This window comes from Crinia signifera, chromosome 6 (genome assembly GCF_055691185.1).
Source record: "Crinia signifera chromosome 6, ASM5569118v1, whole genome shotgun sequence".
In the NCBI taxonomy this organism is placed as follows: domain Eukaryota; kingdom Metazoa; phylum Chordata; class Amphibia; order Anura; family Myobatrachidae; genus Crinia; species Crinia signifera.
In genome coordinates this window covers 101,171,852-101,316,030 of record NC_139222.1, presented here as the reverse complement: position 1 = coordinate 101,316,030, position 144,179 = coordinate 101,171,852, and the positions used below count along the sequence as shown (strand labels likewise).

The following is a 144,179-nucleotide window of genomic DNA, read 5'->3' as shown; positions in this document are numbered from 1 at the left end:
AACAACCTAAAAAGACATTGGAAGCATAAATTTAATACCATTTATTAACTGTTAAAACACTTTAAGCAGCGTTCCTGTGGCAGAACAATATGTGACGTTAAGTGCTGACCATATTGTGACCTCGTAAACAAAATATTTATTCCTATAAAAATGATATTGTTCCACGTGTAAGGTCATTCCAGGAGAAAAATATCTGCACTATGTGTTGGGTAGAAAACAGTATTGACACAGTTTTATACAGTTATAATAAAAACGTTTGTATTTTTAGAGTTTTATGCTTTTTTAACAACACACATTATTCTTTTTTTCGGTTCAGAACAAGTCTGCCCACAGACCAGCGCCTAGACAGCCACACATAGGCCCACTAACTGATACTAGTGGAAAAAGTGTTACTGAGGACAAAGGAAAAGCAAAACTGTTAAATGAGTTCTTCTCATCAGTATTTACTAAGGGAGAGCAGACTGTGGAATGAACATTTACCACAAACGGGACAAATAAGCCAGATCTCATTGTGGATTTCACGCCAAAGGAAATAATACTGAGGCTAAGCAAACTCAAAACAAATAAATCACCAGGGCCAGATGGGATTCATCCGAGGGTATTAATGGAATTAAGGGATTAACTAGCTACCCCCCTACATTATATCTTTAGCAAGTCACTATCGTCAGGTATAGTACCAAAAGATTGGAGAATAGCAGAGGTAGTGCCAATAATCAAAAAAGGAAAAAAGGTAGATCCTGCTAATTACAGACCCGTTAGTTTAACATCAATTGTGGGTAAACTATTTGAAGGATTTTTAGGGTATGGTATCCAGGAATATTTAGATCATCACGTCTACTCAGTTCTAACCAACATGGGTTTGTGAAAAATCGTTCATGCCAAACTAATCTACTAGGGTTCTATGAAGAGGTTAGCAAAAACCTCGATAATGGAAATGCTGTAGATGTGATTTTCCTAGATTTCGCTAAAGCATTTGATACTGTCCCACACAATAGATTAATTCATAAAATGGAGAACCTAGGATTGGGTGAAAATATCTGCAGATGGGTAGGGAATTGGCTATGTAATAGAGAACAAAGAGTGGTTGTGAATGGTGCCGTATCAGATATGATACCGGTACTAAGTGGAGTGCTCCAGAGTTCGGTTTTGGGGCCCAATTTATTTAACATTTTTATTAACGATATTGGGATAGGGTTACTCAGCAATGTATCCATCTTTGCGGACGATACAAAACTTAGCAAAGTCATCAAATCATCAGAAGATGTCACCATGCTTCTAAATGATCTTGCAATTCTAGATGAGTGGGCAAAAAAATGGAAGATGAGGTTCAATGTAGATAAATGTAAGGTTAAGCACCTTGGGAGACACAACCAGTGTGCAAGTTACAACCTTAGCGGAGAGGAACTGGGTAATTCCATACTTGAAATGGATCTAGGAGTCCAAATAGACAGCAAACTGGGATGTAGTGCCCATTGTAATGTAGCTACAAAAAAGGCCAACAAAATTCTGGCATGTATTAAGAGGGGAATGGAAACTAGGGACTCAAGGGTAATTATGCCACTATATAAAGCATTGGTGAGACCTCAGCTCGAGTACGGAGTACAGTTATGGGCCCCACACTATAAAAAGGACATCATAGAATTAGAAAAAGTCCAAAGGCGAGCAACAAAGCTTATTAGGGGAATGGAGAATTTAAGCTACGGGGAGAGATTAAGCAATTTGGGACTATTTACATTAGAAAAGAGACGTTGCTCAACATGTACAAGTATATCAAGGGCCAATATAAGGAACTGTCACACACCCTCTTTTCTACTAGAAAGGAATCTAGGACGCGAGGGCATGAGTATAGATTAGAAGAAAAAAGAATTCATTCAGCTAGTAGAAAGAATTTCTTTACGGTCAGAACAGTCAAACTCTGGAACTCTATTCCCAGAGAGGTGGTAACGGCTGGCTCATTAAATGCGTTCAAGGCAAAGTTTGACAAACATTTACTGGAGAAAAACATCCATGGGTACAAATAAGAAATATAATTTGTCTGTAAAATACCAGAACCTACCAAATCAGCAATGGATATCTATGCTAGGTTGAACTAGATGGACGCAAGTCTTTTTTCAGCCTTACCTACTATGTAACTATGTAACATTCTGATTATGAGGACGATACTGGTTTATGTTTTCAATGGATTGTAAAAACAATGTTTTTGTGACGAAAAATGTAATAGTTTTTTCCATAATCTGCCACTCCACAAGCAACACCAGTGTGTCCACAAGCACCATCTAGGTACTGACAGTGTAGACGATGGGCCTGATTCAGACTCAATCCTGGCTTGTGAATTCACTGCCCGAGTGATTATCAAATGGCAGCATATGCGCACAGATCGTATGTGCATGGGTTCCATGGGTTCCCCTGTGAACGAAGCCAACTATGGAAAGGTGACTGACAATTATGGCCATTTGTGGGTGTCACGCCGGCATTTTCTGGGAGTGCATTGGAAAGCTCAGGCGTTTCTCAAAAATTGGGAGGGAGGGCCGCTGACGTCAGCAGTGGCCTCCATCTCTCCATGGCCATCGCAACGCCGAGTAAATCTATAAATTGGTGAGTGATTGCAAAGGGTTTCCCCCTGTGTGCTTGGCTGTGAATGTAGTCACAGCCGTGCACAGGTGCGGGGATCGACTCTGGTGGGGCAGCAATTATTCGATCACTGGTCTCCTAAGATTTGCAGCAACATGCTCAAATAGAGGCTCCTAAAACAGTAAATTAGAGGTCAGTGACACGCACAACACCAGCAATGTTGGGACACCACCACTGCTCCTCTGCCAGACACCACCACCACCGGGCAGTGTCAGATTAATGGCCTTATTCAGATTGCTTTGCATTCCCTGTGTGTTCACACGGTGGACCGATGTTGGTCATATGTGCATGTGCAGGTGCATTTCTTCACAAGTGCATATGCCGGGTGCGTGTGGCAAAGGCAAACAGACCATTCGGCAGGTGCACACACCCCAGACTGCAGGTGGGGGGTGTGGAGCGGATAGTCATGGCCATGGGAATGGCCAGCCTTCCTCTGAAGGCACAAAAACCCCAGAGGTTAGATGGAGGCAATAATAATAACAATAATAGTAATAATGATAAAGTTGCTTTACATACATCAAAAGAATGGTACATTAAACAAAGCCATTAAAACAAGTTTAACAACATACATACATAATGAAGAATAACTACCCCTGAGCACACAATAAGCATACTGCAGGGATGGACCAGACATTATGGGGGAAATTTACCAATATGAAAAACCTAGTTTTTCGTATTGGTATTTCCCCTCCGACTGCATACGACTGTTTCAGTCGTATGCAAAGTCGTGTTCCGGAGGGGAAATTACAAAGCAGTCATATACGACTGCTTTGTAACCCTCCGATGGTGTAACCATTCGTATTAGCGGCACATATATACGGCCGCTAATACAAATTCGTACAGGCAGTCTGCACGGATCAGTCAGATCCGTGCAGGCTGCAAGGTGTAAAAAAATAGAAAAATTAAATAAATAAAAAAAAAAAACAGCGTGGGGTCCCCCCCACAGCTGTAACCAGCACCAGGCTGAAGGAGCCGGGGCCGGTAATTCAAAATCAGGGAACCCGACAAATAGGGGTTCCCCGATTTTCAACAACCAGCCCCAGGCTCCAGGTCCGGGGCTGGTTCCCAAAATACGGGGGACAAAATGACTAGGGGTCCCCCGTATTTTAAGAACCAGCCCCAGGCCAAACCAGCCAGCAGGGTAATGTCACAGCCGGGGGACACTTATTATATAAGGTCCCGCGGCCAAAACATTAACCCTACCGACCAGTCAGCCTGGCCAGGGGCCCTGGGGGAGTGGGGACCCCCCCAATGAAGGGGTCCCCCCCCCTCCAGGACTTACCTGACCAGGCTGAAGCCTGGTGCTGTCCTCGATGCCCCTGGGCGGTGGGCATCGAGCTGATAGTGGTGTAAAAAAATAGAATAATCTATTGTCTAATACTGGGGCACTATGAGTCCCAGCAAGCCTCCCCCGCAAGCTAGGACTTGGAGAACCACAAGTCCCAGTCTGCGGGGCATTAAAGGGCCCGCTGGGTCTTGTAGTGCCACAGTATTAAAAATAGTACAATAAAACACACTGACACATACTTAAAATAAAACTTTAATACATACAAAGCCCACACATACTAATACTTACCTATCTTCTTTCCGTAGATAGCCCTGGTCCTGATGTCCTGCAGTCCTGTGTCGGCGTTCTTCTTCATGTCGACGTCCTGGGCTGCAGAAATTAATGTGTACCCTCTACTATTTGGCCACAGGCTCCACTCAGTCTGTGACCTCATGGTCCTTGGGGGTATCACAGCCCACTTTCTCTAAACATTTTACTCAAGTGTTACTTGCTTTAAAGAAGTTGTGGCGGACATACATCAGATTCCCACGTTCTGAGTTGGAGTGGCAGGACCACAAGGTGGCTTTCTATAGACTCTCAGCATTCCCTCACGTGCTGGGAGCTATAGACTGCACACACATTGGGATTAGGGCACCGCATGTGCGGGGATACGTCTATGTCAATCGGCGTGGGCGGCACTCTTTGTACGTTCAGGTGGTATGTGATGCTCATCTCAAAATCCTAAGTGTTGTAGCAGGCTTCCCTGGGAACTGCCATGACGCCTATATTCTGAGGCAGTCAGCCCTCTGCAACCGATTCAACCAACAACAAATGCCAGAGGGCTGGCTACTTGGTAAGTACATTTTTACATATTACCTTCTCTGTCCTTATTTGTACCTGCTCAAATGTGTGTGTTTCCAGTTTCACAAGCATATTGCTCTTGTCCCAGTGTCTCCTGTTTGCACAATGCACATACCTTACCATATAAGGCAATAACTTCCGATCTGTGTTTTAGGTGACTCAGGATATGGGTGTGTTTCCTGGCTCATGACACCTTTGCGCTCCCCAGAAGGCCCTGCACAGCACCAGTATAATGAATCCCATATTGCAACCAGCAATGTGGTGGAGCGTACATTTGGCGTATTGAAAAGTAGATTTCGGCGTATTGAAAAGATCATCGGGTACGCTGCTTTACCACCCAGCAAAAGTAGTGATGATCATCCAGGCTTGCTGCATGTTACACAACATAGCCCTGTCCCAACCTGCCTATGTGGAGGAGGAACATGCAGCAGTCGTGCAGGAAGCCCAACCTACTGTACCACACCTCGGGTAGTGAGGGGTACGCAGAGGGGGAATCTGGTGCGTACACAAATCATCAGGCGTTACTTTTCTGGTAAGCACATGTGCCCTGTATTCCAACATGTACCTTTGCTGTAAGTGTACTCATAAACAAATTATTTAGCAATACCATCTGTTACCACCCACATTTAGCCTAATACACAGAGCCCAACTGATGCAGCTGGTGGTGCTGACCTATCCCTTGCTGTAATCAACCTTGTAAGTACATTTGTAATATGTATGAATTAAGTTTGCTCTAAAACATGGCTCACCTGGTGTTGTGGAACTACACGTGCCAGCATGCCCTGACACACTATAACCATTACAGTCCAAACAATGAGTGCCAGAGCTTGCTGGAATATGTAGTTCCACAACCTTTGACGGGCCAGAAGTTACCCAACACTACTTTTCAGCAATCCCATTGTCATATACCATTACACTATGTCATATTTCACACAACAATTGCTTTAAAAATAATACACAGACAAAATGGTATGCGTTTAGACATTTTTACTGTAGTATAGTATGTCATAAAAAACCTGCATTTTTGTCACTGAAACATTCGAACTGTCGGAGGATGTAACAAGATGTATTGCATATTAGATGCAAATTAAAAATGTATAAAAAATATGAATTATTTTCTCCCACCATCAGGCCACCCTAAACCACTTCTTGAAGCTGCACCCAGGCCACCCCGGGTCCTAATACTCCGACGGGGTTGGGAAGTGGGGGAGCCACTTACTGGGGTGCTAGATACACTACTCATTGTAGATGCTGCTGCACCTATTGTTGCACGCCGTCCGGGTTTCCCTGCACCCGGACGGACGGCGGGTGCAGCGTCATCTGACGCTGTGGACGCAGCGTCATCTGACGCGGCGGGGGACGTTGCCGGGCAGCGTCCCAAGCCTCACTCTGAGGCTAAGCGTCGGGGCGTTGCTAGGCAACGTCCCCGAGCTTCCGCCCGGCGGCCAGGAACGCGCGCGCCTGACGTCAGTCAGGCGGCGCGAAATTTGAATAAATAGCCGGCGTCTGCTGGGCACAGACGCCAGTTATAGCTTTATTGCTTTCTAAAGCATTTTGCTCTGCTCCCCGGTCCCCTGGGTCCTTGGTCCCAGTATCCCTCACTGTTATTCCTCTCCGCAGTCCTCCTGGTCTCCCAGCCTGTCAGCTGGTGTCTGCCCTTGGATTCCAGTGTTCCTGCAATTCCCTGGACTCCTCTGCTGTATTCCATCCTCAGCCTGTGAGCCTGCAGTGGACCCACAGCCTCCATCTTCCGTGGGTCACGTAAGTGCTCCAGTGGAGCCCAGGTCTTTTCCTTCTTTGGCTCCCTGGCCCTCCGTGGCCTAGCCCCTCCGTGGGATTTTCCTTGGTTATCCTCTGTTGTCTCGTTGTCCCTGTCTTTTGGTAGTTGTTCCCTTGCCCCCGGCTGTCATTAGTGTTCTGGTTAGGCAGGAGTGTCACCGTTCATTCTGATCCCTGCTTTGGGAGTCACGGTCCCTTTGGAGTGTTTTTGGGGACTCCCTTCTATCCACTGGTGTCTGCGACTTGGTCGCACTCCCCGTCTTGGCCTGGTGCCGGCAGTTAGGGGCCAGTTTCCAGTTAGGTCCAGTAGTCAGCCTATCCTCTTGAGTATTCCCCGTGGCGATCGCTTACCCCTTGTCACCACATAAGACCTGGCTGCATCGGGGTTTGCCATCTGCCTCGGGGACTCAACAGAGAGAGTGTAGGATCCACTGTGGCCGTCCTAACCGGCGGTCCCGGCTGTGGGCTCACGCCTTGTTATCTCTCCGTCTGGAACCCGTATTGTCCCTGGTGCCCAGGCCAAGGCATCGTAACATTATAACCGTAATGAATAAAGACAGGTCTCCTCTGTCAAATACCAGGAGGGGTAGTTATTTGTGTCGTTTGGTATTATGAGTACCCCTTCCCAGACGTTTTCTGATCAGCTTCAAGGGCTTACTCAGATGGTCCGGGAATTGTCCTTGAAGGTAGCGTCCCAAGAGCAGAGGACGCGGCCTCCTGACTCAGGGGGTTCAGATCCCAAAATGAACTTGCCTGATCGGTTCTCTGGAGACCGCAAAACCTTTTTTAATTTTCGTGAGAGCTGCAAGTTGTATTTTCGACTCAAAACACGCTCCTTCTCATCCGAGGCCCAGCGTATTGGACTAGTTATCTCTTTGCTCCAGGGTGACCCCCAGACCTGGGCCTTTGGACTGCCTTCGGACAGCCCAGCCCTAGCCTCCGTAGACAGTTTCTTTAGTTCTCTCGGGTTATTGTTTGATGATCCTGACCGTGAAGCCTCAGCAGAGACTCATCTTAGAGCCCTTAGGCAAGGGAAAGACCCAGCCGAGGTTTATTGCACCGAGTTCCGCCGATGGGCGAATGATTGCGGGTGGAACGACCCTGCATTACGCAGTCAGTTTCGTTGCGGTCTTTCTGATGAGATCAAGGATTGCCTCATTCAATACCCGGCACCTAAAACATTGGACAAGTTAATGGAATTAGCCATTGAAATTGACCGTCGCCTCCGTGAGCGGAGGTCGGAACGGGGCTCGCTCACTCGGGTGGTTCCCTATGTTCCGATGACCCCTGAGGAAAGTGAGGAGCCCATGCAACTTGGGGCAGCTCGCATTTCCCCGGAAGAAAGGGCTCGTCGATTAAGCTCAGGTCTGTGTTTATACTGTGGCTGTAAGGGTCACATCTTGAGAAATTGCCCCAATAGGCCAGTAAAAGGCCGGGCCAAGTGAACGAAGAGAGGGTGCACTTTGGCCTCCAGCTCTTTTCCTCTCTAGATTCATTACTAATCCCGGGGCATATTTCTTTTCAAGGAGGTAATTTTTCGGGGTCAGTATTTATTGACAGCGGCGCAGCTGGTAACTTCCTGGACTCTTCCCTCGCCCAGAGTTTGGGGATTCCTCAACTCCAGCTTCCTATCCCCATTACCTTACGGGGCTTAGATGGTGGGGTTCTGTCCAATGGGGCCGTTACATTTCAGACTCCACCCGTACAGCTGACCATTGGTCTTTTTCACCAGGAGGAGATCACTTTCTTGTTAACCTCATGTCCTTCGGTACCCATCGTATTGGGTTTCCCCTGGTTGAAAAAACACAATCCCATCATTGATTGGCGCCTTGGGGAGATTACCCAGTGGAACCCAAATTGTCAACAGAAGTGCCTTCATATTTCGCTCCCGGTGAAGTCCACCTCTTTAGCGGGGATTCCCATTCCCTACCGGGATTACTCAGACGTGTTTTCAAAGGGTAAGGCCGACAGTTTACCTCCACATCGGCCATACGACTGTGCCATCCAACTAGTCCCCAACGCGCCATTGCCCAAGAGTAGACTCTATGCATTGTCTCTCCCGGAGACAAAGGCCATGGATGAGTACATCCAAGAAAGTTTGTCCAAGGGGTTTATTCGGCCCTCTAAATCTCCGCTCAGCGCCGGCTTCTTCTTTGTGGAAAAGAAGGATGGTTCTTTGAGACCGTGCATAGACTTCCGTGCCCTTAATAAAATTACGGTGAAAAACACCAATCCCCTTCCTTTAATTACGGTTCTGTTTGATCAGCTACGATCCGCTACCATTTTTTCTAAAATTGACCTTAGGGGGGCTTATAACCTCATAAGAATCCTGGAAGGGGATGAGTGGAAAACGGCGTTCAGTACTCAGACGGGGCACTATGAGTATCTGGTAATGCCGTTCGGGCTATCAAATGCCCCAGCCGTTTTTCAGAATTTTATTAACGATGTCCTTCGGGAATTCTTGGGCAAGTTCGTGGTTGTCTATTTAGACAATATTTTAATTTTTTCCCAAGACTTGGACTCGCATAGGACACAAGTTCGTCAGGTTCTACAGAAATTGCGTGAGAATCAGTTATTCGCTAAATTAGAGAAATGCAAATTTGAGGTGACCCAGGTGTCTTTCTTGGGATATATAATTTCTTCGCAAGGGTTCCAAATGGACCCCAAGAAATTGCAAGCCATTTTAGATTGGGTACATCCCACCAATTTGAAAGCTGTCCAGCGATTTCTTGGGTTCGCCAATTATTATAGGCGATTCATTCATGCTTTTTCTTCAATCGTGGCACCCTTGGTGGCTTTGACCAAGAAAGGTGCGGATCCATCAGCATGGACTCCTCAGGTAGAACAGGCTTTTAAGACCTTGAAGCAAGCCTTCATCTCGGCTCCAATTCTTAGACATCCCAACCCTGAGCTGCCATTTGTGGTGGAAGTCGAGGCCTCCGAAGTTGGGGCCGGGGCGGTTCTCTCCCAGAGAGATCCGGAGTCTTCACAATTCCACCCCTGTGCCTACATGTCCAGAAAATTTTCTCAAGCAGAGTCCAATTATGATGTGGGCAACAGGGAGTTACTCGCCATTAAGTGGGCCTTTGATGAATGGCGACAGTGGCTGGAAGGAGCTGGTTATCAGATTCTTGTCTTAACTGATCATAAGAATCTACAATACATTAAATCAGCCAAAAGACTGAACGCTCGCCAAGCCCGGTGGGCTCTCTTCTTTATGAGATTTAATTTCATTATTTCTTATATCCCTGGATCGAAAAACATCAGGGCAGATGCCCTTTCCAGATGTTTCGTTCCTCAACAAGAGGGTGGGATCAAGTCTGGGTCCATCATTCCTTCGTCCTGTATTCATGCCGGAGTTAGCCAGACCTTGGAGGGTCTTCTCCGGCAAGCTCAGGGGCAAGCTCCAGCCCAAACTCCGGAGAATAAACTGTTTGTTCCTCCTTCATTGAGACGCAGAGTGTTGGCAGAATGCCATGATACTAAAATTTCTGGTCACCCAGGAGTATATAAAACCCTTGCTTTATTATCCCGAGTGGTCTGGTGGCCAGGGATGGCCAGGGACAGCAAGGACTTTGTGTTGTCTTGTCCAGAGTGTGCCCGACATAAAGTTCCACGTTCTCGACCATTGGGAGAGTTGTTGCCTTTGTCCGTTCCTGGCAGGCCTTGGTCCCATCTGGCCATGGATTTTATTGTGGGTATTCCAGTCTCATCACACTGTCAAGTCATTTGGGTCGTCGTCGATAGATTTTCTAAGATGGCGCATTTCGTGGCTTTAAGGCAGTTACCCTCGGCTAAAGAACTGGCCATGCTATTCCTTCAGCACATTTTTCGTTTGCACGGATTTCCCAGTGATATTGTGTCCGACCGGGGTCCACAGTTTGTGGCTCAGTTTTGGAGAATGTTTTGTGCTGCCTTGAAGGTTAAGATCAGCCTCACTTTCGCATTCAATCCACAGGCCAATGGACAAACAGAGCGTCTTAATCAGTCTCTTAAGCAGTATCTGAGGGTCTTTGTTTCCAAACTTCAAAATGACTGGGTTAGTTTCCTGCCGTTAGCCGAATTTGCGCACATCATTCGGCCTCTAAGACGTCGCCCTTTTTTGCAGTTTACGGATTCCATCCATGGGCTAATTCTCTGGGACCGAATGCCCCTGGCTCTTCTTCGACAGCTGCCTCTCGCCTCAAAGTCATATGGAGGAAAGTCCACTTGGCCCTTAAAGAAGCCTCTTTCAGAGAGAAGGTATTCTCTGACAAGTCCAGACGGCCTTGCTCTTTCAAAGTTGGTGACTGGGTGTGGCTATCCACCCGTAATATAAAGCTTCACCAACCATCAGCAAGGTTAGGGCCTCGGTTCATTGGGCCTTTTCGGATTGTCAGGAGGGTTAATCCGGTAGCATTCCGTCTTGCTTTACCTAAGTCCCTCAGGATTTCGAGTACCTTTCATGCTTCTCTTCTTAAGCCAGTGGTGTTTTCACAGAGATTTCCTCGCAGACTGAGGAATGGCCCCGCCCCAGTGATGGTGCAGGGGCAACAGGAGTTCCGCGTGGAAAAGATCCTCGATTCTAGACTTATGAGAGGTTTCTTGCAGTTTCTGGTACACTGGAGGGGATTTGGTCCCGAAGAGCGGTCCTGGGTTTCCGATGGAGATTTGCATTCGCCCAACCTTAGGAGGGCCTTTTTTCGTCAATTACCAGATAAACCTGGTGGGAAAGGGTTGTTAACCCTTCCTCAAGGGGGGGGGTACTGTTGCACGCCGTCCGGGTTTCCCTGCACCCGGACGGACGGCGGGTGCAGCGTCATCTTACGCGGCGGGGGACGTTGCCGGGCAGCGTCCCAAGCCTCACTCTGAGGCTAAGCGTCGTGGCGTTGCTAGGCAACGTCCACGAGCTTCCGCCCGGAGGCCAGGAACGCGCGCGCCTGACAAAATTTGAATAAATAGCCGGCGTCTGCTGGGCACAGACGCCGGTTATAGCTTTATTGCTTTCCAAAGCATTTTGCTCTGCTCCCCGGTCCCCTGGGTCCTTGGTCCCAGTATCCCTCACTGTTATTCCTCTCCGCAGTCCTGGTCTCCCAGCCTGTCAGCTGGTGTCTGCCCTTGGATTCCAGTGTTCCTGCATTTCCCTGGACTCCTCTGCTGTATTCCATCCTCAGCCTGTGAGCCTGCAGTGGACCCACAGCCTCCATCTTCCGTGGGTCACGTAAGTGCTCCAGTGGAGTCCAGGTCTTTTCCTTCTTTGGCTCCCTGGCCCTCCGTGGCCTAGCCCCTCCGTAGGATTATCCTTGGTTATCCTCTGTTGTCTCGTTGTCCCTGTCTTTTGGTAGTTGTTCCCTTGCCCCCGGCTGTCATTAGTGTTCTGGTTAGGCAGGAGTGTCACCGTTCATCCTGATCCCTGCTTTGGGAGTCACGGTCCCTTTGGAGTGTTTTTGGGGACTCCCTTCTATCCACTGGTGTCTGCGACTTGGTCGCACTCCCCATCTTGGCCTGGTGCCGGCAGTTAGGGGCCAGTTTCCAGTTAGGTCCAGTAGTCAGCCTATCCTCTTGAGTATTCCCCGTGGCGATCGCTTACCCCTTGTCACCACATAAGACCTGGCTGCATCGGGGTCGGAGCGGGCTTAACTCGCTCCTTCGAACGCGGCGGCCACAGGTGAAGCCTAGCTCCGCAGGGGTTTGCCATCTGCCTCGGGGACTCAACAGAGAGAGTGTAGGATCCGCTGTGGCCGTCCTAACCGGCGGTCCCGGCTGTGGGCTCACGCCTTGTTATCTCTCAGTCTGGAACCCGTATTGTCCCTGGTGCCCAGGCCAAGGCATCGTAATACCTATGACATTGCCTTCCATCTGCTGAAGTTGTGCCTGCATACCTATTAAGGCATTGGTCTGCGCTGTGCACGATTGGCTAAGTGCAGCTATACTTTGCGCAAGGCTGCCAATATGGCTATTCTGTTCCCTTACAGCATAAGTAAGATCTGCAAAACGGGTGTCAATGCTATTAGCCATGCGCACATGAGTACCTACACCAACCCGTACATTTCTTGAAATTTTTCTTAATTGAAGAAAAGTGTGACGCATGTACCCCTGGATGTTCCCTATTTGCAGGCTTTGGGAGGCCATAAATTCTATTTGTTTCTCCTTGAAATCTACCAAGGAGTTAGCTACTTGTGCAGCAGAAGCTGCTGTATGGGGTGTGTTTGTGGGTGGGGGTGGGTTGGGAGTCACCCCACTTGGGGGAAGATCACTCTGTGATGACGTCTGTATTTCCTCCTCAGCCGCAAAGGTCTCCACGGGTTCGAGAATGATGTCCATTTCTTCCAACATCATCATAGAGGATTCTGTTGGTTGTGTTCCTAGTTGTACAGTACCTGCGGATACAGATGAAGAGGTAAGTACTGATGTATATATAGGCCAGTCTCTCTTCAGTACTGTTTTTGAAAGGGCTTGAGATGCTGAACGCACATACCTAGGGGTATTATGTACTTACACATGTACCCCGATACTGCATGTAACATTGACATTAATAATAAGTGAGATGGCTAGGTCAGGTTACATTCATTTCCGTTGCAATGTAGCAGCAGGAGATGAATGTAGTGTGAGATATTGTTGATGTGATATGGGTGTGTGTACTGTATGTGTAATGGCCTGTTTTTTGTTCATTTACCTGCTTCCACAGATTCTGCTCCAACTGGCCTTCTTTTCTTTGATGCGTGAGCACTTCGGGACGGACAATCTGTGAAAGGAAAGATGGGCAGCCATTATCTACCTTGCAATGGATAAGCATTTATGCCAAAAATGCATTGAAATTACATTACTGGACAATACTTCCTTTGGTTAAGGACTACATTATTTAGTCCCCACATTATTTGACATATGTTTTTCACCTGAATTTTTTGTTAGATTATTATTAAACTATTTGACACATTGCAACTGGTGTATAATCTGTGGTATGTAGGCATGGCAGCTAAACCACCAGTACACCAATGTTTTTTGGGCCATATACATGTTAAGCTGCTAGAAATAATGTTAAAGTGTTGATTAATATCAGCAGTTGTTGAACTACAAGGCCCAGCATTATGACCAATTTGAAAGTAGGAGCAGGCAATTTTTTGTGCTTGACCTTGCTGGGCTATGTAGTTCCACAGCAGCACTTTACTTAGCATAACAATACAAGTGAACATTACAGTTTGAAAACATTGCCATGTATGTTCAAGATTGCATGTGGTCACACTTACCAGCTCTGGATGGCGTTGTCGGCCTATCGGTATCCGCGACGTGCATGCCAGGCAGGACCTCAGGGGGTATGATTCTTTTGAGCTTGACCTCATAGGACGTGTAGCAGACAGTGGTGGGGCTTCCTCCGCCAGTCTTGGTGGCCTCCTCCAACTCCATGGCCATTTTACTTTTGAGCTGTCTCTTGATGTCGTTGAACCTCTTCTTGACATTTCTGACCAGGCGCTTGTGCTGACTTACAGCGTTCACCGCCTGGGTGATGTCCTTCCACATAGCCCTTTTCCGCTGTGCAGTGGTCTTGTGGTGACTTTTCCCCAGTAACCGGTCAAACACGGGTGTGATAGCCCGGACAAGCGCAGCATTTTCCTACTATGAGAATCTGACCTTTCGGCCACTTTTTGTGCGGCCAGCTTCTACCTCCTCCTCATTTTCTACTTCAGCCATGAACCCCTCCTCCTCCATGCCAGTGTCTTCCTCCTCCTCACCTCCATCTTCCTTCACCGCTGACATGTGGCCCTCCTGCAGCTGCTCTGGGGTATGGAATAGATCCTGGGTATAGGATGGGGATGCCAGCGGATCCTCCACCTCCTCCTGCTGGGGCTGGTCTGCCAGGGCCTGGTCTGGGGCTGGCCTTGCTGCCTGCCACACTGCTGCCACTCCCTGTAATGGAGGACGACCTCAGCAGTCCTCTGCTGCCTCTCCCACTTGGCTGGCTGCTGCCACTGCTCCCTCTGCCACCAACACCTCTTCCTCTGCTCACACTGCCACTGCTCCTCTCCATGCTCCTTACTTCCTATCAAAGAGTGAAATGGCACCAGTGGCCCTTTATATAGGGGGTGTGATGCATAATGGAGGGGACAGAGGTGGGCCAATAGGTTAGGGGGTTCTTAGTCATGCGGAGACAATCTTGTAAATCGCACTCCGGTTGGTCCAAAACTCGCACATGACCGGCGGAAGAAATCGGACTTTTTTGTGTAATAAAATTGCACCACTTCGCCGCAAATCGCACTACATCGCACTCTTCAGCCTCCAAATCGCATCCCATTAAATATGCGAATTATTACCAAAAATTGTGAATTAAAAAAGTGCGAAGAGAGGCGATGTGGTGCGAGATAAAAAAATGTGCATTTATCTCATCCCATAGAATGTCATCCAGTGTCTCAACATAACAATAAGGTCCATGTATTTTAAATCCCATTCACAAACATAACAGGTGAGGTAGCCATGTTGGGTGCACTATGAAGGTTATGCTGTGGGAGATAAGCCATAAAGGGACCCAGGGCACATATGAGAGACCTGGCATGTTTGTAATAATATCACATACCCTGTATGAGTAGATTCATGCAGGAACCATCTGAGGCAACCATCTGGGGTGTACTCTGTGGGTTGCTGCTGGCAGAGTGTACAGCCAGTGGAGGTAAAGCACAAAGGCATAGCATACAGTGGGGATGGAAATACAAGGTAACAACATGTTAAAGGAACAGTGGGAAGAAACAAGACTTCTGGGGGCCATTGGAGGTTAAAAGTGGTTAAAATAAAATCCAATTACATAGACAATGCAGTGTTGCTGCAACTCCAAGGAGGAGACTGCCAGGCTGTTCATAGGGTGCATATGAGCCTCTGTAGCCCTCCTATACTTCCAGTTGCCGCATCTGGCATGCTTGTTGCAGTGGAGGGTGTCTGGAGAGATATTCCTCTATTCAGTGAAGCAGGGTGGAAGAAAACATCAATGAAGATGGAGTAGAGCAGAGGTTGGTGCTGGGTGAGGAGGGGTACACAGCAGAGAATGTTCCCTCGCCCACCCTGACCCTCCCATGGTATGCTCACCCAGGGTTACAGCCTGTAAGTCCAACTATCAAAAATGTCAGCTGCCGATTTCACCACTAGAAGGACCAGTGCAGGGGTATGGGTAAAAACCGGACCAGGACAAGACCGCCGGACCGGACATAAAATTCTGGGTACTTGTTTCCTAGCACGGCGCCCATGATATTAAGTTGTATGGCATAGCATCGCATGCCATATGCCCGCATGCAATGTGATGCGATTTTAAATTGTATAAGCCCCTAAACGATTTTTAATTGTATAAGCACCCTAATGGGTGCTTACAATGTTAAATGCATTCCCACGCCACCCCCACTATCAACGCCAACCCGAAGCGTGGAGAGCCTGCGAGGGGCGGTGGTACGCGTCCTTCGACCTTTTCATACCCCCACTATCCACGTCGGTGTGGAGTTGATTTTTTATAGTGTGGCGAGCGCAGCGCGGCGAGTGGACGCGTATTACTTTACATGTATTCTGCGTCCCTCGCCGCGCTTCGGGCTCGGTGGCTCGCTGCGCTCGTCACACTATATAAACTCAACTCCACGCCGACGTGGATAGTGGGGGGTATGAAAAGGTCGGAGGACGCGTACTGCCGTCCCTCGCTGCGCTTCGGTTTGGCGTTGATATCGGGGGTGTTTTAACATAGTAAGCACCCATTACGGTGCTTATACAATTAATTATCTTATAGGGGGCACATTTAACATTGAAAACACCCATTAGGGTGCTTATACAATTTTAAATCGTATACCATTGTATATGGCATAAAATGCGATGGTATACAATTTAAAATTGTATAACATCGGCTGCCATTGCGTAACATCGCATACCATCGTATGCCTTATGGTCTGCGATGCGATGGGCGCCGTGCTAGGAAACAAGTACCAAATTCTGCTGTACGGAGCTTGCAGCGTCCGGTCCGGGGGGGTGTCCTGCGTGGGGGGGCTGCCTGTGACGCCTGTCACCAGGGAGTGGAGAAGGGGGAGAATAAAGCCCCCCCTATATGGTCCGGGCATGTAGCTAAAACCGGACGGTCCGGACCACACAGGGAGGCAGCAATATCCCCTTCCCCATGTCCCTGATGATAGCTATCACAGGGAACCCCCCCGGACAAGAAACCCCCCAGACGGGACACCCCCTGGACCGGACACGACAAGCTCCGGACTGCAGATTTTGATGTCAGGTCCGGCGTTTAGTCCGGGTCCGGTTTTTACATAGTCCCCCAGTGCAGCGCGGTCAGGATCTCAGGGCAGCTGTAAAGGACGGTGCGGATGTGAAGGCGCTGCTAGCTCAAGAAGTGGTTGAGGTCATCAGCTTGAAGCCACACGCTTCAGAGTTGTCCCTTGCAGTCTTAAGGTGTGTACACAAGGGGCAATTCATCTAAGCGATTTTGACTACATCATCAAAATCGCTTAGGGTTGCCTGCATCGCCCTGTGTGTACACAGCAGGTGATAGCGATGCACAGCCCTGCAGCGTCACTATCGCTCAGCCAGATAGTCAGTGCAGGCAAGAATATTCTTGCTACACTGTGTATTTGACCACAACTCCCAGGGCTGGCAGGCTGTAGTTAGCCATCTCACTGATGGCTTAACTACATCTTGATACACACAGGGCACAGCCAAATTCACAAGGGCTGAGTCCCGTGTGTACATGGCTTTAAACAGACCCTGAGGTGTAGTGCAGTAGGGCCATAAAATGCCAGAACATGAGAGCCATAACTCCCTGCAGTTACTTGTTCTACTACATTCTAGTCTTCTAGTCCCTATACTCCTGTGCAAACCCACTCTAGCTGTACACAAGCCCGTTCAATCCCTGACTGACCAATTTAAATGATCCCGATTGGTGGAGCAGTGTGTATCAAGCCATGACCTCCTGTGACTCCTGTGAAAAGGCGGCTGGAGGAGGGGGAGAGGGGATCCTCTATGGGGATCGGGAGGTCAACTGTGCAGCACATGAGATGAGACCACCCTGTCCTGACCATTTCAGAAGCATATACAATCAACAGCCATTTGTCCGATATCGGGTGAATGGAATGAAAATTGTACAGGTGTGTGCCTAGCCTAGAATTCAATACGATCTCATAAGTGCGGTTTCCTTTCTGTTAAAAGACAGATGAACACATAGGACTACATTTTACAAAACTCGTTTTCAGAAAAACTTTGTTCCATGATACGAGAAAAAAGCTAGTTGACTGGTAAAGGGTTAAAAAAAAATCCATTAGTGAGGCATTTCTGTCACAAAATGATTCCCATTTGCCTTTCCATTCAGCCTCCTCTGACTGAAGGGTTAGATGAGCAGTGACCTCAATGGCTGCAGCCACTTAATGTGACAGCAGCAGATAACAGCCTCCTGCTCCTCCCAGTCTGCCCTTATCCTGCCCTCTATAAACCCAACAACTCATGAGCTCCAGCTGTCTGTTCAAGTAGCAGCTTTTTCTGTGGACAGAGAACTTGTATTGTACAGCAGTACTGTAGGCAACCCACAGCACTTCATCTATTGCAACTACAGATCTGCTCGCTGAGTTACAGTTCCACAACATGAAGGGATTCCAGATGTGTTGTTCTGTAACATTTTTGCCATGGACACAAATGCTGTCAGTACTGCATGAACTATAAATTATTTTCTGGATATTATAATTTCCAGATTGCCTAAAGTCTGTCACATGACCCAATCATCCTGCACCTGCTTTCAATAAGATCCCAATCTGAATCCCATAATTTATTGAATCCAACTTTGGTGTTTATTTACTTAGATGGGAGATCTATTGAAGATGGGATATTGCCAGGGGTGGATTTAGGGATGAGGGCGCCCCTAGGCACAACAATAATGTTTACTAAGTAGGACAGTTTATAGGGGCAGTATCTGCATGTCCTATCCATTTACACTCTATTTAAGATGGAATATAGTACAGTACAGTGGATATTTTGCAGTTATTGGTACATTTCGGGCTGACAGTACTATCACAGGCATCCAAGTGCCGCCCCCAAACATGTGCCGCCCCTAGGCACGTGCCTCACGTGCCTAATGGGAAATTCGGCTCAGGATATTGCCCATAGCAACCAATCAGAATCTACTTCTTATTTATTAACCCCTTCCTGACAGAGCTAGTTTTTGCGTTCCTGACAGAGCCATTTTTTTCAAATCTGACATGTCTCACTTAAGTGGGGATAACTTTTTTTTGCTTTTACTTATCCCAGTGATTTTGAGATTGTTTTTTCGTGACACATTGTACTTCAAATTAGTGGTAAATTTGGGTCGATACAGTCTGTGTTTTTTTGTGAAAAATACCAAAATATCGTGAAAAAATGGAAAATTTAGCGATTTGCAAAATGTTAAATTTTCTGCTTGTGAGACAAATAATCTTACCACTCAAAATAGTGAATAACTAACATAGACCATATGTCTACTTTATGTTGACATCATTATTTCAACTTCCTTTTAATTTTTTGGGACACTAGGAGGCTTACAATATGAATAGCAAATTCTCAAATTTTCAAGAAAATTTCAAACACTGATTTTTTTAGGGACCAGTTCAGTTCTGATGTGACTTTGAGGGACTTGTATGTGAGACACCCCCATAAATGATGCCATTTCAAAAACTGCACCCCTCACAGTATTCAAAACAGCATTTTGGAAGTTTGTTAACCCTTTAGGTGTTTCACAGGAATTAAAACAAAGTGTAGGTGAAATTTCAAAATTTCTTTTTTTTTGCAGATTTGCAATTTTAATACATTTTTATAAGGAACACAGTACATTTTACTAGAGAAATGTGACTAAAAATTGATTCCCCCAATTCTTTTGTTTTCATAAATATCCTATATGTGGCCCTAGTGTGCACGGTGACCAAACCACAGGCTTCATAATAGAAGGAGCACCTACTTGATTTTGGAGCCTCCTTTTTATGAGATTATTTTTTAGGCACCATGTAGGTTTCAAGGCACCATAAGATGCTAAAAGTTAGGAACCCCCCCACAAGTGACCCCATTTTGCAAACTACACCCCTCAGGGAATTCATCTAGGGGTATAGTGTACATTTCAAACCCCCAGGGGTTTCACCAATTGTGGTACAACTGGGCAGTGAAAATGAAAAATTATTTTTATTACACAAAAATGCAGTTCTGGCTCCAAATTTGTCATTTTCAGAAGGTATGAAGGAGACAAAGCACCCCAAAATCTGTGCCCCAATTTCTCCCGAGTACGGCAATGCCTCACATGTGACCAAAAAATACCAGTTGGGTGCATGGCAGGACTCAGAAGGGAAGGAGTGATTTTTGGATTTTGCAGCTCAGATTCTGGTGGAATTTTGGTGGGTGCTATGTCGCATTAGCAAGACCCCCCAAGCACCAATACAGTGGAACCCCCCCACAAGTGACCCCATTTTGCAAACTACACCCCTCAGGGAATTCATCTAGGGGTATAGTGTACATTTCAAACCCCCAGGGGTTTCACCAATTTTGATACAAGTGGGCAGTGAAAATGAAAAATTACATTTTTTTACACAAAAATGCAGTTCTGGCTCAAAATTTTTCATTTTCAGAAGGTATGAAGGAGAAAAAGCACCCCAAAATATGTGCCCCAATTTCTCCCGAGTACGGAAATGCCTCACATGTGACCAAAAAATACCAGTTGGGTGCATGGCAGGACTCAGAACGGAAGGAGTGATTTTTGGATTTTGCGGCTCAGATTCTGGTGGAATTTTGGTGGGTGCTATGTCGCATTAGCAAGACCCCCCAAGCACCAATACAGTGGAACCCCCCCACAAGTCACCCCATTTTGAAACATACACCCCTCAGGGAATTCATCTAGGGGTATAGTGTACATTTCAAACCCCCAGGGGTTTCACCAATTTTGATACAAGTGGGCAGTGAAAATGAAAAATTACATTTTTTACACAAAAATGCAGTTCTGGCTCGAAATTTTTCATTTTCAGAAGGTATGAAGGAGAAAAAGCACCCCAAAATCTGTGCCCCAATTTCTCCCGAGTACGGCAATGCCTCACATGTGACCAAAAAATACCAGTTGGGTGCATGGCAGGACTCAGAACGGAAGGAGTGATTTTTGGATTTTGCAGCTCAGATTCTGGTGGAATTTTGGTGGGTGCTATGTCGCATTAGCAAGACCCCCCAAGCACCAATACAGTGGAACCCCCCCACAAGTCACCCCATTTTGAAAACTACACCCCTCAGGGAATTCATCTAGGGGTATAGTGTACATTTCAAACCCCCAGGGGTTTCACCAATTTTGATACAAGTGGGCAGTGAAAATGAAAAATTACATTTTTTTACACAAAAATGCAGTTCTGGCTCAAAATTTTTCATTTTCAGAAGGTATGAAGGAGAAAAAGCACCCCAAAATCTGTGCCCCAATTTCTCCCGAGTACGGCAATGCCTCACATGTGACCAAAAAATACCAGTTGGGTGCATGGCAGGACTCAGAACGGAAGGAGTGATTTTTGGATTTTGCAGCACAGATTTTGGTGGAATGAATGGTGGGTGCTATGTTGCACCAATACAGTGGAACCCCCCCACAAGTCACCCCATTTTGCAAAGTACACCCCTCAGGGAATTCATCTAGGGGTATAGTGTACATTTCAAACCCCCAGGGGTTTCACCAATTGTGGTACAACTGGGCAGTGAAAATGAAAAATTATTTTTATTACACAAAAATGCAGTTCTGGCTCCAAATTTGTCATTTTCAGAAGGTATGAAGGAGACAAAGCACCCCAAAATCTGTGCCCCAATTTCTCCCGAGTACGGCAATGCCTCACATGTGACCAAAAAATACCAGTTGGGTGCATGGCAGGACTCAGAAGGGAAGGAGTGATTTTTGGATTTTGCAGCTCAGATTCTGGTGGAATTTTGGTGGGTGCTATGTTGCATTAGCAAGACCCCCCAAGCACCAATACAGTGGAACCCCCCCACAAGTGACCCCATTTTGCAAACTACACCCCTCAGGGAATTCATCTAGGGGTATAGTGTACATTTCAAACCCCCAGGGGTTTCACCAATTTTGATACAAGTGGGCAGTGAACATGAAAAATTACATTTTTTACACAAAAATGCAGTTCTGGCTCAAAATTTTTCATTTTCACAAGGAATGAAGGAGACAAAGCACCCCAAAATCTGTGCCCCAATTTCTCCCGAGTACGGCAATGCCTCACATGTGACCAAAAAATACCAGTTGGGTGCATGGCAGGACTCAGAAGGGAAGGAGTGATTTTTGGATTTTGCGGCTCAGATTCTGGTGGAATGAATGGTGGGTGCTATGTGGCATTAGCAAGACCCCCGAAGCACGGTGAAATTATGAACCTAATATTCCATAGATGTGTGGTATATTTTAAAACACTCCTTTATACATAGGCCGGGTTTGTCGGGGCAAGTGTCACACTGGAAAATAGTTTGCTTTCTTATTCCCTTTTTATAGCAAACTTTGCACCTTTTTTGTGTCCTGCCCTTTTTTCCAGTGGAGGGGATTTCATCAGGAAAATGCTGCCCTGGTACAATACGGGGGCCAGTACTAGAAGTACTGGGGCCCTCTGCCTGCTGGTTCCCAAATATTAGGCCCTTTATGACTTCCTCTTGAAAGTGCATAAATGTCCCCCTCTGGCCGGTAGAACGGAATAGCACGTAAGCGTTATACAGTGCCATCTGGATGATATACACGGCCACCTTCTTGTACCAGATTTTTGTTTTCCGCAGGGCACTGTACGGCTTCAGTACCTGATCTGAAAGATCCACTCCGCCCATGTACCTATTGTAATCCAGGATACAATTAGGTTTTGAGGTGTGGGTACTGGTACCTCGTACAGGGACGGAGGTGGTACTGTCTCCGTGAATTGTTGTCAGTATAAGGACATCCCTCTTGTCCTTATATTTGACCAACAACATATTTTCGTTGCATATTCCCCTGCTTTCACCCCTTCTCATTACTTGGGCAATGTGCGTTTTTGGGAGGCCTCTTTGGTTCTTGCGCACAGTACCGCAAGCTGCTGTACCTCTTGAACCAAGGGCCTTAAACAGGGGGATGCTGGTGTAAAAGTTATCCACATAGAGGTGATAACCTTTATCCAGGAAGGGGTGCACTAAATCCCAGACAATTTTCCCACTAACACCTACGAGGGAGGGGGGGCATTCTGGCGGTTCAATTCTTGAATCCTTCCCTTCATAAACCCTAAACCTGTGGGTGTACCCTGAGGTGCTTTCACACAGTTTATACATTTTTATGCCATACCTTGCCCTCTTACTGGGAAGGTACTGGCGGAATTTAACCCTTCCTTTAAAATGTATAAGGGACTCGTCGATACAAATAAATTTTTCAGGGATGTACACCTCTTCAAATTTGGCACTGAAATGATCAATGACCGGCCTGACTTTGAATAGACGGTCAAAGGTGGGATCATCTCTGGGTGGGCACTGTGCATTATCGGTGTAATGTATAAATTTAAGAATTGTCTCAAATCGAGTCCGGGTCATGGCCATACGGTAAAATGGAGTACTGTACAGAACATCTGTACTCCAATATTGCCTAATTTCTGGCTTTTTTACTATGCCCATATGAAACACCAGACCCCAAAACGTCATCATCTCTACTGCATCTACAGGGGTCCACCTAGCAAATGATGACGTGGGGTTTTGAGCAATAAACTGCTGGGCATATAAATTAGTTTGGTCCACCATTAAATTTATAAAATCATCAGAGAAAAATAATTTGAAAAAGTCAATTTCTCTGAGACCTGTGGAATCAAATTGGATTCCTGGCATGGCCAAAAACTCAGGAACCTGGGGCTCAAAATTGTCTGGTGGTGGGGTCCATACGAGATCAATTATTGGGGGGGGGGTCTCAGCTGCTCTACGGGGGCGTCTTTGAGGGGGTCCCTCATCACCAGAGGAGGAAGAGGAGCTTAAGGCGAATCCTTCAAATTCCCCGCTTGCATCACTGGCTGTGTCAGAGTCAGAAGCAAGCATGGCATATGCCTCCTCCACTGAATACATTCTCCTGGATGACTGGGAGGACATTTGGGAGGACATTTGGGAGGACATTTGGGATGCCATTTTTATTTTTGTGTTACTGGTAGTGAAATGTTTCAACACGTGTATAGTGTAGGGGGGGGTACAAACTTTATTTCAATCCGGGGGGTATGTAGTGTGTAGTGTGTATGTGGTGCAGAAAAAAAAAAATACTTTATACCAATAAAAAAAAAAAATGAAGGGGTTAAAAATAAAAAATTTAAGGGGTTAAAAAAAAAAAGGTCCTGCGCCAAAAATTGAGCACAGATGTTGGTCAGTAACGTCTGTCACTGAACAGCGCTCAAAGGCAACAGGAATTTGATCAAAAAAAAAAAAAAAATCGATCAACCCTGTGCCGAAAAAGATGATCAGTGATGTACGTCACTGATCAGCGCACAGCGGCCACAGGACACCCACAAAATCACAGTGTGTGTAAAAAAAAAATTAAAAAAATACCCCACAGCACACACACAAAAAAAAAAGGTGATCAGTGATGCGACACTGATTACCAGTGAGGTGCAGCAGGTGCACAACCTTTGGTGCAACTGACAGGTATATATAAAAAAAAAAAAACCACTGTACCCCCAAAAAAGTTGCTGATCACCTCAGATATAGTGATCAGCACAAAAGGCGGGGGCAGCAGACACAAAATTTAGCACTCTCTATCACTCTCTGTCACTATCTCTCTCTATCTCTCTATCTCTCACTATCTATCACTCTATGACACTGCAGCAGCAGCACTGACAGGTATATCTATATATAAAAAAAAACCTGCGCCCCCAAAAAGTTGCTGATCAGTTAATTTATACTGATCAGCACAAAAGGAGGGGGCAGCAGTCAGTTATATAAAAAATATATAGCACAATCTGTCACTATCTCTCTCTATCTCTCTCTCTCTATCTCTCTCTATCTCTCTATAACTATCACACTGCAGCAGCACAAAATATAGCACTCTGTCACTAGGCCTCTCTATCTATCTCTCTCTCTCTATCTCTCTCTCTCTATCTATAACTATATCACACTGCAGCAGCACAAAATATAGCACTCTCTGACACTATCTCTCTCTCTATCTCTCTCTCTCTATCTCTCTATAACTATCACACTGCAGCAGCACAAAATATAGCACTCTGTCACTAGGCCTCTCTATCTATCTCTCTCTCTCTATCTCTCTCTCTCTATCTATAACTATATCACACTGCAGCAGCACAAAATATAGCACTCTCTGACACTATCTCTCTCTCTATCTCTCTCTATCTCTCTCTATCTCTCTCTATCTCTCTATCTCTCTCTATCTCTCTCTATCTCTCTCTCTATCTAGCTAGTACACTGCAGCAGCACAATTTCACAGGAAGGCACAAGTAGCAACAGGATCCAGGAAGCAGTGATGAAGCAGCGATCAGGTAAGTATGGAGCAAGTATGGAGCAAGGTTCTGGTCAGTATGGCGGCAGGGGGGTACGGTGACCGCACTGCACGCTATTCCAGACCGGAATGGCGTCTGCAGTGCAGTCACCGTTAGTTTAAATCCCCCTCCTTGGCTGTGATTGGTCCGTCGGTCCGACGGACCAATCACGGCCTTTGGGGGCGGGCGGGGTGAGGTGGGGTGACACCAGTGTCACCCTTACACCCCGCGGTGATTGGTGCTGTACTTTACAGCACCAATCACCTCTGATCCCGTGTCACCGGCGAACGTTATTCGCCGGTGACACAGGAAAACGCTGTAATTGGCTGTTCACACTGAACAGCCAATCACAGCGATCGCCGACGGGGGGGCGGCATCGCAGCCCCCCCTGGGCATGCACGGACATGTCTGCTGTCAGGGACAGCAGACATGTTGAAACTGTCACCGCGTCTATAGACGCGGTGACAGTTTAAATCCATGACGTACATTTACGCCATGTGTCGGGAAGTGCTTCCCGACCATGACGTAAATGTACGTCAAATGTCGGGAAGGGGTTAAGCAACTTCAGATGATAATAGATAGAATTTGATTGGTTACCTGTAGCAACCTGCCATCTTCAATAGAACTGCTATCTTAGTAAAAGTTTACATAGACAGCTTACAAAGAGTGTGGCTGGCAGGAGATAGGTCACACATAAGCAGGCATCATGTTATTATTGCCATTACTCAGGCTGCCCCTTCAGGAAGGAAGCAGCCAAAACGGCATAGTGGGAGGCATAGCAGGGGAACATGATGCTGAATAAGGGGCAAAAAAGCAGGCTCTACCATGTCAACTTGGCCTTGTCCCTGCTATGCAATGCCAAGATTACTGGCATTTTGAGGCCACAATAATACGATTCAGTATGTGCTGCGTCATTTGCAACCCCAGACTGCCCACATGCAGACAACTGTGGGGAAGGGTGTGTTGATGCAGGAAGCTGCGCGCAGGTCCAGCTACCAGACATGCCTATTTTCCAGGGAGCGCCACACGATTTTCAGGGGCCTCCCAGCCGTTCCGGAAAAGCTGTACTTTATGACTGCATCTACAGTATCTATGCGTGTATGTCAGTGTTACAGTTCTGGATACAGTACTGTAATGCTATGCTACTAATTAAAGAGCCAAGGCATGATTCAGATTTGTACGCTAGTGCCAATGTTGTGAATGTGTACTCCGATAACACTAGCCAACAAAAAACAACTTTTCATTTGCTTCTTTTACAAAAATTTTCATTTCTAACTAAATTTGGGGCAGGAAAACCGAATATGACCTTAGAATTTGTTTATTAGCTCTAGTTTTTTAGATACACTACTTGTGATACATGTACTTCTGTAGTAAAAACTAATATTATACTAATATGATATCTGTACACAACAGAAGTCGCAATTGTTTTAATTCAATCTACTGTATGTACAGGTAAATTAGCAGAAAATAAGATAACAGGCCTTGCTATTTCGTATGACGACCTATTTATGAGTGCGCCTTCATTTTGCTTGCCGTTTGTACTCTTGTCTTGGAGCATCTCTTGTCACCGTCCAACAGTAGTCTGCAAGCATGGAGACGTCCCATTTACCCTGATATCTTCGTTCCATAGTTTAAATATCTTGGTGGAATCTCTCACATGCTCATCACTTACTGCACCACAATTCGGAGGAAAGAAGTCCAGATGAGAAACGAGAAAATTAATTTTGAGTGACATATTGCAGCCTAATTTATTATACTTCCTTAGGAGGTTATCTACAATTTCAACATAGTTTTAATCTCTTCTCTCTCTTCATCTCATCTCTCCTGGAGGCTGAGGTACAGGCAAATCATCTCTATGTGGTACTGGATGGATAGCTGACGGGATGTTGGGTATTCCAGAGTCCTCATCTTTTTTTCTTGACAGGCCATGCTTAACAGGAGGTACCATACAGAAATAGCAGCTATCTGTATGGTTTGAGGGCTCTCTCCACACCATTGGAATTGCAAAAGCCATTGCACGTCTTTTTTTATTTAACCATTGACGTAGATTTACCGCACATGTATTACAACAAATGTGAGGTGCCCATGGTTTATCCATGTCCCCTACCTTGACACCAAAATAATGATAGTAAGCAGTCTTCACAAGTGGAGTAAGTTGGCGTGTCTGGTGGGAAAAGGTCACTAAATGTCACATAACAGAAACTGTCTGCAGTATTCACACATTTACATGGCATCCTTGCTCTTCTCCCAGAAAACGTTATTCACAAAAAAATAAACAAAATATGTCTGACAATAACTCAGGATACCTGTACTAAGGATTGCCAACCGACAATTTATTGAAATAAAAAAAAATCCTAGTATTTTTCAAAAATCCCTCAAATTCTCTAGCATTTAATGAAATATGATTATATCTCAGAACTTAGAGCCAACTTAGCATTTTAAATGCCATATTCATATTTCCCATGCTCGAATAAACTAGAAATTACTATTTTTGTTTCGGAAGCATTTTCACTGTTGGCTAGTGTAATTGTGCAAAAATTTGCAAATGCTTCAGCCGCCTGGATTTGTACTGAAATGCCAACCAGCAACTTTGAAAGTCCCAGAGGTCTACACACAAAGATGCAGACTCTAACTCTCTCTCTAACTACCGTCCTATCTCTCAGCTCCCATGCCTCTCCAAGCTACTTGAGAGACTTGTTTACTCTAGCCTCACATACTTTCTTAACCCTCACAACTTGTTGGACCCACTTCAGTCAAGCTTTCATTCCCAACACTTCACAGAGACAGCACTGACTAAAGTGGGGAATGATCTGGTAACTGCCATTACTCACTACTCATTCTTCTAGATACCTCTGCTGCTTTTGACACTGTTGACCACACTCTTCTCATACAAACACTGCACTCCTCAGGTCTTAATGACACAGCCCTTTCCTGGTTCTCATCCTACCTATCTGATCGCTCTTTCAGCATTCTCTGATACCACCTCCTCTTAATTACCTCCGTCACTTGGAGTACCGCAAGGCTCAGTTTTATTTCCTCTGCTCTTCTCAATCTATACCTCATATCTTGGCAAACTAATCAGCTCCTTTGGATTCCAGTATCACTTGTACAGTATGTGGATGACACTCAAATCCATGGGTCTTCAAACTATGGCCCTCCAGATGTTGTGAAACTACATGTTCCAACATGCATTGCCACATTTTTCCTATAAGAGCATGCCAAAACTGTCAGGGCATGCTGGGACATGTAGTTCCACAACATCTGGAGGGCCTCAGTTTAAAGACCCATGCTCAAATCTATCTATCTACCCCAGTGGTTTTGGCCCATGTCTCTGATTGCTTCTCTGCCATCTCATCTTGGATGTCTTCTTGCTACCTCAAACTTAACATTTCCAAACCTGCAGAAGAAAAGTGTGGTCATGTGCTGCTTGGAGAGAGATAGGAAGTGCAGCTCTCTCTCTACCCGGGTTTCACTTTCTGTATGTACAGCTACAGCCTGTCTGCCAGCAACTTGAAAGTAAAGCACAGTACACACTGGACGATTTTCAGCTGGAAAGCCGCCCAGTGTTTATGGGGCAGCAATCAGCGGTAAGCGCTGATGTGCGCTCCAGCATCATCGCCGGTGGCTGCTCTCATCTGCTGGTATTACAGAGTGGGCATAAAATTGCTGTATACCCGCCGCATGCGCGGTTTTAATTTGAAGACACCGAAGACCAGCAAAAGCCGCAGAGCATTAGAAAGCTGGAGCCCTGCAGCACCAGTAAAAGCTGATCAGTGCCAGGGTCGGAAAGAACGAAGCCACACAGTGCCAGATGATACATTAGGTAAAAGACAAATGGGTTACTTAAAACATAGCTCTGTTGAAGAGGCAGGAGCCCTGTAACACCAGCATCCAGTGGCGTAGCTACTGTAAGGCAGCCCCCGCTGCCGCTTGGGGGAGCGGGGGCTGCGTGGGCGCCGGCTCGGTGCACTGACAATCATCGGCTCCAGCCTCCAAGTCCCCAGCATGTTCCTGGTAAAATCTCCATCTCCTATACTGTAACGTGTTCGACCAAAAAATGGGAGGGGGGGGTGCCCTAATTGTGTCTGGTAGGGGGGAGCAACATTTATAGTTACGCCACTGCCAGCATCATGGCATTCAAACATCAGGGGAAGCACTACCCCCTGACATTATATACAGGGCTAGCACATCTAATCCTGATTGCCACATCATACATCTACCCAGGGCTATTTTTCAGTAGGCTCCAGCAGGAACTGAGGCACTTATTCTAGTTCACTCTTTCTGACAAAATATTTCTTAGATGGACTAAACCAGGCATGTCCAACGTTGGCCCTCCAGATGTTTTGAAACTACACATCCCAGCATGCTTTGCCACAGTTTTGCTATTAGAGGATGCTAAAACTATTGCAAAGCATGCTGGGATGTGTAGTTTCAAACCATCTGGAGGGCCAACGTTGGACATGCCTGGACTAAACCATGTGCACTGCAGGTGAGGCAGATGTTACTTGTGCAGAGATAATTAGATTTGGGTGGGGTTTTACACCTGCCTCACCTGCAGTGCACATGGTTTTGTCCATCTAAGAAATATTTTGTCAGAAAGAGTGAACTAGAATAAGGGCCTCAGTTCCTGTTGGAGCCTGCTGAAAACTAGCCCTGCATCTACCCCTAAATGAGCTCCTGTATATACATAATATTACCGTAAGTTATGCATCCATAGTGCCAAATGATCAAATGTGCTTTCCTTTAGGGCAGTGGTCCCCAAACTGTGCGCCTAGGCTCCCTGGGGTGCCTCGGGATACTTGCAGGGGTGCCTCGGGTTGGTCGTCCAGGACCAATTCAAATTATTTATGATCAATTATTTCTGGACAAGACCAGTGCTGGTGGCTGCTAATCATAAAATGTGTACAATCAGAAGCAAATCCTGCCCTTTACCACATAACTGAACCTAAGAAGCACATATAAACACAACCTACTTAATTTGATATATATTTTTTGGGGCCATGGGGGTGCCTTGGAAAAATTCTGATACTCTGGGGTGCCGTGATTAGATAAAGATTGGGAACCCTTGCTTTAGGGGCAATTAAATTATTGGCAACGTGCAGTCACAATGTTTGTAACTGCAATGAGCTTTCGGTACTTATGTATTATCTGGGCTCCCATGTTAAATGCACCCCATTTTTTCATACCCCTACTATCCAACTACGCATGGAGTTGATTTTATATAGTGTGGCAAACGCAGCGAGCCCCGCGAGGGGACGCGGTCTCATAAGAAAAACGGGAGCCCAGATATTACATAAGTACCGAGCTTTCTGTTTCTCCTGAACTTTGCGAGCATCACGACTAATCGGCCATCACAGTGGCAAAGTGGTTAGCATTGCCATCACAATCACTGAGGTCATGTGTTTGATTCCTGATAAGGGACCAACTTGTGTGGAGTTTATATGTTCTCCTGTGATATTTTTTTTTTCTGGATATTTCTATTTTCCCCCACATTCCAAAAATATATTGGTAGTTTAAAGGGGTCCTACAAAAATACAACCTAGTGTATATGTGTGTGCACGTGGATCATTGGGACAGGGAATGATATGAACGGCTGACATGTTCTGTATAACACTGCATAATATAAATTAATGTTAATCAATGGTAATATATCTCAGCACTTTATCCCACCCATGATATTCTTGGGCTTGATATTCTACAACAGATTTGGCAGAGAGTAAATAGAAAGCAATGACTAACTACATACAATGATAAAGATCCGTGTGTTCTTCGTTGATGTCGTTCCTGTGTAGCCTACACGTCATTCTCCTTATCTGCCAGCCTGACAGACAGACCAATAAGAGTGGGCAGGCAGCAGTACGGCGCAGAAAGGGTCATAGCGCTGAGTGACAGGCAGGGGTGCGGGCATAGACTAGTGAATGACAGCAGGCGGTGTGGGCAGCAGTTGGGTCACTGCGGGGTCACTCCGCTTTGCAATAAACTACGACCTGCCCTCCCCAGCCAACCACGTGTATTTATCTCTGCATGTGTCCTTTAGCCGCGCCCACCGCTATCCGATTGGCAGCCGGGATTGTATCATCCCGCCCCGATACCGGTTTTACTTTTCATTGGCATGGCCTTCTGTCCGTCTCTTTCCAGACGGGTATGTGACGTCACTGTCTGGAAACGCCTCTCCGTGTCCTAAGGGAACATTTAAAGAGCCAGAAACCTTTTAATTATTGCACCCCCGCCTTTCCTGCCTGCCCGGTCTATTACCAGTGTACAGGCGGCTGCGCTCCTGACGTGCTCCCATAGACAGGCAGCTGGCAGTGTGTGAGACTCATCCCAGGCAGCTACGCCATGGAAATGTCAGTGCATAGACTACTAGGACATGTAGTATATCCGGTCTCCCCGGCTGACCAGCTAAGAGGATGGTGATATCGGAGCAGATATTTAGGGGGTAATGCAATATTAATGTTGTGTTTATATTGCTTGCTAGTAGGTAGCTGGCGGCGGCCAGACATACATTTTACTGTAGTGCATTTACTATAGGTCGGGTAGGTAGCACGATAGGGCTAGCACAGGGCTTACTACTCTAGCATGTACAGGTGTTTGTGATGCTATATAGGGCTTACGGCACTGACAGGTCAGGTAAACAGCATTGCAGTGCTAGCACGGGGCTTATTACTTTAGTAGGTACAGGTGATGGTGCTAGCACAGGGCTTAGGGCACTGCCAGGACGGGTAAGCTATTGCAGTGCTAGCACAGGGCTTATTGCACCAGCAGGTACAGGTGATGGTGCTAGCACAGGGCTTATGGCACTGCCAGGACGGGTAAGCAGTATTGCAGTGCTAGCACAGGCTTATTTATTACATTAGCAGGTACAGGTGATGGTGCTAGCACATGGCTTTTGGTTCTGCCAGGTCAGGTAAGCAGTATTGCAGTGATAGCAAAGCACATGCTGCACCAACAGGTAAGTAACTAGCTGATAAAGCAATGCCAGTACATTACACTGACAAGGTAGACAAGTGGCAATGCAGTGCTACTAAAGGTAGGTAGTATTGCAGCACCTGTTAGATGCTGGTAATGCAATGCTAGTAGACTAGATAGGTGCTGGATAAAACTTATTACACTGACATGGCAGGGCAGATAGGTGGTACTGCAGTACTAGGAATGATTACACTGACAGCTCTGGGAGATAGTGTGGCAGTACTTATTACACCATATGTCTGGTAGGTAGGTAGGTGTCGATGGAAAACAGGTTGGTAGGCAGCCTATGACCGTTATATGCATATCCTTACTGCCTATTTCCAGCATTATTTATAGGGCTGGTAGGTAGGTTAGGACAGGTAGATTTTAACGTAGTGCTATAATACGTTGCACAGCCTGGAACACAGGTATCCTAGGGGTAATGCAGTGTGACAGTGCGCCCCAATGGTTACACTGATGAACCCATGGCATAAACGACCATATAGTGGACAGATTTAACCCCTGCATTGCCCAAAATACAGCCCGTATCAGAGTGCCCAGGTAAACGAGACGTGATAGTGTTAATATAATAACACTCAGATATCCTACAGCTGCCAACAAAATGTAGTTTATTGTCGGATAAGCGCATTGTATCTACATGACACTTCTGGTTCTGTGCAATGTTTTCAGCTTCTCCATTATTTGTGTTCCTCTTCCATTATTTTCATTTTCTTTCCTGAAGGACACTATTTCTATAGTACTGTAGTTGCAGATATAAAATACTCATTTCTAACAAACAAAAGTTCAGGGTTGTGCAGCAGCAGCCATATGGAATCAAAGTCACCAGCATGTCCTTCCAGCTTTAATAGAAGATGTTGCATAAAATCTTTCCCCTGAAAATATAAATAATAGTTAAAAAAAGAGGTGTATATTTCTTTATTTATTTACTTGTGGTCCGTCCCCCCCCCCCCCTTCATTGGGGATCAAAGCCACAGCCTGCATCAAACATAATAAATACATGTGTACATCTGCTGAATGATATTTACAAAGATTACCCTATTCCTGCGCAGCTATACACATGCTAAGAAATGATCTCTCGCTCTGACTGCTGTACCGTTACCGTATTGTCTCTGTAAATGCAGAATTTGTACAGTATCTTTTTTTTTTTTTTTTTATAGACCCTGTTACCTGCTGGGCTGTTGCAGATATTTTTCCAGCTGGTAGTTTAGGAAGGATGTGACTTTTTATGAACACAAGTAGAATAATAAAAATAACTCCTGATAGGAGTTGATTTATGGCAGTGTTGTTATCCCAATGGGTAGAGATGATATACAAACACTAGTCTGCTGCAGAAACAAGCAATTCAGAGTTACTGCAAAATATTTTTTTGTCCAAAATAACATTTCCTTAATTGCCTGGAGACAGACTTTGGGAAGGGGGCAGGGGAGACACTCAGCTGTGATCTGTTGTATGAATATAAAATGGGACAAAAAATAAAAGCCCAAATGCTCAATATGTCTCCTGCCAGATATCAAAATGTAATATATGAGACTTATAAACACATGTGATATCTTTCGATAAGATGGACAAATAGATATGAATAGATGTGTAGTAGATTAGGGGTTATTTATCAAAACTCTGAGAGATACAATTGGGAGAGATAAAGTAACAGCCAATAGGCTTCTGCCTTACATTTTACAGGCTGTGTTTGAAAATTGACAGTTAGGAGCTGATTGACATATTCTTTAGCTCTGACAATTTTATCTCTCTCCAAGCTATGATAAATACCACATAGAGGTGTGAAATTCAGACAAAGATAGTAGATCAATATAACATGTGTGAGGTGGATGGAAAAGTTATGAGCTATATGGGTAATACATTATTATAAGGTAGATGGTTTGGTAGATATATGTGCATGAGAGATATGTGTGGACAGATAGACATATATATGTGTGTGTGTGTGTGTGTGTGTGTGTGTGTGTGTGTGTGTATATAATATACATACATATAGATAGAGCAATATATAAGAGTACAGTGGATATATATATATATATATATATATATATATAATAAATTTGATATAGGGGTATTTATCAAAGCTTGGAGTGAGATAAGATTGTGAGAGATTAAGTACCTACCAATCAGCTCCTAACTGTAATACTTCTCACACAGGTGGAAGCTTATTGGCTGTTACTGTATCACAATTGTCTATATTTCCGAGCTTTGATAAATGCCTCTCAAAACAGCACAACATTTTGGTTGGTAAGCTGCTCAATCAGAGGTGTGTCATTCAGGTGCCAAAAGGGAGGGGTAATTCTGTCTAGGAAAAAAAACATTTTGTATCCCAATTGCACACTGAATGAGAAAATAACTACATATTGATCAGATAATGCAGAGATGTTGGTTGCATATATCAGAGCCTCTCAAAACAGAAATATAGGTACTTATGTAGTATCTGGGCTGCCGATTTCTAAATCGGGTCGGATCGGGAGATCGCATCGCATCGCATGCGACCATGCGATTCGATGCGATGCGATGCGATGACCCGATTTTTCCATAGGAATCAATGTTAAAATGGACTGAGTCCATTTTAACATGGAATTCAATGGGAAAAATGGGTCCTTTTCATACCCCTACTATCCAAGTGGGCATGGAGTTGGATATAAACCTGTGGCGAGCGTAGCGAGCCACCGAGCCCGAAGCGTGGCGAGCGAAGCGAGCCCCGCGAGGGGACGAATACCGTCCCCTCGCGGGGCTCGCTTCGCTCGCCACGCTTCGGGCTCGGTGGCTCGCTACGCTCGCCACAGGTTTATATCCAACTCCATGCCCACTTGGATAGTAGGGGTATGAAAAGGACCCATTTTTCCATAGGAATCATTTTAACATTGATTCCTATGGAAAAATCGGGTCATCGCATCCGATATCGGATGCGATGCGATATCGCATCGCATCTGATTGTATGCCTTAACTTAAGGCATACAATCAAAAAATCGGCAGCCCAGATACTACATAAGTACCGAAATATATGAGATATATGGATTAATTTGAAATATATATTGGAGATATATATGCAAGATATGTTACATATATATGAAATTTATATATATATATATATATATATATATATATATATATATATATATGCATATTAAATAAAGCTTAGAGAGAGAGAGAGAACGTTGAGAGGGATAAAGTACCAATCAATCAGCTCTCAACTGTGATTATTCAAATACAGCCAAACATAATAAAATGTCAGACGGAAGCTAACTGGTCTATATTTTATCTCCCACAATTTTCACTCTCTCCGGACTTTGATTAATACCTTCTATAAAGATGAGAGAAATACATAAATGGGTTATAGGAAGAAAGCATGAGGGAGATATGAAATAGTTTGATATATCAATGAGATATAAAAATGAGGTGATAAAAATGTATGAAATAAATAGATGTGAGATATGCATGATAGGTATAAAGTAAGATATGATCTGCACATACACTGACATACAAATAGGTGCATATAGATGCCATACAATGGGTTCCAGAGTAGACTTTCTAAAGTATGGATTTAGTGATTCTCCCCTGAAATGCGTCCTATAAGCACAACCCTGGCATGTGCATATTTCATAATCCCAGTATAAAAGAGGACTTATGCTCTGGTTTGAAATTGGAACCAGCATGACCTGGTTCTTGCAGTCTCCTTGCTGCATTTGGAAGGAGCTCTAAAAGCATCTGTAAGAAAATGGAAAAAAAAAAAAAAAGTTGAGAAATGAGGAAGTCACATTTTTTTGTAATAAGAAATCTGCATTTAATCCTTTGTCTCCCTGAAGTGAGTATGGTTGACTGGTCTGTTTGAAGAGTCTTTTCATAAGCATGCAGGCATTGAAGGTGTTAACTGATGTAAGGGGGGGATGTCTAGCATCGAAATCTTAATAGATATGTCTAGACAGGCTTTTGGAAATTCCTGTGACTGCAGAAAAGGAACAGATGTACTGAAATAGACATTTTACCTAGGCACAAAATTCTTTATTCACTAATGCAATCATTTGTTAACAAGGAACAGTTACTCTGTTTGCCATCATTTCAGATTCAAATTATTTGCAATTTCCACTAATTTTCTACATTTGAAATGATTTCTTTGCAAATACAACTTAACATGGCTAAGCAGTACAGTTCCAAGCATGGTGCCAACATCCTCCCTTGTCTTCTGCTTTATGGGCTTATGCAAGGTTACACCAGATATATAGGTGTATCTCCATCACATTGCTAAGTACTGGGACACTGCACATGAGGACACTCTAAAGCTGCCCATACACGTACCAATTACCCGGTACTTTTTGTGCTAAAATAGCATCGTTGTGCATATGTTGTGCATGGGATGCAATGCTATTTTAGCACAAAAAGTACCGGGTAATTGGTACGTGTATGGGCAGCTTTAGGTTGCTCCCATCTTAAGTGACTGGGAGATTTTTGGGCACTCAATGTAACAAAGCTATGAGGAAGGCAAGTCAGATGCATAGGGGAAGGAATCATCTTCAGAAAGAAATAAGTGAAGGGGGGACATGATAGAAACTTTTAAATATATTAAGGGTTTTAACAAGGTCTTCAAATGAAGAGAGGTATAGAACACGAAGACATGCACTGAAACTATACGTTCTGGGGAAATTCAAGGAAAAATTACTTTACAGAGAGGTTAGTGGACAAGTGGAATAGCCTCTCATCAGAGGTTGTAGAGGCCAAGACAATAGAGCAATATAAACATGCATGGCATAGATATAAAGGATATCCTTACAGAGAAATAAGGATCAACTAGAGTTTGAGGTAACAATACAGTATGGTATATATAAAAAAAAAAAAAAAAGATGCAGACTTGATGGGCCAAATGGTTCTTATCCGCCATCAAATTCTGCTTCTGTGATTTTCTACTTGTATTCTCCTTAGTTACAATCACAAACACATCCAAGGTTGAGCTTTTGAATGTCTTCACTACAGCAAACTTCGTAGTTTGAGCATGGAGAGCTGCTTTACACAGCTATTCCCAGTCCATTTGGGTGCAAGAGTGCACACCCACGACCAACTCAAACATAGATGTGACCTACTCGCGCAATAAAACAATACAGTTTTGCCCAAATGATCTGTGTAATCCTATATACATGGACCATAGCTATGTGATTTGAGAACTGTAGATAATATAAAAATTACTCACATTAGACTAGTTTACTCAAACATGATTGGGTAATTTCAAATGAAATCACTTTCTTTGGCATTTATGGGAATATTCTCACCCCTGGGAGAGCTGCTGTAGACAAAAGCAGTATGATAGCAGCAGGGGGCAGCACGGGCTTTGCATTTTAGCCCCTTGTGTCCTAATTAGTCTGTTTTGTAGTTGTGATTTTACAGAAATCCAAAGTCAAATAAGGCTAAGTAATGTACTCCACACAGCGCAAGAACCTTTACATTCTGACAATTACCTAAGAATGCCAGGATAATATGGTTAGTAACTGGATAATGTCAGGAATAACCAGTAATGATTATGTATATGTGAGCTGTAAGCATTAAACCCATTTTGTGATTTAATAAAATTATTTGCTCAGTACCAAAGACTGTTTTGTGGAATATTCTGTCAGATCCAAGCTTTAAGAAGCATGCAGTTAATCCCCCCCTGCACAATAGAGGAAAACAACCACAAACCCTGTTCCACCCCAAAATGTATTGTTCTGGGGTGCATTCACATTAAACCCAGGTCGTCCAATATACAGAGGGTGTGATTTTTGACTCGGGTTATAGGAGGGGTTAAACCCGGGTCAAAAATCACACCGCACCTCGACCAGGGTCTACCTGGCAATGACCCGGGTGGACCTGGCGATGACTCAGGTTGTTTTGACAATCTGAAAAGGGGTATTTTATGTTTGATATGAATCTATAAATAAATAGAGCAACAGCACATATTTTTATTGTGCCACAAACTCTTTTTCAGTTTCTGAAATGTGAACACAAACCAGTCTTCTAACACCATTAGAGATGTGGTAAAGATAGGCTAAATGTACTGTAGGAAAACAAAATTTCTCCAATGCTGGAAGGGTGCAGGTAAGAGTTGTGTATATGAGACATATGTATAGAAAATCATGGCAGTGGAAGAATTAGTAACAGTCTCCAACAGGACAAACTTTAACATTTTTAACTAAAATTTTCCTTCTACGGGTATGTACTAAATGCAATTCGCAGGGACAGCAGTAGCTACATTCAGGCCACAGAGTCTTGCACTTTTTGACAGAGTCTTGCACATATGACGGTTCTCATGCACAATATCCATTTACAGTGCTGGACAGAGGCTGTGGTAGAGGGATTGAAAGATCCCTCTCCTGCAACTATGCCTCCATGGGACACTATTATAATCAATGGGGTCAAAAATGTGGTAGATATGTGCTATTCTGTAGCTCTTATTGATAATGTGGACTATGAGCTCCAGGACTCATTAGCTTTTTGCAGGAGATATCTGTGAAATATTCTCCCGTAAGTAAGCTGTAAGTATAATAGCTGGTAAGAATAAAATGGTGCAGAAAATTCTGTTTCAACATCATTTTATATAAAATAGTTTAATAATAGGCGGCTACATTAATTTCAGAACAGATCACCTTGTCTTCCCATATCACAATTCAAGGCATCTGGTGCACACAGTATACAATAATCATTAATAATATGCACAATATTGTTAACATGCATACCATCTAGTGTAATGCACTATATCGTTAACGCAGTGGACTTCCAGTTAGTGATAGTGATATCTTTCAGTGTGTATTTGCCATATAATTTGGCTGTGGGGTGGGGGGTTAACTATCGATAACTATATCACTCGTGGTGTGTGTGTGCGCGTACCTCTCCTTAAGGTGCGATTTTTGCTAGTATCGCGGGCAATATGGTCGCTGAGCGACCATATTGCCCGCGATGGGAGTGTGCACCGGTGATATATCGCCAGGTGCGCGCTCCCGTTTTTTCCCCCCGTAGTGATCGCTGGTCGCAGGAACATGCTCCTGCGACCAGTTGATTTCCACTGCCAGTCTCCCCCGGCAGTTTCTTTTTCATCAGTAAACATCTCTGGTCGCTGATGCAAACGGGTTACCAAGTGATATATCGCCAACCGATTTATCGCTCAGCGATATATCGCTGCTGTGTGTACGCACCTTTAGGTCACAGATTTTGGGTACCCATTCTCACCATCCATATTTTCATTATTCCTTATCCTCGCCAAAAAGTAAGAACAATCCATTTCCACAAAGAAAAGCATTACACTATTTTACAAGTATGTTTGAAAAAAGTAAGATCATATGTAATGCATATTAGACAACACCTGAAGTAGTGACACAATATCTGTTTTTTTTCTCATATTCAAACTACAATAACCCTCATTATATTATTTCAGTGAGAAAATAAGTGGGAAAAGTAGACACAGAAGCATGAAAAGAGAGACAGACTGACTCTGAGAACAATGCAGTTAGCTTGAGTTAAGTTAATAATGAAGCCAACTCTTCCTTACCCACCCATCATGAAACTGATATTTAGCTTTGTAATAAAAAATAAAGATTTAGCATTGGTGTGATGCTTTTCATTTAACAAGCATACTTTTCATAACACTTTAATGCAAGTCACCGGCGTCAGCAGAAACCCTCCCTCTGTCGGGCAGTCATGACTATCCACCAGACAGGATGCTTGTCTCTTTAATAGCAGCGCCCACCCACCCGCTGCTCACGATTGGCCCGGTCACCTGCCTGTCACTGTGCCCTCAGCCCCGCCCTCGTGCAGTGTTAGGGCAGTCCCAGTCTGGCGCTGACGTCACGGCCCGTCTGGCTGCCTGGGGTTGGATCCAGCTGTAAGGCAATCTCCTTGGACTTGAGGAGGGGGAAGGAAGAACTGGGACTTAACAGACTCCTGCTCCTCACACACAAGCCCAGCAGCCTGGGACTGGGGCACAGGGACCTGCCCAGAGCCTGTGAGTCATAAACTGTTCTCCAAGCATAAGGACTGAGTGGCTGCCCCCATCAGCTAGCCCAAATTGGGTTGGAAACAAAGTAACTAGCTCCCATTGTAGTTCTGTGTGCCATGTTTCAGCAGCCGGAGCCCTGCGTGAGTGAGTGACCGCAGCTCTTTCTAGAGGAGTCTTCTGTTCAATGTTTAACTTGATGGGTCTGAACAGTACCAGCGCTGCTATCCAGTCCAATGTCTCCTGTTCCTGTAACTGCAAGAGGTCCTTACTGCAAAGCATGGAGATCAGTGAGTATTCATCTCCGCTCTCTCTCTCTGTCTCTCTCTCTCTCTGTGGCATATAATGGGTGTGGAAGGGAGAGAAGCCGCTTCCCTGCCTCTCATCACTTGTGCAGGCTCTGCTGAAACTTTCCCAGAGTTTTCTGTACATTGTACAGTATAGGGGGAGGCTCCCTCTCACTGCAGTGCTCTCAGGCACATCCTCTGCACGCTCTACTTCTGCGTTTACTCTTATGTGATCTGTTCTGCAGCCATAGCTGCTTATATAAAGCTTGAATGCTTCTTATGGATCAGCTGAACATATGTGATTGAATATGTTGCGTTTTATTCTGCAGAGGGATTGTGTGACAGTGAGGGGACAACTTTTGGTGTTAGGAGGCTGTTCCTGTCACCCAGATCCAATGCCATCTTCATTGAATAAGCTGTCATAGCATCCCCCCAAACTAGGTGCCACATCTCCAGTGCGCCATAAGTTACTGTAGTTGAATATATAGTGTTTAATAATGTGCATCACTGCTAAAGTTTGTCCTTATGAGCCACCCATAAGAATGTCAGCATTCAGTTACCTGCATGTTTGGGCGCAGATTCCACCCCTGGGGCAAATGTTTACACTTATGGTTTTGGTTTCCCCATCCTGTCTCAGAACAGGTATATTTGCAATAATTGACTTGCCTATACTTATCATGTACAGACTTTAGAGGCACAAAGTACTAAGGCTAATAAGCCTTTCCAATGACAAGATTTTATTTATTTTTTTAACAAAATTGTGTATTTTTCAGTTTTATTCATATTGTTCCCCCTCCTTACCACCCTTCAGAATTTCCCAGACCGCCTCTGAGACCTTAGCTTGAAAGTGAAAATGACCTCAGTCAGTCTGCGACACTGACGCAACGTCTACACAACTTTTAGTTCAAGAACTATTGCATAAACCAAGATTATTCATCTTTTCCACTGTGCCTAGAATGCTATCGGGGCTCGCACCCCAGGGCTGGCTACGCACACCTATTAAACATGGAAACTTCAAATAAAAGGGTTGCTCAACGGTTTTACTAGGTCTCCCAGGAAGCAGAGAATTTACTGTGTCTTGCATAAGTTTTAATAGTGAGAAGTTGAGACATTTCCTAAAGCTGTAGGCAGCCTGGATTTAATGTCACTGCACTGAGGTGGTACGGTGACTGCACCAAAAATTTGGGAGATAGGAGGCGGAGTGGCATTCTGTGAGGTGACCAGACAGTTATATGGCTCACAGTGTCTACTTTTAAACAGCAATCAATGCTCTGTGGTCCCCAGACTACCAGCATTACAGTGTATTTAAAGAGACCAGACCGTAAAACACAGCATACAGACTTGTAGACCCAGGGGCTGTTTATTGATCACCATTATTATAGCCACAAATAGTTCCTCAAAAGACTACTTTATTTTCCTGTTGAGAGCTGTTTATTACAACTGCTGAGCAATTTATGCCTTTTTTTAAACTTATCAGAAGCAGACTTTAAATGTTAAAATGAAGTAACTTACTAATTTACAGACTAAAGCTGATGTGATGCAAAATTATAAATGGGCTGCTCAAAGGATACAGCTGTTTTGTGATTTAGGGGTTATTTATCAAAGCTCGGAGAGCAGTAACACTGTGAGAGATAAAGTAGCAGCCTAACCGCTTCTACCTTACCTTTAGCAGGCTGTATTTGAAAAAATGGCATTTAGGAGTAGATCGGTTAGTACTTTATCTCTCCAGAATTTTATCTCTTTGCTATATACCGCCATAGGATACAGTGGGACTAATACAAATCCAATAGTCTAATGGAAATGGTTAGTTCCCTTTTAAAGAAATTGAGATGATCAAATTGGCATAATATGGGCAAACACATTCTGTTTCTCATTATATTCAGTGAAGATCTGAGAGACGGCACAATTAGAGATGTCATCATCTAAATCAAGGTGTTTTGTGTGTTCATTTCCAAACCCTTAACATCAGCTTTATAAGGGCAATAAGCTGTGCCGTATCGAGAGCTCTGGGATCACAGAGTTTGGCCGGGAGTGTGCAGAGAGTCGCTTTTATAAAACAATAACTAATTGTTTCAGATTACAAGACACTAAGTTTTAGTACAAAATGGATGATGGTTAGTGGCAGTATGGCTAGGGTCGTGGGTTTCTTCAAATCCATTTGCATGAATTGACCTCTGGTGCCTTATTAAATATAGCTGGAATTCCTGCCAGATTGTTTTGCAGTTGGCTCTTAAACCCATGATATTACATTTTATTGTCTGAAATTGGCCAAATATATTACTGTTTCGTATCTTATATTCTTTTCCCTGCAATTTGTTTAGTTGGGGTGAATAAACCCTTTCTGGTCTGCTTGTTAGGGATGTCCGTTAATTCAGTGATGACTGTAGGACAGTGCCTGCACTGAGTGCAAAAGAAGATGTGAGTTGGTAAAGTCATCTGGGAGACTAGCAATTACTTGCGACAGACACTTTGTAAGTGAAGGACAAGTCAATGCCCCTAAAGTAAATCTTAAGGTCTCTAGGCTGCAAGCTTGAAAATCTTTTGTTATATATAAAAAAAAATGTTTTGCAAAAGCTTTTCCCATCGTGAGACTTCAACTCTTTCAGACTGCACTCAGTCAGCAAAGTCTGGAGAGAGATAAAATTGCGAGACCTAAAGTACTAACCAATCAGTTACTGCTTTTCTATGTTAAGCACTGTTTGGAAAATGTCAGGAGCTTATTGGCTGGTATTTTATCTCTCTCTCCTAACTTTGATAAATCAGTGTTACGGTGCACACACACAAACTGATAACAATGGGAATTCTGCAGAACTTTGATTGATAGAGACCATTTTTACGTTTGTAGTCTTCAGTGTTTCCCACGTGTAAGATTGGTTTACCTATAAAGAAATCTAGAGAAACAGTACTGTAAAAAACTTTGGTATATTGGTTGGTGAGACTGCAGTATACAGGTGTTGGATAAAGAGCTGTTAAGTCTCAAACATGTTCTGTCCTAAAGGGTTAACAAACCTTTGACACTTGCAACCTACATTTGTTTGTATATTCTTATTTTTAGCTTCAATATTGCATCTAGGATGTTCTAGAGAACACTGTGGGGTCACTGGTTTTGGAAACAACAAGCAATATCTTCTTTCAGCAAGCCTTCATCAAGGTCATTAGGTGACCATTTTTTACCAGCAAGAAAATTGTCACAAGTCGTCAGCCGAAAAATGAGTCTGAGCTTATTTCTGTAAAAGAACTGTGGGATATTCAGTGGGTGTTTGTTTGCATGTATGATTACAATGCGGACTTACCAGTGCTATCAGATAATCAGTACCTGTTTGTTTGTATGTTATGTGAACTGAGCAAAGTGGAGCATGCATCCTAAGATGTTAAATTCAGTGTCATATCATAGACTTCTCTCCCCCCCCCCCCCCCCCCCCCCCCCCCTTCCCCGGGCGATTATGGGATAAAGTCTGCATCTCTCCAGAAACATCTTTAGGAAAATTGCTACTTCGTTAAACTGTGATTCATCCTACCGTCTGATACCCCATGTTCTAAAATCAAACGTGAATTAAGTGAAATCACCATTTTCTGTGAAATTGTCCTGTACCTGTGTATATAATCATGCACAGTATATTGGAAGGTTCTGTGTTGGGTCACTTCAGTTTGTAAACCATTTACTGCACCCAATACTAAAAATAAGTAGCCATGTTCTGTGTGAAGCAGTCTGAGGGGAAATGACTACCAGCTGAAGGAATGTTAGGGGTTAATAACGGCTGATATTTTATCATGTTGGACAGGATTGGTGATTGGCATTAACAGTTGTCCATAGTGCAGTGTTTTATTCGGTTATTAAATTGAACTAATGGTAGAGCACATGGGGCTTGATTAACACTGTCTCCTGATCACTACCTGTGTAGGTAATTTTACATCTGTGTATATATGGTAGAGTCCGTTCTGCATCAAAGTGCTGTAGACACTGTCTGTCGTTGTCACTTTGCATATAGGTCTCAGTGTTAAATCATTGCTTGTGCTCCCAACATCCCAATGTAACAAGACAGCAGCAGTTTTGCAGACGTCTGTCTGGGTTTTTTTTTTTTTTTTTCCACCTTAGGGGCAAATAAGCAGACATTGGGCTGCCTCCTTATTAAATAGGTTGGATGGCCTGCTACTACAGCTGTCAGGGTTGACCACCAAGTATAAATAGTGTGGAACTGCTGCAGAACATCTTGGAACCTCTCTCCCCCCCCCCCCCCCCCCCCTCCTCCCAAAAAATAGTGCCGTCAGTCCTGGTTGGGCATTTTTCCACTGCAACAGTCTCTGATGCACCCTGTCAGTTGGTCTGCAGTGACCTTCACGCTGATATGGGTCTATTTCCTAATGCTGGGTACACACTACACGGTGTCTGTACCCAGTGAGCTCATTAGCGACGGGATCGGGTGGTGGAGATGGCAAATGCATACACAGTTGCCGATGCCAGCAGTTACTAGCCGGAGGGGGGGGGGGGACTGTATACCATGGTATACGGTCACTAGGTCAACATTGAGAAAGTTGACACATGCATTAGGTTGACACATGCAATAGGTTGACACACTCAAAAAGGTCGACGGGGTCATTAGGTTGACACAAGTTTATTTCTGAGGCAACATGTGCTGACAGGCGGTATATCATGTCCGAATATCCGCTAGGGTGCGGAGGGAGACTAGAATATGCTTGGCACCATCCCTGAAGCATGGCGAGTACACGCGGTGCACCGATACAGTGTCCATGTCGACTGTGTCAACATTTGGGTAAAAAAAGTGAAAAAACATGTCAACCTTTTAACTGTTGACCTTCCCATGTTGATCTAACGCTTCTGTCCACCTAAAGCCATGTCGACCTTCGGGGTGTGTGGACCTAAGGCCTGTTGTCGCGGTAGCACTGCTTTGCTAGCATCATACCTGGATTGGGCATCATGTACCAGACGAAGGGAGATGTTCCTAGCGACCCACGGGGGCGCGCATTTCCAGAGATGTAGTGGGTATGGACTAGACGATTTTAAAGAATTTGTAGTAAGGAATGGTCGTTATCGGTTAATTCGTTTAAAATCTTATCTTGTGTGTACCCGGCTTATGCCTTGGAGAGTGATAAAGTAAAAGCTATAAGGCACTAGCTTAGTAAATGGCCCCCCTTAGACCAGTAAAAGGCACTTTCAGGTTTATATAATCTTCCTGTGATCGCTTTAGTATTACTTATACTTTAATGAATTCTTCTGGTTTACGTACCATTAATATGCATTTGTGTATAGCTTGCTGTTTGGCTGTTACTTAAACAATCCCTTCGAGCAGAGAATTCAGGTTCTTCCTCTGCTGAGGCCCCAGATTTCTGTGTGATTTGTATACTGTACTTTCTGCAGAAAGCCCAACCCAGCAGAAGTTGGGATTCTCACAAACACAGCGAGTCCTGGCAAGCCTCAGATATTTTCATCGCATTGTCCTCTGAACGCTGTGCTCTGGTGTCTGTTCTGCAATCTAATTTTAACAAGGAAGGAACAAAATTTGGAACATCACGAGAAAGAGGATACAAAACAAAGAAGCACAGATCTGATTAGAAATGTGCACATATGCCCACATATACATAGCAGCTTGTTGCGTTATGTCACCTGTAGTTACCACATCCTACTGCTTGCTGAGCGGTGGACAGCCTGGGAGGAAACAGACTTGCTATACACTCACCTTCCATGACCCCACTCATTGCAGCAGCCAACCTGTCCAAATGAATATAAAGCTACTCTCAAAATGAAGTAAAATTTGTGTTTAAAAGAAGATAGATACAGTGATCATTTTGGGTGGGTAAAATGTTGCACTTATTTACTTTAGTTTTTATACCCTGGACTTTTTCCTCATTGGTCAAAGGGGCAGAAATTCAAAGCCTTGCAGAGAAACTACCAGCCAATCCTCTAACTCACATTTTGTTCAAATCCAGCCTGTAACATGACAGTTGGGAGCTGATTGGCTGGTCCTTTATCGATCTCTCTCTCCACTTTATCACTGAGGCGTATATCTGCAAGTTAATGACTTACCACTTTTTACTGTGCTGTATAACAGTGGATTGAGCATCCCTAAACAGCTGATATTGTTGACCCAAGCTGGGTGCACATAAGACCAGTGGTTCTCAAACTCTCAGGACCCCACTCATTTCATGTTTTCATGGTCACCCAACAGATGCACTCATTACTGACTAACCCATTTTAAAAGATCCACAGATGGGGCTAATTATTTTATTTCATTCTGTGAGGAGACCTGCAAAACATGCACTGTGTGGGGTCCTGAGGACCGAGGTTGAGAATCTGTGCACTAAACAATGTGTGTGTGTACCCAGCGACATCGGCAGCTACGGAACCCAGCAGGGAGCCAGCAAAAGTGTATACGCATGACGGCCATGCTGCATTCGGCAGAATGTAGTTCATGCATGCAGCATGGAAATTTTTTCTTTGGAAGGGGACCCGTATTCTGGTAATCGTGCAATGTACTGAATCTGAGTTTGGTCAATTTAAAGCTTACCTTTCTTACAGGGAATAATCTCGTGGCTCTAGTTTGTCAGACAACCAGCTATACAGATCTAGCTACTTGCATGGATATAAAACTGTATTTATATCTGCTATTACTGACGGACACATTAAGATGGGTCCTGTAGTTCTAAATCCAATTAATAACTACAGGCTGCCCATGTTGGTCTTTTTCTTTTAAAAAGCCACCTCTATTACGGTTTTCTAATTTAACCTGATTAGTTATAGACCTAATGTTAGCGGAGTGTGTATGTTGTATAAACTATAGCTAAACTTTGTATCCAAGATCACCCATCCACTCAGGAATAGCAGAACATTATGCCTGAATGAAACGCGTAACTAGAGACTGACCATAGTTTACAGAGATTTGTAAGGCTTAATCAGAATCCGCTTTATTGGCCAGGTATAATTGCGTATACTAGGAATTAGATTTGGATTGCTGTGCAACAGCTGGTTAAGTAACAGTTCAACAGGTACAGTACAGATATACATAACACATACAGATATACGCTAGATGTGCCCTGGGTATTATAGACAAAGGGGTCAAATATTTGTTGAGCAGCACAGCGCCTAAACAGCCATCAGTGACACCACTGGTCATTGCAGCACCCAGGTAGGTAACGATATAAGCAGAGACAGTACAGTTATCACACACGGAACACATACCCGACAAGCTGCACAGCGCCTAAGCAGCCATCAGCAGTGCCCCTGGTCACTGCAACAGCCAGGCAGGCAACAGTACAAGCAGAGACAGTACAGTTATCACACAGGGAACACATACCTGCAGAGCTGCACAATGCCTAGGCAGCCATCGGCGGCACCACTGGTCATTGCAGCAGCCAGGTAGGTAATGATATAAGCAGAGACAGTACAGTTATCACAAAGGGAAAATATACCCGCCAAGCTGCACAGCGCGTAGGCAGTCATCAGCGGCGCCACTGGTAGCCGCAACAGTACAAGCAGAGACAGCACAGTTATCACACGGGGAACATAAGTACACTATTATAGTTTTAGAACTATGGATTTGATTATGATCACATTCTTTGCCATGTGGGGGTTCTCTCATTGAAAACCGGTTTATTGTCCTGAAAGAGATGGTAAGGCTCTGGTACTTTTTTTGTTTTAGTGTTCCATTTAAGTGTTAACTAAATGCCGTTTGTGTAACTTCACACATTTTATTTCTGATGTATTCCGTAATGCATACAGTGTGGGTGAGATAATGTTATTTATAGGGAATATACTCTGGTGCCCGCACATTGTAAACATTCTGTGCCCGCCGGGGCCTTGTTGCCCCTACACTCCGCACTTGATCTTTGAGGATATAATTTGTATAGCTTTTCCCATCGATTACTTGCTTCACGAGAACTTGATTTAACTGCTGCCGACTCAGAAGCGGAGAAAAAATGTACCCAGGAGACTGTACCGCATTAGCATAAATAGCCGGGGAACTTGTAAACACCGAGGTCTGCCGGACAATTAGCACCGTTCTGTGTATGTCAGAAATGTAGCATAATAAATAACTTCTGTTGGCAGCTAAAATAACTGCCAGTGGCTTCTAGAACAATTAATAAACCTGTTAAATGGTTTTATAGCTTGGAAGAAATATGGTATCTTTGCATAATAAAATAATGAGTTAATTCTGGATCTCCTAGTTTAATTCTTGTCGCTCTGAACCTACAATTTACTGACTGAGAAAAAATTGGTGTTAAGCATTCATGTCAAGGTTTAGGCAACACAGCAGAATACTTTTTTGACAACGAATCTGTTAACTTAGTGATTTTTACTTTTTTCACTTCTACCGTTGAGAATGTCTTTAAAACATTTTAAATAAACCTCTTGATTGTGCTTTCCAATATCCAGATTGTTCTGACAATGTACCAAGACACCAATCTGGTGATCAAAGGGTTTAAGTCCGTTCACACGTGAAGGTCAGGGTCAAGCTGTAGTCTTTATGTAACTAATCATTCACCGAGACCCAAACAAAGTATCTTCTACTCTGCATTCTCTGGCTCAATAGAACCCACTACAGAGGAGTTCCCCTGTCAGGGTTTGGCGGAGTCCTGGTGAGGAGAGGGGTGCTTCTTAAACTTGGCTTGACCCTCAGAGAAAGTGGACACTGTTCCCAAGGGACGCATTACCCAACAGCTCCCACCAGGGAATTTTGTATTGGAATTACAGAAAAGAAAACATGGATTTAAAGAAGTCGCAGATTAAACTCTTTCTATCATCAAAGGGACATATGGCTCTTGTATTGTCACTATACGGCAATAATCTTTGAAAGTAATCTGAATAAATCTGGTAAAGGCACAGAGACATAAGCGCTTCAGTAAACATTTGCTTTTGTTGTGAAGTCCCCTTAAGACAGTCGTGGTCTTTGTGAAGTCCAATTTGAAATAAGGATGACATCCTTCTTTTCATTTCTTCTATTAAAAAAGGAAAATCTGTTTTAAGATGACCCCTGTGTCTCGTTTATAGGAGAGCCTTACATCTGACCTTTATGGAGGCCTGCTAGGCTAGTAAAATATCTACAACGGTTCCAGCTGTTCGCTTCAGCCCCACATGTCCTGATTGTGTTGGGAAAGAGACCACATCTGTTGGAAAGGTCTTTGTGAAGGTTATAAGTGAAGTTTAAAGGTCACTTGTCATATAACCATCACAATGTCATGTCTTGTCTAAATTTGGAAATGGGAAAATGCTGAGGAATTCGCTGGGCAACCTTAAACCCAGTGTGACCCGGCGTCATTCTAGTTTGAATTCAGTGGCCATTTTATAGTCTGTTATATTTGCTACCCACTACCACTGAACTTTATATTTATCTATTTTCTCTACAGTCTGGTCTTCAGTGATTAGATTGTCTGTATTGATTGGATGCATCCTTGTAAGTGTTGGTGGAAGACACAAAATGGCTGCCTCCCCTGTGTTCATTTTAAGAAAATATTTATCTCCTGTCACTTTGAACTAGTTTCAGAATTACTCATAAATTAGTAATCATAATGGACATGACCTTGCTGCTTGGACTCTTGGGGAAAATGGCGGGATGACATGAGACTTTTTTGGGTGAAGTTAAACCTTGGTTAAGAGCACTTCTGAAACATCTACTTTCAATGAATTTGTTGTTTTGGGGCCCATACAATATATGGTTTCCTAAAAAATATTATTTTTACTTGTAAGAAACTTTTTGTGCTGTGTTATTTGTAATGTAGTATTAGTAAATGTGTCCGCCCATCCATAATTCCTTTTTTTTTTTTTATAACTCGCCATCTGAAAGGATCATTTTATGGGTTTACAAGCCGTGTTTCGGCCTACTTTCCACACAGCTCTCTGTGTTGTAACTGCTACTCTTTGAACAAGGCTTATGTGAGCCCTTTTCTTTCGGGGGGTGTTTGGCACTTGAAATCACTCTCCAGCCTAAGTTGTGTGACTGATCAAGGCCTCCAAACTATTTCCTTTACAAGAATCCGAGGATCTGCAATAGATTCCTAACAAACTAAAAGGCTCTTGGATGTCCCATCTTGGAGCCATGCCAGAGCCAGTGTACTTTTGCCAACTAGCACTCACAAGAAGTTGACCTTTACAAAAACCTCCCTTCACATAGTATGTTACTATTTATTGTATTTCTTCATTTTTAGTAGTGGATGGAGTGCAGCATTCTATACGGGTCTTTACTGGGTACTTATGTAATATCTGGGCTCCCGTTTTTCTTATGAGACCGCGTCCCCTTGCGGGGCTCGCTGCGCTCGCCACGCTTCGGGCACGGTGGCTCGCTGCGCTCGCCACACTATATAAAATCAACTCCATGCGTATTTGGATAGTAGGGGTATGAAAAAATGGGGTGCATTTAACATGGGAGCCCAGATAATACATAAGTACCCTTTACTGTTTTAGGCTATGCTAGAAAATATCAATTGATTTTAGAAAGTAGGATGCATATACACTTAAAGGGGAAATCTTTTTATTTATTTTTATTTAAAAATTAGGAACAATAGGGCTTATTTATTTTTGGGCGTGAATCAAAGGGACGACCATCATTAGGTCGTCACATAGAAGAGGTCAACATGATTTTATTTTTGTGTCAATTTGGACATGGACCCCCAATTAGTGTCGCACACACCCTTGCATGGCTCACTTACCTCGCCATGCTTTGGGCACTTTACTTTCCTGAATTGTAGTCCTCGTGGGTTGTAAAAGTCTAAAGAGAGAAAATTGAGAAACTCACGTCAACATTTTCATATGACAACCATTGAATTGTCGACCTTTTGTGCCTAACGACCTATCAACCATAACTAATGTTATTTTTATTAAAAAAAGACTAAAAAATCAGGTATCCACATAGTCAGACTAAGAAATGTAATGTCTGGTGGCTATGGGTTAAATGCCAGCATTGTTGATCTTAAACTGTCCATACATCAGGACGATCCGCATCGGATCCAAGTCGTCTAATGATTTTCCCAAGCAGCATTCCCAAACACGATGGATCTTGTGTGTGTGTGTGTGTGTGTGTGTGTGTGTGTAATTTCACATAAGGGGCCAGATGCACTAAGCTTCAAAAAATGATAAAATGGAGAGTGATAAAAAACAACAAATCCGCTCATAACTGCCATGTTACAGGCTGGGTTTGAAAAATGTCAGACAGGAGCTGGTTAGTTGGTTGTTTATCACTTTCCTTTTGATCACTTTTTGAAGCTTAGTGCATCTGGCCCAAGATCTGTTGTAAGATCTGCGACTCCTAGCATACTGGTTGTTAGCAGCATCTTCAGATTTTATGTTCAGCACATATGACCTGAGGGTCGACCTCGCGGCCCGTGCATCGAAACACCTCACAATTTGCACTGCATTGCACGACTTGTCAAAATAGTGCATTCGGTGCCTGAAATCGTTCTGATGTACGGCCAGCTTTAAAGTCATACAAGGGAATATGTTTGGAAATGTCTGCAAGAAAATGACTGAATCAAATAAAGCCTTCTCTTTGCCTCCCTTCCTGTCGCTTGTGCTGGAATTCTCCACTCCTCTTTAATCACAACCCGGAAAAGTCTCGGTTTGTTTACATAACTCTGTTTCCTCTAAATCGATCAGTGTTTCCTCTTTCATAGTGTGTTGCGCTGGCTGAGTCTCTTCCTGTTCTTTACTTTTGTGTGGTACACACAGGGCGGTGCAATATCCATGAAAGCGGATGTTGTCTGTATCTTGAGTTTAAATGATAGAAAAATAAATTCGATAAGTACAATAGGCTTTTTATTTCTTGTCGTCGCCCCCCACCCTCACCCTCCTGAGATTGTTGACAATGTGGCTTGGCATCTCTGGCTGTATCCTGGTTGGTAGTAAATAGTGATTTGTGTGTACCCACAATTCCCTAGGAAGTTTAATCTTCCATTATTTGGTTCTGTGGGCTTTCTCCATAAACTATCTGGGAGCATATGACTTAAATCCGTTATGAAAATGCTTTTACTGAATTACGGGGATTGTAGACATCTTCTAGCTCACCTTTATGATAACCCTAATAAGTATAGTAGGACAAAACAAACCATAACCTATTCAAATGCATATGTTCTATTATGAAGCTTTTTTTTTTTTTTCCCCCACTATGCACAGCAGATATCCTGTATTTTAAGCCTGTGCAAGAACACTGACAGTGGAGTTTTTACAGTCTGAATTGGCCCATCCTCACTGCCTTAGGGTTGGAAGATGATATTGTTGCAGCTGTATTCTGTATTAATTTTGCATCCCAATGAATTCACTTTTACATGACTTTGTACAAACACGTCTGGCTCTCTTTGTTCCTTCAGCTTTGCTCTCTAATTGATGTCTGTAAAAGCCCAAAGGTTTATTCTTGCGGAAAGCATGATTCATTTATCGGTGTCTACAGCAGCCGCAGCGATATTACTGTAATTTCAGAGCAGTTATACCAGCCAAAAGTAGTGCACAGGCAGCCAGGGTCGAAGCCCTCTGCAGCCACCTCCCTGCAGTCTATTTTTGGCATGGGAATAAGATGTAACTTTATTCATGATAAACAGCCCCCTTGCCTCTGTTTCTGTTTATTAGTGTGGCTGGGCATTGGAGAGAGAATCAGACATGTACGCATCTAGTTGCGCAGTCAGTGGACTGGTCTGCCAGCACAAAAGTCTGCTGTGTAGTTTCATATTACAACTTCCTCATGGGAGCTTTTCAGGTTCCTTCGAAGCACAAGCATTACTTTTTTTTTCTTCCAATAACATCAACTTATTGTACAGTACTACAAACAATGTGCCAACATTTTCCAGTTATCTTCCAAACTTCTGTTTAAACTGTATATAAATTGCACAACTCTCGCTCTCCAGACAAGCTAGGCGGCTGCTGTCACTTGAGTTTAGCAAATCTCCTGCTACTGTGGATAGTGGTGATGGTAACACCTTGATTTCCTGCAGAGGTAGCTTCATGTACGTACAGTGCAATAATGCTTTTGAAATAGTCGCCTTTGTCATACAAATGTTGGCAGTTGAATTTGGATCACTAAATGTGTGCATTGTTTTGTTTTTGGAACTAAGCAAGGGTTTACAAACAAAAACAATGGGCCTGATTCACTTCCGCTCCCTATGCAGCGGTCGTTTGCTGCTTAACGAGCAGCTTAATGCCCTCCCACCGAACGCCCACCACCAGTGCCGTCCGCATCCCCATGTGGCCAAAGGGAGAGCGAAATCATTCAATGGTTATTGACTTTTATTTCCATCAGTCCGCCGAAAAGGGGGCAGGCGCTGACATTTGCGCACTTGCGTTTCCTGGTGAACGCCCATAAAATGCTGGGTGTTCCCCTGCTCTTGCCCCTTCCACCTGCACAATCAATAAAATATTGCCCCATGTAAAGTAATGGGAGACCAGGAGTGAGAGCAGACGAAAAAAAGATGGACTCTCCTTCAACATTTACAACAAAGTGTAGGCCTCATCCATCTTCTGTGCCATGTATATACAGATGGAACTAAATGAAACCTCTTTGTGACCAATTCTACATTGGTCATTAAATATAGCTATTTTGGTATGCGTACAATTTACGAAAGCATGCACAGATTTAAGTAAGCCCAGTCTCTGACCATTGTATGCATTTATTGCAAAATATTAACTCTGAGTTTAGACTATTGTAATGTCTCAAAGCTGGGTACAGATTAGACGTTATTGTCTACGACCAATCTAGTCAACACTTTCACTTTAAACTGCCAAGCAAATGCCACAACAGTGCATACACACTAAACGATAACATTACTGTGGCATCATCCTATCCCTGCTCTGTACATGCAGCCTTATACAATATAGTGAAATTGATCTGCATGTACAGAAGATGTAGGACGAGTGTGCATCTCTAACAATTTTGAGCGTACACACTAGACATTATTACAAACAATATTGCTTAGCAGGGCCAAAATGAACATTGAAGGCGGATCTCAACAAAACAGATCCAGCTTTAAAACAACTCTGGTCTGTTTTGTCGGAGACAGCCATGGATTGTTGAGGTCCTGGCCGTTTCTCGACAATCCTTGGCTGTTTCACTGACTTACCCACTTTTCGCCACTCGACAGGCAGGAACATTGAATTCCACCTGTTGAGTCTCTGTGGAGCAGAGTGAAAACGGGCCAGGATTTCGGCTGTAGAAATGTTCTGACAGTCGGAATCCAATATTCAATACCCCCCATAATCTTGATTGGTGTATATGGGGCTTTAAATTTGTATTCATACCCTATATTCCACTCTTTCCATTTTTAACAGCAATCTTCATGTGTGCTCTATATTTTTTCTGTAGCACATCAATAAATGTGTGTGCTTGTTTTTTTCTTTTCCCCCATCATTCTAAAATTGTATTTTCAATTTGTGTTTCAGTTGTATCTGTGTTAAAGCTTCACAGATAATTCCTTGTTTGCCAGGCCTTCACTTTCCGTGGCTTGGAAAATATTCTAGTGCTTTGTAATATGTGAACATTTTAGCGAAGCACAGAGCCATCTGTTTAATGCATCATCTCTCCAGAATCCTAAATTATAACTGGGTCAAGAGCCAAAAATTTTGACATCCCCGACACCTCAGGTTTGCCGCACAAACCAGGCTACAGTCTGGATTAACATCTATGTCTCCTGGATGTAGCCAACTGACACAGATTTTGTCTGCCTATATCTTATTTTTTTGTTTTGTTTTGACCATTGCTGGTAAGAGGTGAAAGCTGCTAGCATATTACTTTAGTACAGGTAGATAATGTGATACAGTCTCTAAGTGCGGTATTCAGTCACAGCCTCTATTTCTGCCAGGGAAAATGGTGGCCATTGCCTATTCAATGCCACCTCCCAACCGCATTGAAGGCAGACCACGCCGCATGCTGGATCCCTCCACCTCATTTTGAATGCACAATTTTGCATTTGCACCGCTAATATGAGACTGCTTAGCGGGGACATGGCAGTTAGTAGCAGGTTGGTACTTTGGGCCTTATTCTAGTTCACTCTTAGAGGCAAATTCCTTCTTAGCTGGACAAAACCATGTGCACTGCAGGTGGGGCAGATGTAACATGTGCAGAGAGAATTAGATTTGGGTGGGGTTTTTCTTCAAAGCTAGATCTATATTGCAGTGTAAAAATAAAGCAGCCAGTATTTACCCTGCACAGAAACAAAATAACTCACCCAAATCGAATTCTCTCTGCACGAGTTACATCTGCCCCCCTGCAGTGCACATGGTTTTGTCCAGCTAAGAAAGAATTTGCCTCTAAGAGTGAACTAGAATAAGGCCCTTTATCTCTCTCCAAGTGATCTCTAATACCACTTTTACATGGACTCTGCTCCAATCCAGATGCAACCCGGCAGTTGTTCCCGGTTACCCCGGCATTATGCTGGGCAGAGGTCGGCAATGAGTTGGGCCCTGAGCCGTCGCTTGGAGATGACATCATCTCCAATCGCCAGGAGACCCGCCAGCTGGGACCCCCACAACACCGACCGACATGCTGTGGGCAAGCCCAGCACTTGGGAAAGCTGCTGGGCAGCCCCCACCCTCTGTGCGCCCCCAGCTTTGTTCTGTGAATATATGGCACACACAGGCATCCATTCACCTCCTCCCAGCCTCCACTGCTGTCTGCATAGTACCACAGACCGCAGCTGGGGCTGTACGTTCGGAGATATGGTGGAAATGGTCGGATGACCCAGGTTACCCATTTACACGGCTCCTGACTCCGGGGATGCCATGTGTCTGACCCTGAGCATTTGCCGGGTTGGACACCTGCGGAACAGGGCCCGGGTTTATTTTTTTTATTTTATTTTACCCATTTAAACCAAGCCCCAGCTCGTAGTGGAGTGGCAATAACCCGGGTTGAGGCTCTGGTGTAAAAGGGGTATGAGTTTCTCTACTTTTGAACTAAGCATTGCAACTAGGGTGGCCAATCCCGGGATGAGGATCGGCGGGATCCCGGATTTGGCCCCTAAAATGCCGGGATTTCAATCCCGTGATTGGAGTTTCCAATCCAGGGTTTTCGGGATTAGTCTAATGCCGGGCAGTGTCTGAGCGTGTCAGACGCTGCCTAGCTTCTCCCTTCCCCGGAAGTGTGGCTCTGTGCAGCGTGATGAGGCCAGAGACCCCTGCCCGCCTGCCTACCCACGGCTTCACTATGTGAGTATGTGGCCACTCACTCACCCGCCCCCCTACCATCATCAGTGATTGGCTGCCCACCCTCCCAGCTGCACCACACATGTAAGTAAATATGCGGGGCAGCCAGGGCGGGTTTTTTTTTTAATCGGGGAAGCCAATCCCGGGATCGGGCATTTTTTAATCCCGAATTCCGGGATTGAAAAAATGCTTTGGGATTGGCAACACTAATTGCGACCAAGTATGGGAAAAAAACACAACTTCTTTGAATGCTGGTGGTGGAAACAATTGGCACCAACTTGTTTGTCCAGGCCCAATTTGCACGTTACCCGCAGAAATCTACTGTGGCTGCTTAGCCCGTGTGTGCAGCCAAATACACCCTGTGCAGCATTTAATGAGCAAAATGAACTTGCCTGCGCAGTCTATTTGGCTGGGCAATAGCTTTCACCCATGGAAAATGGGCAAAACCATGTGCACTGCAGGTGGGGCAGATGTAACATGTGCAGAGAGAGTGAAATTTGTGTGGGGTGCATTAACTGAAATCTAAATTGCAGTGTAAAAATAATGCAGCCAGTATTTCCCCTGCACAGAAACAAAATAACTCACGCACATCTATCTCTCTCTGCACATGTTACATCTGCCCCACCTGCAGTGCACATGGTTTTGCCCATTTTCCAAACAAATTTGTACTGCGATCAGGTCTTAGTGGGGTGATTCTGGCTAGCCAGCTTTTATGCCTCTCTTGCATACATTGCAGGTAAGAATCTGACTCCTTGCCATATGAGTCTGAATAATCTCCCGTACTCATATATGTGCTTTTATTCTAATGACATCACAATCTCACCATGACCAACAGTGAGTAGTGTGGTATGAGTAACTGACCTATTCCTGCAATGTTATCATCACATTAAAATGAAGTTTTCATCCAGTATATGCCCAGTTTATATGTCTGACTCATGCACTGTGGAGATCATGAGATCTGGAAGTGTTTTCACATTGTCTGCAGGCTTTTCTCTGGAGAGTGTTTTGCAGTGTATCTGGAGTCATGCAACACACACAGGACAAAACCTTATTTTGCATTGTGTATATTTTTCCTTGCAGATTTCCACATGGCATCTTTTTTTTTATTTATTTTTGGTATTTTGTTCGATTGTATCACCCCTTGACTCTCCCAGTATTCAATAATATATTCTAGAATAAAATAGGACATCTATACAATCACTACAGCAAGTATGTGATTTGTAAGTGTTTGCATCTACTATCTGTAACAATAGTTCATAACATTACCTCCAATTGATGTACAGTAGTGGGGACTGATCGTGCAGAGCAGCTGGATCTATGGTGGAAACAGAAGCAGAGCAACCACTGAGATTCAACAAAATTGATGTCACTTTTAGCATCTCCACATGGCTAAAATGCCGACAGTGCAAATCTACACCTGAGCCATGTTGTCATGGTTGAAATGTCGACTAGTTATAATGTCAACAATACAAACCTTAGAGTCAGGTTGAGGTTTAGACACTTCAGCATGCCAATTGTATGATAGTGGTGACTGGTCCGCCAGGAGCTTATTTACGCTTGCCCTCCTGTCAGAGCATCGACAGTCGGGATTCCGACACTGGATACTGTCTGTCGGGTTCCCTCCATCCAAGGTAACCTCCTATATGTGGACATGGAGTACCTGTCGACATGCTATAGTCCTGATTATGGTTATGACAAATCATATCAAACCTGTTGTGGCCAGAAATTTTTCTGGTTTACTCACAATGCTTTTATACACCGATAAGACTGATTAATATGTTGGTGCTCAATAGAGCAGTATTACTTCAGAGCAGCACCCTGGCCTAACTCTGTCCCCCAAAGTGAACATTTCCCATAGCCTCCTAAGGACGTTTTGAGGTTAACCTTTAGCCCTTGTTATGATCCAGGGTGTGAACCCCGCAGCTGTGACTGCTGTTTAGAATGGGCATGGTGAGACTCTACCTCTATTGCATCTCCCTAGGGGCAACCAGATCCTACGGTGCTAGACTTAACCTTTAACAGCCACGGTTGAAGGGGGGAATTAGGTCTGCCCAACTCTGGTGCCGTCAGGTCTTACATGGTATCTGGAATTCCATGGGAGTAAGCAAGTGGAGAATTAACTAAAAGATACCTACAAAAGGGAAGAAAACTAAATAACAAGCTACCTCGTCGCAAACAGCAGAAACTACAGTGGCCTCGCCGTAATTGCTTAATAAACCTGCGAACTCATCGCCAACATGGGATAGAGTGCTGCTCAATCTCAGGGGACGTAAACCCTGCAGTACACAGGATGAATACACCATGCCAATATACATTAATAACCATTCACCACACAATACATGCAAATAACACCATACAAAAGGGACGGCAACAACCTGCAGAACGCAGGTAACACATGGACTGCAAAACAAGTCGGTGGCAGAGGTAGTGAACCGCAGAAGAGGGGGAAAGGCAAATGACCGGCAGGCAGAAGCTCCAGAAGGAACAACCCAGCAGCTAGGAACAGCCGCGATCACCGGCATCTGCTTTCGGACCTGGCTTCCTTTAAAAAATAAGTCTTCCTCCTGTCAGTCCCTCGTCCTGAGGTCCCTCTTAGCTGTGACTGGTGAATGCAAGGTGCAGATGGTGCTCCAACGCACTCGAATAGGGTCTTCTTCAGGGAGGGGGGTGAGTGACACGTCCCTGGCTGGGAGGGTCATGACTGTCTTGTCTCATGTAGGTTCAGACATTGTTGCTTATTTCTTGTGAAACAATTTAACCTATATGCTAAGAAAATTGTTAACCCCCACCCACCACCACCACCACCACCATGTCCTCTTCTCCGTGAAGGAATCCATTTTGTGGGCTGGACTAGTATTGAAGAAAGTGAGTTGATTGTTGCATCCTGGCTCAACTCTCAGAACTGTTGCTTACATCTATTGAGTGAAGTTGACAGGTACACTTGTAGTTGGGGGATTTCTGTCTGTATGAATTGTGCGCATTCTTTAGAAAATTTTGTTAGGACTACAGGAGATATTTGTCTTTTTAAGCAAAGGATTTTAAGGTCATAGAAAAGAAAATAGGCTCGTATTGTTTTTCATACTGACTTAATTTATATGTATTGGGGCTGATTCTGAGTCCTACTTTTACATACTTACCTACTCTTCCGAAACCTGCGGAAAACTCATGCTATTTTAGATAATCCTGTAGAGTGGGTGTTTATCCCACATCCTTTTTCAGTAAAGAGAGCAGGAAGGGGAGAATAATGCTGGTAACCGTGTGTTTGCATAGAGGGGGTGGGGCCAATATAGAGTGTGCTTATGCAAATTACCTTATTTGGCCCTGCACGCTCTCCATATTTGTGCAATTCACAGCATTTTACCAATGAGGGAATAGGGCCTAATTATGCAAAAACGAGGGATCTGATAAAAAATGTCACATAGCATGTTTCCTCCAACTCTGATCCGAGGCGCGTTCTGTGTTCTCCAGATCGTCATGGCTGTCATGAATATTTTTCGGATCCCGCAGCCATGACTGGGATCGCATATGATACATCGTATGCAAAAGAACTGCATAAGATGTTTTGTGTGCGGTCGAGTTGGCGGGGTATCGCATGCAATAATTCACACAAGTGAATTAGGGCCTATTAATTGGTATATCCAATAAGCAGTGCAGTTTATGTCCATCAATGAAAAGTTATTCTTAACAGGCTTTGATTATCCCAGTGAAGAATTATTGTCCTAGCACGTCTATGGGTTCTACTTTCTGCCTGAGCTTTGAATATTGTTCAGCTGATTCTCCAATTTTGTGTTTCCAGGGCTTGCTTATATTTTAAAAGTACTTTTAAGGGATGGTATCTTCTTTCACCTCCCTGGTTCCTTCTGTGAATTTCTATTTGCAACCTCTATATCGTTAATAAAACATTCAGATAGCATCTAGCTGCTAATCTTTTTCTATTTGGTGACGTTACAAAGAGCTGTACCGAACCTAGACCATTAGAAGTGAGTGATAAGACCGTTTACGGAACAGAGTCTTTGATGTCTGGTCTGTGCTACACACTGGAACAGAATAGGAGTGAGGACACAAGTGTTGTCATGTGAATACTCTAGTGCAGGCTTTGGGCCTTTGTTTTTTTAAGAGAAGTAAAAGCAAAATGTTAACTCAGATAATTGTATTTATACATTAAGTATTTCATGTGTTTCTATGAGAACATCCTTTTGCCCTGAGCTTATAGAGGATTCTTTTTTATATATAAATTGCGGCAATGTTCACATGAAAAATGATTTGTTGAGGCAAGTCTGAAGTAATTTTCCTCAATTGACTCTAATTTCTATGATTTTGTTTTGTAAACCACCTGAGTAATAGCATATTTGTATTAATGTCTGTTGCAGAAACAGTCTATAACTTCTAAATTACTGTCTGAAATACTATATTCAGGCTGTTTAATGCTTCTTTGAGTAGGCCTTTAGCTTATTTTTCACAGGATAAATGTGTTTGTGTGGGCACAATGATGCGCTTCTCTGTATTGGGTAACAAACTGCTTGGATCAAACTCTCTTACTTCAATCTCTTCATGAGAAGTGTAGGATGGAACCTCTAAAAATCAGATCGTTTTATATGTCAGTGAATTTTCCTCTTCCATAATTCCTGTTGTCTAGACCAGTGGTTCTCAACCCTGATCCTCAAATACCTCTAAGGGCAGGGCTGCACATAGCGGATCCCTGCACACAGGCTCCTCTGTGGCCACTTACACATTAGCGGAGGGGCCACAGCCTCCAGATCCTGCTGCTGGAAGGTTGGATGACCGGATTTCACAGTGAACACCTACATTTCAAAGTATGTGTTCACACAGTGAGACTGTGCCGCAGTCTACAGTGGCCAGATCCAGTTATGGAGGATCTGGCCACACAACTGTGTGTGTGTGTGTGACCCTTCCTCCTTGTGGCGAAGTGGTTCCTGCTCCATTTTAACCGTTCACATTTTCCAGGTCACCTGTAGATTTTTAAAACCTGACAGTTGGTGATACACAGTGCATCGGCTGGGTGACTTGGAAAACGTGAACTGTTAGGGGTACTTAATCACCAGGGTTGTGCACCATAGTGGTTCCCAACCTGATCCTAAAGAACTCCTTGTGGGTGATCAGTGCTCCATTTGTAAGAGATCTAGTCATATGTGTTCACACAGTGAGACTGTGCCGCACTGTGTGATCTAGTCAGATCGCTTTGAAAAGGGGATGAAATCGCACCATGTGTATGCCCCTTTAGATTAATATACCACTTGGTGTATCGCACTGAAGACCAATGTGTGCATATGTAAGAGCATGACCACACACCAGTGTGTGTGTGTGTGTGTGTGTGTGTGTGTGTTTAGTACTGTATATAATCTGCTGTATATTAATTATTAATTAACAGTTTCTTATATAGCTATATTCCCTACCACATGTACACGCACACAGACATTCTAGGGTTAATTTGATGGGAGCCAATTAGCCTACCAGTATATTCTTGGATTGTGGGAGGAAACCGGAGTACCCGGAGGAAACCCACACAAGTATGGGGAGAATATACAAACTCCACGCAGTTAGATTCATGACCTCAGTGCTGTGTGGCAGTAATGCTAACCATTACACCATCCGTACTGCCCTATATTAGGGGTTGTCATTCCAACTTTCCAGAGCTGCAGGTCCCAGTATTCCATTCTAGCTCATTATAGGACGGCAAGTCACAGCAAGCCCTCTCAGTGATTTCCTGAATGCTGACACTAGTTCCACAATAGACTTGCAAGAAATATTAAGTTATGTAAAGTAGATCCCATCATATGACCTTGTAAATAATGGATGTGTCTGGGCAGGCTGAGGGACAGATGCACTAAGCTTCAAAAGTGATAAAATGGAGAGTGATAAACAACCAACCAATCAGATCCTGCCTGACATTTTTCAAACCGTGTGTGACATTTATTTGTTTATTTATTTATTTATTTATTTACAGTTTCTCATATAGCGCAGCAGATTCCGTTGCGCTTTACTATAGTAGACAGTGATAAAACAAACTGGGTAACAACAGACTTTGAAGTTAGAGGGCCCTGCTGCAAGCTTACAATCTATAGGGAACATGGCTGGTAGGAGCTGATTGGCTGGCTATATATCACTCTCTATTTTATCACTTGAAGCTTAGTGTGTCTGGCCCAAAGTCTTATAGTTTTACAGTGGGATTACAGGGTTTGCTGGCACTTGTTAGTTCCATAGCAAGCCGGAGCACTATAAGCTTCATACAGATGGAGCCGGCCTTTTTCTTGCAGGGGCTGGCGAATCTATCGCCAGGGGCGCATGCACACAACACGCTCGTGCGCGCCCCGTGGCTGCGGTGCTTTCACTGCCGCCTCCCCGTTGTCCCCCCTATCCCTGCCCGTCTCCCTGAAGTGGAGACGGGCAGGGACCCGCAGCGGCGCCGTCCGGAAACTGGGATGCGAGTGCGTGTGAGACGCACGTGCTTCCCAGTCAGATGGAGCTCCTCTGTGCCGGCAATCACCAGCGCAAGCATGCTGGCGATCCCCGACCAAGAACCAGGGGCGCTCCATCTGTACCTCTGAATTGATGTAACAGAAAATGTTGCATTTTCGTTTATTATCTTTGAAGAGCTGAGGTTTTTTTTTGCAGCAAGTCTATCTACAAAATCCCCCTTTTTTTTTTTTTTAATCCGGCATCCACTGAGATGTCTGTTCTAACTGGGAAGTGTATGAGAAGTTGAAATAATGGCCCTTGTATCTCTATAAAAGGGGTTCATTTCCATCTGGGAAACTGAACAAGGCTTTTGTTCGGACACTAGGACATATTCATTGCACACTGCACAATTCCAAAAAATAAACCCCAGCCCAGCAGTGTTATTTAATGCATTCCACCCAATGTTCTTGGATACAAAAGAACACGTATTAAAAATAACTCTGGTATTACTCACCATTTCAAAGGCTTTGTAATAACCCGCGGAAAGCTGCTTCACTTACACACTCAACCCACCTCCGAATTTTGTTGTTCTTCTCTGGTAATGCGTCAGTGATTTCGAAAAGCCTCCTCTGTCTGTCTACTTTTCCCCTGCTCTCTGCTCAGCAGTATCCACCACTGTCTAGAGTGCAACATACATGACAAGTAGTCATTTTTGGCAGAAAACTAGTTCATAATATCCGTTAATCCTACTTTTTAGGGAGCTAGATAGAAATGTGTGGGTTTTTTTTTGGGTTTTTTTACCGTCGCATTGTTTTTTATTATGTTTTTTTTTTTTATTATTTCTTGCATTAGGTACTGTCAAATCAATTCATAGTCAAACATAACTATGAGTGGTTGTAAGGATCCAATCTTTGATGCATGCATGCATACATACATGCATGCATACATACATACATACATACATACACCTTACACGTGCACCTTAATTAGGAATTCATTTTGTCTGATGTGGGGGGGAGGGGGGGGTATGGATGTAAAGGTCTACAGTGTCTAGGTAGACCATCGATGGGTTGACACCAATAAAGTCGACATTGAAAACACTTGAAAAGAGGTTGACATGAGTTTCAGGTACTTGTGTAGTTTCACGGCGCCACTTCCCAGCAAATCGTATATCATAGATCGCATGCGATATTTGCATATGATCTGCATACGATTCGATCTGAGTTGTGATTTAGCACACCCCCACTATCCACGCCAGCCCGAAGGGTACATGGTACGCATCCTCCCGGCCTGTTCATATTCCCACTATCCACGTCAGCGTGGAGTTGATGTTATAGAGTGCAGCGAGCCACCGAGCCCGAATCATAAAACGAGCCTGAAGCGTGGTGAGCGGACGTGGAATAGACATCCAGTAATCCATGTCCCCTCACGGGGCTCGCTGTGCTCACCACGCTTTGGGTTCATTTTCCGCGGGGCTCGCTGCGCTCGCCATGCTACGGGCTCGCTGCGCTCGCCTCACTTTATAAAATCAACTCCACGCTGACGTGGATAGTGGGGGTATGAACAGGTCGAGAGGACACATACCGCTTTGGGGTGATGTGGGTGTATGCTAAATAGCATCGCGTGTCGAATCGTAAGCAAATCGCATGTGGTATTTGCATATGATTTGCATGCGATTTGCATACAATGTGATCCGCAGGGAAGTGCCTCCGTGAAACTACACAAGTACAGAGTTTCATTCTCTTTTTTTTTTTTTTTATGAAAATATTTGTCTTTCTTCATGGATCCCCAATTAATGTAGCACGTTTCCTCACATGGGTGGATTCGCTCTCTGCGTTTGGCACACTTTAACATCCATGTGAGCGGTAAAGTATGAAAGTCCACAAAATTTACAAAATGAAAGTAAAAAAACTCATGTTGACCTTTTGATCATGTCAACCTTTGGTTGCCAACCTATTGATTGTTGACCTAGACAATGGAAGTATGGGTCATTGGGTAGACCAAATTAAGGTCAACATCCATTGAGTTGATCACTGAATGTTGACATGGCTAAGGTCAACACGGCCAAAAGGTTAACACAAGCATTATGCTGCTTTCCCACTGCAGACCAGTTTAAAGTACTGGTAATCTTAAATGGTATTTAAAACGGTATTAGCATTCCCACTGCAGCAGATTACCGTTTTAAATACCTTTAAGTACCATTCCCATTGTAACCGTGTAAAATGTAGAGTGCCTAACCCCCCCCCCCCCCAGTGTAAAGAGTGCCCAATCCCTCCCCCCCCCCAGTGTAAAGAGTGCCCAATCCCTCCCCCCCAAGTGTAAAGAGTGCCTAACCCCCCCCCCAGTGTAAAGAGTGCCCAATCCCTCCCCACCCACCCCCCTCAAGTGTAAAGAGTGCCTAACCCCCCGTACCTGCCCTGTGCCCCCACCTCCCCTCCCCTTGTACTTACCTGCACTGGGATGCAGGGCAGTGGGGAGGCAGCAGGGGTCCATGCAGGGTACAGGCAGTCCCAGTGCCTGATGAGAACTAATATGCGCATATGTAATGAGCGGCTCATTATTATGCACGTGCACTCATTACACATGTACAAAGTGAGAACTACTAGGTCTCATCAGGCACTGGGACTGCCTGGAGGCTAAATAACGTTTAAGAGGCATTCCCACTGCCTCTTAAACGTTATTTTAACGTGTAGGACTCTGCTTTAAAAACGGGTTGAAATACCATTTAGCTTTAAACGGTATTTCAACTCTGGCACTTTCCCACTGCAGCCTTAAAACGGTAAATTGCGCTGAAAATCAGCAATTTTACCTTTTTTTAGCTGCAGTGGGAAAGGGGCATTAGGTTGCCTATCAAAAGGTCAACATGGGTTTTTCACTTATTTATTTATTTATTTATTTTTGACCGAATGACAACGAAAAAGTGCACCACGTCCCATGCTTTGGCCTTTTTTCTCCCTCCACGCCCTAGTGGATGGTAGGTCACGAAAAACCGCATGTTGGCTAAAAGAAAGAAAAATGAATGTCTAACTTTTGAAGACTGACCTAATACTTGTGTCATCCTTAGTCATGTTGACCTTCAATGGTCGACTCAATGCTTGTCAACCTTAATCGTGTCAACCTAAAGTCCGTATACTGACACAGTAAACCTATCAGCGGATACTTGTTTTTTTCACTGAGGGAAATGCAGTGTTCTATATTCCGAGTCCTGATGCAGTACACTGGATGGGATTTGCAGTTCTCTTGGACAGAGTGCTGTGTCCTTTATTCAGTGCAGGAGTTCTCTCTCTCTGTGTTTTTGCTGCACATACAAATAACTGCTAGCTGTATTTTGAAAAAGACACACATTTCCTCGCACGACAGATCAGTTTCTGGTCTCTGGCTTTGAAATGTACATAAATACCAGCATTGAGGGCGAGTAGGATGTGAGGCAGGAGATGACTAGACAGTGCACATTGTGGTGAGGTAATGGCATCCGATGATGATGGCTCATCCAGCCACAGACTGTGACAGGACTCTAAACACATCTTTTGATGGTCCTTGAAAATGATTAATTAGAAATTGCCTCATCTGTCTGGTCAGTCAGGAGCTGAAATATGAGTGTACACAGGCACAAAACACTGAGGGCCTCTATGTGAATGTGGTCTATTGCCATCCATTTAGGGGACTTCCACCAAGAAATAAACAAACTGTGTCCCCTTCTTTGTTTGAGCAACAGATTTTTTTTTTTTTTTGCTATTGCTGACAATAAAAAGACCTAAAGGCCCATACACACTGGGCGACCTTTGAGCTGAAAGCCGCTCAAAACAGCCTGTTTGAGTGGCTTTCAGCTCAAAGCCGCCCAGTGTGTATGACCGGCGAGCGCTGCTGCGCGCTCCCGCATCATTGCCGGGAAAGTCGTTCATCTGCTGGTTATACCAGCAGATGAGCGGCGTTGAGGACAGCTTTGCATATCTCTGCGCTATGCAATGCCCCCCCCCCCTCCGTCGGCGCCGGGCAGGGGGAAAGCCGCTCAGTGTGTAAGCACTGAGCGTCTTTCCACGCAGTGGTGATTGACATCATCGCTGTCCATACACGCTGGGCATAGTCGCCCAGTGTGTATGGACCTTAAAGGCAGCCTGAATGTGGAAACTTATGTGTCCCCCTACAAGTTCAGTGTTAAGTGAAATGATGCAGTCTGATCTATTTATTGTACTGCATCCTAATAGTTTGACTAAATGCTTGCTTAATCAACATAATGGCTGCCTCTACAGCTGATAGGTCCACATAAACCTGTCCTCAAGATCTACCAACAGTTTATGTGTTTCAGACAACATGTGGATCTATAGTAGGAATGAATGAAGCATGTTTTAAAATGTGACAGTTAGTAATGACTACAGTTATGCACCAGCTAGGTGATTTGGAAAATGACGCCCACTGGTATATCCCGAGGACCGGTTTTGCCACCCCTAATATAAAACAACCTTCATTGAGACCTTAAGCCAGTCAGTAATGCAAAACAAATTACAGCTGTGTTCAATGTATGGTAGATGAGACCATAAAGAAAAAAAATGGCAAAGTGAGTATTTTATTCACTTCCTTTATAAATGTACTTTTTTTGGCTTTCTTGCTCAGAATTTATTTCATTTTTTTACTAGAATTGATATTGTTGCATCTATTTTAAACTCTGCTTAGGGCGAACATTACAGTAAATTTCCAGCATTTGAGCTGCTTGGGGGTGATGGTGTCATATATGGCAGATGTGGTTACATCTGGCAAGAACCTGTTTTCTGTCACACTATGTGGTACATTGTTGCCAAATGATATGTGATCGAGAAGACCCAGTACAGACAAAACTACCAAAAAGGCTATTTATTAAAAGGAAAAACTCTGAAGGGAGGAAAAATAAAAATTTAGTTTTTTAAGTGAAAATCTAGCAAACTATTCCCTGCTAGAGAACAACTTATCATTTTCTTTTTCCTTTTTTTTTCCCTTCAAACTTTTTTTTATTTTCCACCGAATATAGTCTTCCCTCACGCTATGACACAGTGGTAGCTAATCATTTTTATTTTAACTCCATCTGACAAAGAGATCCAGAGAGACCAGGCACTAGCCGCATCCTTAAATGACTACTATCGCTCTGCGCCTCTCGCACTGCCTCAAATGGCCTTTGTTATCTGGTGTCTAGACATAACGCAGCCAGCATATTTGGGCTGAGGGACAGAGAGGTTTTTGCATACTTAAATTTATTCTCCGAGCCTATTTAAAAAGGAATTTCATATTTCCTAATAAACAGATATATCTTTGTACATTTGTCTTTTTAAGCTTCTTATACGAAGAAAAAGGAAGGAGGAGGCTTGTGGCGTTGCAGAGGGGCTGTGCATTTATTGCTGTGATCGCTGTGTCTAGACAGCTTGCAGATGTGATTGTAGCAAGGGAATACAAGTACTTTGCCCCCCTGTTTGTTTCATGAACGAATATTCCTGCCTCTGATGTTTGACTGTGCTAGACATTTATCCAGACTGCGCTTACTACGTGTGCTTAGAACAAACCAACTCTTCTCACATTAAGGTCTTTTAAAATGACTTTAGACTTGAAGAGCTGTTTATTAAGAGATGTGAATTTTGGTTCACATCAGATAATATTATCCATTTGTCACCTTTTATGTGGTTATTTTGTCTCACAGATGTAAGACGTTTACCTCTGGAGGGCTTATTGTCTCCTGCGTTATTCCTAGAGTGATAACCTTTGAAAATACTCCTTTTCTTACATTGTTATGACGTAGCGATTTCAAATTGAAATGACTATTCTAATGGCATACATTTCTATCTAGCAGGGCGGACATTTCACTTACCTGAAAGACTCCGCTGAATCAGCTAAAAATATTAGACTTTTTTTCTTTTAATAGTATTGATACACCTTTGTGAAAGCATTACAATTATTGGCGTTGTAACAGCTTAGTTTTACTTTGTGTTTATAATATACACCTTTTGCTTTTAATATCACGTGGGAACTTGTTTTGTAAAAAATTCTTAGCTGGCCACTAGGATGAAAAGAGTTCATTCAGTTCAAGGCTCCATTAGGGCACCGTAGTAGCCTTGTGTCATCATTGTGTTATTTTAATACGTTTGTTTTTTAAGAAGTTTCAATTCTATTACATTATAGGCTAATGAGTAAATGAAGGGTTAACACGGATATGTCCTGCCTCCCCCCCACCCTACCCGCCCCTCTTAAAAGTGCAGACTGTCTGTGATAATATTCATATTAGCATCACGCATTATGAGATGTGACCTGAGTGGGTTGATATGCATAAATGACCATAATATTAAAAGATTACACTGCTGCTTTATTTGGTTATGCAAATTATCTGCACCAATTACCATCTTAATGCTTGTTACTAAGCAGAGTCTGATGAAGGGCCCACTCTGTTTCTCCTATGACACCCACACCAGGGCACAGGACATCTGTCATGGGAACAATAAAGATGGAGTCTTGCCCAGCTACCAGTAGCATGCTGTATTGGCTATTAGTTGTGTGAACTGTTTAAGACATGGGGGTGAAGGTGTTTATTTTATTTTTTTACTAAGTTTTATTCATTAACATGGTGTAAATACGACATGCCGTAGCCAATATCTATTAATCAAATATTAACTTCCTTTGGTTTAACTTGATGTACCATTTTAGGCTCTACTAAGGACATTTCTACAGAAGGTGGAATTGTAAGTTCTAGTGCAAACACTACTGAAATAGGTATACGTTACAGAATGACGGTATTCAGTGTCGACATTGGGTAATGTTAGCATTGTGAATGACCGTAGAATTGTTGAGAGGGGACTCTTGGGTGAATTTAGGGTTATGGGTTATAATCAGGCATACTCTCCTCCCAGAATGTTGATCGACATGCCACCTGTGACAGTCACAATGTTGGCATTCGGAATGTTCATTCTGTGTATGACTCTTCTGAATGTCCACAATTCCTGCAACACTGAGCATAGTTCATTGTAGAGCCCTGTTAACAATGACCCTGAGCCCAATATATTAAGCTTAAAAAGTGATAAAATGGAGAGTGATAACCAGCCGAACAGTGCTCAACTGCCATGTCACACTTTGCAAAATGAGTTACGATGAATGGCTGGTTGTTTATCCCTCTCTATTTTATCACTTTTCAAGGCTTAGTACATCTCGCCCTTAGTGAGTTCCTGCAGGTACCTTGGTTCCGCTAGTGGTTCTGACTTATACCCCTTTTACACCTCTGCAAAACCCCAGGTCTTCGGCGGGTCAGACCCGGTCAGTGGCGGTGTAAATTGGACACAGCATGTCCCTTTACACGGGACTTCTACCCAGGTCCTGACCTGGGTAGAGGGCAGTGTAAATGAGTACGCCGGGTCATCCAACCCGGCTCCCATTTCAATGGGGGACGTGCAACCTGCGGGCTACAGTGTCCGCAGGTTGGACGGGGGGCACAGACAGCCTGCGCTGCTGTCTGCTATAATTTGCAGACAGCAGCGGCAGCGGAGGAAGTGAATGGGATGCCTGTGTGCGGCATCCATTCACCTCCCAGACGACAGCTAGGAGGTGTACGGGGGCTGGGGGCAGCCCATCAGCTTACCTTGGTGCTGGGCTGCCCCCAGCACGGCGATCTGTGTTCCCGGCGGGGATCGCCTCGCTCCCGGCGCTTGGAGATGATGTCATCTCCAAGCACCACCTCCGTCTACACTGCGGGTGTGCACCGCAGTGTAAACTGTGTAAATCTCGGATCCGACCCAGCTTGGATCCTTCTTCCAAATGCCAGGTCGGATCTGGGATTTTTGGTGTAAAAGGGGTATAAGCTGATATTTGTGTCAGTGGGCGCGAAGTTGGCTTTATATTCTCATATACACTGATCTATCCATATATCTAATAACAGATGAAGGATACGAGGGGCAATTGTAAAATTATGAATATTGTGGTCAAACAAACATTATGAAAATACGTATGAAAGAAAATAGAAGCTGGAGAGGTCCCTCTATTTACATAAAGATGCTTTCTCGTCAGTTTATTCAATTGTTTCTTGAAAATGCCTCAAGTTTTTCATTACCACTTAATCACTGGGTGGCGCTGATGTTATTTTGTTTTGCATTTTGATAATGTGGTTTGGTAAATTTAGAAAAACACAATGGTAAACCATTTACAAATATGGTTTACTTTTTTTTTTTTTAATGGCTTTTTTTGCTCCGTTCAGTGAATAGGTTCAGTCTCTTCCAAGGGCATGGAATGGTCAAAGGGTGAGATGTGGTCAGAGTGGGGGCTGGGGTCACCAGCAGTTAACTTAGTTTGGGTGGTAGGATGCTGTGTGAATGACTCTCTTCAGTAACCATTGTCTTGAGCTGACAGCTGTAAATTTTCATCTTTGGGAACGTCATCAATCCATCGCTATTTTATGTTTAGGGAAAAATAGCGACAGATGTGCATCATCATCAAAACTGCAGAGGGTTCTAGAAGTATATTTATTGAGGCACTGACAAATATCTGTCTTTGTTTTATTTTTTCTTTGCAGCGAGGCGCAACATAAACATCACTAGACCTCGTAAAAAGACGAGAACGCACAACCCGCACAATTTTCCATGTTGGTCTTGCTATTTTTAATAGGGTACAATAGGGTATTTGATAGGTTTGCATTTAATGTCTGCTCACATGTGCCGTAGCATTTTGTATTTAAAAATGACATATATGTTCTGCTTGCAGAATGGCGTGTGAAGCATGAATACAAAATAACTATTGTGATTATTTTGTATTCAGGGCTCCACATAGATTTAGCAGCCTTTTGCAGGATTTTTATTTGTCCCATATAGAAGAAATGTTCCTTTTTATATAGTAACTAGCGGCCCGCCCCTGCTTTGCACTGGTACATATTTTTCTAGTAACAGTGAAGTTTGTATATAAGAAATTTGTGACATATAAAAATTCTTTATAACCCACTTTGTCCTTATGTATGTGAGTATAACATATATCTTTTTTTTTTTTTTTATGTAACCTGTGAAAGGGCCACATGAAGTTAGCCATGGTAAAAATGTTTCCCACTTAGGTCAACTCCAGCTGGCCTTGTACTTTATTTATGGTCATTGCAAAGCAAACTGTTATCAGGAACTGGACTCGTTTAAAATTAAAAGGTAAACTTCAGGGAACCATTGGGATTCTGGGTATTAAAACATTATCTCCAGTTCCACAGCCAGTAAGAATTTTACCCTCAATGAGAGTTTTTCAGTTTTAATTTGCATTAGTGTCCCATTGTATGCCCCCTGCTACCCTTCAAACACCCCCTAACCCAGCCAACCTGCTCCATGCCCCCTGCTCTCCATCACATACCCCAACATTCAGCCCCAATGCATCCTTGTTACCGCAGAACACAATGTGCTCCTGCCATGCCACTCACCCCAGTCACACACTTCTCTGCCCTCTGTGTCAGCACAGCCACCCACTGCGCCTTGAATCCCCCATGCACTCATCTTCCCACACTCCTGACACAGTATCTTATTCTCCTCACCCGTCTCCTCCTCACGTCTATGCTGCTCCCATCGGACACGTGCGAAAACTGCCCTCGCTTGCTGCAGATGGTCAGGGACACTGGCATAGTGGTATCAAAAAAATGGGGACAAGCATAGGCCAAAATTTCGGCCACGTTTCTGCGGTGCTCACAATGTCCCTCTTTTTAATTCTAGGTATGGTTCAGACAGACATGCTTCAGGGACTTTGCTTTAAACTATGTTTAAGGATCCACCAAGATCATATGGGAGCTGCTGCTTCCCTTTAAAAAGTTGTTTTAATTTCCTTCCCAGGTTACTCACAGCAAATATGGGTTATCTATAAGATTGGAAATAAAATGGTTAATAGTGTTTTAAAGAATAAAAAAAAAAAATGGTACTCTTTACCTAGAACGGCGCCCACGATTTTGATCTTAGGCATCGCAAGGTAAAAAATCACGTCGGTCGCATCGTATGCGACCAAATAATCGCATGCGATGCGACCGACGCGATTACCGCGATTTTACATAGGGAACAATGTTAAATGGCCCAATTGACCCGATTTTACATAGGGAACAATGTTAAATGGCCCACAGACCACAAATAGCCACCCTGAAGTGTGAAATGGCCCCCCCAATTGTTAACGCCACCCCACGATCAACGTCAACCCGAAGCGTGGCGAGCGCAGCGAGCCCGCAAAGGGGCGGCGGTATGCGTCCTCCGACCTTTTCATACCCCCACTATCCACGTCGGCGTGGAGTTGAGAAAAGAAAGTGCAGCGAGCCACCGAGCCCGAAGCGTGGCGAGCGGACGCGGATACCTGTGAAGCCCGCGAGGGGTCGCGGATACCTGTGAAGGTATCCGCGTCCCCTCGCTGCGCTCGCCACTTTTCGGGCTCGATTGCTCGCTGTGCTCGCCACACTTTCTATTCTCAACTCCACGCCGACGTGGATAGTGGGGGTATGAAAAGGTCGGAGGACGCGTACCGCCGCCCCTCGCAGGCTCGCTGCGCTCGCCACACTTCGGGTTGACGTTGATCGTGGGGTGGCGTTAACAATTGGGGGGGGGCCATTTCACACTTTAGGGTGGCTATTTGGGGTCTGTGGGCCATTTAACATTGTTCCCTATGTAAAATCGGGTCAATTGGGCCATTTAACATTGTTTCCTATGTAAAATCGCGGTAATCGCGTCGGTCGCATCGCATGCGATTTTTTTTGGTCGCATGGGATGCAACCGACGCGATTTACATTTTAACATGCATTTCTATGTAAAATCGCGGGCATCGGTCGCATCGCATGCCATTATAATGGCATGCGATGTAAATGCAATGCCCGCGATGGGCACCGTTCTAGGTAAATAGTACCAAAAAAACTAATAATTTTAAACTTGTAGACAAAGTACATTCATATTATTGTTTAAATATCACCATGCTGCGTGTGTTTCACAACGCTGGACAATTGTTGGTATTCAGTGTTGTCTCCTAACCAAGGGCCTTATTCTAGTTCACTCTTTCTGACAAAATCCTTCTTAGGTGGACAAAACCATGTGCACTGCAGCGGGGCAGATGTAAAATGTGTAGAGAGAATTAGATTGTGGTGAGTTATTTTGTTTCTGTCCAGGGTAAATACTGACTGCTTTATTTTTACACTGCAATATAGATCTCACTTTGAAGTAAAACCCCACCCAAATCTAAATCTCTCTGCACAATTAACATCTGCCCCACCTGCAGTACACATGGTTTTGTCCATCTAAGAAGGATTTTGTCAGAGTGAACTAGAATAAGGCCCCAAGTGCCAAATGTCTGTCATATCATTCCTGGCAGATGGTAGGTTTTATATATACAAATATATTTTTTGATTTAAATGTATTATTTTATATGCCGTATGATTGGACACAGTTGATTTCAGTAGCTGTAGCTAAACTGTTTGTTTTTTTGCAAATCATCATTTACAATAATATATCGTTTTTAGCATGGGCCTGTATACAGCTGAGGACTCCAGTTTGTGGACATTCCTCATATGCAATTTACCAGGTCACTATGAATAATACATCAATGACTTACTTTATTCCTTGGAGATTGATAGTATGAATTTGCAGAGCCCACAAAATGACTGCGCATACCTTGATTCAGGTCCCCTGCAAATGAAAGTACCAATGTTCGGTACTTTGCTCACATGCCGAATCACATGTTCATGTCCTATGTTGTTGGACACACTACAGCTGCAGACAGTCTGGTGGCAGGGAGAGGCCGATGTTTCCCAAAATGGAGGCAGACCATTTTTCTGGCCTCTTTGTAGGACCTGGTGCTGCAGGTGTTCGCTAATGCAAGCAGGAGGCCTAAATGCAAAGCACACTGCTGCATTGCCGTACTAGTGCATCGCTGCTGCTTCCATGCAAGCAGCAGAAATTGCACCTCCAACCACACCTGAATCAGACCAGCTGTGTATAACCCTGTTTTAAGATCGTGTATACATGACACCGTTCTCTTATTGGAGAGCATGGTTACCATGGTTCATGATGTTTACTAAATAAATGAACTCCTCCAGCAGCTAGCTGTTATACATGAGATAAAAGCCATAGTTGTAGCATTGTTGCAAGTTGTTAACGGTTAGCTGTTAGCCCACAAAGCCTGCAGTTATTAGTAGTAAGGCATTGGACCTAGACAGCTGTGCAAACATCTGACCACATCTGAGAAACCGTAGATTTCCTCACTCAGACCTGTCATTTATGTTCTCATTTGCAGAGAAACTATACTACACTTTATGTTCGTTTGACTTCTATTTTTTCTACTTCAGTCCCATAAAACACATGAACAATTAAGCTTCAGCTGCGTATGTGAGCATTAAGTATTTCAGAATAAGTTTTCTAAATCTTTCAAATGTAGGAGCACTTTAGAAAATAATATACAGTATGTGCACCAGCGACTAAGCATGGGAGATTTCAGTTATAAGGAAGTTACTGCAGATCGCTACACAAAACATAGGCAATATGCAGTCTCTTGCTAATGCCCCTTTCCCACTGCAGGCTTTACACGGTAAAATGCTGTTTTTTTAGCCTTTTTAAACGGCTAGAGCTGCAGTGAGAAAGCTCCAGGTTGCTTTACACGGGTAACAAATACCGGTATTTGTTAACCGGGTAAAAAGCAGTGTTTTTACCGTGTAAGAGCCGTTTTTTTGGCAATGGGAAAGGGTTTTAAACGGTATTTAGAAATAATAATAAAGGTTAAGAACATGATTGGTGCATGTGATGTTTTTAATGACAGGCAAGGTTTACTAGAGAGTTTAAACGTGTTGCTTTGTGGTTTACACGGGTAAGTGTGAATGGGACAAAAACTGCTTTTAAACGTTATTTTAACGTTTAAAAGCTGCAGTGGGAAAGGGTCTTTGTGGCTATTACCCGGGTAAAGACACGTTTAAAAAAAACGGGTCTTTACCCGGGTAGGCAGTGGGAAAGCAGCATAAGCGTTCTGACTAGATCTATGGTACATCTACTGGTGATAGCGGCACGCGGGGCAGCGTTATCTGCTCTACATACACACGGATGTATGCTTACTTTCTAAGCGAAAGAGAAATTATATTACCATTTTGCACTTAACCATTTCTTTAGAGGACACCTCATCATTCACTCAATAACAGGCCTGGACGTCACTGAGGCATCTCAGAGGCAGCCATTTTGTTTGGCTTATTGATGCTCATGACAGTCTGTGCCTCAGTACTGGAAATAATTACCAGTGAAGTGACCGGCTGCTTTATACTGATAATTAGTTAGATCCCCCAAAAAGCTGCTTGGTGACCGTTTACCTCTGTAAACTGGAGGTATCTTTTTACAGCATTAATTCATGGTTATGCACTGACATTGCAGCCACATGTATCAGTAAGAACAAATCCACTAAAAAGAGGGTCCATGTTATTAATGGAATTGTCCAGGCAGGTCACAATAGTGTCTAGTTTACTCTGACTGTCTGCTCGCATCACCCACATGGTCTGGCCGGTGCTAAGGCCAATTTCACCTGATCTTCCTTTCTTCAGCCTAATAAACATCAGATGTCTAGCATGGAGGGGGAGGGAGCATATGACATGTCAGTCTGTTTCACAGCTCCCTCTCTTGGGGTGAGAAAGTATAACAAAGGGGCTGTTTGTGTCTCACCCATCTTTAAGAAAAACACATCCCTTCCCCCTTGAAATGTTTGAACTACTTGTGTCAGATCAGTTAGATGATATATTTGCATTTTGTCTTGAATTTAAAATACAAATGTATCTCATAGCATACATTGGGAATGTTCAGTTCTATGAATAAACGGTACTTGTGTATTATCACGGCTCCCACGATTTCCATCTTATGGGATCTTATACAATTTAAAATTGTATACCATTGTATATGGCATACGATGAGATGAAATGAGATTTTAAATTGTATAAGCACACTAATGGGTGCTTTCAAGGTCAATTGGCCCCCCCTATAAGATTTTTAATTGTATAAGCACCCTAATGGGTGCTTACAATGTTAAATGCACCCCCACGCCACCCCCACTATAAACGCCAACCCGAAGCGTGGCGAGCGCAGCGGTACGCGTCCTCCGACCTTTTCATACCCCCACTATCCATGTCGGCGTGGAGTTGATATTATATAGTGTGGCGAGCGCAGCGAGCCACCGAGCCCGAAGCATGTAAAGTATTACGCGGGGCTCGCTGCGCTCGCCACGCTTTGGGCTGCGCTCGCCACACTATATAAAATCAACTCCACGCCGACATGGATAGTGGGGGTATGAAAAGGTCGGAGGACGCGTACCGCTGCGCTCGCCACGCTTCGGGTTGGCGTTGATAGTGGGGGTGGCGTGGGGGTGCATTTAACATTGTAAGCACCCATTAGGGTGCTTATACAATTAAAAATCTTATAGGGGGGCCAATTGACCTTGAAAGCACCATAAGTGTGCTTATACAATTTAAAATCTCATCTCATCGTATGCCATATACAATGGTATACAATTTTAAATTGTATAAGATCGGGTCCCATCGCAGCACATCTCATCTCATTGCATACCATCTTAAAGGTGCCCACACACGCACCGTTCCCGGCGGTGCGATGCTATACGATGGGGTGCGCGCTCCCGCGGCACCCCATCGTACAGTACAAAAAGTATGTGCTGCACATACTTTTTGTACTAGCTTTTTCTAGCATAGCATCGCATGCACATCGTATGCACAAGGCATACGATGCGATGCTATGTGTGCTAGTTAAGCCCACAACGCACGCCGGGATCGGTGCATGTGTGGGCACCTTAAGCCTTATGGTATGCAATGAGATGGGATGAGATGGGAGCCGTGATAGTACATAAGTACCGAATAAACAATGCCAATAGTATGTCTTTGTGGGCAAAGCACAGGTGCCTTTTAGCAGCACATAAAAGGAGAAGTACATTTCCAGAGAATTCTAGAGGCCAGACAAATGTCATTATTTTTGTTGCCGTTACATAGAAAGACTGACATTACTGTTTTGTGTATTGGATTCTTCTAGAACATGGCTGCTGCAGATAAAGATGGAGACACTCTGGCCATTCCTGCTTCTCCACTTGCATGTGGTCAAACTGAAAGAGATTGAGCCCCTCAGACTGAGCAAGTGGCTCAGTGAAAGCTCCAATGCAGCCTGCTATTGTGGTCCGAAAGTAACCACACTGTGGGGCAGACATACTAAGCCTTAGAGCATGGGTCTTCAAACTGTGGCCCTCCAGATGTTGTGAAACTACAAATCCCAGCATGCCTTGCCACAGTTTTGCTATAAGGGAGTGTTAAAACTGTGGCATTGCATGCTGGGATTTGTAGTTTCACAACATCTGGAGGTCCACAGTTTGAAGACCCATGCCTTAGAGAGTGATAAAGTGGAGAGAGATAAAGTACCAGCCAATCTGTTCCTAAAGGCCCCCATACACTATATGATATGGGCAAATTTCCAACCGATTCCAACTGTTCGGGATGAGAAATCGGGTGAAATCGTCCCAAATCGCATGTGTTTGATATGGGATCCGATGCGCAGTCCCGTGCACATCAGAGTCTGAGGTAATACCTGTCTGCATGTTCGACCTCTAATTTGGCCCCCTTCCCAGTGGCAGGACTGCATGCAATCCTGCCGCCCGGGAGATCGGATGGCCATACACTGCTGCAACCAGTAGTAGTGTATGGCCACCTTAACTGGCAGGATGACAGGGGCTAATTGGCCGGAGCTCTATTTAATGTTTGTAATAACAAGAATATCACTTGTTGTTAAATCTCTCCCTTCTCCTCCCTCTCCAAAGTTTAGTACATCTCCCTAACACTAAAGCCAATTTGGGCTACTGACTGTCTCACAAACCTCTGACTGTCTTACAAACCTCTGTTGCGCGTGGGTCATTATTCTGGATCTGATTCAGTGTCTACCTATACATGCAGCAATATCTGACCAGCAGTGTTCCCTCTAAGCTGTGCGCGCGCACACAACTCGACGAGCGTGCGCACAGACATTACAACAGAGTGCACAAAGCAGCAGTGGTCCCATATTCAGTTGTGGACTCAATTAATGTCTGTTTCACCAATTAACTACATTGTGTGCTGTGTTTTTAATGTTTAAATGTTTAATATAATATTGAAGTAAAGTTAACACAAATGCTGGACGTCATTTTCCAGTTATATATAAGTGACGCACAAACATTTAAATTTCCTTCCAAAGTTGCACAGCCAAAATCTTTTGCCGCACACAGCCTTCGTAAAATTAGAGGGAACATTGCTGACCAGGTGCCTGATCGCTGCTATATAACTTCAGTGCAATCAAGATACATTCATCGACCTGCATTATCTCAGGGTGCCTGCATAGGGGCTATCAGAATAGTTTAAGCAGATGCGGGGACCTGTGCAGCCATACTCCACTTGGGGGTCCAGCGATTTCTCATCACAACTTAAATTGACTGAACTGCTGGCTTGTTGGCTGATTGCTAATTCCCAGGAGACCCGTACCTGCTATACAGAGTCTAATTGAGGTCATGGAGTTTTCATGCGTTGTGTTAAATCTGCAGCCACTTCAGATATCGAGGTTCATTACAAACAGTTCTGCTTGAAAGGGGATTGTATTATTGGGTTAATTGGACATGTTGATGGATTTTTTAAGACATTTTATACTTAAAAACAACTTATTTCAAAAAGTGTAGGTTTTGTAACATATTTACATAAGAAATTAGCTCCTATTTATCATTTAGCTGTAAGTCATCTTAATCACTAATGGGCTCCAAAAGCCTGTAGAAGGGAGCTGACCAAAAGCGATGGTATCTCTTTCATCATTTTCAGCATTTGTGATCTACAAACAACACTAATTATCTAAATTCACCCCCTATATGTTGATTAAAAGGAAACAAAACAAAAAACCCAGTTGATCTGCACAGCCTCATGGAAAGACAGAAAATGCAATATGTGGTCTAGCAGCTAGGTTTGAGTGGGCCAATCAGCCAGATCTCAGCTGTGCTCACCCCGGTCTGATTCGAAGTCGCAGACAAAGCCAAAGAACATGTCCGAGGTGAACATTCTCTTCTCTGGGGATCTGCATGCTATTCGGCATATAACACAAGTCCGTCAAATCTCTACTTGCAATAGGGTGGCAATGGGGCATTCTCAAGTAGGATAAGATTGCTGTGAGACTGGTGAGGAATTGTTGCTTAAGATGTGTATACACTAGATGACCAACACCACAGGTGATACCGCAACCATTGTCAGCCTCAGGTGGTATATAATTGAGCATAGACACTGAACTATATCTGTAAAAGATATTAAGTGACATCATCTGGACCTGCTGAACCTGCATGTTCAGCTGATGGGTGGAGGGGGTCGTTAACTATGAGCGATAATGTGCATGGTTAGCGAACTTTAGTGTGCACACGAGACTCTTGAAGGAAAAATATATATATATATATATATTGCTTGTAAGGGCCCTTTTTGGGCAATATCTTGTAAAAAGTAATCTAGTGTGCATGAGGCTTTAGCCATATAAGAGTAGACAAAGATCTGGTCATTTCAGACTATATTGCACCAAGGAATCTCCTGGTACAAATGCATGCTAATAGTGATGACAACTGTTCTCTGAAGCGGATGTATAGAAGCGGTGCCAATCCAGCTGACTTAAGGTGGAAAATCCGCAGCTATTTTTGAGCTCGCAGTGAGGCCGTTTTGCGCACAACTGTGAATAATGTGTGTAAAATGGGCATGGGCTGAGTGCCAAAGAGTAGCGTGGGCTTGTGTGTGCCCAGTTTAGGAATAGGCATCAGAGGGATTGTACTGTACAGTTGATCAGTATTGAAAAAATAAGGACTCTTCTAGGGCCATATTTATAGAACATTGGATTGTCCCTAGGAATAAGAGACAGTTGGCAACTATTTTAATGCAGATAAACAGCTCCACATCCGGACTGTGCCTGTTAAAGATATCCTCTTTTGTATTTCCTTCTTGTTGATCATTAATCTTATATTGTCTGGTTAAGGCGGAGAGCCAGACATAAAAGAATGTTGTGTAGCAGCATTTAACCTCTTACCTCCTGGATGGCTGGAAGTGCCTTACAAGGACAGGTGAAGGGCAGTACTCTGTTCCTCATGTCTGGCACTTCATCTATGTAATCAGGCTGTAGGAATCCTGGAGGTGAACACAGGTCAGTTGTATAAAGAAAGACCGAAAGCACGGCCTCCTGGTTATACGTGTATTGTCTGGGAGTATGTAGTTATGGAAACCTGTGACTACATAAATGTCTGACTCAGTCTGCCCTCTTACCTTTATATATGACACAGCAAGGCAGTGTTGGAAATCCTGTCCTGCGAACTGCTACGACAGGGCTAGGAGCTTTTTATTTTTGATATGTTTCTTTTAATGCGGTACCAAAAAAAAAATCTATATACATTGTTGTGGTTTTTTTATTGATTTTATTTATTTTTAATAGAATTTGTTGTCTCAAAATGTTCCCACCTCTCATTTCCATAAATAAAAGTTTTGAGTGTAAAAGATGCAGTAAATGATATTTTCTTTATATTTTGTAATTCGCTACCGTGACTAATTGTTTAACAAGTCAGGTGATTCTTTGCTACAAACTCTGCACTAAAAATTCAATATAAGCCTGTGTATACCTTGTGCTGCAATGTAGAGAACTGCACAGGTTTACAGTATAACACTTTCATTTACTATTGTAATCCAATAGTAACCGTTCAGTGTTCTAATGGGGATGCGTAATATTAGGAAATAATAGTTATAATCATAATAATCATTAGGGTGATCGAAATAGATATAGATAGATCTATACCTAAATATATTCTAAGAAAGGAACATGGAGAGAGGGTCCTACTTGTGAGAGCACAGTGTGTGTTTATATGTATGTATGTATGTATGTATGTATGTATGTGTATATGCATCCATAAAAGTCTCCCACGGGAGGTAAGAAAATGGTCAACCTTCTCAATATTTTTATGATTTAAAAGTGGACCTGAGGAAAAAACCTTCGGGTTTTGAAACGTCCCAGTTTTCTCATGATCTAAATACACTTTGAATTCTTTGACAAGCCCGTGGAGTGCCGTCTATTTCTTTTCGGTACTCTTTACCTAGCACGGCGCCCATCGCGGGCATTGAATGCACTAAAAAATCGGGTGCGACGCGATGCCTGCGATTTCCCATAGGGAACAATGTTAAACTTCTCAATTGACCCGATTTTACTGTTCAATGCCTCAATTGACACGATTTTTCCATAGGAAACAATGTTAAATGGCCCACAGAGGCCAAATAGCCACCCTGAAGTGTGAAATGGCCCCCACAATTGTTAACGCCACCCCACGATCAACGTGAACCCGAAGCGTGGCGAGCGCAGCGGTACGCGTCCTACGACCTTTTCATACCCCCACTATCCACGTCGGCGTGGAGTTGAGAATAGAATAGTGTGGCGAGCCCCGCGAGGGGGTGCGGATACCTGTGAAGCCCGCGAAGGGACGCGTTTATCTGTGAAGGTATCCGCAGGGCTCGCTGCGCTCGCCACACTTCAGGCTCGGTGGCTCGCTGCGCTCGCCACACTATTCTATTCTCAACTCCACGCCGACGTGGATAGTGGGGGTATGAAAAGGTCGTAGGACGCGTACCGCCGCCCCTCGCGGGCTCGCTGCGCTCGCCACGCTTCGGGTTGACGTTGTTCGTGGGGTGGTGTTAACAATTGTGGGGGCCATTTCACACTTCAGGGTGGCTATTTGGCCTCTGTGGGCCATTTAACATTGTTTCCTATGGAAAAATCGTGTCAATTGAGGCATTGAACAGTAAAATCGGGTCAATTGAGAAATTTAACATTGTTCCCTATGGGAAATCGCGGGCATCGCGTCGGTCGCGTCACACCCGATTTTTAGTGCATTCAATGCCCGCGATTTTTTTACCTGCGATGCCCACGATCAAAATCGTGGGCGCCGTGCTAGGTAAAGAGTACCTTCTTTTCCACTACGGAAGCCAACATTGGTCTCAGTGAGGGGAAGTATTGTGATATATAGATAGATAGATAGATAGATAGATAGATAGATAGATAGATATGTGTGTGTATAAGCGAACTATCATATATATTGCACTTTGTATTCGAAGATGGTCGTTTGTGGCTTTCAGAAGTTTCATTAATAGAATTGAGCAGTTTCTGGGTCTTAAATCTGTAATTTGATCATAATTTGCTATTCGTTTCTGAACTAGTGATTCCTGATTTTAAGGCTTTATAAATAGATTAATTCCTTCCCATGTACTTTCCCCTGTATGTGTTTGTGTCTGTATTTTTAGGTAGTAAGGCCTAATAATAAAAAAAAAAAAAAAAAAAAAAAAACTAAGTAAATAAAATAAACATGCCTTAGGTGTCACAGAGGTCGGTACCATTTGATTTTGGCAACAGAAAAGTTGTATTTAGTGTTTTTCTGTTTCTCACCTGGCAGGCAGAGTCTACAGGTGCCTGTGTGCTGAGAGCTGGTATTTATTCTACAGGCAGCAGCTGTTACTACGGTCTAGACATTATGCAAATAAATCTCTTCTCCCGTTTGTCTGGATTTGACTTGGGCCTGCCCGTGCCTGGCTGGTGGAGTCACACTTCAACTTGGGTTACCGGTGAATAAAAATACATCTGTGCCTTGGAACACTCTGAACTTGCCTCTTCCTTTCGGAATCGCACGTGAGTGGCTTAGTAGTCGCAATTCAATCCCGTGCTGAAAGTGAAACAGTGAATGGAACAAGTTATTAATCATTTTATTCATTGTAATACATTTCTAATTGTTTATTTTGAACAAAGAAGTCCTGCTTTGTACTTTGCAGGCCCAATATAGTCACTATAGCTTTGTTTTTGTTTTTTGTTTTTTTTTGTTTTTTAGGCCTTTGCGTAATTTCAACGTCACATTGCATAGTACCTGTTGTTGTTTTTTATTGTTTTTTTTTTTTATTTTATTTTTCAAACATTGTTTTCCGAGAAGCTATTAGCGTTTTAACTGGAATCATAAATATATTGAACGTCTACAAATGCTGGTAATGTAGACGTTTTAGGATTTACAAATTAAAAATCTCTGTAGCAAATGCGGCATACATTATTATTGTTGTACATAACAATCTAATCTGTAATGAATGTCTTACATGAAAATAGATTTGTTGAAAATTGCGTGCGCGTAACCTGAATTTAAACATCTTCTCTCTCTAAGTCAGATGATGTTCTGGTGTGGGGTAGAAGTTGGCGACTGGAATACAGGAAAGTGCTAGCCTAAATCTTTTAGAGGCAGAGATAAGTGTAATGACAGGAGCTGAAAGTCAGTGGAATGAGCAGGCTGAGCAGAATCCCAATGAGTTCCATGCGTCTCCCCACACAGACAGCCGCAACTAACAAGATTAGATTTTTATACATTTCAAACTCTCTGATCCCCATGCTTCAGTGAGTATCAAGATGCCAGTGTTTACACTATCCTGCCGCGGGGCTAAGGGCAGCATGAGATGGCATATTTTATTAAGCGCCTTTGGATTTGTCTGACCATCTATTTGTCTGCTTCACCATTAATGAATGGCTGTCTGTAATGCCGATAGCTTTAGGCAGCACCTGATTAGATGTGCAGTGTGGCATGGCCATTAGCGAGCCAGGGCAGACATAATCTGCTCAAAGGAGGATCAACAACTTCCAAGGTAGATCCCTATTATTCCGGAATTCTCACAGCAACAGTGTATTTCAGAATTGGTCCCCCCCCGCCACAGCACTGTAGCGGTAGTCTTTAACATTTTCAGAAGATAACTGTTCTCGGGCACTGGGCATGTGTGAGGACAGCACACTAGTTAGCGGTCACCATGCAAGGCAAAGCTTGTTCGGTCTGATTATTTATATGGTGGCTCAGAGAGAATGACCTCTTCACAGGTGGCTCTATGCAAGGTGATTACTAGTCTGTGTCCAGCAGGGAGCACATAACCAAACAAATATACTGGGCACACGTGTACTCCGAGCTGGCAGACAGCCATAAGGAAGCTTGTGCACCACAAAAGTGAGCGGCTAATCCAGAACCTGAAAAGGAACTGCTGCAAGAAAGAGCAGTTCCAGTCCCATATCTCCTCACAATAAATAGCTGCCCAGAAATGCCCTTCATCATGATTTAATATTGGCGGCAGACCATGCTTCTGCTACATACTAGCCATGTACAACCCCCCCCCCCAATCATTGGTCTCGTCACATAATAGTGGCCAGTGGGATTAATGACGGGCCTGCCTCCATCGAAATGACCATTTTCTTATTTGTGGGTAGTATTAGTCTGTGTCCTATTTACACAAGACAGCCAGTGTGATTTTTGCCATGCATATAACATTAAGGAGTCCTATGAATAATTTGTGCTCAGACTGTCTCACTCTGTGCATATTTCAAGAAGTGTGTTTCACAGTAATAAAATGGCAATTCCAAAGTAAGGGGGGTTGATAATGGCATAAATTTAAATCAATATTGCTTTATTAAATTGTACACCACATAGCTAGCAATCTTCTACATAGTCTGAAATACCGAACACCAAAAAGATCAGATATTATTAGAAAGGTGAATACAGACTGATCCATCTGTATGTAGCCTCCAATTTAAGCAGGATATGCAAAACGTGTGGAAGCTTACTGTTGTATTGATTAGAGGCTACGCGTTGGGATGCCGGATGGCTGACAGACAGTCAGGATTCCGACAGTCATAACGACGTTGGATTCCCGACTGTTTGTTTAAAACCCGACATTTGGGGTTCCGACGGCTATTTTACATCGTGGAGGTCCATAACCCCCATGGAAGGAGAATAGAATAGGTGGCGAGCGTATTGAGACACTGTGCCCGCACAACGCTTTGTTGCCCGACGTCGGGCTAATTACTGTCTGGATCCCGACTGTCGGTGTGCTATACCACACCCACATGTTGGACCAGTGGGTAACGTGTTTTTTTTTTTTTTTTTTTTAAATACATAGTGGTACACCAATTGGAGGTCCATGTTCCCAGGTTTTTTGACATGGACACCAAAAGAACTCTGAAAAACTCGTGTCTACCATATGCCTGTGTCGACCTATTGACTGTCTATATATACACTATCGACCCTTTAATTCATAACAGATGCACCTAGGGCAGGGCAGGCATGGTCAAACTGTGGCCCTCCTGCTGTTGTGAAACTACACATCCCAGCATGCCTTGCCATAGTTTTAGCATTCCCTAATAGCAAAACTGTGGCAAGTTATGATGGGACTTGTAGTTTCACAACAGCTGGAGGGCCATAGTTTGGACGTGCCTGACATAGGGCCTTCAGATTGATAACAACTCACTTGGTGTATTAGTGGCTGCCAGTCAGATGTTCTGCTGTTTCTATAGACTTTAGAGTATTCCATGCATGCGATCAGCAGTCATTGTGTGCCTGTATGCGCTATGATATGAGACAATCAACATTACATTATCCATGGGCACTTTAGACTTGCACAAAAATTGTCTCCTAGGACGTATCTGAACTCCCATAGACAGAATGCACGACTATGAGCATGTCCTTAGTATTTTCAGAGCAGAGCTGATCACCTCAATGAATAAGCAATTGCTGGGTATGAAACTTTAAAAATCCTTCCTTCCATAGCGGTGTGATTTCTCGGTCTCTCTGATGCTGCATTGTGAAGCGTGTTAAGAGGAACAAAACAGGAACAGGGTGGGTGTGAGGTCTACTAGTTTGGGATGCCTCTATCTCTGGGGAGAATTGTTTGCTACGGCCTCTGTAATTGGAAGAATGTTTGTATCCCCAGGATAATTGTTGTTGTTTGTTTAGAGCTAAAGCGAACAGAACTTATTTTACCTGCGTAGTAGTCCTTTTCATATGGACCATTCACAAATGTTTCTTTGAGTGCATAATTATATAGCCATATATAAGCCCATACTCTGTCTCTTAGTCCAGTTTCCATGAATGTAAAGTATCGTTTTACCTTACCTGGGGCAGGATGCTCTATCATCCGCTGTCCCTCTCCGCCGGCTACCGCATTCTCACTAATCGCATATGAGATTAGTAGCACAAAGGACTGCTCTTGCGATAAGAGGTGTACTCTGCAATTTGGCGCCATCCCTGAGACCCGGGAGTCCCTCTGCATATGCGCAGAGTGACTGCCCGCCCATGGGGAATGCTGGGAGAGATCCGTGACGGATCCCTCACACACAGCTTTGGAGAGAAGCCCCATAGGCTTCCATAGGGTTTTGCTGGCGATTCCCCTCCACAGGGCTGCCCCGACGGAAGGGGTTTAGCGCATACGAAAATGTGGTAAAAACCCTGAAAACAGTTGTTTTTTTTTTTTACCGTTTTTTTTGTATTGGTGCATAATGCCCCTGATCAAAAAGGGGATCTTAGAGGGCTGACAACTTGGGTGTGATGTGTATTTGTCTCAAGCCATCAGACTATATTCCTTGTATTTTTTACTGTACAAAGTATTACGTTGGATTCCAATTTTTTTTTTTGCATTACAATGTATTGTAGTGACCGAGAAGGCTATGCTGCAGTGTAACACATTGTTTGACTCCAAGGTCTTCTGGTTGGATGCAATAACCTTTACATGTTCTGTCTTTATTCTTAAGAAGAGGAAAGGTGATTCGTTTAAAGGATCAGCACATTACTGAAGAAGTGGAGAGTGGGCTATAATGGACATTGCTCACAGTGGTAGTCAGACAGCCATGACCTGATGTCTAGAGCTTAGAATGTTGCCTATATTATAATAGATATAAGAAGCCATAATGATGTGATTTTTTTTCTTCAGCACATGTATAAAGCATTTTCATGCATCAGATGTGCTTTTAAATCATGAGTCCGTTAACTTGAATTGACTCTGAAATGCTAATACAGATTTTTTTTTTTTTTTTTCAAAAGCAGGAACCGGTATTGGGACAGTGGAATTATTCATGGACATAGGAAGGTCACCTGTAGATTTAAAATGATCTTAACAGACAAATACCCATCTGGAAGTTGCCCTAGAGCATGCATGGGGAACCTTCAGGACTCCAGCTGTTGTTGAACTACACATCCCAATATACCCTGCATCAGCTTTGCTATGTGACCATGCTAAAACTGTTTCAGGGCAAGCTGGTATGTGTAGTTCAACAACAGCAGGAGGGCCAAAGGTTCCCCATCCCTGCCCCAGAGAGTAAACACTTATTTGTTTTGAGGTGCATTCATAAGTTCTGTCAGCATTTTGTGGAGCGTAGTGAATTTCTACGTAATAAGGGTAGGGGGGGGGGGGCATAAGTGTATTCTCTTACACTTTATACTGGTTTGTGTAATTATTGCTGGGGGAGGGGGGGCTGTACTGAATTTGTCATGTCTGCTTTGGGTTCACAGCCAGTGTCCCTCCCAGGGAGAGTCTGTACAAGGGCTCAGTTAGCGGCAAGGAGGGGCTCGTACTCCAAAGTGCTAGATGTTTCTTTTAAAGAGCTCTTTATGTTGTTGCCAGCTTGGAGTCTGTGAATCACTGGTCATCTTGACAAGGGCTGGGCAATTACATCTGGAATGTACTCCCCAAGACTAGGAAAGTGGAGGTACTGCCAAGATGCAGCCACAGAGCCAACCCTTAATTATCCCATCATGCAGGGCCAGGAGCTAGGCTTGGTCGTAATCTGGAATCTGCCTGGAAAGGAACCAGTTAATAAGCACAAGTGCCCCTCTATACTGAGCGCAACTTTATACTATATTTGCTAGGATTTAGCATCATACAGTTGCTTTTTGAAAATATAACAAAAATTCTATGGAACGATAGCCTTCTACAGCAACAAATTTATATATACGCAGTATAAAATACATATTACTTGGTAAAACAAATAGTAATTTCTTTATGATGAGAGTAGCCAATCCTCCATTCTATATCCATCTGATGCCGAATACAAGGATTTTCCTGTTAGCAAGTACTGTACTTGTCTGTACTAGCACATACCAAATATCATATTTTTATGAGAATTCAGAGATGAGAAATTGTTTATTGAACATTCTCTGAATATCTGTACTTCTTATATCTTTTACGTGTTCCTGCAATTAGTTTTATGTGAAACTTGCTCTGTTCTTTTCTGTTTCTGTGGAATTCCTAACCATCAGGTGAAACGTGTCTACGCTAAATCTAAAGCCCTTGTAAAGGCTTGTTCTCTTCTCCTGAGTCCACGCCATTTCCACAGTTAGTGCAGTGCATTATGTCATTCCTGAAATATATTTATGTATATAATGTGTGTGTGTGTGTGTGTGTGTGTATATGTATGTATGTATGTATGTGTATATATGTATATATGTATATGTGTGTGTGTATGTTCCCAGCAGAGCTGGGGCCGACCAGGCTTTCCTACACATGCCAAAGGTGACTGTGCTCCCAAGGAGGGGCGTGCCCAGCTGGGGAGAGGGTATGTCATCATGGCTCGTCCCTAATTGGGCACTCCTGGGGACATATCCAGCAATTATGGAGGTGCTGTGCACAGCGCCGTGCTACAACAGCTTAGCATGAACATTATATAGGTATGATCGTAATACAGCACCAGGACCCATCACGCAACCAAACATTTTCTTTCCCTTCTGCTTTTACTGCTACAAACGATAACAATAGAGAGGCAAGGTTGGTGTTGTCTTTAAAAGCTTTCAATAAAAGAGGTAGTGTTTTAGTTCTGACATTTCACATCATCCCCTGTATAACTTGACACCAGTGACTTGACTAATGGGGTACTTCACTGTAATACTGAGTGCAGGACCCAGCACTACAGCCAAGGCACTCTCCAGGGCATGTATACTGGCAGATGCTCCGGGGCAGCCTGCTTCTCCCAGACCCCTGCAGTGACTAAAATGGGGGGTTAAGGCCGTAAAGGCCATGCCCGCTTTTTTGCCATTCTGTAGAGACCGCTCTGGGTGTCTATAAAGGCTGGGACTCCAATGCTTGACACAGCCCCTCCATCAAACAGAGGCATCACAAATTAGAAAAATACATATGCCAATAAGGACTTGGAACCATTTCCACTATTGCTGCATCTGGTGTGTCATGAACAGTGCTGTGAGGGAGTTGTAATGCCTCCAACCATAGATACCAGTGTTACCAGGGTATTTTATGTGCAAGCAGGCAAATAACCCTTATCTATTGTTACTCTTTGGTATTAAAAGCTAAGCTACCTCATTATAGTTCGATATTTTTTTTTTTTTTTTTTTTTAAGTGGACCTTTTAGGTCCACACAGTGGAGGCAGCCAGTTTTTGCTCAGAAACAAAATACAAGCTGGCAGTTGATTGGAGACTAGTAACAGTGTGGAAGTATGCGTGGCACTGTGCAGCAGTGATGTCAGTACTTCCTGGTGAAGTCATATGCTATATTTAGGTGCATCCAACATGCAGTACCACCTTTACTGTGTGGGTATATTCCATTTTATTGGTATGAATTCTGTATGCATCAGTGACTGTTATGAACATATCTGAATATTGGTTACAAGTTCAACGACCTAGTAACTGAAGGATATATTTATTTTAATGCACCATTAAATGCAAAGTCTTTTCCAACCCTCTGGCAACTCTTATTTCTCTTTATTGGTTAATGATTATTCAGGTTATCTCAGACTTGGACACCAATAACACATTCAGTGTGGAGGTTGGCAGACTTTCAACCCAAAGTTATTAAAAGGTCATTCCAATCCTTTAGATGCAAGCGGCAGGCACTTTCGACGTCTGCAATATAAAAGTGTAAAAACCTGTTCTGCGCCTGGCAAGCTTTAACTTCTCTTGTCCACATCAGGCCTGGAATGAAAGTCGGCCACTGTAATAAACTTGTGAGTGTATTTATCCCAGTATTGTATGTTTGAGGCCCTCTGCCAAGATGTCCTGATTTACTAGAATTATTGAAACATTATTAAATTAGATCCAAGTGGCGTTCTGAGCAATTAGCTTTTTTCCAGAATATCTATTAACCCGCCCCCTTTCTCTTGTCTCACAGCGGAGCTGGAGTTCGTTCAGATAATCATCATCGTGGTGGTGATGATGGTCATGGTTGTGGTAATCACGTGTCTCTTAAACCACTACAAGCTTTCTGCACGTTCCTTCATCCACCGACACAGCCATGGGAGGAGGAGGGAGGAAAACCTTTCTTCGGTAAGTGCTCTGTAGGTGGTGAGATCCGTTTACATTTATGTAAGGTCCAAAACGGGAAACAGTGACTATAGTTGAAGGCAATGAAAACAAATACAGGGTACATATACATATATCTGGGTGTCAGAAAACCCTTCGCAAAAGCACATGAGGGAAGAGGGCCCTGCCCGGCAGAGCTTACATTCTAAAGGCGAAGGGCAGACACACAAGGGAGTTTTGGGAAACAGTAAATAATATATGTGAGCGCATTTTACCCAGCATGCTCTGACATCTCATGCACTTCACATAGGTGGCAGCCATTTTTGAAAACTGTCTAAATATTGAAATGCAGCTTTTAAGTCCTCTTGGAACGAAATGCATGAATAAAATGAGCAGTGTCCTCCACTTCCCTAATCCTCGCAATCAGCATACCTGTTTCATCCCCTTTATAACAGGCCAGCATCCATTTCTCCTATGAAAGTAAAGTCGGCTTTGTATAATTTGACAAGTATTCTAGACCTTTTTCTGAGGCTGAGGCTAGTATTCCATTGGACCCCATGGCTGATGTATAATTTTACTTTGCCTATGTAATTGTACCACTCTTGTCTCTGCAAGCATAATTGAAAGATCATGGTTTCATTTTACTTGTCATGCATTTTAATCCACCAGGATTTTATTTTTATATCAGACATTGCTTGCCGTAAGCTGGATAATTAAAACAAGTCATTTTGTATCTATTTAAACGAAGTTCATTTTTAAAATATCAAGTGATTGGGATATAAGCCTTTTATAGGGATTACTTTGTTGGCCGATCTCTGTCCATGTGCTGGCTGGAGGAAACCCTATCCAATAAAGAAAAAATCCAGCAGGCACATGTCTTTCAGACCAAATAGACAAAACATTATCATAAGGATTTTTTTTTTCCTTTAAGCTGGGTACAGATTGGAGCAATGTTGGGATGATTTGCAACATCAAATCCCCTTCATCGTTCAACGTGTACGGGGAAATTTGCCCTCCCACGGTTGCTAGCAACCATGTTTATGCTTATGAAGGATGGAAAATTTGTAAAACTCATTCCAGTCTGTGAACAGATTCTGGGCTCAAGACATTGGTTCCGGTGCTGGAACGAATGTCACTCGCTCCAGTTTTATTCTTATTTACAGTATTGTTTGCTACTTGTGTGTTTATGTTGTTGTTTTACATTTGAGTGGACCTGCCGTACCACCACAAGTTGTGAGGGACACTGACATGAAGGAGAATAAAGCAGCAGCTTCTTACACATGAAGCTGCTGATTTTCAACATCCCTGATTAGTCTGGAGAGTGGTACTGGGCATTGAACTAGAACCCTTTATGGAGCTAAAAATGTTGTGCACACATGCCTTACTGGCTGCCATTTAAGAAAGGGATGCGGACAATAGGTTGATGGTAATTAGGTCAAGTACTATTGATGGATAGTCAAAAGGTCGACACAAGCAATAAGTCGATAGGAAAAAGCTCAACATGAGCTTTTCGTGTTTTTATTTATTTATTATCCAGGAGGACATAGATGGAGAATATATTAGCGTGCCGAGATCCACTTATATGGTGTCAATGTCGACATAAAAACTCATGTCAACCTTGTGAATGTTGACACTTCCCATTTTGACCTTTTTGATTATATTGGCCTAATGCATGTCAACATTTTTTCATGTGTTTGCATTTTTAATGTCGACCTATAGATTGCCAACCCTGCGATCCATACCCCTAAGAAGTTATGGGAGGTATGTTTTGCCTTGTGATGGCTCTTGGGTTGCTGTTTTTTTTTTTTTACTCATCTTGCATAAAACCACAAATAAAATGTAGTAACAATATTTGGTACTTCCTCATCTTTGTGGCCACCGCTTACGTTACAGAACTTATGTACAGTACGGTGGCACCACCACCCTGGGTCCACGCCACCCTCCTGTGTCCACGCCACCATCTATTACCTTTTAGTAATGTTGTGGCGAGTGAAGAATGATGCTGTAGCAGCTAACCTAACTGGCGTAGCGGTGGCCATAAAGATAAAGAAGTACCCAATATTTTAGTTACAAACTACCAATTTCCTCCTGTATGCGTACATATGTAGTGGAGGGTCGGGTGCCTGTTGGTGTTGCTGGTAATTTAGGTAATGTTTCCAGTATTCCGCCAGCATACAGATAGTATATATGCAGAAATACTATCTGGTTTGAAGTTTGACCTGATTTGCAACAGTGCTTTTATTAAATCCTGCATTTGTTGCCTGAATTGTCATGATTTTCAATTGTTTTGTGTTTTTATATTTTTATTTTGGTTTCTTTTCCACATTCTCTGTGAAATGTGAACTGGCCAAACGCAGGCAGAAACAGCTCTGTCTGCCCCTGGATGTCATTCTAAAACATTGTTCTTCCATCCAATTAGGATTGCCCCATTAAAAATCACCTTTTCAGTGAAACCTGTATTTTCGTTTTCACTGGAAAACGGGGATGCTGAGGCAGGTGAAATAAAATCCCCAATATGCCATAGGACATGCTGGCTTATCGGAACTATTAGGATAGCCCCCAGCGAGCCACTTCATTGGATTCCTGCCTTAGTATGCTACTCTAGGTTATTTCATTCCACTCAAAAATTCTATGCTTTTAGCCCTTTTTAAATACTGTAAATATGTGTAAATACATCACTAAAACATAACTTATTCATGACATTTTAGAGCCTATACTTAATGGGTACAGTCATAATGTTTCTTTTCTTTCTTTCTTTTTGCCTAACACAGGAAGGAAGCCTATGGCCTTCAGAGAGCACAGTGTCAGGAAATGGCGTGGCAGAGGTAAGATGGCAGAGTACAAACTACTGTATTGTCTTATGTGTTATTGAGCCTGTGTTTGTAGCTCAGAAGTGAACATCTTCTTTCACTTCTGTTTGTTGAATTCTTATCCAGTCTGTACTGGTGTATAAAACTGGCCTAGTCATTTAACAGCAGCATATCATTCACCACAAATTTCCCAGCACTGTAGTCCGACCACATGAGTTTTCTATTGTTGGGAACTTGACTGGTGCCTCTTGTTGATGATGATGATAATGTAGCTTTTTTTTACTACCAATGATTGATTATTTTAACTGTTTTGACAAAGCATACATTGTGTGTGTAGTATATGGTCTTATGGACAAAAAAAAAAGGGGGGTCTTCGGAAATCTGAGTGACTAATCTCTTGACTGACGATTTTAAGATGAAATCAGTATTAAAGAAAACCTTGAATATTAAAGAATCCTAACAGTGTTTTTTTTTTCTTCTTTTCTTGCTTCGCACAGCACATTTACACACCAAGACCTTTGGACAGACTAGGCATCCCGCCCTTTCTACAAAGAGATCGCTTCAACCGTTTCCAGCCCACCTATCCCTACATACAGCACGAGATTGACCTGCCTCCCACCATCTCTTTATCTGATGGTGAGGAACCCCCACCCTACCAGGGACCCTGCACGTTACAACTCCGTGACCCTGAACAACAGATGGAACTGAATCGAGAGTCTGTGCGGGCACCTCCCAACCGAACAATATTTGACAGTGACTTAATTGATAGTTCGGTCTACGGGGGGCCCTGCCCACCAAGCAGCAACTCCGGAGTGAGCGCAACTTCCTACAGCAGCAATGGGAGGATGGAAGGCCCACCTCCAACCTATAGTGAGGTCATAGGTCATTACCCCGGATCATCTTTTTATCACCACCAGCAGCAAAATATGGGCACGCCCTCTATATTAGAAAGCAGCAGACTGAATTTGCAAAGCAATGGTCTTGATAGCACAGTAACACGGAGTAAAGATAAGGACAAACAAAAAAGACAGCCATTTTAGAATCAAGACCGAAAGCGAAGAGAAATCAATAAACACTGCACTTCTATCCAGTCCTTTCTGTTGTCAGCTCATCCCGCAATGCCAAATTGATGCTTGCATTTCTGACAGCTAGTAGGGCACCAGAGAAAGGACTTCAATGAAGAAGTTGGGGAGGAGAGTAAATGTAAAAGGAAAATGTATCCCTCCCCCATCTTCACTTCTTCCTGTATAAATATTTACTTGTTATGTCTGGTTTGAATGCACAAGCAGAAGAAGCTTGCAATCCTGTTTATATGTTTAGCCATGTCTTGAAAACCTTAGTCGCTCTTACTTTGTTTTCCTTCCTATTAAGAAGCTGAGTAGCGTGAGTGAGTGCTTGCCTATATACCCCACCCACCTTATAACTCATTTTTTTTTCTTAATATCTCACTTAACGTTAAGGAAGAGAAAAAAAAATCCTGAAATATTTGCACAAAACTATTGTTTTAAAAGACTTGCAATATATAAATATATATAAACAAATAAGAGAAGAGTATGAGTGAGGGGAAGTGTATTTTTTTATTAGAAAAGGGCCTATATGTTTTGGAATGTTTGTCATCAGAAATGGACACACAGAAAAAAAAAAAACAGGAAAAAAAAGAGCAAACAGAATTTTTTGAGGGGGGGGTGGGAGGGTTGTTTGAGTGCCAACTTGGAAAGCGTGTTGTAAAATGTTAAAAGCAGGGGAAAAAGTTATTTATATAAATGTTAAAATTTTGCACTATTTTTTGATATGACTATACCAGTTCTTGTGTTAGCAACAATGTATCATGTCTACCACAACGGATCCACAACTGAAAATACAAAACAAAGAAGGGATATGTGCAGCGTTGATCAACTGTGTTATGAAATGTTTAATAAGAGCAGGTGTTTGCTATTTGTTTTTATGTTTTAGAGATTTCGATTGTCTTGGGTCGTTACAGTGCGTTTCGCGATTTGAATCCATCTTTGTCACAAGCTCATTAATTTATCACTAAATATTATTTTATTGATATGCTCCGATGTAAATTTGGTCAATTTGCACATTTTGGGTCATGTGTATCAATTCTTGGATAGCAATAAAAAACCAGCCAATCCGCTTCTGACAGTAACAAGCTGATTGGTGTGCACATTATTTCTTTCCAAATTTTGAAATCTATGCCCCCTTAAACTGTACCTGTCTCCTAAAGAAACCATTTTGTGGGCAGAACTCAGCCAATTTGTTTACTAGCTCTTGATTATATCACTAAATGGGAAGATAAATTCAACCTTTGAGAAAGAAAGTAGAGAATAATACAGTATTGACCAATCCGCTTTTGTCATTTTTCAGGCTTTGTTTGGAAAATGACTGTTGGGGGCTGATTGGTTGGTAATTTATCTTTCTCCAAGGCTTGATCAGTCTTCCCCTCTGGCACAAAACTAATGCTATACATTCAAACCATTCTAATCTTAAAAGTGTACTTCTGATATCACTGGTTCAGACATCAAAATGTCTATCTGACAAATGCAGTTTAAGGGAGCAGCCATTGTGCAACTTCTTTATAAGGAAATGTTGTTGACGGTGGCCTAGAAGCTGCCATAATGTCAATTGTTGCAATTTTTTGTGGTTTTTTTGTATTCACTGAAGCGAGAAAGAAAATCAAATTACTTAAAAAACACCACTTTGAGAGTCAACCCTTACTGTACTGTTACTACATTCCCTAATAGACCAGAAACAGTATTTGGGCCAATTAAACCTTAATTGGGTACATCATCCTGTTTTAAGAGCTTATGTAATTCTGTTTTAATTTTGTTTTCTGTAAAGGTCTTAACAGATTGACAGGAAGCATGTCATTCCTGCAAGTTACACATTTTGAGGCTCGGCTTGCAAAAACGCACAGAGCTTCTCAGCAGTAATTAGTGTCTGCCATTCCATATATGACAGAAGAATCCAAAATAGTGCAGCATGCTTGAGAAACCTATAACAGAGAGCATGCCAGAGCTTGTGTTTTACAGTTTACCCATCCCTGCTACATCAGTACCGCAGAGCTAGTGAAACACTGTTGTGCTCTTCAAAGCTTCTCTGCATGTTAAAAGTGCACAACAGCCCTATGTCTGTGACTTAGCACTGTAAAGTGATCCTAGGTCTCTTAGTTGTCAGACATAGAGACTACGCCTCACAAGCGACTCTCCCCAGCGCTCTTACTGGATCACCGTTATTAGCACACAGTGCAGCCTAGGGCTGACTTAACTGAACAGGTGGATGTCTTGTTTAACATGGAGGAGCTGCCATTTTGGATTTAAAATGCATTTGCACATTACTGGTTCATACACACTTGTGTTTGAACCTATGAAATCTAGCGAGACTTTCAGGAGCTGCAGGTGTTAATGGCTAAACTGAGTTTAATCTGGCAGACTGTGACCAGTTATTGACATGTGTTTCTTTTATGTGGCACCTGTGTACAGAAAGATTGCTCCAATATAAGCTTTCATACCTGTTTGAGATGCCCAACCCTTGTGCCTTCAGAGAGCATATTTGATGTGTTGCTCTAGAACAGACCTGGGTAACCTGTGGTTCTCCAGCTGGCATGACCTGGCAGATGTGGAGAAATGCAGGCTGCCTAAGCTTACTGTAGACCTTTGTACTGTACAACTCTTATTGTACTCCGTGTCTCTGTTGTTGACCCCTCCTTATATATGGTATTTTGTACTTGCCTCTCTGGTTTGTAAAAAGCTTAAAGTCTTTTTAAAGCAAGTTTGTTTCCTTTTTTTTTTTTTGCACTGAATTATACTTGAAATCCAGTCTCCCAAAACTTAAGAACATAAATCGGCAGTATATGGGATGCACAAAAAATCTTAACAATCACAATATTTATGTATAACTCCTGTTCGGAAACTAACTGAAGGAAAAAAGAATTATCCTATTTCTATGGGGACGAACACTGCAGTTATACATATTTTTTTGGGGAAGTGAGAAAATAACTCATTGTTTCCTGTAGTTTGCTAATGGTGTGTTTATTCACAGAGAGAACATGTACACGATGGGTCAAAGTTTCAGGATCCAGCTGTCTTTTTTTTTTTTTTCAAGACAGTACATGTTGTATCCTATTAAAATATAAAAAGGAATATATATATATATATTTACAGACACACACACACACACACACACACTGAACCACAGAAAAACGTCAGTAATCACCTTTCATGTGTGTGATGCAAGGTATATAATAGGAGCCAGGTGATTGTGGTTTAGTGCAAATTCTGCTTGTAAATTAATTGTAAAAGTAAAAAAATTACTTTCATCAAATTATATATTCTATATCCCTAAGAAACATTGAGCCAATTGGTAACATTCACAGACGTGTATACGTAAGAGTTCCTGTACCCTGACAAAAAGAAGTGCAAGTGTAACTGTACATAAAGCGTGCAAGACGTTCTAGGTGTTCTATTTTACGTTGTAAAGTGACATCATGCAGTGTCCTTTACCGCGCTTCAGCAGGAAATCTGGTCTTGTTCTAAAAAACTTTCTCTATGACCAGGCTTCTTCACCATATATCTATGAGTTCCAACACATTCCTGAAAAACTTACTTACGGTATATATCTGGGAATGTTATTGACAGCTGTTTCATGTAAAACTATTTGTACTTTAGGTTGTATTGGCCTTTTAAAACTGCAATAAAATGGAACTTATCCCACAAAATGCATACACTCTGAAAGGAATTATTGGTATGTGGAAAACATAGGGGTCAGGGGTGATCTTTGACTGGATGCTGCCATCATAGTCTCTCTCCAAACTGATATGATACTAGACCCAAACACACAGTGAGATATTAGCTAATGGCTGATTTGGACTAAGCAATTTTGACTAGATGCACTGAAGATTTTGACTAAACTATTTTGTCAAACTAATGAAAGTCTATGACCTAGTAAAATTTGCCTTACCTGCACAGTCTGTCTATGCTAGGAGATACTGACTGCGCGTGTTGGTATCTATCAGGCGAAAAAATGTAAAATTTTGGCTAACTACTAGGAGATTTTGACTATCTAGTCCAGGCATGTCTGAAACTGCAAGCCCCATCATGCCTTGCCACAGTTTTGCAATTAGGGAAGGCTAAATCTATGGCAAGCCATGCTGGTATGTGTGTAGTTTCACAACAGCTGGAGGGCCACAGTTTGGCCATGCCTGAGCCAAAATCTCACGCCGCTTAACCCTTTGAGTGCCAATATCTCTGTGAGCGATGTGTATAATGTCGGTTAAAAATGGCAGCGTCCCTCACATTTGTTATATGAATTCAAATAAAAATGTGTGAAAGAGCTTATTTCCTATATAAGGCAAACATTACAGGTCATTATGAGGAATAAAAATGTTTGCTTGCCAATTTTCACACCAATTTTGACAAATTCACTTGGCACTCAAAGGGTTAAGCAAAGAAGATGTGCTAAAGGGAATGCTGTAAATGTAATATAAATGGATAAGAGGTAAAAAAAAGAGAAAATTCTTACTCATAACAGGACATTTCATTTATGAGCCGTCAGAGGGTATGTGACATAGAATTATACAAATCTTCTAGTTTACAGTAATAAAAATTATACATTATTTCCAGGCTCCAAAAAACGTTCTGCCATTCAAGAAAATCGTACAATTCATTCTATCTGGGGGGTTAGATTTCAGTATAAATGAGTTACCGTTAGCAATTTTCAGCTTTATTTCTTTTATTACGTTCAGAAATTCTTTGTGAAAACATTTGGAAATTGTCTCATTGGATGGTCATACGTTTGGTTGCACATTTTTCTGACCCAAAACATTGTTTAAGAGATACTTGGGAAAACAGGTGGAAAAGTGCATGTAAACACCATGGGTGAGATTTAATACGATGAGAGATTCAGAAAGTGAGAGATTTGGTAAGAATTAAAGTGGCAATCCTTTACACTGCTAAACCAGTTTGATTTTGAAGTGTAAATGATTGCTGCTTTAAAAAAACTGGAGATTTCTCACAAAATCTCAAAATTTCTGAATCTCTCATCCTTTTAAATCTCACCCCATGTTCTCTCTTCACGTTCATAGCAAACAATTGCTTCCAGATTTCAACTTTTTTGTTATGCATTCTAACTTGCAATAGTTAATAATTACTGAATTTAATGTGAATTACCTTTAATAAATATGGGGAACAGGCATTTTTTCTAAATAAAAGTGGGGATGGGAACATCAATCTGAGAATACTGCCATTTTAGGATAATTGATCTGATCACAAAATGGCTACCTGCACTGTGTTTGTGACAGGTGCACTTTAAAATATTTGCATTATTTATGAAAGCAATGCTGTGAGATTTTTTTTTTTAATGAAGATTTGGCACTGAATCCATCTTTCTTATAGTCCCAGTAAAGTCACAGATGTCACACAATGCTTCAAAAAATATATTTTACTAAAGCAGCCATTCTGGCAGTGTATACTAAATCAAGTTGCTCCTTAGTGTTTTGATTTACTGGATGATCATGGATAAAATTATAACTGAGAACTATAGGAAAGCAGGGTTGGTTAAAGTTTTAGGAGAGCAAGAGGTGGGTAGTATACCCCCTCCCCCCAAAAAATGCAGTGAAAATGTATTATTAAAATAGAACTAGCACAGCCCACGGGTAACATATGAAAATAACCATTTCTACATACTGTAAGGTGCCTTGTACAAAACCACCTGCAACTTTACTAACTGCATTACTATTCTGTTGATCAGCCAGAGTTTTTCTGCTTGACCTGGAGCTGTATTCATAGACCAAGAATAGTTCGCTTGATTTTCAAATTGTTAATATTTATATTGCAACAACATACTCTACAGCATTCACCACCCTTGTGAATAAAGCACCATAGAAAAACAAGACAGACTCCTATGACTTTGTTAATGCCTATGTTCTAAAGCCCCATACACACGCGGGCCTATTTCTCGATGCAGGCTTGGGAAATCGCCCTTGTACTTATTAGCGGCTTCATTCCCCATGCACACGTAGGGATGTGTGTATGGGCGATCTGTGCTATCCAGTGTTCTAAGAACACTGGCAATTTGATTTATTCTTTACTACATGTAGTCAAGATTTAGTCAGGCAATGGCCATCGTTCAGGGCATACGCACAGAGCAATCCGTGCTTTATTTGTAAGGGATCTAGAGACATCGCTTAGCGAGAGGGCTAAAATTGCCTGTGTTGTGTGCCCCTTAAGTCTTGGAGAGAGAGAAAGTGGATGCAGATAAACTACCAACCAACCATCTTCTAACTGTCTTTAACATGACAGCCAGGAGCTGATTGGATGGTACTTTATATCTCTCCAAGGCTTAGTACAAGGACTCTATGGTGCTAATGGAGCCCAGTGTACAATCTATAGTATAGTGAATGATAAGGGGGAGAAGATCACCAGAAAGATAAAACATATTTAGTGTAAGCTACAGTAGGACATTGTACGAAGTAATAATATCTAAGTGTTTATACTTTCAGGTAACTAAGGCACTCCTCCTCCTTAGATCTAAAATCCCTTGTATATCTTCCTCTATTAGTTGTTATGAATCCTGCCACAACAACATTAAAGCTTTTCTAACCAGATTGGAGTCAGTAGGTCAACCACAGCATCAATTAGCTTGTCTAACTGCTAATTACAGTGATTAACAGACCTTCTGACTGAACTGGATCGAGAATTGATCTGAAATCTATATCTCTGTCAGTTGAAAATGACAAGATAATTTTTCTGTGCTAATTTTCGCTTTAGTACGATATTTTAATTTAAGGAGGGGAAAAAAGGCCACAACCAATTGACTAGCCTCACACTATTATGGCTTAAAAGCCATACACTCATGAAATGATAACACTGTAGATGTTCAGCTCCCTCGGGCACTTATACCTCATAAGTTTTAGGGCTTGTCCACTTAAGATTTTGTTTTCTGAGCTAGCTAAACACTTTTCAATGCTTTCCCAATTACCTCAATGGTATATTATATCTATATTTATATTACTGCATCATATTTTATACTACAGGATGAAGTAACAGTGCAAAGTGTTTAAAATGTAACCCTCAAAGCAGAACTTGGCTCAGAATTAGTTAGTCCCATTCCATCTGAAAGTAAGAACGTTTAACTCTATCGCAAGCTTTGGTTGCCGACTAGCCAGCATCCACTGCTAGCAAACATCTGACGGCTGGAAATTTCAGGTTGCTTACCTCTGTTCTATGGTGTACAAATGGGGTACATTTACTAAATTGAGAGTTTTTGGAAGAGACCGATGTTGCTTATAGCTATTCTAGCTATTATCCTCTAGAACAGATGTGGCCAAACCTATCCTCAAGATCTACCAACAGTTCATGTTTTTCAGGCAACCTGTGGATCTATAGTAGGAATGAATGCAGCATGTTTGAAAATGTGACTGTTATGCAGCCCACACACATGCCGATGCCGGCGGTGCGATGCTGTACGATGGGGTGCGCGCTCCCGCGGCACCTCATCGTACAGTACAAAAAGTATGTGCTGCACATACTTTTTGTACTAGCTTTTTCTAGCACAGCATTGCATGCACATCGTATGCACAAGGCATACGATGCGATGCTGTGTGTGCTAGTTAAGCCCACAACGCACGCTGGAATCGATGCGTGTGTGGGCTGCATTAGACTACAGCTGTGCACCAGCTAGGTGATTTGGAAAATGTGGACTGTTGGTAGATCCTGAGGACTGGTTTGTGCCACATAAATGAAAATGTAGAATTTGATTGATTGCTATAGGCAACATCCCTCATTTCTAAAAACTAACTTTAGTAACTTTACCCCAAAGTATTCAAATGACGGTTTAGAATTTACCCCCAATCCATTAAATGATTGATTTTTGATGATCAAACAAAGACTGGATTAGAGTACAATTTTTAAAAGGTTGGCGGTCTTATACAAACAGAACGTCCATTTGTGAGGTTTGTGGGAAATCAGACATGGTCGAGAAGGCTCTTCCTGTAGGTCTCCTGCTATTTGCACAAAAGTAGTCCCGACCGAAGTACATTCAGACCAGCAAGACTTCCGCTAAGTTGATTGAAAATACAAAATCAAGTATTAGGCAATAAGCTCTGTTTCTAAGAAATGATCTGCGATTCCCTGTTTGAAATAAACTATTCAATAGTTGCAAAATGCATAAAAAAAAAACACCAGATTAGATTGGCCACATAGACACTGTGTATGTAATGCCATCCTTTTGTAGATGTTCATCGGGATTTATTTTGGAGTCATGTCAATTTAGTGCCTTAAAAACACCTTCAGTAATGAGAGGGCTTTGTGCAAACTGTGCCCCTCTGTCTCTGAGGGCTTTGAAAAAACTGTAGCCCTTCTAAATGCGCAGAGCCGCGGGCCAAAGGGATCTGATATTTTAAGATGTCCCCCCAATCTTTCCCTCTAGACCCTATAATGTGCCTCGCTCTGTATGGTGCTTTTTTTGGTAAGCATTGGACTGTTTGCAAGGTTCTATGTAGGCCTTGTTTTTTAATGCACATATCTTATTGCTAGATAGGCTAAAAAACTGTGGTAGATTTTGTATAGAGCAAACCGGAATTGTTTGATTGCCCAAAATGAGCCAAAAAATAAACTTAAATAAAATAAGCTGTGCGTACCAATATCTTTTCCTATGCTTTTGTCCTTTAGTTTGCTACTGGCAAAAAGATAATAGACCGGTGTCAATAATTTAAATGTGTTGCACAATATAAAACAGTGATGTAAAAACCTTAGGCTGCTGAATTGTTGCACATAAATTATACTGTAACAGTGGAGTGTAAATTATATACAACTTTCTTTGTGTTGTGAGTTCCAAAAAATAAAAATTCAAACCATAATCTTTTAGTTTTGCAGTATTACGTGTTTTTCTCATCCCAGGCATTAAATGATCACACTAAATAGAACACATTCCAGAACAAAATTCCTGTATACTGTACAAAAATGTAAACTTGTGCGTATAAACTAACTTTTTGGTTTACAAAACGATTTAATCTTGTTAAACCAGAGACCATTTTGTTTTCTTGAGACTAACAAACTAAATAATTGAACATAATTGTGCAAATAATTGGCTAGGGCTGTACAAAGTATTAAAGAAAATTGAAATGTGATATCCTGTAATGTTGTTTTTTCTTTTATTACCATCTATTATGTAGAAATAAGAATTGGTAATAATAAAGTTGACTTTTTTTTTCTGTAACCCTGCTATGTTCAGCGATATAAAGGTTTACTACAATGTTATGATTGATAACAAAGAAACACTTTAAAAACATTGTACATGCTCCAAACGTCATTTTAAGTCCGAGTAGCCAATCGGATAATAGAGCTCATTTAATGGGCCGTATATAAAATCAAATCACATTTGTTGCTCTAAAAAGGTTACAGAAAATTTCAATATTGAAGTATTATTAAGTTTTATATAGAAAAAAAAACACTGTGGATGGTGACATTTTAGTATGGAATTTGTGTTTTGAGGCTAAATTAGTTTAGTCTGTTAATCTATATATTTTTTAAGGTGTGAGGCACTCCTAAGACACTTTTACAAATTTAATAAGTAATAAGCGTAGGCAATATAGACAATTACACATTGGTCCGAAACAAAGACCAGATCTATATTAAAGGAAGTCTAATAATTTATTTTGTTGACAATGACTATCATTTCCTATTTGTATTCCTTAGATTAGGGCACTGGCAACTCTGCAGTTACATTACATCTCCTTCCCAAAATAGGTAGCTTGCTATAAATTAACATTTACCAGGCAGTTTTCAAGCCGCACGTGGTAGTTTTCGGGTCACTAATATATTGTCAAGAATATGCTATTTCTAGATTTGTAGCTAGAAATACAAAGGAAAATGGCCACATTGCGCCTCTTTTGTGGTAATTAAATAAGCTATTTGTTAATAGCAGCAGCTATTACTGTGCCCAGGAAAAATATCAGTACAGTCAAAATCTTACTGTATGTTGCCCTTCAAATGCACTCACTTTTTAAAATAAAGGTAAATATTGCTTTTTAGATCTGTATCAATGATGAATGCTGCTATGGGCGCTGATGTTAGTGTCCCTATAAGTGGGTAGGGTGCACTGGTAATTTAAGAATTTCAGAACTGTTGCATTAAGCTGCAAATCCTCCTATTTAAGCACAGTTGGGGGCAGCCATCTTGTCTGCTGAAACAATATTCATAAAAAATGCTGCCTACCCATTTCCTAGGAAATGGTGACAACACTGAGCCACGAGGCAGTTTGGTCCAGCCCCCAACATGTCTTTTGCCTTTGGTTCCAAAATGAATATTATGTCAATCTGAATTTTTCTTAGTTTTGTGCTTACAAACCAAGCCTAGGAGTGCCTCATATCTATGCTATAGTTACCTACTGTATATGTGCCATGGTTAAACTCTTTAACATGGATGTAACTTCTTTGGAAGCCCTATTCTGTAGTATGTTAGTATAAACATATACATTAATAAATTGGACTTATACATGCATGTCATATCAAATTAAATGGAAGCGTCGTCATGACTGTTGTATCGGTTGGGTAGTCAACGACTAAATTATTATCATTTTTTTACAGATTATGACATCCTAAAATAGAACCTGCATAAAAATAATAAAAATACATTAAATGTACATTTCTATTGAAATAAATATAATTTATTTGTACATGTCTTTCCAAAAACCAGTGCTTTTAACAGTGGACCTCTGAATCAATGTTTCGTTGCCTAATTTATTAATATTGTCTTGGGAAGTAAACAGGTTGTGTTCTTGAAATTTGTTTCTAAAAGCAAAAATGTAATTGCACTATTCTGATAAAAAAGGACATTTAGTGATTGGTCCTAATCTTGTGCATTGGACAATGTTACAGGCCTGATTTATGTAATATTTGATATATTATGTATTTGCGGTGCCCCAAAACCTGCAGTACAACTGTTGCTGTAATATTAATCAGCTCTTTTGGGGAGCTATTTCGTGGGCTTGTTATTTTTCTGATACTTCCGTGGCATATATGTATGGCGTTCGTATTTTAGGCAATTTTTATCACAATTTCTGTTCGGTTGACTTTTTATGTAAACTACAGCACATTCAATGCAGTACTTGATAATTATTCTACAAAATATTATAATGTTCTTTTTTGCTGCAGTTTATGGTAAATACTGTACAGATGTACTCTGATGCCAATTTCCAAACTGTTTTGCTTACTGTGTATTAGTAGAAACTTGTCATACAGATGGCTGCAATACTTACTATACAATAAATTTCCTTATATGTTGCCTCCGGAAGTGTTTTGTGATTTCATTATTTATACACTGGCCTATGTGGTTACATTAACATAGAGATTTACATATTTTCTACTCCTTTTTGGTACCCACCTACAGTTTTTACTAAACCTGTTACTCAATACATTTAGCAATTTTTTGTAGTTGGGAATAGGGGGTGACTTTAATAAATATTTTTAGGTACTTATGTAATATCTGGGCTCCTGTTTTTCTTATGAGACCGCGTCCCCTCGCGGGGCTCGCTGCTCTCGCCACGCTTCGGGCACGGTGGCTCGCTGCGCTCGCCACACTATATAAAGTCAACGGTACTTATGTAGTATCTGGGCTGCCGATTTCTAAATCGGGTACATCGCATCGCATCGCATGCGACCATCGGATGCGATGCGATGCGATGCGATGACCCGATTTTTCCATAGGAATCAATGTTAAAATGGACTGAGTCCATTTTAACATGGAATTCAATGGGAAAAAGGGGTCCTTTTCATACCCCTACTATCCAAGTGGGCATGGAGTTGGATATAAACCTGTGGCGAGCGTAGCGAGCCACCGAGCCCGAAGCGTGGCGAGCGTAGCGAGCCCCGCGAGGGGACACAGAATACCGTCCCCTCGCGGGGCTCGCTTCGCTCGCCACGCTTCGGGCTCGGTGGCTCGCTGCGCTCGCCACAGGTTTATATCCAACTCCATGCCCACTTGGATAGTAGGGGTATGAAAAGGACCCCTTTTTCCCATTGAATTCCATGTTAAAATGGACTCAGTCCATTTTAACATTGATTCCTATGGAAAAATCGGGTCATCGCATCCGATGGTCGCATGCGATGCGATGCGATGCGATATCGCATCGCATCGCATCTGATTGTATGCCTTAACTTAAGGCATACAATCAAAAAATCGGCAGCCCAGATAGTACATAAGTACCAAGTCAACTCCATGCGTAGTTGGATAGTAGGGGTATGAAAAAATGGGGTGCATTTAACATGGTAGCCCAGATAATACATATTAGTACCTATTTTTATATATGTTTATTAGTTTTGGATGTAAAATACAAAATAGTCATATAACAGTAAATACAACCATAAAGATCATTTACAACAGTGGTTCTCAACCTCAGTCCTCAAGTACCCCCAACAGTTCATGTTTTCCAGGTCACTCAGCAGGTGCACAGGTGCACTCATTACTTATAGACACATTTCAAAAGATTCACAGGTGAAGCTAATTATTTCACTTGCAATTCTGTGTAGAGACCTGGAAAATGTGAACTGTTGGGGGGTAGTTAAGGACTGAGGTTGATAACCACTGATTATGATGATTACAACATAAGTAGATCATATTCATTCATACAAAACATACTAACGATATGCATAAAATGTTGGTCATTATAAATCAAACAAGTCGTATAAAAACAAACAAAAGCCAACAAATACAAAGATAACACACAAAGAAAAGGAAAAGGCAGAGGGAAAAGGTGGATATAAAGGGAAAGAGTGGAACTGGGGGTGACTTACAATCACTACTATGGTGGTGGGGGTAAAACCTCTGGGGGATATATTACTATTAGGGGGTGAGGGTTAAAGTCACTTTGAGGATCTGATGCCTCGGGGGGGGGGGGGGGGGGGGGACAGGGTTTTTGTTGCAATTGGAACCTATTGACATTTGGGGGATACTAGACTCCCTTTTTCCCAGGTGTTTTCTTCTGCAAAATCGCTAACATTCTTCCAGAAAACATTTACTAATTAAAAAAAATGTAAACCGAAAAATATGCGATTTTAAGAAAAAGTTCAGTATATTCAGTATGTATATTAACTGTAGATGATTTTGAAAAGGAAATAGATCATTTGTACCTTTTAGCTTCAAAATAATGTTGTTTTTTTCTGTGTTGCTTCACTTGTGTAATTCTCATCTAAGGCTGGTTGAAACCCACTTTGCAAATTACATACAAGGGCCCCTCTGTCCTTGTTTCAATCACTCTGCTTCCCTGCAAAGCAGTTACTTGTTCTTCACGCTAATGTGGCAGCTATTTATCACACGTCACACTCTGATTATAACGGAGTCAAAACATATTTATTAGCAACTGGCAGTTCTAAAAGCAAATGTACAGATTCATGGCAGGTCTCTCAACTGGATTTCATATCTAGACTGTAAACATTCCCACATATCTTCACACAGTATATCTTGTCTGGGCATGGTATATTACTCACAATTCAAACAATAAAAATATAGATTCCTTAATGCCGACGGGTACTTTTTGTAGTGTAGTGGATAGCATTACTGCCTCACAGCACTGAGGTCATGGGTTTGAATCCCACCATGGCCCTAACTGTGTGGAGTTTTCGTTTGTATATTCTCCCCATACTTGCATAAGTTTCCTATGGGTACTCTGGTTTCCTCACACAATTCCAAAAAATATACTGGTAGGCTAATTGGCTCTCAACAATTTAACCCTAGAATGTCTGTGTGCGTGTACACGTGGTAGGGAATATAGATTGTAAGATCCACTGGGACAAGGACTGATGTGAATGTTCAACTCTGTAAAGAGCTTCGGAATATGTGTGCGCTATATAAAAATGTAAATAAAATCTCGAGATGGACTATGTAAACATTACAAAAACTGTAACGTAGACAGCTAATATGTGTAGACCTTAAAAATTTCTTCATTTTAAACTATGGACAAATCGGTAGACTGAAACCAAAATCTGAATTCATAATATAAAGTGCTGAATGATGCTGACCGCTGCGTGATAAAGCATAAATATACAACAGTGCTCCCTTGTGAGAAATACACTGCACTTGAGTATGCAGTCATCCTAGTGTGTCAGCCATAGTCATATGTCCCTAAATGTCATACTATAAATTAAAGATGTGCAGGCTCTTATTTACTCTGATTTCAAAGCAGGATCTTATTGGCTATCAACTGTCAACAACTGTCATGTGATTTGGGATAGCCAATAAGATCCTGCTTTGAAATCAGAGTAAATCAGAACCTGCACATCTCTACTATAAATTACATTATCATTCCCCCTGCAGCCATGTCTGCCCTGCATGCCATTCCCTTGGCATACACAGTCAATAAGCAGCTTTTAAATGTAATCCAGGTCAAATAGTCTGCAGTGGTTATAACCCAGGCATGCCGCTGGTTGTCGGAGGCGGGCGGCTAACGCCATATGACGTCAGCCGCCCCACTCAGTTCTCGGACCCAGCCCAGACTGACTTAGATTTGCAAGCAGGGGAAATATAATTAGATGGTTGGTGACCATTGACTGATTTTGCCCCCTGTACGCTACCCCACGAATAGATGTTTGTTAAAACATATATTCACAAAGCAGCTGGCATGTTCGGTGGGAGGCGGGCATTCGCACTGGTGGCGTTAGAAGAGTTTTCGCTGCTTGGTGAGCCAACTAGAATCACCACCCCCTTAGTGTGAAAGGGATATTACTGTAGTACGTTTGTAGCAATGAAACTGATATTATGTTGACATTTGACTATGGCTGACATGCTAGGATGACTGTTTACGCATAAGCAGTACTATTCATTCAGTAGGCATTCTGAAGCTTTTCAACCGCTGTGGAACTACACATTCTTTGTCAGGGCATGATGGAATGTGTGGTTCCACAGCAGCTCCCAGTGGGACACGGTCTTGTCCATTATGAATGTGACTCACTAGCTGCAGTGGAACTACACATGCTGGCATGCTCTGTCACAGTTTCAGCATTCCATAACCACAACTGCTTCTTCAGATGCCATCCTTGACACGGTCATGCCCCCAACAGACCCACCAACTTGAGCCATTTCCCTTTCACGACCCAGGAATGCCTATGGAATTGGTCTAATCTGATCCTTTATCTCTCTCCCTCTCCACTTTAGCTCTCTCTACGGTTTGAGATTTCATGATTAAAGTATCATGGGTCATCATCTGACCAGCTCCATCTCTCAGCAATGGTTGAAAGAAATATGAATGATGCTTTCAGAATTTCTCAGAATGTAATTCTTATTACTGTAAATACATTTTGCATGAGGAGAGAAACAATGAAGAGATTTATTTGTTTTAGGAAATCCAACATCTGTCTCCAGCATAAATGGTTAAATTAAAATGACTTGGGTACTAATTTAGTCACCTGTGCTCAATCTCACTAAAACCTGGAATGTTCGTGTGCCTTAAGGACTAAGGTTGGGAACGCCTGGTATATGTGCTCGAGAGATAAATGATAATTTCTCCAAAATGTGTTCTGGAATTCCAGAGGGGGCAGGAGAAAATACTTGATTGCTGAGCATATAAAGAATAGACCAGCTTATTTTACAGTAAAATATAAGCATCCTGGGCATTGCTTGCTGTAAGCGATGTCTCACACTCATTATAAAATGTATAAGGAAAACCCTCAGTAGCCAACACTTCCAGGCTAGTGCTTAACAACTCATCAGGGATGATCAAATGCTGCTTATAGACCTCAAGTTACATTTACAGAATTTAATTGACATGGATTTCTGCAATACTGTAGATGCCTCTGATACCACACGATTAAAGATTACACAACCGCAATACAGTGTCGGACTGGGAAATGAAGGGCTTACTGGGGGAATGCATGGATAGGGGCCCATGTTTAGGGGTATGGGTAGTCTCCAGAGGGGTTGTGGCTAGCTATCAGAGAGGACATGGTCGTATGTATATATATATATATATATATATATATATATATATATATATATATATATATATATATATATATATATATATATATAGAACGTGAAGCTGGACAGCACTCCAATGTACAAGGGAAACCTTGCTCCGGTGCCTTCCAAGGACCTGTTATGGTCCTGATATGTAGTTAGTTTGTAGTTAGGCGGCACTCGAAGAAATAAGACACAACTGCAGGTGTTTAGGGATCAAACGTTTTCGATGTATTTAGTACATCTTCATCAGGATACGTGTACAAAGTGAACAAAGTCAATATATAGACAATCACCATATCACGTGAGGCTACAAGTCGCCACTCACCGTGTCAGCGCGCACCGTGATGATGCCACCGGTGTACGGTTGCCATAGCAACCCGTTGTAAACAATGTGAAATACATGTGAACAAAATAATGTGCAAGAGATCAATAAAGTGGAAAATATATGCAATAGACATACAACAAAAAAAGGGTTCAACTGAATTGAGATACATAGTAAATAAACGAATAATAGTAGCAATGTCGCTGTAATACAAATAAGACATATTATATATATAAGCCCAGTGTCAGAGGCTTTTTGCTGGATAGCAAAGGAACCGGTAACGCCGGTATTGGGCCACAGAACAGGTTACAGATGGCAACAAGTGAACAGACATGTATCGGTACTATACTAAGAAGCAAGTAAATCCATACATCCATAATATGACCATAGACAATCAAAGGAAGCAGTACAAGCCGGCTGTCTCGTTGAGACCCCGGGGTGCCAATGTGGAGAGTCTGTGTATCCATCGGGCCTCTCTGCGTAGTAAGCGCAATGATCTGTCACCACCTCGAATATTGTGTGGTTCGTGATCAATTATGGTATATTTGAGCATTGACAGGTTATGACCTTGTGTTACCCTGTGTCGTGCAACGGGTTGGTCACTGCGACCACTGGATAGCGCTGCTCGGATGGTGGACTTATGTCCCGCAATCCTTTCCCTGAGGGTTCTGTCAGTTTTGCCTACGTAACATAACCCACAGGGACAGGTTATAAGGTAGACAATGAATTTCGTGGTACACGTGACCCGATATCGTATGGGGATCCGTTGTCCTGTGTGAGGATGAGGAAAGTGTGTGCCAACAATCAGGGCCCTACAGACCGCGCAATCAAGACATTTGAAGCAACCAACTTTAAGGCTGAGGAACATCCCCTGCCTATTAATCTGTTCAGAGTCTGCCCGGGTCATACCAGTAATGTCTGTTTTAACAACCCAATCACGAATGTTCTTGCCACGGCTGTAACATGGCATTATCCGTGTGTCTTGTAGTTTAAGGTCTGGGTCGGACTTAATGATGGGCCAGATATCCCTGGTGATTTTCTGTATGCCCTCACTCTGTGTATTAAAGTGATTAACCCATGGTAGACGTTTTCTACTAGGGTCCTTGAGTCGTGGTATGAGGGTCTCGTCCCGTGTCATGCTAAGTGCTCTCAATTTAGCCGCTTCAAGCAATGTTGTGGCGTAACCCTGTTCTGAAAAATCAGAGTACATTCTATCAATGTGTTTAATGGCCTGTTCTCGATTGGAGCACACCCGGATGGCCCGTAGAAATTGGGAGTAGGGCAGGGAGTATTTGAGTTTTTTGGGGTGAAAACTCCTGGCATGGAGTGTGGTGTTGCGGTCGGTTGTCTTGCGGTAAAGTTCAGTCTGCAGTAGGTTATCCCTGATACTGACAGCTACGTCCAGATAGTTGACTGCCTCAGTCCCAATGTTGTAAGTCAATTGCACTGGATGTCCAGAGCTGTTATGTGAATTGATGACATGCTCAAACGTGTGTCGACCACCAGTCCAAATAACGAATAAATCGTCAATGTAACGATTGTACAGTAATGTGCTGGTGCAAAATATTGGATTGGTCAGGAAAATGTCATTCTCTACCATGTACATATAGGCGTTGGCGTACGATGGGGCCACATTCGACCCCATCGCACACCCAGACGCCTGTAGGTAGTACCTACCGTCGAACATGAAATAGTTGCAAGTGAGGACCATGTCCAATAAGTCAAGTATGAGCCCTATGTCAGGTCCAGTATAGTGTGGGTTGTCAGTGATGAGACGTCTGACGGCTTCTTTGCCATCGTCGTTTGGAATGACCGTATAAAGGCTAGATATGTCCATACTGCATAACAGGGTGTCGTCAGGGACCCGTCCCATATTGGCAATGTTTTTAAGAAAAGACGTGGTATCAAGAAGGTGTCTGGGATGATTAGTCACACAGGGCTGCAGTAAGGTATCAAGATATGTCGACAGTTTATGGAATAACCCATTTCGTGCAGAGATGATCGGTCGACCAGGCGGATTCTCAAGGGATTTATGGATTTTAGGCAAGGTGTAAATAATGGGCACCACGGGTGCTTCTGTGATCAGTGCCTTCATAAGTCCCTCTTGAATCACGCCTGTGTCGACCGCCAACTTAAGTCTGGTTTTGAGCTGTTTCCCAAAAATGCCAGTGGGATCAGCATCAAGCAATCTGTAAACTCTGGTATCACTTAATTGACGGTTAATTTCACAAACATAGTCCGTTAAGTTCTGTACCACGATCCCCCCACCTTTATCGGCGGGGCGGATCACAATGTCACCCTGACGACACCCTGTTATGCAGTATGGACATATCTAGCCTTTATACGGTCATTCCAAACGACGATGGCAAAGAAGCCGTCAGACGTCTCATCACTGACAACCCACACTATACTGGACCTGACATAGGGCTCATACTTGACTTATTGGACATGGTCCTCACTTGCAACTATTTCATGTTCGACGGTAGGTACTACCTACAGGCGTCTGGGTGTGCGATGGGGTCGAATGTGGCCCCATCGTACACCAACGCCTATATGTACATGGTAGAGAATGACATTTTCCTGACCAATCCAATATTTTGCACCAGCACATTACTGTACAATCGTTACATTGACGATTTATTCGTTATTTGGACTGGTGGTTGACACACGTTTGAGCATGTCATCAATTCACATAACAGCTCTGGACATCCAGTGCAATTGACTTACAACATTGGGACTGAGGCAGTCAACTATCTGGACGTAGCTGTCAGTATCAGGGATAACCTACTGCAGACTGAACTTTACCGCAAGACAACCGACCGCAACACCACACTCCATGCCAGGCGTTTTCACCCCAAAAAACTCAAATACTCCCTGCCCTACTCCCAATTTCTACGGGCCATCCGGGTGTGCTCCATTCGAGAACAGGCCATTAAACACATTGATAGAATGTACTCAGATTTTTCAGAACGGGGTTACGCCACAACATTGCTTGAAGCGGCTAAATTGAGAGCACTTAGCATGACACGGGACGAGACCCTCATACCACGACTCAAGGACCCTAGTAGAAAACGTCTACCATGGGTTAATCACTTTAATACACAGAGTGAGGGCATACAGAAAATCACCAGGGATATCTGGCCCATCATTAAGTCCGACCCAGACCTTAAACTACAAGACACACGGATAATGCCATGTTACAGCCGTGGCAAGAACATTCGTGATTGGGTTGTTAAAACAGACATTACTGGTATGACCCGGGCAGACTCTGAACAGATTAATAGGCAGGGGATGTTCCTCAGCCTTAAAGTTGGTTGCTTCAAATGTCTTGATTGCGTGATCTGTAGGGCCCTGATTGTTGGCACACACTTTCCTCATCCTCACACAGGACAACGGATCCCCATACGATATCGGGTCACGTGTACCACGAAATTCATTGTCTACCTTATAACCTGTCCCTGTGGGTTATGTTACGTAGGCAAAACTGACAGAACCCTCAGGGAAAGGATTGCGGGACATAAGTCCACCATCCGAGCAGCGCTATCCAGTGGTCGCAGTGACCAACCCGTTGCACGACACTGGGTAACACAAGGTCATAACCTGTCAATGCTCAAATATACCATAATTGATCACGAACCACACAATATTCGAGGTGGTGACAGATCATTGCGCTTACTACGCAGAGAGGCCCGATGGATACACAGACTCTCCACATTGGCACCCCGGGGTCTCAACGAGACAGCCGGCTTGTACTGCTTCCTTTGATTGTCTATGGTCATATTATGGATGTATGGATTTACTTGCTTCTTAGTATAGTACCGATACATGTCTGTTCACTTGTTGCCATCTGTAACCTGTTCTGTGGCCCAATACCGGCGTTACCGGTTCCTTTGCTATCCAGCAAAAAGCCTCTGACACTGGGCTTATATATATAATATGTCTTATTTGTATTACAGCGACATTGCTACTATTATTCGTTTATTTACTATGTATCTCAATTCAGTTGAACCCTTTTTTTGTTGTATGTCTATTGCATATATTTTCCACTTTATTGATCTCTTGCACATTATTTTGTTCACATGTATTTCACATTGTTTACAACGGGTTGCTATGGCAACCGTACACCGGTGGCATCATCACGGTGCGCGCTGACACGGTGAGTGGCGACTTGTAGCCTCACGTGATATGGTGATTGTCTATATATTGACTTTGTTCACTTTGTACACGTATCCTGATGAAGATGTACTAAATACATCGAAAACGTTTGATCCCTAAACACCTGCAGTTGTGTCTTATTTCTTCGAGTGCCGCCTAACTACAAACTACATATCAGGACCATAACAGGTCCTTGGAAGGCACCGGAGCAAGGTTACCCTTGTACATTGGAGTGCTGTCCAGCTTCACGTTCCATATTCGTTTCCCTGACGGCCGCAGGACGCAGGGTTTCTTGGACAAAAGCACCCAGACAACTACTACTTATTCTCTCATCATATTACCATCAGCCGTCTGCTTCACTGAATTATGACCAGCGAAGGACCAGAGGCTCCATCTGGATGTATCGGAACTGAGAACTTAGCGCTTGCCACACAGGGTACTACCCTGAACTTCTCTGCAGCAGAAGCAGAGAATATCCTATTTGCCCAGCCATTTTGCGACGATTCTGAACCTCCACAACTCAACCATCTATACAAAGATTGGGTGCGCCTGAAACAAAAAGAACTTGACTATCTGTACCACGGTATAACACTGAGTGGGTACTACAAGGACAAACGCATTCCTAGAGGTTTCCGCATTAAAAACGCACCAACCATCGGCCGATTCAACACTGCTTTCTGCCGACGTTGGATAGCGGTATTAAACAAATGCAGCTACGATCTTATCCTCCTCGTTATTGAGGAATCAGCAAGGGAGCTGACAATTGCAAAAGAGAACATTACCACCTTTGAGAAGAAACATTTGTCCAACTTCCAACAGGACACCTCACAAAATTGGTTGGATAAATTGAATGCACAGGTTGCAGCCTACAAACGTGACCTAGTGCAGTTCAAAAAAGAAAAACTTTCTAAAGTTAACTCTGACTACGAACGGAATCAAGTATACCTCTGGGCACAGAACAAACCGAATCGACAGTACCAGGGTCAACAGAGACGACCAAGAAACTACCGCCAGCTGTGGCAAACTGATTCCTCGCACGACGCAACCTCCAACAGTGAATCGGACGACAACCGCCAAGCTCGAGGTACCACCAACCAGACCCCTTTAGGGGTAGCCACCCGCCGTGGGCGCGGCGAACCCGTGGTAGAACCCGTCGCGGAGGCCAGTGTCAAAGGGAAAGGACGCGGTCGGGGACGAGTCGACAGACCACCTCGCCAACCGAGGAATTGATGTTCAACCTCTCCAATCACCCGTTATCCACCACTTAGATGCAGGTTCTGAGATTGGGTTTATCATTCGTCCCGTCGGTCCAATTGAACACAATGCAGTGGTCAGTGGAACGATATAAACTGGGACGACAACTTAAGCTGCATGAACACTTTAATAAAACACAAAGCACTGTGACAGCATCTGATACCCTGACCCTACCCGGACCCTTACAAAAACTCCAGCCGAGATCGAGGTTTGATCCTCTCTCGTCCAACCCATCAATTCGGACATTTAACAGACTTTTGGAGTATCGGGTTGATCAAGACATTATAGGACCCTCCTCTGCACCGGGTAAGCCGAGGTCTCAGAACCTCACCCCTAATGAGCTACAAGCATTGCATGACTTATCTGGCTATAATGACATTGTGATCCGCCCCGCCGATAAAGGTGGGGGGATCGTGGTACAGAACTTAACGGACTATGTTTGTGAAATTAACCGTCAATTAAGTGATACCAGAGTTTACAGATTGCTTGATGCTGATCCCACTGGCATTTTTGGGAAACGGCTCAAAACCAGACTTAAGTTGGCGGTCGACACAGGCGTGATTCAAGAGGGACTTATGAAGGCACTGATCACAGAAGCACCCGTGGTGCCCATTATTTACACCTTGCCTAAAATCCATAAATCCCTTGAGAATCCGCCTGGTCGACCGATCATCTCTGCACGAAATGGGTTATTCCATAAACTGTCGACATATCTTGATACCTTACTGCAGCCCTGTGTGACTAATCATCCCAGACACCTTCTTGATACCACGTCTTTTCTTAAAAACATTGCCAATGTGGGACGGGTCCCTGACGACACCCTGTTATGCAGTATGGACATATCTAGCCTTTATACGGTCATTCCAAACGACGATGGCAAAGAAGCCGTCAGACGTCTCATCACTGACAACCCACACTATACTGGACCTGACATAGGGCTCATACTTGACTTATTGGACATGGTCCTCACTTGCAACTATTTCATGTTCGACGGTAGGTACTACCTACAGGCGTCTGGGTGTGCGATGGGGTCGAATGTGGCCCCATCGTACACCAACGCCTATATGTACATGGTAGAGAATGACATTTTCCTGACTAATCCAATATTTTGCACCAGCACATTACTGTACAATCGTTACATTGACGATTTATTCGTTATTTGGACTGGTGGTCGACACATGTTTGAGCATGTCATCAATTCACATAACAGCTCTGGACATCCAGTGCAATTGACTTACAACATTGGGACTGAGGCAGTCAACTATCTGGACGTAGCTGTCAGTATCAGGGATAACCTACTGCAGACTGAACTTTACCGCAAGACAACCGACCGCAACACCACACTCCATGCCAGGAGTTTTCACCCCAAAAAACTCAAATACTCCCTGCCCTACTCCCAATTTCTACGGGCCATCCGGGTGTGCTCCAATCGAGAACAGGCCATTAAACACATTGATAGAATGTACTCTGATTTTTCAGAACGGGGTTACGCCACAACATTGCTTGAAGCGGCTAAATTGAGAGCACTTAGCATGACACGGGACGAGACCCTAGTAGAAAACGTCTACCATGGGTTAATCACTTTAATACACAGAGTGAGGGCATACAGAAAATCACCAGGGATATCTGGCCCATCATTAAGTCCGACCCAGACCTTAAACTACAAGACACACGGATAATGCCATGTTACAGCCGTGGCAAGAACATTCGTGATTGGGTTGTTAAAACAGACATTACTGGTATGACCCGGGCAGACTCTGAACAGATTAATAGGCAGGGGATGTTCCTCAGCCTTAAAGTTGGTTGCTTCAAATGTCTTGATTGCGTGATCTGTAGGGCCCTGATTGTTGGCACACACTTTCCTCATCCTCACACAGGACAACGGATCCCCATACGATATCGGGTCACGTGTACCACGAAATTCATTGTCTACCTTATAACCTGTCCCTGTGGGTTATGTTACGTAGGCAAAACTGACAGAACCCTCAGGGAAAGGATTGCGGGACATAAGTCCACCATCCGAGCAGCGCTATCCAGTGGTCGCAGTGACCAACCCGTTGCACGACACTGGGTAACACAAGGTCATAACCTGTCAATGCTCAAATATACCATAATTGATCACGAACCACACAATATTCGAGGTGGTGACAGATCATTGCGCTTACTACGCAGAGAGGCCCGATGGATACACAGACTCTCCACATTGGCACCCCGGGGTCTCAACGAGACAGCCGGCTTGTACTGCTTCCTTTGATTGTCTATGGTCATATTATGGATGTATGGATTTACTTGCTTCTTAGTATAGTACCGATACATGTCTGTTCACTTGTTGCCATCTGTAACCTGTTCTGTGGCCCAATACCGGCGTTACCGGTTCCTTTGCTATCCAGCAAAAAGCCTCTGACACTGGGCTTATATATATAATATGTCTTATTTGTATTACAGCGACATTGCTACTATTATTCGTTTATTTACTATGTATCTCAATTCAGATGAACCCTTTTTTTGTTGTATGTCTATTGCATATATTTTCCACTTTATTGATCTCTTGCACATTATTTTGTTCACATGTATTTCACATTGTTTACAACGGGTTGCTATGGCAACCGTACACCGGTGGCATCATCACGGTGCGCGCTGACACGGTGAGTGGCGACTTGTAGCCTCACGTGATATGGTGATTGTCTATATATTGACTTTGTTCACTTTGTACACGTATCCTGATGAAGATGTACTAAATACATCGAAAACGTTTGATCCCTAAACACCTGCAGTTGTGTCTTATTTCTTCGAGTGCCGCCTAACTACAAACTATATATATATATATATATATATATATATAAAAAAATATATGCACTGTATAAAATACACCATTGTCCTGTGCAGTATATGATAACATATATTTAATGCATCCATCAAATGCACAATGCAGAACCTGATTACAAGAGGAGGAGATTCCAGAACCAGTTGGGCTCACCAGGGATTTACCCTGAAACCTTGTGGGACAGTCCAACCCTGCAGCAATAAATAAAATGATGTGGATTTTAAACATAGTAGATGGTCCATAGAATTGATGTGCTTAGAGGTTAACTGTAAGTTACTAAAGTTAATATTAACATTATATAGCATTAACATAAGGGTGTATTCAATGTGGCCAGCAAGGGTTTTTTTTATGGCGAGGATGGCTGAAAACAAGCCATCCTCGCCATTTAAATCCTCGCCGGCCACTCGCCCTAAACCATGTTCCGTGGGAATCCTCACCATCAGCGAGGTTCGCGGCTAATGCTGGAAGGCCGCTGCATATAGCCGCGAGCCTTGCCATTTTGATGGCCACACTCACTGTTTCCACCTTGCTTTTTAGAAGCGAGGTTTAAACGGCGAGTACAGGGGTCAGTTGAATACTGATGGTGGGCTATGATGGCAAGCAATAGGCACTGCTCCCCATCATAACTCGCCTGATGGGCATTGAATATACAACATAGTCTGTAATCCAGTACCATATTGGAAATGTGTTTGTTTACATTAATCTATATTCTCTACCACATGTACACACGCACATAGCTTCAGTGGAATTCAATATCTTGTTTTCCTACAACACACAAATACACCTAGGCCCTTATTCTAGTTCACTCTTTCTGACAAAATCTTTCTTAGATTGACAAAACCATGTGCACTGCAGGGTGGCAAATGTAAAATGTGCAGAGAGAAATAGATTTGGGTGAGTTATTTTGTTTCCGTGCAGGGAAAATACTGACTGCTTTATTTTTACACTGCAATATAGATCTCACTTTGAAGTAAAACCCCACCCAAATCTAATTCTCTCTGCACAAGTTACATCTGCCCCACCTGCAGTGCACATGATTTTGTCAGAAAGAGTGAACTAGAATAAGGCCCCTAATTTGCTAGGGCTAGTAGTAGTATGTACTGTGGGAGGTGAATTTTGGGGGAATTTTGCAGGATATGAAAGTTACTATAACTGTTGTGTTACCTTGCAACGTTAGATGAGTCACCTCTTGCATTCTGCACTCTCACCCACCTGTTCACTGTTTTACAACACACAGGTGGGCAGTAGATACAGGATAGGGGACATACAGTATGAGCTAATCTACTATACTTGTCCTTTATTGCAGCTAGGAATTCAAATGTTGTTGGTACTTTAAATTAAGAGTGTGTGTTAAGGGAATGAGAATACTTACCATATAGATGTTATTTTCTTACCATAGTGGTACCCCTACTTGTATTTTGATATTTTGCATTTTATCCTTCGTATAATAATTTAACTATTATTTTTCTTTTTATTTCTGGTTGTCCTTTCTTCTAAATACTTATTGTACAAATTGCACGAATTTCATTAACCCCTTCCCGACATTTGACGTATATATACGTCATGGCCGGGATGTACTTCCCGACACATGACGTATATATACGTCATGACTTTAAACTGTCACCGCGTCTAGGGATGCGGTGACAGAGGCACGATGTCTGCTGTCCCTGACAGCAGACATGTCCCAGCATGCCCAGGGGGGGCGGCGATGCCTCCCCCCCGTCGGCGATCGCTGCGATTGGCTGTTCAATGTGAACGTTTTCCTGTGTTACCGGCGAATCAGACGCTCGGTAACACAGGGATCAATCACCGCCGGGTGTGAGGGGGTGTGAGGGGGTCACCGGTGATGACCTCACCTCACCCCACCTGCCCCCAAGGCTGTGATTGGTCCGTCGGACCGACGGACCAATCACAGCCATGGCGCGTGATTTAAACTAACGGTGACTGCGCTGCAGACGACATTCCGGTCTGGAATTGCGTGCAGAGCGGTCACCGTGCCAATCTGTCGTGATATACTGACCTGATCCTTGCCTGATACTTACCTGATCACCGCTGGTAGCGTGCTGCCAGCAGCTGGATGCTTCCTGGATCTTGTGACTTCCTGTGTGCTGCTGCTGCAGTGTCATAGAGTGAGAGATAGTGAGAGATAGTGAGAGATAGTGACAGAGAGTGATAGAGAGTTCTATATTTTGTGTCTGCTGCCCCCCCTTTTGTGCTGATCAGTATATCTGTGCTGATCAGCAACTTTTTGGGGGTGCAGGGGTTTTTTTTTTATATATATACCTGTCAGTTGCACCAAAGGTTGTGCTGCCTGTGCAACTGACTGCTGCCCCCCCTGCTGCCCCCCCTTTTGTGCTGATCAGTATAAATTAACTGATCAGCAACTTTTTGAGGGTGCAGGTTTTTTTTATATATATATACCCTGTCAGGTTGCACCCACAGTTGTGTGCCTGCTGCCCCGCACTGCTAATCAGTGTTGCATCACTGCATCACTGATCTGCAGTTTTTTTTTTGGGGGATTGCAGTGGGGTTTTGTTTTTACACCCACGTTGCTTTTGTGGGTGCTTTTGTGGGTGTCCTGTGGCCGCTGATCAGTGACGTACATCACTGAACAGCATTTTTGGCACAGGGTTGATATAATTTTTTTTCTGCAGTTTTTTTTAATTTTTTTTTTTTTTTGAGAGTGCTGTGGTTTATTTTTTTTAAATTGTTTTTACACCCACGTTGCTTTTGTGGGTGTCCTGTGGCCGCTGAGCAGCATTTTCGTCACAGGGTTGATCTATTTATTTATTTTTTTGGATCAAATTCCTGTTGCCTTTGAGCGCTGTTCAGTGACGGACGTTACTGACCAACATCTGTGCTCAATTTTTGGCGCAGGACCTTTTTTTTTTTTTTTTAACCCCTTCAAAGTTGTACCAAAAGCTGCCTTGAAGTTGCTGAGTGACGTACATCACAGATCAGCATTTTTGCCACAGGGTTGATCTAATTTTTTTTTATTATTGGGATCAAATTACTGTATAAAGTATTTTTTTTTTCTACACTACATACACACTACACACTACATACCCCCGTGTTGAAATAAAGCTTGTACCCCCCCTACACTATACACGTGTTGAAACATAACACTTTCAGAAACACAAAAATAAAAATGGCATCCCAAATGTCATCCCAAATGTCATCCCAAAGAATGTATTCAGCGGAGGAGGCATATGCCATGCTTGCCTCTGACTCTGACACAGCCAGTGATGCAAGCGGGGAATTTGAAGGATTCGTCTTAACCTCATCTTCCTCCTCTAGTGATGAGGGACCCCCTCAAAGACGCCCCCGTAGAGCAGCTGAGACCCCCCCAAATGATTGATCCCGTATGGACCCCACCACCAGACAATTTTGAGCCCCAGGTTCCTGAGTTTTTGGCCATCCCAGGAATCCAATTTGATTCAACAGGTCTCAGAGAAATTGACTTTTTCAAATTATTTTTCTCTGATGATTTTATAAATTTAATGGTGGACCAAAGTAATTTATATGTCCAGCAGTTTATTGCTCAAAACCCCACGTCATCATTTGCTAGGTGGACCCCTGTAGATGCAGTAGAGATGATGACGTTTTGGGGTCTGGTGTTACATATGGGCATAGTAAAAAAGCCAGAAATTAGGCAATATTGGAGTACAGATGTTCTGTACAGCACCCCACTTCATCGTATGGCCATGACCCGGACTCGTTTTGGAACGATCCTTACATTTTTGCATTACAACGATAATGCACAGTGCCCACCCAGAGATGATCCCACCTTTGACCGGCTATTCAAAGTCAGGCCGGTCATTGATCATTTCAGTGCCAAATTTGCAGAGATGTACATCCCTGAAAAATTTATTTGTATCGACGAGTCCCTTATACATTTTAAAGGAAGGGTTAAATTCCGCCAGTGCCTTCCCAGTAAGAGGGCAAGGTATGGCATAAAAATGTATAAACTGTGTGAAAGCACCTCAGGGTACACCCACAGGTTTAGGGTATATGAAGGGAAGGATTCAAGAATTGAACCGCCAGAATGCCCCCCCTCCCTCGTAGGTGTTAGTGGAAAAATTGTCTGGGATTTAGTGCACCCCTTCCTGGATAAAGGTTATCACCTCTATGTGGATAACTTTTACACTAGCATCCCCCTGTTTAAGGCCCTTGGTTCAAGAGGTACAGCAGCTTGCGGTACTGTGCGCAAGAACCAAAGAGGCCTCCCAAAAACGCACATTGCCCAAGTACTGAGAAGGGGTGAAAGCAGGGTACAATCCACCGAAAATATGTTGTTGGTCAAATATAAGGACAAGAGGGATGTCCTTATACTGACAACAATTCATGGAGACAGTACCACCTCCGTCCCTGTACGAGGTACCAGTACCCACACCTCAAAACCTAATTGTATCCTAGATTACAATAAGTACATGGGCGGAGTGGATCTTTCAGATCAGGTACTGAAGCCGTACAGTGCCCTGCGGAAAACAAAAATCTGGTACAAGAAGCTGGCCGTGTATATCATCCAGATGGCACTGTATAACGCTTACGTGCTATTCCGTTCTACCAGCCAGAGGGGGACATTTATGCACTTTCAAGAGGAAGTCATAAAGGGCCTAATATTTGGGAACCAGCAGGCAGAGGGCCCCAGTACTTCTAGTACTGGCCCCCGTTTTGTACCAGGGCAGCATTTTCCTAACGAAATCCCCTCCACTGCAAAAAAGGGCAGGACACAAAAAAGGTGCAAAGTTTGCTATAAAAAGGGAATAAGAAAGGATACTATTTTCCACTGTGAAACTTGCCCCGACAAACCCGGCCTATGTATAAAGGAGTGTTTTAAAATATACCAAACATCTATGGATTATTAGGTTCATCATTTCACCGTGCTTCGGGGGTCTTGCTAATGCCACATAGCACCCACCATTCATTCCACCAGAATCTGAGCTGCAAAATCCAAAAATCACTCCTTCCCTTCTGAGTCCTGCCATGCACCCAACTGGTATTTTTTGGTCACATATGAGGCATTGCCATACTCGGGAGAAATTGGGGCACAGATTTTGGGGTGCTTTTTCTCCTTCATTCCTTGTGAAAATGAAAAATTTTGAGCCAGAACTGCATTTTTGTGTAAAAAATTTAATTTTTCATTTTCACTGCCCAGTTGTACCACAATTGGTGAAACCCCTGGGGGTTTGAAATGTACACTATACCCCTAGTTGAATTCCCTGAGGGGTGTAGTTTGCAAAATGGGGTCACTTGTGGGGGGGTTCCACTGTATTGGTGCTTCGGGGGTCTTGCTAATGCGACATAGCACCCACCAACATTCCACCAGAATCTGTGCTGCAAAATCCAAATATCACTCCTTCCCTTCTGAGTCCTGCCATGCACCCAAATGGTATTTTTTGGTCACATGTGAGGCATTGCCGTACTCGGGAGAAATTGGGGCACATATTTTGGGGTGCTTTGTCTCCTTCATTCCTTGTGAAAATGAAAAATTTTGAGCCAGAACTGCATTTTTGTGTAAAAAATTTAATTTTTCATTTGCACAGCCCAGTTGTATCAAAATTGGTGAAACCCCTGGGGGTTTGAAATGTACACTATACCCCTAGTTGAATTCCCTGAGGGTGTAGTTTGCAAAATGGGGTCACTTGTGGGGGGGTTCCACTGTATTGGTGCTTCGGGGGTCTTGCTAATGCGACATAGCACCCACCAACATTCCACCAGAATCTGTGCTGCAAAATCCAAATATCACTCCTTCCCTTCTGAGTCCTGCCATGCACCCAAGTGGTATTTTTTGGTCACATGTGAGGCATTGCCGTACTCGGGAGAAATTGGGGCACAGATTTTGGGGTGCTTTGTCTCCTTCATTCCTTGTGAAAATGAAAAATTTTGAGCCAGAACTGCATTTTTGTGTAAAAAATTTAATTTTTCATTTTCACTGCCCAGTTGTACCACAATTGGTGAAACCCCTGGGGGTTTGAAATGTACACTATACCCCTAGTTGAATTCCCTGAGGGGTGTAGTTTGCAAAATGGGGTCACTTGTGGGGGGTTCCACTGTATTGGTGCTTCGGGGGTCTTGCTAATGCGCCCACCAACATTCCACCAGAATCTGTGCTCCAAAATCCAAATATCACTCCTTCCCTTCTGAGTCCTGCCATGCACCCAAATGGTATTTTTTGGTCACATGTGAGGCATTGCCGTACTCGGGAGAAATTGGGGCACAGATTTTGGGGTGCTTTGTCTCCTTCATTCCTTGTGAAAATGAAAAATTTTGAGCCAGAACTGCATTTTTGTGTAAAAATTTAATTTTTCATTTTCACTGCCCAGTTGTACCACAAAAAATGGGGTCACTTGTGGGGGGTTCCACTGTATTGGTGCTTCGGGGGTCTTGCTAATGCGACATAGCACCCACCAACATTCCACCAGAATCTGTGCTCCAAAATCCAAATATCACTCCTTCCCTTCTGAGTCCTGCCATGCACCCAAATGGTATTTTTTGGTCACATGTGAGGCATTGCCGTACTCGGGAGAAATTGGGGCATAGATTTTGTGGTGCTTTGTCTCCTTCATTTCTTGTGAAAATGAAAAATTTTGAGCCAGAACTGCATTTTTGTGTAAAAAATGTAATTTTTAATTTTCACAGCCCAGTTGTACCACAATTGGTGAAACCCCTGGGGATTTGAAATGTACACTATACCCCTAGATGAATTCCCTGAGGGGTGTAGTTTGCAAAATGGGGTCACTTGTGGGGGGGGGTTCCTAACTTTTAGCATCTTATGGTGCCTAGAAACCTACATGGTGCCTAAAAAATAATCTCATAAAAAGGAGGCTCCAAAATCAAGTAGGTGCTCCTTCTATTATGAAGCCTGTGGTTTGGTCAACGTGCACACTAGGGCCACATATAGGATATTTCTGAAAACAAAAGAATTGGGGGAATCAATTTTTAGTCACATTTCTCTAGTAAAATCTACTGTGTTCCTTAGAAAAATGTATTAAAATTGAAAATCTGCAAAAAAAATGAAATTTTGAAATTTCACCTACACTTTGTTTTAATTCCTGTGAAACACCTAAAGGGTTAACAAACTTCCAAAATGCTGTTTTGAATACTGTGAGGGGTGCAGTTTTTGAAATGGCATCATTTATGGGGGTGTCTCACATACAAGTCCCTCAAAGTCACATCAGAACTGAACTGGTCCCTAAAAAAATTAGTGTTTGAAATTTTCTTGAAAATTTGAGAATTTGCTATTCATATTTTAAGCCTCCTAGTGTCCAAAAAAATTAAAAGGAGGTTGAAATAATGATGGAAACATAAAGTATACATATGGTCTATGTTAGTTATTAACTATTTTGAGTGGTATGATTATTTGTCTCACAAGCAGAAAATTTAACATTTTGCAAATTGCTAAATTTTCAATTTTTTTACGACATTTTGGTATTTTTCACAATAAAACACAGACTGTATCGACCCAAATTTACCACTAACTTGAAGTACAATGTGTTACGAGAAAACAATCTCAAAATCACTGGGATAAGTAAAAGCAAAAAAAAGTTATCCCCACTTAAGTGATACATGTCAGATTTGAAAAAAAGGGCTCTGTCAGGAAGGCAAAAACAGGCTGCGGCGGGAAGGGGTTAAAGCAGCAAAAAAAATGTGTTTTGCACTTTATTATAAATTGTTGCACCTTGTTACATTACATTATGCATTAGGATTACATCTGTGTAATTACCCAATACCAATTCCCTAATTTTTGCTGAAATTATCTTTTGTGTTATGTATTGTTGCCATCTTTTTGTACCAGTCCCAGGAGGAGACCTGTATAAATTTTAAAGCATATCAAGAAAGATGTAGTTTTTCTTGATATGCTTTAAAATTTATAAAAATCAATAAAAACAGTTAAGGTGCATTCACATGGTACAATACAATGAGCAATATCTTTCATTTTAGCCCTTATGAGAAATGTTGCTCATTTTATTGCACCTTGTGTATGCTGCACCTGACAGCCAATGCGCACTCCTGCGGGTCATTTATGACCCCCTTGTTCGTCTGTACATGCACAGATAACTGAGCAAATCATTAATGAGTGCACCATCCAGCCAAACGGCTTTGCTAAAATAGCCTTATGTCCCCATCTACACCCCATAGATTTAGCCGCCGCATCCCGATGTGCTTCCGGGATGGAGGCGGAAGTTATATGGCCTTATGTTATATGGAACGCATTTGCGTTCCATTCACGTATTCACTATAGATCTCTTTATCGTTAGTTTTCTTTTCCCCCCCTTGGTTTCTTCATATTCTCTAAATTGATGAGTTCATTATACAAATATTGTGAAAAGTTCATAGCGACACCCAAGAGATATACACTCTTTCATACATTATGCTGCTTATCCCGATCACGTGACTTACTTAAGTCACGTGACCGGAGTTGGGATTAACAATAAACTTTTTTTCCACTCATTTATAATGTGAATTCTCATTGTATATTGATTGTTTATGTTTTGATTAACTTGATATATGTCTGCCTACCTACTCCTATGTTAGTTTTTTGTACGACTTACAAAATAAAACTATTAATTGCATCTCACAGGTGCATCAATCTTCTCATTAAGAAAGGTATATATACCTGAACCAGGTACACAGTCCCCCACACCTTTGATAAAGCTGCAGGACGCAGTGAAACGCGTTAGTTGATTCCCCCCCCTGCCTCTGGATACTGTTGTGACGCTTTATTTCACTGAGGATATTACTCCACTTCTTCTCCATTTGGACACTATTCCATGGCGGACACCGTGCTCTAAAAACCCCTTGTAACACCATCTACACCAGTGAGGTTTATTCCTGGGCACGGAAGCCACACCTGATCCAATTGCTGGAACTTTTTGGGTACATCGCTTCAGATACACCTCCGGTGTTCGAGACAACCAACAACTGTTCTCACACCCCAAATCAGAGGACTGAACTACATCACGCGACCCATTGCTCCTCCAGCGGCAGTCCATGAATCCGCACACATCGTGAGGACTTTCCAGCTCCACATAATTTTCAAAGGATTCACAATCTTCTGTTGGTAACGTGTACTTACCTGCTCCCCAAAATTAGTGATCACAAAAAAATCAACCAGACATGTCCATTGAGGCGGGAATACTCTTTATTTTATTCCAATTTACTTATATTCCCCACCTATTCCATTTTATTAAGTTATTATACATTATTGTTTTATTGCTTCATTTATGTAATACTGTACCTTGTATGCTATTTTAAACAGTAAAATTTGTTACTTTTTCCAAACTATTGAGTTTTGTTCATTGATATAAGCGCTGCTTTAACTCGCCTTGTGCGAGTTCCTTTTTTCTTTTCCTTGAGTGGGGAGTGACTGCCCCCACACTTAAGCAGCAGCTTACATTGTAGGATCAGCTCATTGTCAAGCGCCTGATTGTTCCCAGTGAACATATCTTCTTCTGCACCATAAAAGGGCCACAACAAAAATAGTCTTCCATCTTCTTACTTGATTAAATACAAGACTCCTGGGAGGCAAGCACCACCATTTTAGTAATTAACAGGTATTTTTCCACCAAATTTATCCTTACATATATTGATTAGACAAACACATACTATTCTTAGGTCCAGGTCTATGCAGAATCACACCTTCTCTAACTGTAGGTGAGTACCAGTACTGTTTTTCTAATTACTCAATTCTATTTTTTTTTCTTACTATTGGCTCAATTAAAAAAAAAAAAATCATTATACAGTACAGATATGACAAGGCTACAATGACAGCATGGAGGGGGAACACAGTGAAGAAGTCCATTAAAACAAAATCTCCCCAATCAGTTAAAGAGTTATTCTATAGCTGAGACAAACTAAAACTATACAGAATAATTCTTAAAACATTTGAACGGTCTTTAAGGAACGTCTACAAGAGCACAGACTAAGCTTAGATAAAGACCCACAACAAGGGGGAAGCTGTGGAAATGGCTTAACCCCTTCCCGACATTTGACATATATACGTCATGGCCGGGATGTACTTCCCGACACATGACGTATATATACGTCATGACTTTAAACTGTCCCCGCGTCTATAGACGCAGTGACAGTTTAAACATGTCTGCTGTCCCTGACAGCAGACATGTCCCTGCATGCCCAGGGGGGGTGGCGATGCCTCCCCCCCGTCGGCGATCGCTGTGATTGGCTGTTCAATGTGAACAGCCAGTCGCAGCGTTTTACTGTGTTACCGGCGAATCAGACGCTCGGTAACACAGGTGTCAATCACCGTCGGGTGTGAGGGGGCATGAGGGGGTCACCGGTGATGACCACACCTCACCCAACCTCACCCCACCTGCCCCCAAGGCTGTGATTGGTCCGTCAGACCGACGGACCAATCACAGCCAAGGCGCGTCATTTAAACTAACGGTGACTGCGCTGCAGATGCCATTCCGGTCTGGAATTGCGTGCAGAGCGGTCACCGGCCACTCTGTCGTGCTATACATACCTGAACCTTGCCTGATACTTACCTGATCACCGCTGATCACCGCTGGTAGCATGCTGCCAGCAGCTGGATGCTTCCTGGATCTTGTGACTTCCTGTGTGCTGCTGCTGCAGTGTCATAGAGTCACAGATCGTGAGAGATAGTGACAGATAGTGACAGAGAGTGACAGAGAGTGATAGAGAGTGATAGAGAGTGCTATATTTTGTGTCTGCTGCACCCCTTTTGTGCTGATCAGTATATCTGTGCTGATCAGCAACTTTTTGGGTTTTTTTTTTTATATATATACCTGTCAGTTGCACCAAAGGTTGTGCTGCCTGTGCAACTGACTGCTGCTCCCCCTGCTGCCCCCCCTTTTGTGCTGATCAGTTTAAATTAATTAACTGATCAGCAACTTTTTGGGGGTCCAGGGTTTTTTTTGGAGAGTGCTGTGGTTTATTACACCCACGTTGCTTTTGTGGGTGTCCTGTGGCCGCTGATCAGTGACGTACATCACTGAACAGCATTTTTGGCACAGGGTTGATATAATTTTTTTTCTGCATTTTTTTTAAATTGTTTTTTTTTTTGGAGAGTGCTGTGGTTTATTACACCCACGTTGCTTTTGTGGGTGTCCTGTGGCCGCTGATCAGTGACGTACATCACTGAACAGCATTTTTGGCACAGGGTTGATATAATTTTTTTTCTGCAGTTTTTTTAAAGTGTTTTTTTTTTGGAGAGTGCTGTGGTATTTTTTTTTTTTAAATTGTTTTTACACCCACGTTGCTTTTGTGGGTGTCCTGTTGCCTTTGAGCGCTGTTCAGTGACGGACGTTACTGACCAACATCTGTGCTCAATTTTTGGCGCAGGACCTTTTTTTTTTTTTTTAACCCCTTCAATTTTTTTTTTTTTATTGGGATCAAATTCCTGTATAAAGTATTTTTTTTTCTGCACTACATACACACTACACACTACATACCCCCCGTGTTGAAATAAAGTTTGTACCCCCCCTACACTATACACGTGTTGAAACATTACACTTACAGAAACACAAAAATAAAAATGGCATCCCAAATGTCATCCCAAATGTCATCCCAGTCATCCAGAAGAATGTATTCAGCGGAGGAGGCATATGCCATGCTTGCCGCTGACTCTGACACAGCCAGTGATGCAAGCGGGGAATTTGAAGGATTCGTCTTAAGCTCCTCTTCCTCCTCTAGTGATGAGGGACCCCCTCAAAGACGCCCCCGTAGAGCAGCTGAGACCCCCCCCCCAAATGATTGATCCCGTATGGACCCCACCACCAGACAATTTTGAGCCCCAGGTTCCTGAGTTTTTGGCCATCCCAGGAATCCAATTTGATTCAACAGGTCTCAGAGAAATTGACTTTTTCAAATTATTTTTCTCTGATGATTTTATAAATTTAATGGTGGACCAAAGTAATTTATATGCCCAGCAGTTTATTGCTCAAAACCCCATGTCATCATTTGCTAGGTGGACCCCTGTAGATGCAGTAGAGATGATGACGTTTTGGGGTCTGGTGTTACATATGGGCATAGTAAAAAAGCCAGAAATTAGGCAATATTGGAGTACAGATGTTCTGTACAGCACCCCATTTTACCGTATGGCCATGACTCGGACACGTTTTGAGACAATCCTTAAATTTTGACATTACACCGATAATGCACAGTGCCCACCCAGAGATGATCCCACCTTTGACCGGCTATTCAAAGTCAGGCCGGTCATTGATCATTTCAGTGCCAAATTTGCAGAGATGTACATCCCTGAAAAATTTATTTGTATCGACGAGTCCCTTATACATTTTAAAGGAAGGGTTAAATTCCGCCAGTACCTTCCCAGTAAGAGGGAAAGGTATGGCATAAAAATTTATAAACTGTGTGAAAGCACCTCAGGGTACACCCACAGGTTTGGGGTATATGAAGGGAAGGATTCAAGAATTGAACCGCCAGAATGCCCCCCCTCCCTCGTAGGTGTTAGTGGAAAAATTGTCTGGGATTTAGTGCATCCCTTCCTGGATAAAGGTTATCACCTCTATGTGGATAACTTTTACACTAGCATCCCCCTGTTTAAGGCCCTTGGTTCAAGAGGTACAGCAGCTTGCGGTACTGTGCGCAAGAACCAAAGAGGCCTCCCAAAAACGCACATTGCCCAAGTACTGAGAAGGGGTGAAAGCAGGGCACAATCCACCGAAAATATGTTGTTGGTCAAATATAAGGACAAGAGGGATGTCCTTATACTGACAACAATTCATGGAGACAGTACCACCTCCATCCCTGTACGAGGTACCAGTACCCACACCTCAAAACCTAATTGTATCCTAGATTACAATAAGTACATGGGCGGAGTGGATCTTTCAGATCAGGTACTGAAGCTGTACAGTCCCCTGCGGAAAACAAAAATCTGGTACAAGAAGCTGGCCGTGTATATCATCCAGATGGCACTGTATAACGCTTACGTGCTATTCCGTTCTACCAGCCAGAGGGGGACATTTATGCACTTTCAAGAGGAAGTCATAAAGGGCCTAATATTTGGGAACCAGCAGGCAGAGGGCCCCAGTACTTCTAGTACTGGCCCCCGTATTGTACCAGGGCAGCATTTTCCTAACGAAATCCCCTCCACTGCAAGAAAGGGCAGGACACAAAAAAGGTGCAAAGTTTGCTATAGAAAGGAAATAAGAAAGGATACTATTTTCCACTGTGAAACTTGCCCCGACAAACCCGGCCTATGTATAAAGGAGTGTTTTAAAATATACCACACATCTATGGATTATTAGGTTCATCATTTCACCGTGCTTCGGGGGTCTTGCTAATGCCACATAGCACCCACCATTCATTCCACCAGAATCTGAGCTGCAAAATCCAAAAATCACTCCTTCCCTTCTGAGTCCTGCCATGCACCCAACTGGTATTTTTTGGTCACATATGAGGCATTGCCGTACTCGGGAGAAATTGGGGCACATATTTTGGGGTGCTTTGTCTCATTCATTCCTTGTGAAAATGAAAAATTTTGAGCCAGAACTGCATTTTAGTGTAAAAAATGTAATTTTTCATTTGCACAGCCCAGTTGTATCAAAATTGGTGAAACCCCTGGGGGTTTGAAATGTACACTATACCCCTAGATGAATTCCCTGAGGGGTGTAGTTTGCAAAATGGGGTCACTTGTGGGGGGTTCCACTGTATTGGTGCTTTGGGGGTCTTGCTAATGCGACATAGCACCCACCAACATTCCACCAGAATCTGTGCTGCAAAATCCAAATATCACTCCTTCCCTTCTGAGTCCTGCCATTTTTTGGTCACACATGAGGCATTGCCGTACTCGGGAGAAATTGGGGTACAGATTTTGGGGTGCTTTGTCTCCTTCATTCCTTGTGAAAATGAAAAATTTTGAGCCAGAATTGCATTTTTGTGTAAAAAATTTAATTTTTCATTTTCACTGCCCAGTTTTACCACAATTGGTGAAACCCCTGGGGGTTTGAAATGTACACTATACCCCTAGATGAATTCCCTGAGGGGTGTAGTTTGCAAAATGGGGTCACTTGTGGGGGGGTTCCACTGTATTGGTGCTTCGGGGGTCTTGCTAATGCGACATAGCACCCACCAACATTCCACCAGAATCTGAGCTGCAAAATCCAAAAATCACTCCTTCCCTTCTGAGTCCTGCCATGCACCCAAATGGTATTTTTTGGTCACATGTGAGGCATTGCCGTACTCGGGAGAAATTGGGGCACAGATTTCGGGGTGCTTTGTCTCCTTCATTTCTTGTGAAAATGAAAAATTTTGAGCCAGAACTGCATTTTTGTGTAAAAAATGTAATTTTTCATTTGCACAGCCCAGTTGTATCAAAATTGGTGAAACCCCTGGGGGTTTGAAATGTACACTATACCCCTAGATGAATTCCCTGAGGGGTTTAGTTTGCAAAATGGGGTCACTTGTGGGGGGGTTCCACTGTATTGGTGCTTCGGGGGTCTTGCTAATGTGACATAGCACCCACCAACATTCCACCAGAATCTGAGCTGCAAAATCCAAAAATCACTCCTTCCCTTCTGAGTCCTGCCATGCACCCAAATGGTATTTTTTGGTCATATGTGAGGCATTGCCGTACTCGGGAGAAATTGGGGCACAGATTTTGGGGTGCTTTGTCTCCTTCATTTCTTGTGAAAATGAAAAATTTTGAGCCAGAACTGCATTTTTGTGTAAAAAATGTAATTTTTCATTTTCACATCCCAGTTGTACCAAAATTGGTGAAACCCCTGGGGGTTTGAAATGTACACTATACCCCTAGATGAATTCCCTGAGGGGTGTAGTTTGCAAAATGGGGTCACTTGTGGGGGGGTTCCTAACTTTTAGCATCTTATGGTGCCTAGAAACCTACATGGTGCCTAAAAAATAATCTCATAAAAAGGAGGCTCCAAAATCAAGTAGGTGCTCCTTCTATAATGAAGCCTGTGGTTTGGTCAACGTGCACACTAGGGCCACATATAGGATATTTATGAAAACAAAAGAATTGGGGGAATCAATTTTTAGTCACATTTCTTTAGTAAAATCTACTGTGTTCCTTAGAAAAATGTATTAAAATTGCAAATCTGCAAAAAAAATGAAATTTTGAAATTTCACCTACACTTTGTTTTAATTCCTGTGAAACACCTAAAGGGTTAACAAACTTCCAAAATGCTGTTTTGAATACTGTGAGGGGTGCAGTTTTTGAAATGGCATCATTTATGGGGGTGCCTCACATACAAGTCCCTCAAAGTCACATCAGAACTGAACTGGTCCCTAAAAAAATCAGTGTTTGAAATTTTCTTGAAAATTTGAGAATTTGCTATTCATATTTTAAGCCTCCTAGTGTCCAAAAAAATTAAAAGGAGGCTGAAATAATGATGGAAACATAAAGTAGACATATGGTCTATGTTAGTTATTAACTATTTTGAGTGGTATGATTATTTGTCTCACAAGCAGAAAATTTAACATTTTGAAAATTACTAAATTTTCCATTTTTTTACGACATTTTGGTATTTTTCACAAAAAAACACAGACTGTATCGACCCAAATTTACCACTAACTTGAAGTACAATGTGTCACGAGAAAACAATCTCAAAATCACTGGGATAAGTAAAAGCAAAAAAAGTTATCCCCACTTAAGTGATACATGTCAGATTTGAAAAAAAGGGCTCTGTCAGGAAGGCAAAAACATGCTGCGTCAGGAAGGGGTTAAAAACCTTTCTAAAAAGAATGCCTAGGCTTTTTTTTTATTTATCCCCAACTGAACATAAAATCCTAGAGAAAGTACTCTCATTTGTCCCCTCAAATAAACTTTGGGTGGTGTATTGAGCTATATATGGTGTGACCAGCCTACGTCTAAGAGACGGCATTTTTGTAAATCCAACAAATTTGCCAATCATTTTGTCCCAGGGAGGTTAAAAATTAAATCCCAATTTGACCAACAGTTGGACAATGCATCTATAAAAAAAATGCATACCATGGCTTGCAAACCTGCCAGGGCCTATCCTATTAGCCAATAAGCATGCACATTTTCTGGAAGCATTGACACAAAAAACACATACTGTAGGTCCGAGGCTTATTTGGATAGCCCGATATTGACCATTGGGCAAAAACTGTGATGAAATCCAGATTTTTCATGATAAAAATTACTGCGGCCAAATAATACCCCACCAATGCTGACTAGATGAAAACATGACTGAAGCAATTACAAAATGTTATCAAAAAGGCTAATTTCTTATGGGTTCTACATTCAAAAAGACCATTTGTCAACACGCTACTGAAAATATCTGAGAGCCAAGACAAACCTCCATCTTGGCCTTAGGCTCTACGCAGGGATGGGGAACCTGCGGCCCTATATATGTTGTTAAACTACACATCTCAGAATGCCCTGCAACAGTTTTAGCATGGCCAAATAGCAAAACTGTATCAGGGCATGCTGGGATGTGTAGTTCATCAACAGCTGGAGGGCCCTCATCCCTGCTCTAACCCAATGCATTGATTCCATTATGATTTTCTATAAGTAAATAAAGCACTTGCACTTCTAAAACAAAGTTTTTCTTATAGTATTCAGAAGTCTCTGTAGTACACTCTGATCCTGGTGTGACTGGATCCTACCTCATACCCCATACCCATTAAACACCCTCAGTTTACGAGTTGTTGGGAGCAGATCTTGATTTTTTAATGATTTTTTGGGGGGAACAGCAAAATTAACTTTGTATATGAAGGACACTATTACTTTTTAAGGCATTTGGTCCACAAAGGGGTCTGTAATGGCACCAGCATATGACAACACATTTATGGGCTTCTTTGAAAACCATCAACTCCTTTCTCACAGTTATGTAACCAATCATCCTATTTAGTCAATCCATTGATATCTTCTTGAATTGGTCCAGTTCAGTAAGAAATCTTGAAGGGCTAATCTAATATGTAACCAATAATATGGGTACAATTAAACCAACCTTAAATCATAGCTATCACTCTATACATTTCTTGGAAGTGACCTAAGAATCTTTCCCTCAATACACCAAGGATGTATACAGTGGCGTAACTATAGAGGGTGCAGCTGCTACGAGGCCCGGCGAGTTGGAGGGGCCGAGGGCCCAGCAAGCCCCCTGCACCCTCTTGAATTTGTACTGACCCAGGCCGGACAGAGCAGCGGCGGTGACGGGTTGCACAATGAAGGGGGAGGAGGGCCAGTTGATCCAGGCTGTCCCCTACCCTTTCCTACTCCCTCTCTGGTGACACTGGTGCCAGGGCTCCACGTCACAACCTAGTGACCAGCCCCGGAGTGTAAACTCAACCTAACTGCTGCGAGTGCAGCAGCGCGCTGTGGTGCTGAGGCACGCCGACGCCAGTACAGTAACATCTGCAGGGAAGCTAGACGCTGGAGGCGGGGCACGGCGGGCAGGAGGCACAGCACCTGTAGACCTGGTGGGAAGACGTCCATGGAGATCCGCTGGAAGGGGAGGCCTGGCTGGCCCTGGATAACTGGCGGGAGACCTGGCCCTGGAGACCTGGCGCTGCTGGAGGTAACCGAACATAACTAAAGGGAAAGTGGAAAGGGGGAGGGAGCAGAGCAAGGTATAAGCGACACCCCTCTCCCTCCCCCTCTCTCCCCCTCCTTTCATTTACTGGAACATGGGGTATGGGATTATTGCCACTGTCACAATCCTTTCAAAGCCCTGGCTGACTTCACTCACTCTCTGTCTCCCCTTCTCTCCTCTTCTCTCTCTTTCCCTCTCTCCGTCTCCTCCCTCTCTCTCCGTCTCCTCCCTCTCTCTCTCTCCGTCTCCTCCCTCTCTCTCTCCATCTCCTCCCTCTCTCTCTCTCTCCGTCTCCTCCCTCTCTCTCTCTCCGTCTCCTCCCTCTCTCTCTCCATCTCCTCCCCCTCTCTCTCTCTCTCCGTATCCTCCTTCTCTCTCTCCTCCCTCTCTCTCTCCCCTTCTCCTCCCTCTCTCTCTCTGTCTTCTCCCTCTCTCTCTCTGTCTCCTCCCTCTCTCTCTCTGTCTCCTCCCTCTCTCTCTCTCTCTCTCTCTCCGTCTCCTCCCTCTCTTTCTCATCCCTCTCTCTCTCCTCCCTCTCTCTCTCCCCATCTCCTCCCTCTCTCTCTCTCTCTGTCTTCTCCCTCTCTCTCTCTCCGTCTCCTCCCTCTCTCTCTCTCTCTCTCTCCGTCTCCTCCCTCTTTCTCTCTCTCCATCTCCTCCCTCTCTCTCTCCGTCTCCTCCCTCTCTCTCTCTCCGTCTCCTCCCTCTCTCTCTCCGTCTCCTCCCTCTCTCTCTCCATCTTCTCTCTCTCTCTCCCCATCTCCTCCCTCTCTCTCTCTCTGTCTTCTCCCTCTCTCTCTCTCTCTCTCTCCGTCTCCTCCCTCTCTCTCTCCGTCTCCTCCCTCTCTCTCTCTCCGTATCCTCCCTTTCTCTCTCCATCTCCTCCCCCTCTCTCTCTCCGTCTTCTCCCCCCTCTCTCTCTCTCTCTCTCTCTCTCCGTCTCCTCCCTCTCTCACTGTCTCCTCCCTCTCTCTCTATCCGTCTCCTCCATCTCTCTCTCTCTCTCTCTCCGTCTCCTCTCTCTCCATCCCCTCCCTCTCTCTCTCTCTCTCCGTCTTCTCCCCCTCTCTCTCTCCATCTCCTCCCTCTCTCACTGTCTCCTCCCTCTCTCTCTCCGTATCCTCCATCTCTCTCTCTCTCTCTTTGTCTCCTCCCTCTCTCTCTGTCTCCTCCCTCTCTCTCTCCATCTTTTCCCCCCGTCTCTCTCTCTCTCTTTCTCTCTCCGTCTCCTCCCTCACTCTCTGTCTCCTCCCTCTCTCTCTCCGTCTCCTCCCTCTCTCTTTCTCTGTCTTTCTCTTTCTCTGTCTCTCGCTTTCTCTTTCGGTCTCTCTTTCTCTGTCTCTCTCTCTCTCTGTCTCCCCCTGTCTGTCTGTCTCTCTCTCTATGTCTCCCCTTCTCTCACACTCCCCTGTGTCTCTACCCTCCCCCCTCTCTTCTTTCTTTTTCTCAGTCCCATGCACTCTTTAAAAAGGCCGGCATCCCGCACAGTCACTGAACTTGGGCGACATTACATTCTGCCCCTTGTCTCCCCCTTACATCCTCTCACTCTCTTGCTCCCCTCTCTCCCTGTCATTTTCTCTCTCACACACCTCTCTTTCTCTATCTTGCTCCTCACTACAATTCCCCAACCCTAAAAGGGTGTACACGCTGGGTGATTCTTCCAAGAGATTTTTGACTACATTGTCAAAATCGCTTGGAAGGTTTGCCTGAATCGCCCCATATGTACACAGCGGGCGCTAGTGATGTGTGGCTCTGCAGCATCGCTATCGCCCGGCCAAATAGGCAGTGCAGGCTAGAATATTTTTTCTTTACTGTATATTTGGCTGTGGCTCTCGTGGCTAGCAGGATGTAGTTAACCGTCTCTCTGATGGCTTAACATCTAAAACTCTGTGGGCCCCATAGCAAAATCTATGTGTGCACATGGGACTGTAATGACATTTTAATGACAACAGTAGGGGGGGGGGGGCGTTCAAGATTTTGCTATGAGTTCTAGTTATGCCTCTGGATATATATATATATATGCCGACAGTGCCCTCCTATAATCCATATATCATAGAGGATGAAGCTGTTTTTTTCTAGATTCAATTCCTACGCTTAAAATGTATTACATCAGATAAGAATTTAAGCAGCCCATACACGTCCCGTTGCGGGCGTGCGTTGTGGGCTTCAATAGCACGGATCACATTGCATTGCATTGCATGTGCATCCGTTGTGCATGCAAGGCGATGCAATTTGATGAAACCTAAGTACAAAAAGTATGTGCAAGCACATACTTTTTGTACTGTGCGATGAGGTGCCGCGGGAGCGCGCACCTCAAAGCACAGAACGGACAGCCCGGCATCGCAGAGTGTATGGGCTGCTTAAGATTTAATTAAATTTTAGGTGATGATTGAGAAATTCACATCAAGAGGATATAGCTGGACTTCAATCAATAAAGCAAATCAGGAAGTTCTCCTGAACTCTTGTGAAACCCATATACATGAACAATAATGAAAACTGCAGCTTCCCTATTGTGACTCACAGATCTAAGGACTTCAATACACGTGAACAATTTGTGGCCTATGAGTAATAATGATAAGGCTTTACCCACACTAAATCATTCACATTCTACTGCAGAGTTTGCACAAGGACCTAACATAGGGCCTTATTCAGATCTGAGCTCAGTACAAATTTGTTTGGAAAATGGGCAAAACCATGTGCACTGGTGGGGTGAGCTGAAACTGAAATCTAAATTGCAGTGTAAAAATAATGCAGCCAGTATTTACCCTGCACAGAAACAAAACAACTCACACACATCTAACTCTCTCTGCACATGTTACATCTGACACCTGCAGTGCACATGGTTTTGCCCATTTTCCAAATGTATATTCCACCTTAGCTGTGTGAAAACACAAATAGTCGAACAGGGTGACTGTAACCCACAATGGGAAGATCACCATCACCAATGACTGAGTTTTCTTCAGGTGGTCCTTTAACCTGGTGCTCTTTACTTTTTTTACTTCTTCCAGGTAATTTTGTCTGTCATCCACACTGGGACCACCAATGAGAGAGATGGTTGGTAAATGTCACCAACCTTTATTACAGTGTAACAACCAGGGCCAGCGCCACCACTAAGCAGCTCTAGGCATTAGCCTAGGGCACCAGCCACTGGAGGGCGGCAGATTGGAGCAGGTCACCCCCCCCCCTGGAACGATGCGGCGGCGTCACCCGGCACACTAAGTGGCACCCGACCCCCCCCGGCAACACACACCCCTCCCGTGGAACGACACAGCGCCTGCTGCCGCAATACCCGGCACCCCATCCCCCCCTCTGCGTGGAGCGGCCGAATTGCAGCGCCCCCTCTTGCACCGGCCCTGGTAACAACATATACAGTACATGGAACTTCATTAAATCCATAGTGCTCTCATTTTGGGGGAAATTTACTAAAGGAAATTTGTAAAAAAAATAGGTGTATTTGTATCCAGAAATACACTTATTTTTTACATTTACTATCCCAAAGATACGGCAATTCATATGCGTATTGATGTGCTATCAATACGCATATGAATTACCGTATTTTCGGGATAGTAAATGTCAAAAATAAGTGTATTTCTGCATACAAGTACACCTATTTTTTACAAATTTCCTTTAGTAAATTTCCCCCTTTATTTCTATCCAACTAAATACTACACATTTTTATGTCCTCCCAGAATATATACAAAAAGTTAATACATTCCTTATTTTATGGATTGTCGATTGGTCACTGTTATAATAACTATTCTAACATACTTACTTTTATTTCAGACTCTTATGTGTTTAAAAATCTCCAACAAATGACTTCACAATTCATTGGATCAGTTAGACATCCCAGGGTCAGACTCAAATTATTGTGCAATATAACAACATAGTAGAAGAGGATAGGGAGACTGGGAGATCCAAATATTTGCTCCTATTGCTTAGCTCAATCATGGCCAAACTGTGACCCTCCAGCTGTTGTGAAACTACATATACCAACATGCCTTGCCATAGTTTTAGCAAACCCTAATAGCAAAACTTTGGCCATGCCTGGCTTAGCTTATGACTTACTGTAGATCAGTGGTTCTCAACCTCAGTCCTCAAGTACCACCAACAGTGCACGTTTTCCAGGTCTCCACAGAGAATCACAGGTGAAATACTTAGCTCCACCTGTGATATTTTAAAATGTGTCAGTGAATAATGAGTCACCTGTGAATCTGCCAGGTGACCTGGAAAATGTGCACTGTTGGGGGTCCTTGAGGACCGTGGTTGAGAACCACTGCTGCAGATAATAATTAGACCCAAGGTGAATGGAAGATGGCATTTAACACCAGTGATGGACATTACAAATATTTGGGTTAATAAAGAGATTCCATTAGTGAAAATGGCATCACTGGCTTGGCTTTTATTTTGAGGGACCCTAACTGAGATAGACAAGTGCAGGCAGTAGAGTAACTATCCTTTGGCTCTTAGTTGTGGTTACAGATCCTAGGAGATTTAAGCTTACATTTTCTCCATCCGTGATGAACAAGCCAACATGTATATCAAGTCAAGCAATCTTGCTTTCTTCTTTTGGGTTGGTAATAATGGGCCTTATTTTGGTTCATTCTTTTTGACAAAATCCTTCTTAGATGGACAAAACCATGTGCACTGCAGGGGGGGGGCAGATGTAACATGTGCAGAGAGAATTAGATTTGGGTGAGTAATTTTGTTTCTGTGCAGGGAAAATACTGACTGCTTTATTTTTACACTGCAATATAGATCTCACTTTGAAGTAAAACCCCACCCAAATCTAATTCTCTCTGCACATGTTACATCTGCCCCACCTGCAGTGCACATGGTTTTGCCCATCTAAGAAGGATTTTGTCACAAAGAATGAACCAAAATAAGGCCCAATATTATATAGACCTTAATGAGATCTCTATGCTGAGATTTTTGTCTTCATTTGACGATCTGCAAATAAAGATCCAAACTGCTGAAGCAATGTACCTGCAGTTATCACACATCATTTTAATGGACATATTTATTAGACATAGCTAAATATTATTTCCATTGACAATGTTTTTTTTTTTTTCCTTTTTTACAGGAGAATCCCTATCTATTAACGGCTACCATGTTTTTGAAAACAATGGGTATCCTATTTTAAAAAAAAAAGGACCACAGCAGTATACACACCATTGGACATTAACATCTCTATGGAAGACGTAGAATACACCCACCATAGGCCATGGCCATCAGGGCCAGTGCAAAAGCCACAGCTGCCAGCTGTAACAAAGTTAGCCTCGGGTTGGCCCTCTCGCTGTTTCCTCCCAGGAACACCCACTGAAACTTTTTAAATTCGTTCTGCAGTCTCCTTTGGAAACCTTCAGGATTTATGCACCCGGAAGTCCAAAATTGCCACAGTATCTACTTACGAATCTGGACCAGAATTTGAAATAGCCATAAATTCAGGCTGGACACAATGTCAAATAAATATGATATAAATAGATGAACAGTAAAAGAACCATATTAAGACCAAAAATCAGAAAGAAGCATAGACTTTATGGCTCATACACCCACAAATAACAACATCAATAGTTTGAACAGGGGAGTCTTGGAAACAGCAAATTAAGACCTTGATGACCATATTGTATTATATTTTGGAAGGCACTTTCTGCTACCATACATAAAGTTTTTGTGGCCAACAGTAGAATTAACTAAAGCCTCCCACTCCAAAAAAGTAGGTGGAGTTTGGGACTATTCATCGTTTAGCTATATAGCTCTGTAATGCAAGGTTTTGGTTGGATGTCGTGTATCCTGCTTACCATAATTCTTTGATGATGCAGATCCTATGCTGGGGTGGACTTTCATTTCAGCACGCAGCTGTTGTGTCTCAGATGTTTCAGTTTATGACACATTTTGTTCTGTCTGGTTTTATTTTTATTTTGTATATTATTTCCAAATTTTGGAACTTGTTTAGTTTCACGGCGGCACTCTAGCTATGAATCTTGGCAGCTTGCCAATCTTTTCTCAGCTACATTATCAGCACAGCGCGTGTTTGAATACTGGTAGCTTGCCAGCTGCCTTAAATCTGTAATCTACGTTATGAGCATCGCGCGTGGCAGCCAAGCGCTAACAGGTCATTGTGGGACTTGTAGTTCCACAGTGAAACAAACAGCCTGGCACACCGCTAACAATAGGGACGTCTCAAGTAGACACCCCGGCACACTGCTAACAAAGTGGGCGGCACACTGCTTCTCTAAGCTATGTTATCAGCCTTGCTCCGGCAGCAGCGTGCGGCAGCCCAGCGCTGACAGGTCATTGTGGGACTTGTAGTTCCACAGTGAAATAGACAGCCCGGCACACCGCTAACAATGGGGGCGTCTCAAGTACCCACCCCGGCACAGCGCTAACAAAGGGGGTGTCCAAAATGTAGACGCTAAATTTAGACACTTTAGCATCTAAATTTAGACTCCATGTAAACCGCTAAGAAGGGTGCACCTAAATTTATTCGCTAAAGCGTCTAAATTTAGTTGGGTATAGGGGTACATAGGGGTGCAGTGTGCAAAACACTATTCAACCTGTTCACAATGACACTAGTCGACGTAACAGTTGTCGACCTTGTTTATTCCACCATCCACGCCATCTCGAAGCGTGGCGAAGGGACGTGGTACGCATCCTCCCGACCTTTTCATACCCCCACTATCCACGTCGGTGTGGAGTTGTATTTATATAGCATGTTGAGCGGCTACGCGATACATGTGAAGTTATCCGCGGCCCCTCGCTGCGCTCGCCATGCTTCGGGCTCGGTGGCTCACTGCGCTCGCCACACTATATAAAATGAACTCCGCACCGACGTGGATAGTGGGGGTATGAAAAGTTCGGGAGGACCCGTACCGCATCTGCTCGCCACGCTTCGGGATGGCGTGGATAGTGGGGTTGTTTCAGGAACACATTCACACCTGCCTACGCTGACTACACTACGCTACTTCTTGCACCGCTGATAACGTAGATTACAGATGTAAAACAGCTGGCGAGCTGCCAGAATTCAAACACGCACTGCGCTGATAACGTAGATGAGAGAAGTAAGGCAGTTTGGCAAGCTGCCAAGATTCATAGCTACAGTGTGCGCGCGATGCTGCCGTGAAACTAAACAAGTACCCAAATTTTTATTTTTGTTTTGCTGCTGTGAAGCTTATCAGCAATAAAAGCTAAAAAAAAGTTCAGTAAACGAGTTTGATGTGAGATGTTTTCTGTGCAGTGTTGAAAATCAATTTATTAATTGTGCGTATGTCACACCCATATTGTGTAGGGTATTGAAGAGGATGAAGTCATGGGTTTATGTGACATTTGTAAAAGAGGAATACACGTTTGTGCACAGTTCGGTTCTTGTTTAGTTTCACGGCGGCAGCATGGCCGCCCGCTACTTCCGGGTTCGGCGCTCGGAAAGCTATCTGAAATAAAGTCCATGCCAACGTGAATTGGTTCATAATCCCACTATCCACGTTGGCATGGAGTTGATTTTACATAGCATGTCGAGCGTAGCGAGCCACCGAGCCCGTAGCGTGGGCGA

General features: G+C 43.1%; 1 protein-coding gene across 2 annotated transcripts; it reads left to right on the top strand.

The window, feature by feature from the left end:
• Positions 1–31,267: 31,267 nt before the first annotated feature.
• On the top strand, positions 31,268–105,900 carry PMEPA1 (prostate transmembrane protein, androgen induced 1). 2 transcript variants are annotated; one of them, XM_083146565.1, is made up of 6 exons: positions 31,268–31,426; positions 39,353–40,200; positions 90,286–90,505; positions 90,670–90,824; positions 93,572–93,625; positions 94,108–105,900. In XM_083146565.1, the coding sequence occupies exons 4-6, from the start codon at positions 90,711–90,713 to the stop codon at positions 94,648–94,650; spliced, it is 711 nt and encodes a 236-aa protein (XP_083002691.1). In that variant the 5' UTR covers positions 31,268–31,426; positions 39,353–40,200; positions 90,286–90,505; positions 90,670–90,710; the 3' UTR covers positions 94,651–105,900. The 2 variants fall into 2 exon arrangements, with proteins under 2 accessions (XP_083002691.1, XP_083002690.1); XM_083146564.1 differs by lacking the exons at positions 31,268–31,426; positions 90,286–90,505 and having other exon boundaries at positions 39,656–40,200.
• The last annotated feature ends 38,279 nt before the right edge of the window (positions 105,901–144,179 follow it).

What these genes read in the sequence shown, in the direction of transcription:
- PMEPA1 (XM_083146564.1), top strand. Translation starts at nt 40,098, where the DNA reads ATGTTTAACTTGATGGGTCTGAACAGTACCAGCGCTGCTATCCAGTCC. An exon ending in ACTGCAAAGCATGGAGATCA is followed by an intron (nt 40,201 to 90,669) that starts GTGAGTATTCAT and finishes CTTGTCTCACAG; the next exon opens with CGGAGCTGGAGTTCGTTCAG. An exon ending in CAGGAAATGGCGTGGCAGAG is followed by an intron (nt 93,626 to 94,107) that starts GTAAGATGGCAG and finishes TGCTTCGCACAG; the next exon opens with CACATTTACACACCAAGACC.